The sequence below is a fragment of the Ascaphus truei genome, chromosome 9 (assembly GCF_040206685.1).
Source record: "Ascaphus truei isolate aAscTru1 chromosome 9, aAscTru1.hap1, whole genome shotgun sequence".
Lineage (NCBI taxonomy): Eukaryota > Metazoa > Chordata > Amphibia > Anura > Ascaphidae > Ascaphus > Ascaphus truei.
In genome coordinates, this window is record NC_134491.1 from 49,660,154 (window position 1) to 49,804,332 (window position 144,179).

The 144,179-nt window shown below is 42.0% G+C and overlaps 1 protein-coding gene across 8 annotated transcripts; it reads left to right on the forward strand.

Annotated features, from left to right (window-relative positions):
- The first annotated feature begins 36,836 nt into the window (after nucleotides 1-36,836).
- Nucleotides 36,837-100,741, forward strand: PELI2 (pellino E3 ubiquitin protein ligase family member 2). Of its 8 annotated transcripts, none has more exons than XM_075614751.1 (8): nucleotides 36,837-37,682; nucleotides 68,297-68,426; nucleotides 74,711-74,830; nucleotides 79,376-79,417; nucleotides 96,045-96,146; nucleotides 97,209-97,403; nucleotides 99,078-99,266; nucleotides 99,903-100,741. In XM_075614751.1, exons 1-8 carry the CDS (start codon nucleotides 37,606-37,608, stop codon nucleotides 100,467-100,469), a joined length of 1,422 nt encoding a protein of 473 aa, XP_075470866.1. In that variant the 5' UTR covers nucleotides 36,837-37,605; the 3' UTR covers nucleotides 100,470-100,741. The 8 variants fall into 8 exon arrangements, with proteins under 8 accessions (XP_075470866.1, XP_075470867.1, XP_075470868.1 ...); XM_075614752.1 differs by having other exon boundaries at nucleotides 74,717-74,830; XM_075614753.1 differs by lacking the exon at nucleotides 79,376-79,417 and having other exon boundaries at nucleotides 36,839-37,682.
- Nucleotides 100,742-144,179: the final 43,438 nt, after the last annotated feature.

A 144,179-nucleotide genomic window follows, 5' to 3' on the forward strand; every position in this document is an offset into this window, starting at 1 on the left:
TTGTGATCATCTGATAACAAAAGGATATGATCACTTAGCACTTTCTAGCAAATATCTCCTGTATCTCATACAAATGTTCCTATCTGGACACTTCATCACTTATCTAAGCATGTCACATTTAGATTATTGTGAGAGCTACCCACCGCATGTATATGTGACCGCAGAGCAAATAATACCACAATCTCATGTCTGTGTATAACGTTACATGTATACATGAGCTGGATATACGCTGCATAATACATGCAGTCTGTTTTGACTTACCAGGTTGATCCTGTGCAAGACCCCTGTGTCCTGGGCGTCCGACGACCTGTGAAGGTGCTATAACCTCCATCAATCTGCACTCAGAGGGTGGGAGTTCCAGCTCTGACGGTTGTCCCCCTCCTGTGTGCATTATTTGGGCAGCATGGTTGTGACAATAAGGACAATGAGGCTCTTATAATAAAGGTGAACCCCAGGCACTGCCCTATCGTCTGCGGTGAGAGAGAATTTCAAAGGGGGGTGCGGGCGGTTACAGAGGCACCGCGCTCTTAACCACACGTGAGGCTTCTGCTCTCTGCCGTGTCTTCGGTGACGCATTTCCATGGCAATGCGGTGTCAAATTACGCCGCGGTGTCATGTGACGTTACACATCGCCATGGCAACACGCGTCAAATGACGCAGCGGGGTTAAGTGACGTCACATGACCCACGATGTCATTTGACGCCGAGCCATTGGAGAGAGGGGCGCGCGAACACTGCGGCTCTGGGGCTGGGGGACGCTGCTCAAGAAGTTTGCACACCCCTGGTCTGGATGAATATACAGGGTTGCCCGGTATCCCGGTGAAAGTAAGAGTAAAATCCAGCTAGGAGTAAAAAATGTTTAAATCACGCGGGAAATCCAGTTTAAAGGGAAGCACACCAAGCTTCAGTGTCAAAATAGGGGGTATTGTGGGTAACTGGTCATGTGTCAGACTCTGTCAGTATTGGTTCTGTGTACGGCTGTCTTTGTGTATTGACCCTGGCTTCAATATTTGTAAAAAAATAAAAATAAGTACAAATTAGAGACTGAGCTTCCCGGGCAGACTCTTTTCCAGTGTTTACCATTATGGCCACTGCGCAATGAATTAGTATAATAAAATAACATATTTTTCTTATGTGTTCACAGTATACTCGGTCTGTACATAAGAATCCTGGGCCCGCATACCTTGCCCTGTATTACTTACAGTCTAAGGCTGCGGCCACGCTGGCGCTGACGGCGCTCATGCTTGAGAGCGGTGACATCACCAGCTCTCCAAGCATGAGCGCTCGGCTGTCCTAGCTATATCGCAAGGGCGCGCGAAGGCGGGGGGCGCTGCAGGCAAGCTGAGCGCGCTCAAAAGTAATTTTTTGGTTTATCTAAGTGCCGAGCGTGGGTGAGCGTGTGTGCCCGCGTATGAGCGCGCACAGTGTGATTGTAGATGTGACGATCCACATTAACCAAGGTAAGCGCGCTCAGCGCCAGCGGGGACTCAGCCGAATGCTTGATACACTTTTAACAATCATTCATTAATTGATTCTGGAATTCGAACTTAAAAGGGAAATCCCTCCTAGGACCAAAGTGAACTAATTTCAGTGACATTTTTAAGGGGTCTCATCGGGGTGACTATTTTGACATTTTTCAGACTTGGGAGGGGTTTGCTTTCCGCTGGCTGCTCCCTTTTGTGTGATGTCACTGTGTGATGTCACTTTGTGATGTCATTATGTGTTCAGCAAGTGCTTGCACAGCCAGAATCCCCCCTCCAAGAGATGTGAGAAAGGACCAAATTTCACTTTTTTCTACAGTTTGCACAAACTTTTAGCGAAAGTTTAAACATTCAGTATTCTATAAAAACTTTTGCCTTTAAAAGTTTGGTCAAAACGTATCCACACATTATATAAGTTATGGTGGGTAAACAAAGTTACAAAAACCCTCCATTGTACAATGCACAGAAAATAAAAATATCTCTTGTGAGCACATTCACATGTCTCAGACAGGTGACACTGCGTGCTTATTTGCATGTCATTTCCCAGAATCCCTGGCTGCAGTGGCACAATGACACAACGTACAGTACAATACTTCAGTGCTAATCTGCTCATGAGTAAGGGTCATCTAGTTAAACCCTTTGGCCAACACGTTATAAGTCTACAGCCACGTCACGGCATGACCAGTATGCAGCCATGTCACGGCATGACCAGTATGCAGCCACGTCACGGCATGACCAGTATGCAGCCACGTCACAGCATGACCAGTATGCAGCCACGTCACGGCATGACCAGTATGCAGCCACGTCACGGCATGACCAGTATGCAGCCACGTCACGGCATGACCAGTATGCAGCCACGTCACGGCATGACCAGTATGCAGCCACGTCACGGCATGACCAGTATGCAGGTCCTAACACTACCTGGTAAAATTCTCATGCACCTCTCTTTTTTGCTGCAGGGAGAAAGACCATCCTGGGTCTGTGACTCTCAGGGACATGATAGAAATGGCTAATTGGAAAGTGGGGATTGTATTGTTGTATTTTCATATAATAAATATTTTAGTAATAATACAAATACCAAAAACAGCCATTAATAATAATTTGCCCACACCTTTCTAACCTTCATTGAATTAATGCCTAATGCTAGCAGTACGGTTTGGCAGACCACAGTTGCTACTTATGCAAGTTCTCTATCTGCCTAACAGTGTCGATTAGCTGAAAAAGCAAACCAGGGAATCTGTTAATGGATTTAAGACCAAGATATTTCCCCTAGAGACTTTAGTGAATCCGAGTAATTAAAAGTTTGATTATTGGACTGTTTTGTGTGGTATACGGAGAAAAACGCCAGACAACGTGAAAACGCCGAGCACAAGAAACATGTATTTATATTTCAAAAGAACAAGCCGGCCGCTCACCTTGAGAAAGCGCCCGAGAGGGTGTGAAACGCGTGGGAGGAGGATCTTTTTTGTCTGTGGATCTTTGTATCTTTTTTATGTAGCCCAATAAAGTGTCTTTACCTTACTTTATTGCTGGTGAGTTCTTCAAGGGGCGGCTGCGCTTCTGATCATCTGTTCCTGCTCCAAGCAATGAACATAAATGCGTTTAAAATATTAGCGACGTTTTCGTTACAATTTATAAGAGTGTATTGCAGACATTGTAGCAAGCTGAGGTTTCTTCACACCATCAATCTTCTCTTATCTTCCAATGGTGGTAATAGAGTGTAAGAGAACATGCTTTGCTACTGATTAATGGCATTTTCTAGATATTTGTAGTTTAATGCTCTGGATCACTAAACAATTTTGACAAGGAGCGTGTGCCAACGGGTTTGTTTGTGTGGATTTCCTCTTGGTACTGGAAGCAGATAGATTGATGTTACTCCTGCATGGTGATGAAATGATTGGGGAGGGTACAATTTACTGATGGATGGCAGATGTGGGGGAAAGAAATGGGGGGTAGGGGGGGGGAAGGGAGAAGGACAGGACTTAAAATGCAGACTGGGAATGGAACAAAATTAAATCATTTAATTCCAAACTCTGCTACCTGAGGAGCCACTAATGTGTTGCTAAGCAAGAAAAGGTTACAGCATGTCGGTTACAAGGTGTCCTTATGGGAAAAGATGGATGCACTGCAATGTAGAGCACAGGTGGACAATTCTAGTCCTCCAGGGCCACCAACAGGTCACGTTTGAATGATACCCCTGCTTCAGTACAGGTGGCTCAATCAGTGGCTCAGTCAACGACTGAAGCAGGGATATCCAGAAAACATGACCTCTTTGTGGCCCTTGAGGACTGGAGGTGGCTACCCCTGATGTAGAGCATTGTTGAGTATGTTATTCTCAGTCGAAGACAGCCTCTGATTAAGCCACCTGTTCTGGAGCAGGGACTGATTGAGTCACCTGTGCTGAAGCAGGAATATCCTTAAAACCTGACCTGTGTGGGGGTGGGGTGGGGGGGAGGCTCAAGAACTGGAGTTGAGAACCCCTGTCTTAATGTATAACTGTTTTTTCTGCTACAACTATGTAATGCTATTGTTTCATCTACTAACCTTTACTCTTGTCTCTATTTTATTGGCATCTAAATGATCCGTATTATCCTTGTGTGTAATCCCTGAGTGTTCTGCTACCCAGGATCCAGAAGAGCGTGCGCTCATTCTCTCTTGTTCAGCGTGTTTGTCCTGAAGGATTCAATGCGTTATTTGTTGGCTATTCTGCATGAGTGATGAGAAGCCAGTAATTCTCTTACAGAAACACCACAGGGCCTGTCTTGTTTTCCTGCAGATTCAGTGACACTTTGTGCCGCTTGTGTGCCTCAGAGTAACTGGACAGAGACCTCTAGTTTGCCTCTCAGCATGGTGGCTAGCAGAGGTTACCGCCACCATTCAGAACGCACTGTAACTGTATGCATTGTGTTACGTTTCAATACTGCCGAGTGTGATAAAAAAGGCCCTGTTTGTTCCACAGACTTCAGCTGGCTGCCCCGCTGTCGTTTTCATGAACTGATTTCTAACGTCCAGCTGCACATTTTGCTTTCCTAGCATATCAAGAAAATAAATATATATATCTTGTGATGTAAAGGTATCTGTACTGTGTTAGCCAAGCTTAATAATCAAAAACGAATAGATGATACCGTTCTGTAGCTGACTAAATGCTTTTATTTGTGTTGCCTTATCTAAGGGTGTTGAGAAACACCCTCATACCAGCTGCATCTCCCTACTGGTGATATAAATGTTATTTGTTTAAAGCTGCAGTTCAGGCAATATCCTGCATGTGTGTTTTTTTTAATAAATCAGTTCTGTAGTAAGAAAAAATACTTTTAACATTTTCTGTTTTAAAAAAAACAACTTTGAAAGACCAATTTTCTTGTATTCTATTTTAACAAGCATGCTTGTTCCTATAGCAACGATTTACATTCCCCATATTTAAAGATGTCGCCAAACTTTGCCGATCAATAGACGGAGAATGAATTGACCGGCAGCTATGCAGTTCTTTAGGTAATTAGAGATTGCCCACATGAAACTATTAAAGTAAAAAAATAAATAATAATAAAAAAAGACTGAACTGCAGCTTTAAATAAATTATCACTGTGTGATTTGGGCTTGTGCTTATTTTCTGTGCTGCGCCAGTATTGTAATACATAGCAGACCAATACGCAACAGGAGGCTAGTACTTACCTCGTCGCCTTGTACATACCTTATTTTCATCTTTCTGGGTTTATCTCTGATAAAGTATTAATCTTTTTGACCACAATCATATACCATACAGTCGCTTTGGGAAGTGAGTGCTCTCTCTATTGGGGATACTTCTCTTCAGTTCGTATACGCCATCTATAAAGCCTGTTCCTTCATCACAAACAATCACTTTGCCTCCATTCTGGTTCCAGACAAAACCTGGGATATATGTTCAAAGAAAATATAGATACATATCCCGTTTCTGACAATACAGTCTCAGGTATAAAACTATTTTATGCGCAAAAAAATCAATGTAACTTCCAAAATTTCAGTCAAAAGAAGCATTTTCTGGGAACCGCCCAGAACGGTCTTTGCTGCAGTCCCAAACAGACACATTAATCGCACGCTGCAAGTGGAGCTTACACGCCATAGCCTCAGGTCTCCCACACCACGTCGGTGTTTGATGATGTCAGAGGAGAAGGCGTTGCACGATGTGCTGTGTGAGTTTTGCTGCTTCTGTGGTGTTAGATGTGATCCAGGAAGTTCAGGAAATGAACCCTATGCGTTTCGCTTTCCAGTTTCTTCAGGGCCGACCCCTGAAGCTCTAAAGCAAAACGCATAGGGTTTAGGGTTTGCCACACTCCTTACAGCTGATTTAATGATTTCTCCCCTTGAGGTGGTGCCAAAGAAAATAGCAAGTAACTTCGGATTGATACAGCACTTGTCTTTTCCCACGGGAGGATCAGTGAACGACGCAATACGAATCAATCGACACAACAGTTCAGATCATCATCTCGTTTGCCAAAGGGCCCTCATGACCAAGCTTGATATAGAGTCAGCATTCCGGCTATTACCACTTAACCAGGATAGTTTCAAGTTGATGGGTTGAAAAATGGAACGGGCAGTATTTCATAGATAATTGTGTCCCCATGTGCTGTGCCATATCATGACCATATTTTGAGGCATTTAGCTCTTTCCTGCCCTGGTACGAGCGCAAAAGCGGGTTTAAACATGATTACGCGATACTTAGATGATTTCCTGTTGGTAGGTCCCCCCAACATTCCAAATTCTGAAAGGGTTTCCTCAAAAATGGAAATGGGAAGGGGCATTGGTTGAAGAGCAGCCAATCCAATCTGGAGCTTCAGCTGTTCCCAGATGCAGTTGGAGCACACGGATTCGAGGTTCATCTTAGCACGGTGCAGTGCCATGGCCGCGGGAATGGATTGCAGTGGGCTTGAACCTAACTTTCCTTGAAATGTTTCCCATGCTAGTCTCAGTCGAACTGTGGGGCAGCAAGCTTAAGAACAAGCATATCATCTTTTGAACTGACAAGTTGGGGGTAGTTTGCACAATTAACAGTTAAGCAGCAACATCTCCTTCTGCTCAGGTGGCTGGTACAGAGGTGTGTGGGTCTGAATATTAACTTTAAGGCTCGACATGTGCCCGGAAAGTTCAATAGCATAGCAGATGGAGGTGCCGGAAGCCCAGGAGAAAGGATTAACATGCCCCAATAACTTTTGGCAGATAGGGCTCGAGGCTTAATGGAGATAGTTCGGAAGTCAACACCTCCTCACACTTGGAAGGTATATAGCAGCGCCCGGGGATAGTTGCCGGCATTACAAGGTGCTGATAAGGCAAAGGGGAAGGTGAGAGGCAGAGAAAAGCCTCTCCAATTTCCCCAGGCACAAATAAGAAGGGCAACACGAGTCAGAGTAAGCAGTATGGTGTCGAGCATGGCCTGCAGGATGGGAAGTACTTCACAACAGCCACTCATTGGGTGGTGGTGTTAGGGTGAAACTAGACATGAGGATATCAGGGAACCAGTAATGAGAAGCAGGCTAGAAGCTCTAAGGGAATGAGCGCTATCAGTACGTTGAGGTAAAGGGGAAACCATCTTGTTCAGGACAGCGGTTGGGTTGGCTTTCTTTGGGGCATTCGAGATAGGTGAGCTAGTGACAGCATCAAAAGGGGGCACTAATAAGGGACTGCTCCGCAACAACTATCATAAATGGAAGGGTTATAACAGGCAAAACACACACAGATTAAAAAAACAGATCAGGCAGGCACGGGGACATGGGGGCACATGCAAGAACGGGAGGGCAAGAAAATATGCCCAGTCAAGTTAGTGAAGCTCTACAATAGACAAAGGCTTGCCTGGTCCACAGGGATGTTGCGCCTGTGTCAAGATTCCTATTTCCCAGTATTTTTAAGCCCTGTTTGTAGACATCCGGCATGGATCCCCCAAAATGTGGTACAACTTTAGAGTAGGGGCAGCAACCTTTGTAGCACAGGAGGAGCTGTCCTTAGAGAGAATAAAGAAGATAGGCAAGTGGAAATTCGAGTGCTATAAAACATACATGCGGACCAAGCATGACAAATAATAATTCTATTCTGGCCCAGGCCCACTGTGGCAAGTGAGTAGGATCAGGTAGCTAAACTCATCTCCTTTAAATGCACACAGAGTTCTTCTATTTTCTACAACTTTATTGGAAGGGGTACACATAAGGTATAAAATAACTTGCTGGTAACATTTGTGGGGAGAAGGTAAAAATTGTTGCTTTTCAGGGGGGACAGTGAAAGGTGCGTCTACTCACTACAGTATTGGGAAAAGAAAGCATGCTTTCCTGTGCAAACAGGAACAAGGCATGGGGTATACCAACTAGCAGGGGAAGGATAGGCAAACCATTTCAGATGTGAGCAGAGGGGGGTTACTAAGGCAACAGGCTGGGAAGCCACACGGGGAAGTTACATTGTTGCAACATTGCACTGAGGACTGATAGCAGCCTCAGAACAGGGGAAAACCTTACAGGTTCCAGAATAAATACCATTTATTTTTAAGTGTTTGTGGTGTGTTTTGGGCCTGGTATGATTTTTACGAAATTCCAGTTAGCCTCAAGTCAAACCCAAAGGAGGTCTGGTTTGTGGGCCACTCGTTTATTCATTGAGACGTCAGGCAGTTGCAGATCAGACTGCATGGTCAACAGCTAGGGAGACCACCCGAAAAGATGAACATACGCTGGCTAGGGAGGAGAGATATGCATTGGGATGCTTTGCTGCCCACACTGAGCTTGGCATTGGCAAATTATGGGATAAAATCAGATGTGGTTCTAATGTGGTTCTAATATCCCTGGGCGGCACCAGGATAATGGCCCAGTGGGATCATGTGTTAATTGTACTGTCCGCCATTATACCAAGGAGGGCTTAGAGAGGGGTCTGTAACCGGGTTGACCTAGAAAGGATGAGGAGACGTTTAAACAAAGCCAGCAGTAAATTCATCTTTTTGGGTGGGGGGGACGTACATCGAACATAAGGAAATAGATGCCAAATATCTCAAATTGTACAGGGTGGATGGGGTCCATCTGTTAGACTAATGGATGGTTTCAGGAACCGTCAAGGGGTCTTAAGGGTTCCTACGGGTGGGGGAACTGCCAGGTCGGCAAGGTCATGGATGCAGAAAAGCTGCCATTTTTGGACGCTGGACCTTTACGGCCGGGTCACGTTACCCCAAGAAGAGATTGGTAGTCTGTGCGTGATGGCGTTATGGTCAGACCAGCCATGCCGTAATATCAGACGTGGACTCGGAGTGTCAGCATAACAGTTGGGCTCCAGCAGCCTCATGGGTGACAGGGGGCATTTTTTTTATTGGGCAGCTTTGGGGCATCCGTAGTGTAGGGTTGGAGCTTACGCCACCCTGGGTATTTGCTATTGGCCGTTCAGCAATCTCAAGGAGTTTCATGTAATATGTAAATAAAAGCGGTGACTTTTATCCCACTATGAATGCGTGGAACTCCCTCATTTATTGGTTAGAGCAAGGGGTCTCAACTCTAGTACTCAAGACCCCCGAATAGGTCAGGTTTTAAGGATATCCCAGCTTCAACACAGGTGGCTCAATCAGTGGCTCGGTCTTTGACGGAGCCACCTGTGCTGAAGCAGGGATATCTTTAAACTGACCTATTGGGGGTCTTGAAGGCTGGAGTAGAGAACCACTGGGTTAGATGGGTGAAAACAAATGGCCTATAATTGGCATCCTAACCCTTTATAAGATTAGCATTACAACTAAAAGGAAACACGTTTTTGGGGTGTGCTAAAGGACAATTAAATGTCTCAAATTATTGAGGAGACACCTAAGAAAGGGGCCATGCTGGACCTAGAACTATCAAACAATGCAGAATAACACATATTGTGGAAGACATTTGGGAAACAGTGATCATAACATGGTCTCATCTGAAAGAATTTGTCAAAAACCATATTATATGGGATCAACACAGACAATTTTAGAAAGGCAGATTTCAGTCACCGTCTGGAAGAATCTAAAAGGAATAAATCTTGCTTGAAAAATACGTAAAATAAATGTGCAATCGTTAAAACATTGTCAGATGGTGACACTTATTTTATACACAGGAAGAGGATGAAGTAGAATGGCGGCATTTAGATTGTTGTAGTCGGAATGGACAGAGGCTCCTATCATAATTATAAGGCATGTCGCAAAAGTTACAAAAGGACCATCAGCAGTGCCAGATTTCCCATCAGGCCGGATAGGCCCGGGCATAAGGCGAGAAAATTTGGTGGCGGCACGAGCAATCTGCGCTTGGGGGCCGCGCATGCGCGCCTGGCAAGTGCTGATCGCGCTTGTGCGGGCCCGCAACGTGACGTCACCCAGGGTCACATTGCCATGGCAATGTGACGGTGCGATGTGGGAGGAGGAGGGCGGTACGAAATAAGTGCCTACGGGCGCCATTTTTTAAAATCCGACACTGGCAATCAGGTCAGCAAAGACGTCAAATGAAAAAAGGGATTTGTATTGTATTGTATTGTATGTCTTTATTTATATAGCGCCATTAATGTACACAGCGCTTCACAGTAGTGCAATGGAATCGTGCCTAAAAAGTTCTTCAAGTATGTTAATAACGAATATATAACAAAAGAGAACATAGGACCATTTCAGTGTGACGTGGGCAGGCACATTATTAGGGATAAGCAGAAGGCAGAGGCATTAAATAGAGGACCCTATTATATACATCGGGTTTGCTCCAAACTTGCAGTAATACACAGACCAGATTGTAATTCACTCAAACTACAGTATAGAATAATATAATACGTCATTCCCATTCCTGTTTTATAACCTGGAGCACGTAACACTACTATTTCATTTGTCATAAAGGAATCTTTTTATTAATGCTGTTAAAAGAAAGTGCGTGTACAGTATCGAGTCTACAACAGTTGCCTTGATTATAACGTGTTGGAAACCCGTATTCCGCACTTTGTTCCGATGTTTACTTAGCGTCTCCGAGTTGAACGCCTCTTATTCTTCCTGCAGTTTAGTAAATCCACAGCTTATTCAAACAGAAAAACCCAATTTTATGTCACTATAAATACTTGAGTTTTAATATGAGGAATCGACATTTGCTACGACATTTCCCATCCAAACCATGTCCAGTCCACATATCACAACGACGACGTTCAGTTGTTTCAAATAAAATTACTTCCATAGAAGGCAAAGAAGGATGAGGAGCCATGATGGTCCTCTCTTCCATGTGTATCCCATGTCCCCCACACCCCTCCCCTAGACACAGATCGTGCCTCTAAGGTGTATTGAGGGCTGGCTACATGTGTATGGTGGTGCATACCTGCTTGGAACAGGAGGGCCTGAGTCTCCCGCGTTGGTGTGGGGGATAACAGGGCCAGGCTTCTGGGGTATATGCCTCCATCTTCTCTAGCAACAGTGGTGGTGCAGCGCCTCCATCTTCTGGAGAGACCTATAGGGATAGGTTAAGATCCTCCCAGAAGAAGCCCTGGTCCCAGGGCGAGTGATCTTAAACTCCACACAGTCTTTTGTATAAAATAGCAGCACTCTTTATTGTCCTTGCACAATGATACAGCAACACTTCATGCACAGTGGCACACAGCAGTTCATATACAGCAGTGCACTCCCAATGTGTACAGGCCTTTCCTCCTCTCCTCTCCTCAAGGCTGTACCCTAGCAGGATGGGCTGGTTAGGGACTTCAATACCCCAACCCCCACCTCCAGGATATACTCTCTGGGTGAGGGTAGATCTCCCCCCTCACCCCCTCAGCAGGATGAGGGGCATTGGTCCACGCACTACAGTGCTATTAGCTCTAATCTGTATGGCTAAGTGTCTTTTCTCCTGTTTCCAGCACTCTCCACTCTCACAACTGTCACATCTTTCTCTCCACTGCAACAGACTGTCACAGAACTGAACTCTCCAACAGACTGACAGACTCTCCTCCTCCCAGGCAGAACTCTCAGACTGAACACAGACACACACAGGAGCAGCCCACTAAATAGATACAGCCCTGCCCCTAATGATGTCAGCAGGACCTCCCCTCTGTCTCAGGCCTGCCACAGAGTCAGGGGCCTACCTCTATCACTCAAGGCAGGGCTTGGTGGGGGGAAAACCCCATGATTACTACTGGCGCCTGCCCTTACCAGGGCTTACACCAGTAGGAGAAGGATTGGTAGCCCACAATTTCTTACAGGGGCTACACATGTAATAACAAAGGAGGGAGAGGGAGCAGGGTTGTGATACATTTTTATTGGACCAACAAGTAGTTGATATGTTACAAGCTTTCCAACCTCTCGGGTGTGGGACCTGAGGAAGGACCCTGAGAGGTTGGAAAGCCTGTAACATATCAACGACTGGTTGGTCCAATAAAAGGCATCCCACCCCCTCCTCCCTCTCCCTCCTGTGTTACTACAAATAAAATAACTGTGTACAAGACCGGGAAGACGATGCTCTAAAGCTTCAGTTACCATTTACAATGTAATATTAAATAATTATTGACCAATACTTGCTGCCAAATAAAAAATAAAAGAATATGCAGCCAAGATTTAACCCCTTAAACATCACTCCCATTAGTTGGTGCTATAAGGCAGGGAGGCTCAACTCCAGTCCTCAAGCCTCCCCAACAGGTCAGGTTTTCAGGATATCCCAGCTTCAGCACAGGTGGCTCAATCAGAGGCTCAGTCGAAGACTGAGCTTCTGATTGAGACACCTGTGCTGGAGCAGGGACTGATTGAGCCACCTGTGCTGAAGCAGAAATATCCTTAACCTGACCTGTTGGGGGTGGGGGTGGCTTGAGGGCTGGAGTTCCGCACCCCTGCTATAAGGGACCAGACCTTTACATCTGAGCAGCCCTTTAAATAGAAGGAACATTCAAAATGTTTTCCACATGGCCTCTGACAGGGGAATGTGTCTTTGGAAATTCCATCCGTGGCGATGAATTCTTACGCGGTGAAAAGAGCTTTGGACGCATTTGCAAAGAGGAAAACAGAGATTTCACTTACCCTAAATTTGGCCATCGTCCCAGTAGTGTGCGAGTAGAAGTAAGAAAACGCGCACAAGGAACATGGAAAGGGAAGTGTTTGGAAAGCACAGAGCTGCGCGTTTCTTGGAGCATATCTTCACATACACACACAGCGGGGGCTTCAGCGCTGTGGCCCCTATGTAGAATCACTTGTTACCAGAGTTCGATATGTAGAATCACTTGTTACCAGAGGTCGATATGTGATGGCCAGAGTGGTACCAACAAAAGACAAAAAGGCCCAGTGCTACATCTAACTTGACATGTTATATCATTAAATACTCATTTGTTTATAAGGGTCATTTAGTTCAATTCTTTGGCTAAAGCATTTTAACCACTTCACAGCATGGCCCATCTGTAGGGCCCACCCCTGCTGCACTAGTGGTACCAACACTTTATTTTCACAGCCAGGGTACCACTATATATTTTTTTCATTTACAATCTGGCAGTAGTATTGAAGTATTTTACTTGATACTTTTTACCATATATGTTTTGTCAACGGGATGTAGCATTGGGCACCCCGTGTCTCTTGTTATATACAATTGCCACGCTCAGTATCTCTCTTGTTGCCATAAATATATATTCATGATGTGGTGGGAGTTTGAGCTAGCTGGGAATGTGTGTTAATCAATCTGGCAGTTTTACATGATAAAAGTTCACATAGAGTCCGGCGGGGTGATGGCGCTCAGACTAGGCGCGGGCTCCAACGTCATAAAGTGATGAGATATATAATGTCCGGGATATCCTTAATCGGTAGCTGCAATTCATGTGTATAAATATCAGGGAAATAACGCCCAATGGGGTCCTCGCATAGGTATCGCAAACATATAATGTAATATCCCATCCTCTGTAAAGAATAGATAGAAAACATCCAGACGCAGGCGACTTACTTGCGTCTTCTCCTGACTTAGATGCGTCTTCTCCTGTCCTGCTATTCCAAGGTGTTGATGGCGAGCGGTTGCTGGAAACGCGTCGGTGCGTTTTTACCCAGCATATCCATGTGATTCATTAAATCTTTTTTTTTATTAGAGCCGCCTCTTGATCCAGTTTGTTCTTTCCACGTCGGAGTAGGGCTCTGTCTTTTCAATACTATTTACATTATGAAGGAAAGGGGATTCCTTTCGGAAAGCCTGGGCCCTTCCTTTATTCTTTATAGGTCATCAGTCTGGCGTTAATCATTCTAAAAAAAAAAAAAACACACAGTCCAAATAGATTTGTTTCAACATACTATAAACGTACATCTTTATTCAGAAATCTCACACAGTGCTACTTTTATTTTAACCTGTAAAGTGCCGGGGGTCTGGTGAATCCACGGGTTCCACTTCAGTTTCAATCATTCCGGCCCAATCCCCCCCCCCCCCCCCAAGAAAACAAGACATACCAGGCATTTATTTGGGCACTGTAATTGTTTTGACACTTTGACCAATCTCCCTCTAAAGCCCAATAATGTCAGGTAGTGTGATCCAGTGATCCAATGAGCCTCAAATGCTTTACTTCACCCCTAAAGCCTGACCCCACCGTAATAATAATCCATAGGACAAATACACCCCACACTACCCCACCTATACATTATGGGTAAAGCAGCTGAGTGCTGCTCCGTTGGCCGACCCACTCAGAGGTTGTCTGGAGTCCAGAACAGTACACGCAAGCCAGGGGTTGGGGGGCAGGTGGCTCATTTTTTTTGGGTGGAAGTTTGGGGGGGAGGGGAAACAGTCATTATAAATCGTATATATAATAAAGAAAGCTGTTAGTTTATTTAAAAACGTGTCTTTTTAGATCCGTGGAAAAAGAGGGCTTCAGTCTAGCAAATCCGCAATAGATCTTTGTATTTCCACATTCCTTAGAGTTTATTATAGGGGGCAGGTGGCTATTCCCTTTCTCATAATGCCAGTGCAAAGTATATGTCCAATTCTGGATTCCCCTAACAGAACCACATTATCCTGCTCCCTTTGAAGGCATTATTTGTTATGGTCAATATGAACACCACATCTTATTTTATTATTTAAATAATAATTGATTCTTTTCCTTGTATAGGGCAGACAGTGTACGCGACGCTGTACATAGATATTTTTTGTGGCACGAGTCACTGCCCCGCAGAGCTTACAAATCTATGTTTTTGGTGCCGGAGGCACAGGGAGATAAAGTGACTTGCCCAAGGTCACAAGGACAAAGATGGGACTACACCACCAGGTCACAAGGCACTGACACCGGGGTTTGGACCAGGCTCACTCTCTGAGTGACTCCGTCATCCCTTTGATGCAATCTGAGTAAGAAATGGTTACATAATAGCTGTTATATCCAAAGAACAACCAAACGGTCACAATCCGTATGTTTTAAATGTGAGGAAGGTCCGTACGGACGGAAATGTTGACAGTAAGTCACTTTAAGGCGGGCTTTCATATTGAAGTTATGTGTGGTGCTGATTTGGTTATTATTTTGATTATAATTGGTTATTGGGGGGACGCTGGACCCTGGCAGACCCTGTACCTATATTCTCTTATTTCTTTCTTGCTTTTTTACCTTTTTGGGGGGTATCAAAGTGTGCGGCAGGTTCATAAATATTTGGCAATCGCTGTTTGTACCTGTGCGGTATGGTAAATAATTGGAAAATAAACACTCTCTTACACAGAGGCAGCCAACTCCACTCCTCAAGAGCTTCAGTTTTTCAGGATATCCCTGCTTCAGCACAGGTGGCTCAATCAGTGGCTCAGTCAATGAGCCACCGGTGCTGAAGCAGGGATATCCTGGAGAACTGACCTGTTGGTGGCCCTTGAGGACTGGATTTGGCCGCCTCTGCTTAAACATAGTCCATGTTCCCCTATTGTGCAGTTAGACTTTTTCCTAATTGCTACAGTGTTGCCGCAGGAACAGATTAGGGATAGTCAGTGAAGGAGTGGCAGTAATCCTCACAAGCAAATCACATCTGTTCAAACTGCTCAGCTTGGGCTACTCATGTTTCACCCGTTCCCAACATTATTCGCAGAGGGCGACAGGTCAGAAGGGTCGCCTGATCCAGAGAATCAGTTGCACCTGGCAAATTCCCTGTCCTTCACTGCTCTCCTGGGGTGGCCTGTATCTGATCAGGGAGAAGGTAGACACAACTACGGCCAGGAGACTTTGGAGGCGGGGTGGGGGGTGCAATGAGTGAGCTGGCATAACCCCTACTGCACATTAGCATCATGTAATCAGCAGCGGTCTTCCCTGCTGTCACGTATCAAGTGATGGAGGCAAGCGACTTAAAGCACTCCGCTGCAGCAGGTTCTTTAGCACTATGCCAGATGCCTCTTGGCAAGCGGCCTAGGACATTTGGCTGCGGCTGTTGCGCCGCGATTAAATAATTTGTTTATTTAATTTATAAAATGTGTTACCAGGGAGTAATACAGTGAGAGTTACCGCTCGTTCTCACGTATGTCCTGGGCACAGAGTTAAGACAAATAATACATGGTTACAAGTACATCGTTACATAAGTGATCAGTGTTAGACATTATATACAAGACATTGCGTGCACAGTTAGAGATAATATATATTATAGGCGTATGTAACAGTTACAGATAATATATATTATAGGCGTGTGTAACAGTTACAGGTAATATATATTATAGGCGTATGTAACAGTTACAGATAATATATATTATAGGCGTGTGTAACAGTTACAGGTAATATATATTATAGGCGTATGTAACAGTTACAGATAATATATATTATAGGCGTATGTAACAGTTACAGATAATATATATTATAGGCGTGTGTAACAGTTACAGGTAATATATATTATAGGCGTATGTAACAGTTACAGATAATATATATTATAGGCGTATGTAACAGTTACAGATAATATATATTATAGGCGTATGTAACAGTTACAGATAATATATATTATAGGCGTATGTAACAGTTACAGATAATATATATTATAGGCGTATGTAACAGTTACAGATAATATATATTATAGGCGTATGTAACAGTTACAGACCAGGTTAAAATGTGAGACAGCTTTAGTTTTGAAAGAATTTAAACTGGTGGTGAGAGTCTCCGGTAGGTTGTTCCAGTAAATGACCGCCAGCGCTTGGCCGCTGCTCACCCTGCCGCTGGGACACTTGAACGCCGGCTGCTTCACCGCTATGGTAAGTACCCCTTACCCTAAAAACCCCTACTCTTAACCCCTAATACCAACGCTACCCCCTACTAAAAATCTTCACCCCTTACCCTAACCACTAAAAGCCCTTAAATTAACCCCCTAACCAGTAAGATTGGCCGGCCAGGGTTTTAGTGGCACAGCAGCTGCGGTGGAGGGCCACCAGCGGTCTTTTGCCGTGGTAGCATGGCCGTGGTTAAAGGTCCCATTTCGGTTGGCATGTATTCTTCTCATCTGACAGCTGTGCAGCTCACAATCGGCTTTCAGTCCAAAAATCGAGAACCTATGAAATAAATGAAGCAAATATATATTTTTTAAAGTAGTGCGTAGCCGGCGCCTTGTCATCGTGCGCGAGTTACTTTCTCGTGTGCATTAGGCACCAAAATGATTCGCTTCGAGGCACAATAAAGGCATAAACTTGTTTTGGGTTCTTGCTCGCCTCTCGGATCTTGCAGGGAGAGAGGCTGGGAGAGACAAAGAGAGGCTGGGAGAGACAAAGAGAGGCTGGGAGAGACAGAGAGAGGCTAGGAGAGCAGGGAGAGGCTGAGAGAGCAGGGAGAGGCTCAGAGAGACAGAGAGAGAGGGAGGCTGGGAGAACAGGGAGGGGCTGGGAGACACAGAGAGAGGCTGGGAGAGACAGAGAGGCTGGGAGACACAGAGAGAGAGGGAGGCTGGGAGACAGAGAGAGGCAGGGAGACGTGGAGAGAGAGAGGAAGGCTGGGAGAGCAGGGAGAGGCAGAGAGAGAGAGAGGGAGGCTGGGAGAGGCAGACAGAGAGGGAAGCTGAGAGAGACAGAGAGAGGCTGGAAGAGCAGGGAGAGGCAGAGAGAGGGGGAGGCTGGGAGTACAGGGAGGGGCTGGGAGACAGAGATACGCTGGGAGAGCAGGGAGAGGCTGGGAGAGGCAGACAGAGAGGGAAGCTGGGAGAGACAGAGAGAGGCTGGAAGAGCAGGGAGAGGCAGAGAGAGAGGGAGGCTGGGAGAACAGGGAGGGGCTGGGAGACACAGAGAGAGTCAGGGAGAGGCTGGGAGAGACAGAGAGGCTGGGAGAGACAGAGAGGCTGGGAGACACAGAGAGAGAGGGAGGCTGGGAGAGACAGAGAGAGGCAGGGAGACGTGGAGAGAGAGAGAGGAAGGCTGGGAGAGCAGGGAGAGGCAGAGAGAGAGAGGGAGGCTGGGAGAGGCAGACAGAGAGGGAAGCTGGGAGAGACAGAGAGAGGCTGGAAGAGCAGGGAGAGGCAGAGAGAGGGGGAGGCTGGGAGAGCAGAGAGAGGCTGGGAGAGACAGAGAGGCTGGGAGACACAGAGAGAGAGGGAAGCTGGGAGAGCAGGGAGAGGCTGGGAGAGACAGAGAGGCTGGGAGACACAGAGAGAGAGGGAAGCTGGGAGAGGCAAAGAGAGAGAGAGATGCTGGGGAGCAGGGAGAGGCAGAAAGAGAGGGAGGCTGGGAGAGACAGAGAGAGGCTGGAAGAGCAGGGAGGCACAGAGAGAAGGAGGCTGGGAGCGCAGGGAGCGCAGGGAGAGCAGGGAGACGCAGAGAGAGCAGGGAGATGCAGAGAGAGAGGGAGTTTTAGGATCGAAACAAGGGGTTAAGTGCTCGACTCCTATCATCTATATAACTATAAAACATTGCATCCCTCTAACTCAGGGGTGGGCAACTGCAGTCCTCAAGGGCCACCAACAGGTCAGGTTTTCAGGATATCCCTGCTTCGGCACAGGTGGCTCAATCAGTGGCTCACTGAGCCACTGATTGAGCCAACTGTGCTTAAGCTATGCTGAAGCCCTGTGCTGAAGCTGAGACTGAGCATATGTACCTAGGCTGGGACCGATTGAGCCACTTGCTGAAGCAGGGATATCCTGCAAACCTGACCTGTTGGTGGCAATTGAGGACAGGAGTTGCCCATCACTGCGCCCAGCTTGCCGTTTATAGGACATTAAATATTGAGGATGGACATTGAAGTATAAGTATTGGATGTGAAAAATCCTGTTTTAACAATTGTCAGTATACATCCATCCACTTTGTCCGCTGCATTTAAAATGCAAATCATTTATTTTATATCTCTTTTAATGTGGTCAATATTTCTGAGCCCCACCAAGAACACTCCCTAAGGACACCCGAACATTAATAACATAAATAAGTTATCTTTATGATAGGAAAAAAGGCCAATTTTGTATGGCAGGCTAAAGTTTATTTTGTATTTTTTTTATTATTCTACACTGATAAGTGGGTGGGTTATCTAGCCCCCCTTTTGCTGTACTATATCCCACACAAATATTATTTTTCCATTAAAAGCTTTGCCATGCAGCCCTTCTTTGTACATTATACATAGAAAATGTATCAGCAATGGTCACATGCAACGTTCATCGTTTTCTGTCGACAGGAAGAGACTTGTGGTGTCGAAATCTTGTTTAATTTGTGAGCATAATTTGTGAGCATAATTTTGTCAGTGATCTGCAAAAGTGTAAACCTCCAAAAAAAATAATGATTTTTTAAACCATTCCTGGGTCAAAACGGGGCGCTTGTGTCAACAATCTCAAGTGTACAGTATTTGGAAATTGGGTAACTCACCCATGTGGAGCAAAAAATCCCAAATGAAATGTAAGATGTGCGCAGAGGTGCGCAATGGAGACTGTTTTTAAGGTGAAATTATTATAAGGCTTTATTGCTTGTTCCTTTAAACAGCACAGCAAACACAAGTATACATAAACCAACAAACACCTATCCCTGTGTAAGGGCGAACTCACTTCCCCAGTCCCTCTCTGCAAGGCTGGGGGGAGGGAGAGGGGGGAGAAAGCCCCTTACCCACTTATCACCCCAAAGTCTCAGCGATACCTTAACGCAGGTAGCCCTTCAGGTCAGTTGTCTGCTGGAGGGTCCAAGCATAGAGGTCTGGTCCCCTTGTGTCTTGCTCTCAGAACACAGCCCTCCTTTTCCTTATACCAGCTCCATTGTGAGCTAAGGAATCTCCTTCCTGTTTCTCACATCAGGCTTTTCTAAAAGTCCTAATCAGTCAGGTGGAGTCTGGTTGATTGCCTGTGTGCAATTAACCAGCACACTGCTGGATTTAGAGGCAGTTTCTCTCAAACAGTGATAAGTCCCTGTTACACGAAACAACAATTACAAATCCCGCGTGTGAGCACATTCACATGTCCCAGACAGGTCTGCAACCCTGCCCTCCCCCATTATCTCTTAGTGCTTCCACTGCAGCCCGGGATTCTGGGTAATCTCATGCAAATGAGCACACATTGTCAATGACACCAAACATTCTTTAAAAAAAAAAGGAATTCTTTATTCTTCACATTAAAAACAGCATTCTGGGGAGGGCAATCAGTCCCATCCCAACTGGTTTCAACACCACTGCGTCTTCATCAGGGCGACCGTCGCCCATCTGCTCTCTCCTTAAATAGATTTTTCAATTAGAATAAATCAATTAACATACTTAATAAAAAAAAACGACCCCCAATTAAATGAAGTACAGAAACGGAACAATATCCAGCCTCCTTAAAATGTGTTGTAATTGGATTCTTTTCAGCCCCATAGTGAATGGCAGTTTTCCATTGGCTTATTATTCTATCTCGGAGTGCCCTCCATCCATTGGGTAATTCCACGCGTGGTAGATGCATACGATGTCCGGATACGTACAACGCTAAATCCTTTAAACATCCAGGAGTGGAGATTAAAATTGGATTTTTATTAATTGTTCATCCAAAGGGGTTGCGTTGGGGGCGCATGCACGCGCGTGATGTCATCGCGGATGCACGCGAGCTGAGGAAGCTCCGTGCACTCTGCCGACAGAATACATATTAACCCCTGATCGCCGCTCTGATCGGCCCCGCGGGACACTGCATCAGCCAAGGGGAACCAGCGGGGGTGGCCCAAAAGAAAACGCCGAAGCGGGGGACACCAGAATTGACAATATATTTGTATCCCGGGTATTTTGGAGGTATTGGTCCACTCAGATATAAGGCCAATCACGTGGTCAGACCACGCCCCGACCAGGCGATTCTGTTCGATCCTCCAGTTGCTAGGACCAAATCATTCCATTAGAGGATGAATGACTCATTACTGAAAAACCATCGAAGAAAATGTATAAAATTCTGACCCAGGCGAGGGGGGAACTTACTAGGGTGCAATTAGAGGATGTAGAGAAAGCCCTTAAGTGGACTAAGCAGACGTATTATGATAAGGGAGATAAGGCAGAATGCTTATTGGCAAATTAACTTGGAGGGATCAGATCAAGAGCATTGGTCCCTGCTAGGTTAAAAGGAGGAGAAGTGACTTGCAACCCTTGTAAGATAACAGAGGAATTTGCTAAATTTTATACGGATCTCTACGATCTCGACAATTCAACTCTGAATGCTAAAGTTCCGGATCTGACCCAGATTGAGGCATACCTTAGAGATTGTGCCCTCCCAAACCTGTCGTAGGAAGACCACAAAGTTTTAAATGCAAAAATAACCCGGTTAGATTTAGGCTGAGGCCCCGCTCCCTCAGTCAGCGCGCCCGCACTGCATGCAGGCAGCGCGCTGACAGGCAATTTACCGCTACCTGCGGTCTGTTGGGACAGGGAGCCGGAGCGGGGGGGGGGGGGGCGTGGTTCGAGCAGAGGGCTCTGCGTGCTGTCCCCCCCTTCCCCGTCGGTCCATCCGTCCCCCCCATGGGTACTGAGCATTGGGGTGTGTGGGGGGGAGAGCAGCCCAGCACTAGGTGAGCCGGTTTTCGCGGGGGAAAGGAGGGGGGTGCGGGGAAGGGTTAATGGACTGGAGCAATGTTTAATACAGGTCTGTGGCAGGGGAAGAGTTAGTGGAGCAACCCCCCCTCCCCCCCCCCCCATATCCCATCCATCTGCTGCTGGCCGCAACCTCCCCAAGACTCGCAGCCTGAAACAGGCACCGGAGCTTCCCTCCTCCCCCTTGCCCCCTCATTGGCTCCCTGCCGCACCACGTGACTCGTCGCCGCTTGGGATCACGATCCTCGTGCATCCCCTGCTGGCTGACGCGTTGCAGTGCGCAGCGAGCCTTGCAGGGAGGGGGGACTGGGGCCGGTTCTGGAGGAACTCATGTCCGGTGAGTGACACGCACGCGGCCATGCTCTCCATCGGAAGCAGCGGGACCCTGGCCTTAGAAAGGGCAGTTAGCTCATTGAAGCCACCAAAGGCACCAGGCCTTCAAATTTATACTATAAAAATGTATAGGAATCCTAGGGCCATGTTTACTAGATTTATTCAATGATTTTCTCAGCGGAAAACAAATCCCCCACAGATGACAAAAGCCAATATAATGGTGATCCCTAAAGGGGGTAAGGATCCTTTATGTTGTGGTAGCTACGGACCAATCTCATTGCTTAATACGGATCTGAAAATGTATAGTAAAATCCTGGCTAACAGGTCGAACCCAATACTTCCTAGATTAATCCACTATGACCAGGTGAGTTTTGTAAGCGAACGCCAGGCGTCGGATAACACAGGGAAAATGATTCATGTAATAGATCAGATACATAAATCTAAGATAAAAGCGGTGCTGTTGGGCCTGGAACCGAAGAAGGCATTTGGGATAATGCGGGTAAAACCTCTATATGCATAGTTACAAAAGAGAATGTTTGCAAAATGTTGTTACGCTGGCATTACACCCCCAAAAGGTTAAAGCAACTGTTTCACGGAGGCGACCAATACATGTTGGAGGGGATGCGGACAGATAAGGGACTATCTATATATGGGGTCATAGAAGTGCATATATGGGGGTTCTGCCCATACAGACATTCTGGAAGACAGGTTTGAAATGAATAGAAGATGTGATGGGAACCAAGGATCCGCTAGAGCCAATTTTAATTATCATGGCTAAGCCTACGGAAGATGTAAATCATTACACGGCTAAATTCATTTTGCATATACTAACGGCGGCCAGGTGCGCGGTAGCTGCCGCGTGGAAAAACACACGGCCGCCCTCCAGAAGAGAGGTCATTAGAAGGGTTAACGATGTACAATTAATGAAGAGACTCACCTCATTTTTTAATCACACCACAAGGAAGTTTGGTAGGGTCTGGGGTCCATGGGATGTTGGATAGGGGTGAGGCCCCAAAAGGATAGAGGATCTGGGAGGGATGAGTGTGGGATATGTCGTTGATAAAATGTAATTGATAACATTTTATAAAATCTGGTATGATATGTAATGTGACTGTTGTCGATTGTAAGAATCCTGATACAAAATGGTTGTCCCCCCCTCTTTATTTTCTGTACCCCTTCCCATTTATGAATGAAAATCTTAATAAAAATATACATTTAAAAAAAGGGGGTTGCGTTTATGCTTCAGTGGCCATGTTCCAAATTCTATGTGGGGTGCACTATTGGAGGATAACACCAACATACAACTGCCATTAAATATGTTAATGAACAGAAATCAATGGCCAAACATTTTTAGGAGGCTGGACATTGTTTAGTTTTTGTTCTTCATCTAATTGGGATTGAACAGTTACCAAACTCCCACAGAGGGGAACATTGGCAAATTATGGTGTTGCGTAGAGAACTCTATTGGATTGAAGAACTATGAGCAATTGGTTCTTTAGGGTTAAATTTGAAGACTGATTATGGTTGTTTGTTAAATTAAGTATGTTAATTGATTTATTGTAATTGAAAAGTCTATTTGAGGGGAAAACAGTTGGATAAGGGCCCCCTGATGAAGACACAATGGTGTGGGAACCAGTTGGGATGGGATAGATTGCCTTCTACCAGTATGCTGTTTTTAATGTGAAGAATATAATATCCTTTTTTTTTTTTTAATGTGTTTCATCTGGGAATTTGTAGCTCCACATGGGTGAGTTACTGTATGTGAAATATACTGAAGATTGTTGACACAAACACCCTGATTTGATCCTGGAATGATTTAGGATCTGCTTCATGATTATTCATACTAATGAATGCCCTTAACCTTTCCCGTCTGGATTATTGTAACATACTGCCCACTGTTGCTCCAACCAACTATTGTGGTTAAGCACTGCCATCGACTACACTTAGTCCCTCACCTGCTGTCTTCCAGCATGCCACTCAGATTGTAAGCTCTCCGGGGCAGGGATTTCCTATCCTATTGTTGGATCTTGCTTGTGGCACTTATTGTATTATAATTCCTAGTACTGTATTGTCTCTCTTGTAAAGCGCTGAGTACAGCTGTGGGTGCTGTATAAATAAAGATATACATACATACTGTCATTAGCACTGAAGGGCTGAAATGGAATTTACTGCACAAAGCGCTCTCTTTTTTCCCCTTTTTATTGCATAGAAATAAATGATGGGCTTGTGATGTTCAGTTTTTTGTATTTTCATCTGCAACTTGCTTATGAAAGTTTCAATTCTATCATTAATTCACTGGCTTACACTAATACTAAATACTAATACTAAATACTAATACTAAAGATGCATTTATCAAATAAATCATACAAAACTACCGAAGAACTACAAAGATGCAGATTATATGTCTCTGCAATTCCACAATAGTGAGTTTTCATTTGCCGAGCATCCACATGACATTTTACTGAGCAGGTATTTAAATCTATTTAGTTGAAATCCAGTCTGGATAGACATTTAAATTCACAGCATCATTCAACTGGATATTTCTTCTGATTGGCCATTAATCACTGTATTATAAGTATGCCTGGGTAACAATGCCAGCAGTGTGTATCCCAATCCCAGATATTTATCCAAGGGAGCCTGAATTGCGTTATGTGCAGCTGGCAATTTGTCTTTCGCACAGATTCGCTGCCAGAGATAGTGTGTTGAAAACATTAGAATAAGGGGCTTTGTTTCAGTCGTTTATCAGTACTACTCTAACCCTGTGGCATGCTGGCTGCAGTCTCCAATAGTCTTTACTTGTGCAGCCATTTCTGGGGTGCAATCAGGGTACTGTCTCAGGGGATGTAATGAGATAGTCCAAAGACTGCACTAGGACGGGGGTGGGGGGGAGATTCACTAAGGTCCGTTGTGGGCGTAACGCACTCCAATCTGAAATAAAGTTAACGCTGGAACGGACCTTGGTAAATCTCCACCAAAGTGAGTAAAAGAGGGGGAGACTTGACCCCACAAGCTTCTTTACTCCAGACCCTGTCACTATTCCACGCATCTGTTTATTTCAGTTACCAATTTGTATGCAGGGTGGCAAATAGAAATCTCACGTGTGAGCACATTCACACGTCTCAGACAGGTCTGCCACCCTGCCCTTCCCCATTATCTCTTAGCATGCGGTGCTTCCACTGCAGCCAGGGATTCTGGGTAATGACATGCAAGTGAGTACACAGCTTTCACTTCAAGTCCATTGTAACACGGATCCGAGTAGGCAGGGTGGGCAATGCACTTCCTATGACTTGAATGAGAACAGATGGCACCCCAAGAAAGCAAAGGCAAAGACTCAAAAACGTACAACTCCTCATGGTACAACGAGGAAGAAAAATCAAATGGCAACTACTGTGCACTGCGGCTTCAATGTCTTCTCAGCCGTAATTATGCTAACTGAATATTTATACTGAGGGCCGATACCTAAAGTGGGGCCATGATTAATACTCAAAAGGTATTGGAGAAGGTTATTGTAGAACAGCGGTAGCCAGCTCTAGTCCTCAAGGGCCACCAACAGGACAGGTTTTCTAGATATCCCTGCTTCAGCACAGGTGGCTCAATCAGTGGCTCAGTCAAAGACTGGAGTTGGCCACCCCGGATCTAGAAAGATAAATAAGCTTTAGACACACTACCCGGGAAAAGTCCATTATACAGGAAGACGTGTGACATTTTCTGAACGGGAGGGGGGGGGGGGGATTTTGCAGCTTCTGCTGACCTGACCCCAAGTTATTTTGCAAAGTGGTAAATATAAAAAGCCTTCTGTTACTTTGGCCCCATCTGCTAGGGCAGGAGCGGTCTCATAATAAATGAAGTATTATGAGTACAGCTCAACCCCCTTATAACGCTGGGCTTGGGGTCCAAAGAGTCACATCGCGCTATAAGCGGATCGCATTAGAAATAATGTACAATTGTATACATTGTACAATAAAGTATTTAAGATACCAATAATCGTGTTGTAAAGTATTCATAAATACGATAAATTGGGAGCCGCGCTGGCATCGCGTTATAAGCGGATTCGCGTTGTAACGGATGGCGCTATAACGGGGTGGAACTGTATTTTGAAAGTGAGCTCATTTTAATGTCCTGTAAAGCAGATTAGCAACTTTATTTTTGTATGTTTCTTAGTGTTTTTCTTTTTATTGTTATTTTAAAAGGTCCAAAGTCTGCAGCAAAGTGTCCACATGGCAACCCGTGCTCTTTACTTTCTTTACTCCTCTGGACAGCACAGAGCTGCTTTCCATGCAGACTACAACTGGTCCTACTGACCAGATCCGTGTCTCCAGCGTCTGTGGACACCACCTGGTTACTGAGTAGCAAACGGTGTAGTCCACCCACACGAAATGGCTATTGGGTCAGAGGATGCTTGCACAGCCATAAGAAAACTCCAGATGACTCAGGAAGGGGGGAGTCACCGGTGGTTGGGGGACCACGGATGAACCCCCCGGTTCGGGTAAAGTTAAAAAAAAAAAACTATTTTGTGGGGGAATAGCTGGTGTAGGCGAAGGTTGGTCAACTCCAGTCCTCGAGACCCCCAACAGGTCAGGTTTTCAGGATATCACAGCTTCAGCACAGGTGGCTCAATCAGGCCCTGCTTCAGCACAGGTGGCTCAATCAGTGGCTCAGTCAAAGACCACTGATTGAGCAACCTGTGCTGAAACTGGGATATCCTGAAAAACTGACCTGTTGGGTGGGAGGGGAGGCTGGAGTTGAGATCCCTGGTTTCGGCTATGAACATAATAATAGGTGAATTTGTATTGTGTTCTCATTTGTACTACAGACTACGTTTTAAATGCTCGTAAAAATGTTGTAACTAACAATGCATGCAACAGTGGTCGTTTAAAGGTCGAAATGCTAAGCAGAGCTGCTAATTAATAGGCCACGGTGTATTTTTGGCCCAATTTAGCTGTCAAGAGTGATTTGCTGTTCAGCAATCTTTCAAACTGCAATGCAGCTTACTCAGAGTCTGTGATCAGTGGCCCGGAAACCAGACACGTGGAACCCCAACCTCTCCCCTAGCAGCTCCGATAAACAAGCAGTAGGGAGCGTATCAGCACACCTGTGGTTTATTAATGCTAATTTCCCCCATTTTGTTTCTTATTTTATAATATGTAAATCGTGTGACAATGTATAGTTCTGCATTCTTACCCCAGCTGGCCATCGTTTGGTGCTCCTGTTATAAATCTGTCAAAATCCTGATTGTGTGCCTAACTAAATGGCCGCCTTCTAATGTTGTGCTGCAGTCTGTGAAATGCTGCAGCTGCAATGTAACATTATATTACTCAGTGTAACACATTATTGTTACAGCTTTCAGAGTAATAGACAGTCTCCTGTTTGGAACACAGCAACAGATCTGTTTGTGATACTTTGTTGCCAAAGTGCAGAGCTCAAAAAGGTGTGTCAGAGCCTGTTTCAAGAGAGGAAGTGGATATGACATTGTAAATCGTTGCTGTAGCAGCAAAAGGATGATCAGTACATTAAAGCAGCAATACCACACCCCCCTTTTTTCCTCTTCTTTGTATACGTAAAGCGTGTGACGATGTATCATTCTACATTCTAACCTAAGCTGGCGATCGTTTGGTGCTCCTGTTATACATCTGTAAAATCATTATGGTGTGACTAACATAATGGCGGCTTCGGTCAGTGCAAGGCTGCGCTTATAGGGCCGGCGATGGTGACATCAGGCTGCGGTCGCTGGAAAAATCAAATTGAGATGACTTTCAGCGATCACGACCAAGCCGAGATCCATTGCGTCGCACTTACTATAAGCGCACACAACGGCGGCAATGTATTTGTTTTGACGCGACGTTGCTTCGCTGTCGCCGGCACTATAAGCGCAGCCTTACTCAGCAGCTACAATGTATCCTTATAGTACTAAGGTAACATTATCTATTGTTACAGTTTACAGCTCAAACTGCTGGAAATATTGGCAACAAATTATGACAAACAGGAAAGTGTTGAAAAGATCTTGCACTGCCGGGAGAAGTGGGTTACAGCCTGCTATAGAAATCAAAGGATGCCCAGTATATAAAAACTCATTAAAAATGTCATTAAGAGTTGAATAATTATAATAATATAAATACAGTAAGTATCTAATACTACAGAACTCATTTATTTAAAACAATACATATACAATTTTACATGTTTTGCTGCTTTAACAAAATTATTAAAAATAGCATTAGGAGGTAAAGAAAATGCAGACAGTATATCAAATACTAAGGATCTGATTTCTTTATAAGAAAAAACATATGTTTTTTCATGTTTTGAGCTTTAAAGGTGCAATTCAAGCAATATCCTATGTGTTTTTGTTGTTGTTTTTTGTAATAAATCAGTTCTGTAGAATTTTATAATACTCACTACATTTTTATATTTTACATTTCAACTCATAATGCCATTTTTTAATGAGTTTTAATATACTGAGCATCTCTTGATTTCTATGGCAGACATTAGCCCACTTCCCGCAGCAGTGCAAGATCTTTGTAACACTTTCCTGTTTGTGATAATTTGTTGCCAATGTTCCCAGCATTTTGAGCTGTAAACTGTAACAATAGATAATGTTACCTTAGTAATATAAGAATACATTGTAGCTGCTGAGTTGCACTCACTAAAGGATTGATTTGAAACGGAAAGCCAGCCATCTAGTGAACCCTGAACAGAATTTTGCTGATCGATCACGGGAGAACCAATCGATCAGCAGCTTAGGTAAATAGTTTTTAATAAAGGTAATAAAAGACTGCATATTTTAAAACACATTTTTTTTAAACTGCTTGGGTTGAGCCACCTGTGCTGAAGCAGGGATATCCTGAAAACCTGACTTGCTGGTGACCATTGAGAACTAGAATTGGCCAGCCCTGATGTACAGCCTCCCACATCACCAACTTTCCTTTGTGTACATTTGGTGCAAAAAACGATGAATCGGATAACAGAGACATTTAATTAAAAGTCATGGAAAGTTGGGACTACCGTGGAACCTTTTTTTGCACCAAGAGAACGCTGATGCATCACCCACTTTATCCTTTAATCTTTACAGGGTCTTATAGATTGAAATCGTAACATAAACTGTCAGATGTAAGAATGACCATGATAAATAGGTAAACAGCTGCCCGCTCATAAGATTGTCTGATGCCCTTAAGCATCGAAATAGACAAGTACAGGAACAGCGGTGCCGCGATATGATGGATGGTGTGCACGCGGCTACCGCCAAGCCGAAACTTTTCTCTAAACTTTGTTCTTATAAATCCCCCTTCTTATGCATTTATTGCTGATCCGTTGTTCTTTTTTTCCTTCCCATGTCCCGCTCCCAATATATATGAGCAGCACAGGTGTAGGACATCTCTACATCTCTACCTGCAAGCACAATGCCACCCACTCCGCCTTTAGGTGAGAGATGGAAGGATATGAAATTGAATGACCTCCGGTACTTAGAAGGGTTCAGAGATCTTGCCGTGAAAGATGTAGGAGGCAATGAGAAAGGGAAAATGAAGACCTTGGAAGGCAATGTCTTAGGCTGCGCTTATAGTGCCGGTGATGGCGACGCGACGTCGCCCGAAAACAAATGTATTGCCGCCATCGCGTGCGCTTATAGTAAGCGTGACGCGACGGAGTGACGGGAACGACGCAAAATTTGGAATCCGGTCAAATTTGATTTTTCAGAGGCTGTCGCCACATGTGACAGCCTCTGAACCAATCAATGACCTGGTAGCCTACGACGTCGCCGCAAAGCGAATTACAACTTTCGCTAGCGTCATTCGTCACATCGCCGTCGCACTACTATAAGCGTGGTCTTAGGCTGCGAACCCGCTGCGGCCGGCGGCGCGCGCGGCAGCAGGCCACCAGCTCCTTTCCTCCAGTCTGGAGGTTCCCGCTGGCTCCTTGAAACATGGCTGACTGCGTGCTGTGATGCGTCAGCCAGCCGATGCTGCAAGCTTCTTGTGATCAATCAGAAGCGCTGACGCGTCACGTGGTGCAGCAGTCAGCCAATGAGGACGGAAGGGAGGCGGCTACGGGGAGGGAGGCGGCCACCCTGTCTGTGCAGCCGTGCATAGCGCCGCCCCCCCCCTCCTCTGGTGCCCGTTTTGCAGGCTGCCCCTGCTCCGGGAGGGGGGGAGTGGAGGGGGGCTCCGGGAGGGGGGGGGAGAGGGACCGACAGGGGGGAGAGGGACCGACAGGTTGGGGGGGGGGGACAGCACGAGAGCCCACCCGCTCAAACCACGCCCCCAGCTCCCGCTCCCTACAGACCGCAGAGAGTGGTCAATTGCAGGGGCTGAGGGCTGCTGTGTGGCTGAGGGGCGGCTGAGGGGCTGCAGCGCTGTGCTGTGGGGCTGTGTGATGGTCCCGCCCCCTCACGTCATGGCTGCGCCCCCAACCTGTTTTGGCCACGCCCCCGCTCCCGCCCCCCTCCTGCTCCGGCTCCCTACAGACCGCATATCGTGGTCTGTGCCTGTCAGCGCGCCGCCTGTCTGCAGTGCGGGAGCGCTGACTGAGGAAGCGGGCCTTAGCCTTAGGCCTCGGGCATGGTCAACGCTTATGCGCTGACCCTTGCTGAGGCGTGCTGCTGCTCGGCTCTGAGCCCCTGCAGCCGCAATGAGAGCGGCTTTAGCAGGGGTTCGCGCACGCTTCCGCACGCTTGTGGAAGCGTGTGTCTCACCGAGTCTTGAGATTTTCCTGCTTGCCGGAGCGCAGGGCCGGTCACGTGAGCAATTCACCCAATGAGGGCGAACCAGCTCCGTGACGTCATTGGCCCGCCCCCAGTCTTGCCCACGGACGGCGCGCTGTGTAAGGCCAGGGAAAGCACCGCTTTCCCTGAGCCTCAGCGCACCTCCACACTGTTTTAGGCACTATGTCGCAGGCCTTAGTCTCTACATTTTGTAAATGAAGTTGGAGACCAATGGAGTCTAGTCACTTCCATCTCCTACGGACCCAAACACTTTTCGCTAAGCCCAATTCTTCCTTGCCCTGCAACTCCATGCAAATCAATGTGTTCTGGTCCACATGGCAGAATTCAGGTGTTCAGAACACACGCCATATTTCAAACACATGAAACATTGGTGTCGTAGTTATGCTGGGCTCTGTGTAATAAAACAGTTGCAATGCACTTTGATCCTTAACAAAATACAGCTTTTGAGATTCTTCATATACCTGCAACCAGGAAGAGGATAAGCAAGACATTGGCCTTCAGTGGATCGCAGACCTGCAGTATTAGTGCCCTTTTGATAGGACTCCTTCTATTCATTGCTGTGTTGCAGTCCCTCTGATAAGGAAAGGGTTTCATATCAGGTTGTGATATCAGTTTGAAGCGCTGTCTACAACAGTACCACATGTTTGATAAATCAGCCAAAAGTTGCTGAAAAATGAATACTTCATACTTATCTCAGAGAACACACATTGCTTCCTGGAAGTTATATATATAATAATTTCAGGCCTTGTCGACCCATTGCTGCATGAAGCCTCCCCAATGATCTCCCACATACTGAGGTTTCTGCCTCTCTGCTAAATATTGCTCCAACACTTTGTCTGATTTCCAGTTGCGTACCCACCACTCCTATTACGGTTTGCTTACATTGTGGGCAAACTCTTAGGTCAAGTTAAAATGAAAAACTGGATCACCGCTCAAAGTAAAGAAGAATAGCAGAGAATAGCGAACCCATGACTGAGCCACCTGTGCTGAAGCAGGGATATCCTGAAAACCTGACCTGTCGGTGGCCCTTGAGGACTGAAGTTGGCCGCCCCCTGCCCTAGATTGTTGCATTTTGCAAGCTTTCAGCAAAACACAGCGTGTGAGGCACTATTTATACCGTCACCATTAGGATAATGCAGCCATTTAAAAAATAAATAAATAAATTCAGGCGAATCGAGCAGGTTCAGAGGAATTTGCAAATGAGCTTATTAAGCAAAATCATGAGGCATATTAACGTAATGCTTGGCAAAAGGCCGCCATTTTTTGCGTGCAGGTGAATAAGGGCGACATGCTGCCGGGCTCGGGACCTTGCTCAAACGTTTGGCAGTAAGCAGACCCGGCTTGCTACATTAACCTCTTCATTGCCACAGGGGCCAGCGACACACTGCAGAACAATAAAAGAAACATGACTTTTGTTCAGTCAATTTTCTGTAGGGGTTTCAAGACAGCAAAACATGTGAAATCTTATGTTTTTTTTTTTTTTTTTAATAATTCAGTTCTGTAGTATTAGATCATATTTACTGCATTTTTTTCTTTTTTGATTATTCAGCTCTTAATGCAATTTTTTTATGAGTTTTAAAGCATTCTTTGACATCTATACCCGCTTTAGCCCACCTCCCCAGCAGTGCAATATCTTTGCACCACTTTCCTGTTTGGAATAATTTGTTGCCAATGTTCCCAGCAGTTTGAGCTGTAAACGGTAACAATACATAATGGGACCTTAGTAACATAAGGATACATTGTAGCTGCTGAGTTACACTGACTGGAGCAGTCATTATGTTAGAAACACCATAAGGATTTGGGCAGTTATAACAGGAGCACCAAACGTTTGCCAGCTTAGTTGAATTATAGTGTCATTATAATGTAGTATTGCTGCTCATTTGAACAGAAGACATTAGATGCATTGTGTGCTTGGCTACATATTCATATTTCGTTTTTTGTTTTAATTAGTCCATCTTTTTGGTTGATTGTCCTTACATATTGGAAGTAGAAAAGTCGGATAGCACCTTAAATATTGTCACGAGACTCATTTGCCTAAACATCCAAAATCCAAGATAACATGTAATGTGCAGATTTTCTGGAGGAAGTGTCTGGTTCATAAAAGGAAAATGATTCAAAGTATTCTATTTCATTGGCCCGGATCTGCACACCGTGCAATTTCTTTCAGCTATTCGTACATGGAACTCATTATTGTACATCTGATTTTCTTATCCTTTGTCTGTGTATATGTCAGCGACATGTGATGCAAACAGGCAATTGCAATGCTCAGCCTCTTGGGCAGGAGTGGCCAACTCCAGTCCTCAGGGGCCGCCAACAGGTCAGGGTTTCCGGATATCCCTGCTTCAGCACAGGTGGCTCAATCAGTGGCTCAGTCTTTGACTGAGCCACTGATTGAGCCATATGTGCTGAAGCAGGGATATCCGGAAAACCTGACCTGTTGGCGGCCCTTGAGGGCTAGAGCTGGCTACCGCTGTTCTACATTAACCTTCTCCAATAACTTTTGAGTATTAAACATGGCCCCACTTTAGGTATCGGCCCTCAGTATAAATATTCAGTTAGCATAATTACGGCTGAGAAGACATTGAAGCCGCAGTGCACAGTAGTTTCCATTTGATTTTTCTTCCTCGTTGTACCATGAGGAGTTGTACGTTTTTGAGTCTTTGCCTTTGCTTTCTTGGGGTGCCATCTGTTCTCATTCAAGTCATAGGAAGTGCATTGCCCACCCTGCCTACTCGGATCCATGTTACAATGGACTTGAAGTAAAAGGTGACACAGTGTGGGTCTCACTTGCATGTCATTACCCAGAATCCCTGGCTGCAGTGGAAGCACCGCATGCTAAGAGATAATGGGGAAGGGCAGGGTGGCAGACCTGTCTGAGACGTGTAAATGTGCTCACACGTGAGATTTCTATTTTCCACCCTGCATACAAATTGAATGTTGGTAACTGAAATAAACAGATGCGTGGAATAGTGACAGGGTCTGGAGTAAAGAAGCTTGCGGGGTCAAGTCTCCCCCTCTTTTACTCACTTTGGTGGAGATTTACCAAGGTCTGTTGTGGGTTAACGCACCCGTTCCGGCGTTAACTGCCATTCCGATTGGGGTGCGTTACCCCACAACGGACCTTAGTGTGGTCTTTTGGACTATCGCCTTATATCCCCTGAGACAGCACCCGGACACCAACAGGCCAGGTATTAGGGATATCCCTGCTTCAGCCCAGGTGACTCAATCTCTGGCTCAGTTGTTGACTGAGCCATGGACTGAACCAGCTGTGCTGAAGCAGGTATATCCTTAAAACCTGACTTTTGGTGCTCTTGAGGACAGGAGCTGCCATCCTTCCTCTTGTGGATCATTTAATAATGTCCCTACTGCATAACAAGGGCAAAACGTTTGCAAAAACACCACCAGATGTGTCGATTTCAACTGATTGTTTCCTTAATAGTGTAGTATTTTTATCCCTGTTTTGCAGCTGGGAGTTATTTAACAAATAAGCCTCTTTGTGTGACGCCTTACAACGAGATAGAATTATAAAAAAGAACCCAATGCAATTAAGGAAAGAGTCAGTTATATGGGACGATGGATCCACATCATGTCTAATCTACCATCCTAACAAGGCAGATACTATTACTGTACATTCAAATATCATGTTACATTTCATCTCTCATGTGGGTGATTGAACTATGTTTTAGATTTGTTGCAGGAAACACAAATACAACAAAAAATAAAAATCAGGAAGAGAATAAAGTGAATTAGTTGCGGATTTTTTGTAGAGCGAAAGAATGCATTCGGAGCAGCGGAGACAAAGAATTACAGGAAAGATGAGTTTTCCAATGGGGTTTTAAAAATAAGACACATGGACAGATAGAGAATGCTGTTCCAGATCTCTGAGATTGATGAATTAAAAGCGAAACTCTTTTAGTGCGTGTAAATAGACAAACAGTGGCGTTTTCATTTTTTTCTCATGCTGCAGAAAGTATGTTGGGACTTCTAAAGACCTCCAAGTGTAGTCAAAATGAAATGCCCAGTTGGTAGGTATGCAAAATATCCTAACACATTAGGAATCACTTTAACACATTAACTGTCAAGGGTCCCCACATTTCGTTGCCCCCCTAACCGTTCTCAAGAGAAGTGGCTAAGCAGAACAAATGTCAATTGTTAGCAATAAAGGGATATAACGGTTGTAACATGATGTGTACATGCAGGGATGAACTTTGACCTTCTGAGGCCCTAAGCTATGTCAAGTTTAAGAGGCCCCAAAAATTTGAAATAGATTTATTATTCTGACTGAAGGGACCATTGAGAATATAAACATAAAACTGAAATGAATGAGAACATTATACTAGCGGTGTTCTATACAAAGATGAAAGGTGTCAAGCTAAAACGAACAGTGTTTGCACATCACATTCATTTTAATATTAAAACCTTTTCTTTCATTATTTTTGGAGAGCAAAATCCTTGAGGATGTCTTCAAATGATCAGCCACGAAGTTTGTCACTTTCGATGCACAGGATGCTTTGGGTCAAATTTGAATGCACATGTCCATATTTACAGAGAATCTTCCTTTTCCCATATCTTGTTTATTTATCATCCGATTTTAAAACTTGAAATGCATTCATTTTTTTCTATTTTTGAGACCTCTTCATATCGTGAGGCAGGGGTGCGCAAACTTTTAAGTTCGCGCCCCCCCTTTCTCCGCTTCCCCATGCCTATGCCCCCCCTCCTTACCTGCTCTCAGGCTCCACGCGTCATGTGACACGTTGCCATTTGATCTCGCGTTGTCATGGCAACGCGTAGCTAAAGAGCCGGCTGAGAGCAGGTAAGTGAAATTGCAGAGGCCTAGCGCCTCCCCCAGCATGTAATTTACATGCCTGGGGGAAAAGCGTGGGGGCTCTGCAACTGCGCGCCTCCCTTAGAAAATCCGCCCCCCAGTTTGCGCACTGCTGTCGTGAGGCCCTAAACTGTTGTTTAGTTAGTTTAATGCGTAAATCTGGCGCTCTGCACAAATTACTTACATAATCTGCAGTGCGCAAGTTATTATCCAGCACATTAAAGTTTTATAGGGTACATTTTTGAATTTCTAAATGTAATCCTTTCATTGTGGAACAGTCTGACACTGAAGGGGGTTGTAAATAATGGTAAAGAATCTGCGTCTAAATACAAACTCAGTAAAAACAGTAATGTCAGTTACTGATACCCATGGATATTTGTTATGTTGTCAACACTTTCCTTATTTAGCTAAATAAAGTACATTATTCCAGCAGACATTTGATAAATACTCATTATTTGTAGTTATAATAGTGTCTAAATTGTATTGAGATGTACTTTTGACTATGTTAGTGTCATTAGGGGACTGTAGCACATTGCAATAATGTAGCAAGACCTGTGACCCATGGGTTAGCAAGACAATGACCTGAAGGGGCAACTCTTATTTGCCATGATTCATCTTACAGTGACACAGGGGCCTGCAATGCATGGTATAGCTATAGATTGCAAGCTCTCTGACACTCACAAGGTCAGCAAGTTCATTATATTTGAGAAAAGCACAAGCAGAAAGAAGAAAGCACATCTTTATTTGTTCTAAAACGGTAACAGCAAAGCATTGAATTGAACAGCCTGGATATCACCGAGCACAAATATAACCCAAAATAGACAGAAATAGAAAAACACGACAACATACAAACTATTGCAGGGGTGGCTAACTCCAGCCCTCCAGGGCCACAAACAGGTCCGGTTTTCAGGATATCCCTGCTTCAGCACATGTGGCTCAATCAGGGGGAGGCTCAGTCTTTGACTGAGCCACTCGCTGATTGAGACACCTCTGCTGAAGCAGGGATATCCTGAAAACCGGACCTGTTGGTGGCCCTTGAGGTCTGGAGTTGGCCACTGTTTTTCAGGATATACCTGCTTCATCACTAGTGGCTCAGCCTGTGCTGAAGCAGGGATATCCTTTAAACCAGACCTATTGGTGGCCCTGGAGGGCTGGAGTTGACCCCCCCCAACCCCCCTCCGCCGAGAACTATGGCATTGTTATACAACCCATCTGACATGCCCAGGGAGACAGCATATTGGCGCAAACGCTACAGCCAAACAAAAACAGAGCGGCCCCTTTAAAAGCTCCCATTCCCTTACTCTATGTTTACATAACAGTGAGGACGCGTCCACTTGTGTGAAGCCGCCGGGGGGGAGAGGGGTATCTTGTAAAACATACACCCCCATAATGTGGTTTATCCGTTAAAAAAAAGCCAAATAAAGGAAAAGACACAACAAAAACTCTACATGATATGTATAGCTGCCGGTATATATGTAGCAAGGGGATTTCTGACCAAAAGTGAAGATACTTCCCCCCCTTCTAAACGGTGACTAATGGAGTGTTCTGTTGCCACGGCACTTGGAGAGCAGCGGGGTCCCATTTGTTGCCGTTGTCTAGAGAGGGGGGGAAAGGAGGAGGAGTGAGAGATAGAAGGAGGAGGGCTTGTCTCGCCTCACGGAGATCGCGCTCAGTAGAGGAGGAGCGGGGCTGGCGGCAGGAACAGCAGCAGCTTCAGCTTTGCAGCTAGAAGGGCTCGCGGGCTGCCTGTGAGGAGAGAGAGAGAGGGGGGGTGTCCACGCGCAGGAGCGCGAGCTCGGCCCGCTCTCGTGCCAGGTTTGGGCAAGGAGTAGCGATGGTGTGAGGTGTCCTGGTGCAGGATCGCGAGCTCGGCCCGCGCGCTCTCTGTCTCGTGCCAGGCTAGGGCGGGGAGTAGCGATGGTGTGAGGTGTCCTCGCGCCCGGAGCGCGAGCTCACTCCGCCGTTTCCAGAGAGAGAGCGCGAGGACACTGCGTTCCTATTATTATTATTATTGTTGTTGCCGTTGTCTCCGGAGGAAGAGAGAGAGGGGGGGGGGGGAGAGACACGGGACGCTTCGTTGTCTCCGGGGAAGGAAGGAAGGAGGAGGGGGGGAGAGAGAGAGAGAAGAGAATCTGCGCCACAGTGACAGGGTGTGAGGAGTCAACGGGAAACCTCCCCCACACCGGGTCACCTCCCCCACAACGGACACCGGGTCACCTTATCTTGTGTGGTGGCTTTTAATTTTTTTTTTAACCTTCGCCATTACTATTATTATTATTATTATTATTTTATGACCTCGGTTGGAATCGCGGTGACGGAGGGGCCCAGGCGCTCCCGGCGGATATTTGTATTGCGGTGACGGAGGGGGGTGGGGGAGGTGGTGGAAATCGGTTCTTCTTCTCCTCCATGTTTTCCCCGAGTCAGGAGGAGCACTGCGCCCCCCATAAAGAGCCCATCAAATACGGAGAGCTGGTGGTGCTGGGGTGAGTCACAACAACAGGCCTGCTGTCACTGTCGCATCATGTCTGTATCATCTCCCCCCCCCCCGGGTCAGGGGTCACCGCAGGGGGAGGCACGAGCTCCTTCACCCCTCTGCCAGCGAATAGGTTGCTCTTTTAACCCTGTTGAATGTAAAGGGGGGCCAGAAATTTGGCATCCCAGGGGTTAAGCAACACCCTCTCCCAGCATCCCCCCCCCCCCCATTAAAATCGTTGGGAGAAAGCCAGCATTTCCTGTCTGAAGCCCACAAACATCTGGAATGTTATTGGTGTGTGTGTGTATATGAATGTGTGTGTGTGTGTATATATATATATATATATATATATATATATATCCCCTGGGGGCATTATCACCTCTACTCCCCAGGGCGATCATGAGAGCATTTAATTATTCGTAATTGATTTTATTTGTAGGTGTTTTGTGTTGCTGCTTACCGTCCCCCTCCATCGGTGACATAAGTCTGTCGTGACTGGGAATTGACCCAAGCGGGGGATATTAGCTGGGATGGAGAAGTGCTGGCTTTTGTTCTCGTCTGTGTGTGTGCAGATGCTGCTTTTAGGGGCAGCATGTTTTAGTGATTATTAACAGCCTCCCAAAGCAAGGGTGTATTGGGGACACTTTGCTTTAGGGGGGGGGTACCTTTGTTTGTGCCTGTTAAACGTTTCTATTAGATGCAGAGGAATATATCAATATTTGATCCATTCTCTGCCTATGGGGCGGATGGATGCCCTTTTAATGTTTCCAAGAGCTTGCGGCCTGCACAGATTTGTGGCCGTGTCAGTGTATTTATGTGCCTGGCTTCTCATGGCCTTCTCACCTACGTCGTAATGAGTTGTTCATTTTTAACCCCATGGCTGCCAGAGGGGTTCAGTTGTACATCTGATTTACTATCCCTTCTTTCGTTGTCTTCTTGAAACATGAGTTGTTCCAAGTTTTATAGACATTTGAAACGTGTTTTCTAACAGACAATGTGGATTCCAGATTAGAACCGGAAGTTTGTGTCTTGAAATCATTACAAGGAACCCAAGAATAGATGCATGGTAGTATGATGCCTAGTCTGAATTACATTTAATATCAATTAAGGGGCCAAAATATCTAGTTTCACTAGTGTTTTTTTTTATTTTTTTAACAACTACATTGAACCCCTCCCACATGCATTGTAGCATTGCAGTCTAGTAACAATCTGATAGTCTTGTTTGTGACCCATACAGAAATACACATCGGATGAGGGGCCACTCTGCATTATAAATTGGTGTTTATTTGTTTGTCTTTAATCTCCTTTGGTACATTATTGCACTTTCTGCAATGTAGAACTCCAAAAAACGTGTAGAATTATATGCTGCAGTGCTTTTTTACTTTATTATTACTGTATTGTTTTTATTAGGCTGATGAGCGTGTTCTTCGTGGCTTTTATCAATAACCCTTGAAATCCAGTCTTTTACAGTAATATGTATTGATGTTTTTTTCTTTTCTAAAGCATATGCGCTGGATAATAAAACCAGGATCTGTCTGTGTATACATACTGATGCCAAGCATCTGTCAGGCTAGGACTTTCTCCATTGTGCCATGTTAGCTGACGTCACTCTCGTGCTGGATACATTTTTCTTCTTTTGTCATTTTCTGTAAACTTTTTGTTCTTGTACAACAATTTATACTAAATGTTGGCAGAGGCCCTACAACCAAGCAAAATACCTAATTAATGTAATAATGGGATGCTGTTAAGATAATTGAGAACTTTTACATGTATTTTGCAGCCTGTGTTTTTCCAGCATCTACCAACAAAAAAAATGCTTTTAGTTCGCTGATCTACTAGTTTGCATAAGTTAATAAACCTTTCTGCTTGCCTTATTTCATTTTGTCAAGTTCTTTCATAATACCGTACATGTATATCCCTATACAAACGGAAGAAAGCATATCCATATTTTATGTGAAATGTGGTGTTGCACAGAATTCAGTTCCAGTTGCTGTACTAATCCTGGAATGTAATACAGTGTAAAGCAATCCCATTTTGATGTCATTATATATTATTGAATTATCTGAAGCAGAGGGTAGCCCTAAGTAGTACAGTACCAAGCTGTTTTTTTTTCTCTGCAGCTACAGTATGTGGTTCATTAGATAGGCAAGCCCAAACGCCCTGTAATACAAATATGTGGCAGTCAACAATTACATTGAATACGACTCATTATACCTATATTCCTAAATGCTTGTTGCAAATTGAAATGCCTCGAAATCATAGTACAGTACTATGGGCCAAATGTACCAAGTGGTGTTCTGTCATAAAATACCTTCTGAAGCTGGAAGTTGCCTTACAGTTTATTAATTGTAATGGACCATACGGTGTCTTCTGGTGCTGCAAAGGATCTTGTGTGGGATAGCATCGGTAACCCAGTGTACTTACCAAGCATGTTGATGCTACTGCATAAATGACCAAATATAGTGCTACTTGTCTCTGGGCTCTTTAAGGCATAGTCCAGTAGTTGGCACTGCTCACATAGGCTAAATCTATTCCATGTCTACAAATGTATGTTTAAAAATAACACTAAACTGTGTTCTCCGTGTGGATTATTTGCCATGGAACTAAAGCTACATATTTCCACATGATTCACAAATGCATCTTAAAAATGTATGTTAAGTGATATATAGAGAGATATGACCATTCTCTAAAATGTCCACGAATAAGTGTGGCCATATTGAATTTATTTTTATGGAGTGCTGAGGATTTGTTCACCAAACTGAAGAAATGTTTTTGTTGTAAGTAATGTTAACCCACAATAGAGATAATGTTCTTAATATAAATCTAGACAAATCATATATGCTTTTTCTTTTAATCAGAGCCTATACATTTTAAATCTATCTCCATTGTCTAAAGTTTTCTTACATTGTAGACATTTTAGTTGAAATGCTAAATCATTTCCGTGCATTTGTCAAGTGAACATGAACTTGCATAAATCCTTCATTCTATGGCTACGGCCCCAGTCAGTGTGTGCGCACGTTGGAGCGCCTTGGCGGTGCGTCCCCCTGCTTCTGCACTGATCAGTGCACTTCAAATTGCTTGTGGCTGGGGCGTGCGGCCATGATATCATGCGGCTGATTTACCCCCATTGGCTGAGCCGCCGCCGTGACAGTCAGCGCTCGGCCGCCACGCCAAAATACAAATTTCTTGTCTTTTGGAAAAGTGGTCGCGTCATCATGCTTTGAGCATGCCCCCGCACACGCTGACTGGGGCCGGCCACATAGAATGCAGTCTCTTTGTTTGCTCAGTGCCCATGGTCGCGTTCACTGGAGATGAGGCCTATGTCATACTTGCTCAATCCATATATCCTGTCCACCCATAAATGGGCAATCCCTTCTATGACCAAAGTGAACTAATTTCAAGGACATGTTTTAATTGTATGGGGTCTCATCTATTTAAAAAAAAAAACCACTTTATCCCACTGTAACAATATGTTTTATTTGAAGTTGAGACTTGGGAGGGGTTTAATTTCCTCTTGTTGCTCACTTTTGTGTGATCTGCAAGAACTTGTCCCCTCATCTCCCCCTTATCTTTATTGGCTCTCTGATAAGTACAGGGTGGGATAAGGGGAAAGAAAACACTGGGTTGATAAACACATTCACATTCAGAGGCCCCTTAGAAATTTAGCTTGTAACACCTTTAAAAAAATAATAGAAAGAGTCGGGCTGCTCTCATTTTTGTTATGTTAGATTTGTTTAGAGAAGCCAGTTAAACAGTGTGTGTGCTTCTGGCTGTTTTTTTTTTTTTTTTATATGTTTTCAGAAGATCTAAGCATACTACTTGTAAAGAAGTGCTTCAGCTGTATATAAGCACTGCAAACTGTGACAAATGCATTTATCTGTACTAATAAAATACTGCTTTCCTGAATTAATCACTACAAACATTTCATAAAATATAATCTTTTATTGTATGTAATTTGTAAAACTTTGTTTAGCTATTCACATAGCTTTTTGTATAAGTCCCCGGCGCTAGTGAGTTAAAGTCCACAGTACCATTTTACTCTGTGCCCAGGACATACTTGAAAACGAGAGGTAACTCTCAATGTATTCCTTCCTGGTAAAATATTTTATAAATAAATGATCCAAAAGACAGTCCTTGATGGAAAATACAGTCCTGGCAATGGGTGGATTAACCAATATAGTTCAGAGTGGCTTTGATGGTCTTCAGAATGTGCTCCAGATGGTCTCTGTAATAAATAAAAAAAAGACACACCAATTGCGCAGTATGTAAAGAACCACAGCCCTGACTAGGATGGAAACAACCCTAACTTACAAGAAAAGATCTTGTGCAATCAAGGGAGAGAATCTGTACTGCGCTGCATGTCCACCTCGACATCCACGAACCCCACGTGGTTGAAACGGGGTGATTTCCCTTGTACTTGGTGGTGCCCTCAGGAATCCAGCATGAGCCGCCACAGCAAGCGTGTAGAGAAATGAACACAGCCTAGTGTAAAAACGTACTTACTTTATTACATACAAATAAACATACTACCAACACTTTTCGTATTGGTAGCGAATGTGGCCAACGGATGCCGTCCGCAACCTGCTTCACTCCGGCTAGAACGGGGGACCCACACAGTCGTGCACTACTCTCCGATTGATGACGTCAGCAGCGCGGGTCACTCTCGAGCGCCGGAAAGGTTCAGCAGTGGAGGCATACACGTGGGATACTAAGCTCCTCCTCCCTACGCGTTTCGTGACGTTATGTCACTTCCTCAAGGGATGTGGGAGCTTGGTGAATGAACTCATTAAATATACAGTGTAATTGATAGACTTGCCCACTAATGGGCGTGCAACTTAAGATTGACAGATCAAGAAGGACACAAGCTGGCTGACAATATTACAAGAAAGCTGCTGGGGTTTTGTGTACCTTCACTGCCATATCTATCATAAAAACAACATTAGAACATTAAAAAATATAAACAATAAAAGGATATTGTGGTGGTTACTTACTATCCTTTCTAAATAAGATTTGCCAACTTTTCTTTTTATTACAACTACTGTATTGTGTTACAGCAAAATTTAGGCCTCTGGAAAGGACATCAAGTTCTACTTTTTGGAGGTGGGTGTCACTTAAGTTAAATACGTTACTTTTTACCAGTCCCTTCCTCTGTCTGATCTTTTTTTTTTTTTCTCTCTTTCTCTTCCTTGACCCTCCTCTCTTTCCTCTGACTCTTCTGTTCTTGACCTTTTCTTTTCTTACTGGGTTTTGTCTCCCTGGTTGGCCCCTGGGGCCTCTCCACCGTTCTTGAAATGGTGCTCGGCCCTGTCGATGGTCTAAAAAAGAATTTTGTCTAAAGTTAGTTACATCATGGGGTCTATCAATCGGGGATCTGTCCCTATAGTGATGATTGGTAAAATGGTGATCAGCGGAGTGGCTCCCATTGTCAATAAAATTAGTTTTCTCGTACTGAATTCCTTTCTTTTTATTCCTATTAGGATGGGGTGTTGGGTTAATGTTAGATTTCTCTTTAAGAGGCTTTCCACCCTTTACCTCCTTCACTACAATGTCGGATTTTTCACTTTTAGTGGAGTCAATCCTCTCTCTAGGGTTAATTTCAACAGGAACTGCCTCATGCCATCTGATCTCTACTTCACTGATTGTAATTACTTTCTCTGTTTTCCAATTTCTCTGTCTATTTTCTTCATAGTCGCGTTTATCTCTTGCAAATTTTTTAAGTTTTGTAAGCTTAACTTCCTTTTTGGTTTTATCCAATCTTGAAATTACCTTGTCTTCTAATAATTTGTATTCTGACAGCTCCATAGAAGGTTCTAGCTGTTCCTTGATAAGGTTAATTTCTTTATCCAGACTCTCTAAAGTACTGGCTCTATGCTTAATAAGTAATAGCATATGATCCACCGAACAAGTATCCAATATAAAATTCCCCTCCTTTAAAAACTTCTCATCATCTTGATCTGAGGTGGGGGGCTTCAAAACCTTGAGCCCTCTAGGTATTCTTTCTTGATCAAGATATTGCTTGAGTGTATGGGTTTCCCAGACTTGTCTCATTTCTAGTGTTAGGAGTTTCTCTAACTTAGTGAATAATGTGTCAAGACTCTCCTTATCAGGATCCATAGGATCATTAATAGTGAAAAAACTTTCTAAATTAAGCCCTCTTAAAGCCCTATTAGTAAAAAGTGCCATTGTGATTTAGATGGATCAGCTGTTGAGAGAGTGATAGAACAAACAAAATAGACTACAAACTAACTAATAACGCTCTCTATCAGCGCTTGATCCAATTGGCGATTGTGATAGTTGACATCAAACAAAATGTGCGTGATATAACAATAAGGGAAACAACAGCTGCCAAGGGGACAGCAAACAATAGACAGTTCCAAATCCAAATCTATGACTTCAAACCTCTCCATTGTGGGATTAGATTTATTTATTTTCTCCCCCAGTTCTTCTTGGCAATGCTTAAATATTTAATCACAGAATACGTACGTATTCCTTCTCTGAGAACATGCAGCAGCCATTATTTTTCCAGCTCCAAAAAAAATGAATTCCAAGCCATAGTGATCAATGCTGTAACACAATACAGTAGTTGTAATAAAAAGAAAAGTTGGCAAATCTTATTTAGAAAACCATACTTTTCAAAAGACTGCATGTAAAAAATGTTTCACTGTAATGTTTTAGAAACATACAAAACTATGTACTGTTACCGAACATCTCAGAAGCCTCTGTACTGTATAGAGAAATTTTGGCCTACTCTTTCATTTCAACACAGTTTTAAGCAATAATCGTTCCTTTCGAGTGCATATCCTATTTGTTGATTTGAGAGCTTGAAGTGTTCATCCTGCTAAGCTTTTATACCAAGCAATGATTACATTGATCTTTTTGCATATAATTGTATTTTACGTGTTTAATTCATTTCACGTTAGAGAAATCGGAATGTAATATAATTTTTGGGGACAGCCAGTGTGAGGCCTAGCAAAATATATATTTTTTCTTTTCATGCTACTGTACATACTACTAGTTCTCTGCTCACCGACCTATATAAACTGTGTATTTTATTCTTGCAAAATTTGCCCAAAACCTAATAGATATCTACTATTGTCTATGAGTGAGAGAAGAAAAGAAGCTTTATCTGAGTAGATTAAAGCGGCAATCTAACTCCCCATTTTTAACAGGATTGGAACCAGGGGGTCCTTTTGAGCTGACCAATGCTTTTTCCAGCCCTTTGGATCCCTCACGTTCCCTAGATCAGGGTTGGCCAACTGCAGTCCTCAAGGACCATCAACATTTTTTTTTAATGAATACAGAATTGAAGCAGGGGGTCTCTGGAGCTTAACCCCAATAATTTCAGCTCTGGCGACTCCCTGCTTCCGAAGGTATTCCTCTGTAGGTGGTGTCGGTAGGCACTCCCGGGTACACTATATCTTTGCTTTTCAAAGCCGCAGGCCAATAGGAAGCCGTGATATTATCCGGTTCAACAAGATACTTGCTGATGAAATTACCGCTATTCCAGGTTTTTAAAGGGGATTTAAATGGCTGTCCAATAGGAAGTCGAAATCTATGTTGCAGCTTCCTATTGGCCTAAGAGTTTGCTGCCATTTTGTTTCAATGATGGATATTTAAACCTTGTAACGTCACCAGTAAGTATCTCTGGAACCGTGGGGGGTCCCCGGAGCTGAAAATATTGACGTTTAAAAACAAAAAACAGAATTAAAAAAAAAGAAATTTAAAAAAGGGCGTAATAGGACAATTGAGACATATGTACATAGCTTTGAGTATAGTAACGCAAAGGAGCATTCCAACAAATTGTAATTTTATTTGTATCTATGAGGGGGGTCTCCGGAGCTGAGTCGTGTTCATTTTAGCTCTGGAGGCAGCCTACTTCCCGAGATACTTGCATCCATAGGTGCTTCATGATTCTTATATTTCCAGCAGCATGCGGGCCAATAGTCTTCCTATTGGCTCCCGTGCAGCGGGAGATTTTAATCCTCCGTATTCTTCACCCAGCTGGGAATGCTACTGCAGTATCTAACGAGGCAAGTATCTGGTTAAGTAGGGGGATAAAATTAACGGGGTTCAGCTCCAGAGACACCCTGCTTCCTACCTAGCTGAGAAGAAAAGAAAAAAAACACTCTAGACAGAATAATTTTTTTTTTAAAGATCACAATTTTTCTTGCATCGCTATTAGAACAGGCAGGCAGCAATGACACAAATAAGCAGTAGGTTACAAAATAAGACTCAACACACAATTGGGTCCCTATTTTGATGCACATTACTTTATGACCTATTAATAATTGAAAGCACATAAATAACTATGCAGACTGATCTGTAGAGCAGGTTTTTGTATGTGTTTCTTTACTTTATAAGCAGTGACAGTTTACCTTGTGAGGCACAGAAACACTTTATTTTTCACAAATTCCTGTCCCAAGCCATTTATTTGCGTTTTCCACTATAATTATATCAGATTTATACTTTTAAATTTTTTTCTCTACCGTAAAAAAAAATCAAATCTTGCAAACCTTCAAGACTCTTAGTTTCCAACAGCATAATAATATTCTCTGAGGATTAAAGTAATTGACTTTGTTTTATGGCCCAGACGTATCATAGTAATTGAGCATATTGTTGGGCCAATTTTATAATTATGGGAGTAAATAATACATTTCGGAACTAATAAGTCTCAAGATTGCTCCACAGAGAGAAACATTAACAGCTTCACTGCTAAAGTGAATGGTCCGCAGTAGTTAATTGGTTTCATGGTATAGGAAGAACAGAGGCACTGTTGTAAGAATGGGTTTTATTGGTTACAGTGTATTCTAGAATAGTGAACAGACAGAATTGTCAGGATGCAGCTGCTTTTAAAAAGCAAAGTGATAGATATACAGGGATGCCAAGGAATGCAGAGAACCAGGAAAATCTGAGATTCTCTGTACAGGGAGACGCCCTGTTCTACATTAACACGATCTTTGTACAGGAAAAAAACATAATTGCAATATGCTCCTAACTGTCTTAATTCTTATCTTGGCAATCATTTATTGGTATGAGATGTTGCTTGATTATGTATTGCCCCCTTGACTCGTCACTACTATAGATGATAATTTTATGAGATTGGAGTAATATATATATATATATATATATATATATATATATATATATATATATATATATATATACGTATATACACACATTGTTATATGTTCTGTTTTTTCTTTATTGAAGGGTTTATGAATTGGTTTCACATTGGAAATTGTTTTGTCAGCATGGCATGTGAATACACTATCACAGCAATTCTGCACGGCTTCTTTACCAATTTGCACACTATCTTCCTTGTTCCTAGTGTTATGAAGAAAAGTAAAATATCCATGTGGTGGGAGAGACAGACTTTGGATATGGGTCCCTTCTGTGTCTTTCATTCTGACTGTTTGTTTGCTTTTGGGCCCGTCTGTGTATTTATCACAATGACCAGAATTTAGCAGATCAATCTCTAAAGCACAGATTGGCAGACATCTGCAGCCAGCCCAGAGGTCACTGTGCACCATTCACTGGTGTTAAACTCTGTAATGGAAAGACAAACACATTATGCATGCTGCCAGCTCTTTGAGAACACCTATGAGTTTATTCATGGGTCTGTATACTAATATATAGATGAATATTTCTCAGATCCCAATATGGTTTTTTGTGTGCTTTTGTTACATGAAAATGACCATACTACTTTTCTGTTCCTCATCCTATGTGGCTGACATTATTTGGGATGCATCGTGTATGTAAATTGAAGCAGACAGGTCAAAATCGCTCATAAAGTAATGAGATAATGTGCATGATTATGAATGGTGTTCCACAGCGCTTGGTGACTTATGTCTCCTGGGCTCGAGCGCAGATGGTTTAATTAACCTCTTTGTTTCTTAAGTAGCCTGCTTCGCTGTCTTTATCTCAATTCAGAGCTGGAGAAGTGATCAGAGTATTTTCACTGAGCGCAGTTTATGTTGCAAATTCATAGCAGCACTGAAATGACACATTCAACTCCGCAGTTTTGTAAGTACAGTATGTCTAGCAGTGTGTTAGGATAAAGAAACGGCTTATAAGTTTGTAAGAGTGCCTTATGCTTTTTAGCAGGTATGCTGAAAAAGATAACATACCTGTTAACTGCTTCTCCCCCCCCCCCCCCCATTCCTTTTAGAGGGACACAGGAGAAGGGGTGACCATTTTGCATTTCTGCGGGGGCATGTTTTTCTGTACTCATAGCGGCATAACCCAAGTCAAACCCTTCCAAGTCATCTTTTGTGTTTGTATGTTCGCATACAAAAATTATTTAAATGCATGTAAATATGGGGGGAAAAAGACCAGATTTTAAATCTTCTATTCAAATATATAGACTGGTCATTGAATGCACAATTACGACTTATCCAGGTCTGTCGGACTTGTATAACATTATAAGTTGGACATCAAGCTATAAGTTGTTCAATACTTGTGAATAATTTCACCTTATTATGCCACTAAAGTTTATCCATTTCTAAACAAGCCCATATTAAGGGGAGCAAATGACATACTAATGAATATGGATTATTTACTTATTTTCTCAGGCAGAGCAAAGTAAACTGAAAGTTATGAAGTATCTCTGAAATAAATCCTATGGGGGGGGGGGGCTTTTCTTAGTTCTAATTAACTTTTCAGAGGGTTTCAAAATAATGTACATTATAAAGTCTAAATACATTTATGGTACTTGGAGACCTTAAGGAAATGTAGGTGTTGCACTTTGGCTGCCTACTTCTGATATCATAAAGCCTTTATTGCAAGTTGATAGTTTTGGAAAGCATGATTATTACATGACCGGCTATAACACATAGGCGAGAGAGAACAGCCGTACAGAACTGCTTAATGTTTCCAAATCTGTATGAGACTGCCTGTTCTTTATTTGGACAAGTTATTTGTGAGTCATGCTTAGAAATGGTTCTAAGCTTTATACTGTTTGTCATGTGACTTCTTTAAACCTTTCATCTGCTGTAGGTATGAGATGGTCTCTAATAAGGACCTAGGTCTCCTTCAAGCAAAGTCACTTTAGGACATCTGATCTCCTACATCGTTATGCACAAAGCTGTGAATATCATCAAAGGGTTTCACTTTCTCCAAAGGAAGGGCTTCACACGCCTTTTTTTTTTTTTTTTCATTCAAAATAATCATGTAAAATCTATTTACATGTTACAAGTGTATTGGCAATTCTTAACCTCGCACCTCGGGTAGTAGAGACCAGCTAAAAATAAGTTCACAAACACACAACCCTAGCAATCTCATTTTTGGAACCCCTGAGCCCCCACAAAATATATATGTATATACAGTAAGTATCAAAAAGGAGAGCTACTGAGCGTGGCAAATGTATACAACAAGCGATAGAGAAGCCCAATGCTACATCCAAGATGACACAAATACACACTAAAATAGTTATATATTCTCTTGAAGAAACTGGCCAAAATTACTGCTGGCAAATATTCAAACCCTGTCGGCCAATGCATCAATGACAAAAACGGACATAAAATTACAGACGTGGAAGCTAGATTAGATGGGTGGTGTGAACATTTTGAAGAGCTGCTTAATCGACCCCCTACTATCACAGGTGACATTGAAAATCCGAATATGCTTACTCATGGGCCATACAACATTTGCGACACCCCTCCAACCAGAATCGAAATTGCCGCAGTCATCCATAAACTTAAGAACAACAAAGCTCCAGGGGATGATGGTCTGTGTGCTGAATTTTTCAAAGCTGGTGGAGTTCATGTTATTGGCGCTATGGAGGATATTCTCGCACTTATTTGGGAAAAAGAACAAATCCCAAAAGAATGGGAAATTGCGCTGCTGCTGCTGCCCCTACACGAAAAAGGTGCAAGAAGTGATTGCAAAAATTACAGCAGAATCTCCTTGATCAACCTGGCGTATAAGATACTGGAAGCCATAATACTAAATCGCATAAAAGACGGACGACAAAAGAACACGTGAAAATCGGGCCGTTTTTAGAGCGGGAAGAGAACGTATTGACCAAATTAGTGCCTTCCGATAGGTATTAGAGCTGCGACAAGAGTTCAGGCAACCAACTTACATAGCCTTCCTAGACTTTACTGCCACCTTTGATAGACTTCATAGAGGAGGCTTGTGGAACTTACTAAGACTTGATGGAATACCTAATAAATGATGTAGCATAATTTCAGCCCTTTACCGCCTCCACATCCTGCAAAATAAAAGCCTACAATGAGGAAAGTGGTGAATTTGGAATTAATTCCGGAGTTATGCAAGGGGGCGTTTTATCACCAACTTTATTCAACATTGGAATCAATGCTGTCCTGCCAAAAACATTGGATAATCAGCCGGGAAGTGTGATCGTTTATCCAAATAACTTTGTACTGACAGATTTTAACATTTGCTGACGACATTGCTCTGATCACAGACTCATTGGACTCGTTACAGGGCATGGTGGACCGAGTGACAAACGAGGCCCGTAAACTAGGCCTAGTTTTGGGCAGTAGTAAATCCAAACTTTTAATGTGCTGCAACCACCTAGTTGACCCAACGATCCACATTCAAAATGACCCCATCGAGACTGTAGACCACTTTACCTACGTTGGAAGCAATATTACCGTTAATGAAGACATCACATCAGAAATAAACGCTAGAATACAAAAAGCTACAATTGCGTGAGGCTCACTTAAGAAACTTTGGGCCTGTAAATGCTTAAAGACAAAAGTCCGCATTTACAAAGCTGTTATTCTACCGACTTTTTATTATACGGTTGTGAAATCTGTCTGGTAAAGGTGACACACCAACATAAAGTGGACTTATTCCAAAATCGGTGCCTGTGCCGACTAACAAAAACCAAATATACTGATGGGATGTCCAATACGGAAATTCAACGAAAATGCGACGTTTCTGAAAATGTCGGCCATTATAGAACATAGACGGTGGTGTTGGTTAGGCCACAGATTGCGGATGCCGACACATAGAATTCCAAACATAACCCTAATGGCTGAACCTGGTCTGACCTTGGAAACGACTGAAGGTTGGCGTTAGGCTTACAACATTGAGATATTTTAAGCGAAAAGCTGAGGACCTGGTTATGCGCCCTTTCAACCTTGGCCAAAGAACATTTAATGACTGGTTATACCACCTAACAACTCTAGCCCAAGATCGCAAACAATGGAGACAAATTTCAGTGGAAGTCGCCTATACCCACCCTGGGTGAAGAGACGTAAAAAAAATGTTTTTCGTGGAAAAAGGGTAATTTATTTGAACCCTTTGGCCAATGCATCGTAAGCCTGCAAGCCACGTCAAGGCAGACCCAGTTTGCAGGTCCTAACACTACCAGATAAAATACTAATATACCTCTATTAGAATTAAAATTCTCACGTACCTCTATTAGGAGGGAGAGACTAACATTGGATCTATATCCAGCAGAATGAAAAAGACCTACTGACTTGGGAAGGGGCGGGCTTAACCTGGGAAGGAGGAGCCACTAACCTCCAACAGCTGAGTCAGCAGGTCTTTTTCATTCTATTGGATATAGATCCAATGTTGGTCTTTCTCCCTCCTAATAGAGGTACATGAGAATTTTAATTCTAATAGAGGTATATTAGTATTTTATTTGCTAGTGTTAGGACCTGCAAACTGGGTCTGCCTTGACGTGGCTTGCAGGCTTAAGATGCTTTGGCCAAAGGGTTAATTAAAGTAAATGACCCTTTTTTTCAAGATAAGTATTTTACTCTGTATTTTTGTCATATTGGATGTAGCATTGGGCTTCTCTGTCGATCGGGTAGTATGTTTCATGCATCTGTAGCTTTAGAACAAATATGGCAGTTCAGCATTGACGTTTCTGTACCCAGGCAAGACAAAAATCAGTACAGGAGCAAAAACGTCATTGATTCGTGATGTGGTTTGTTCTACAGATGTCAGCCTTGTCTGTTTTCTCTACCACCAGGAAATGCCACATGGATGATTTGCAGCACCTGCCTTGTTGAAATTTACTAGGAAATGTGGGATGTTTATAATTACTCATTGTACTCAAATGTCAGTTAGCAGCTACTAGCAGACACTGTTCTTTAACTTTTCAGTGCTCAACGTTCCAGCAACGTATTGCTGTGTAGTTCTTTGTTGGTTGAATAACTAGTTTTATTTTTGTGGGACCAAGGGAAAAAAACATCAATTGTCCAAAGGACATTACAATCTTGTTCTGAGGCACAAGAAAATCAATGTCACACTCGTAACTTCAGCAAATAATTAGGATTATTTGACCAACAGGCTACTAAAAAGTCTTGATCTTACTATGGGGCTTGGCTATATGTCCATTTAATTAAAAGAATTACATTTTAATAAGTTCCTCCCTGCTCACGTTTTTCTGTTGGCTTGAAATCTCATAGAAATCCTGACCGGTAGCTGGCTGATATGCGACTAGCTTTAGTCTGTTAGGGTGTGCCATCAAATTGTCCATTCTCCATTCTGCAGAGCACAAAGTATATGCAACTAGGAGTGCCTTTTTGTGAGAGATTCCTGAAGTAGAACTACATACAACTGGTGTTGATCTTAAAGCTGCAGACCAAGCAATATCCTCCTCCCATGTGGTGTGGTTTTTTTCTTTTCTTCAGTTCTGTACGGTGAGAAAATACTTGTAGCATTTTTTTTTTAAATATAACTTTGAATTACATTTCTATTAACATTTTTACTGTAACAAGCATTTTTTGTTACTATAGCAACCATTTACAAAGTCACAACCCTATCCTCTTCTGAAACAGGCTCTGGCACACCCCTTTTTGTGCCCTGCCCCCTCTAGCAGTGCACCAATCGTATCTAGTGCCTACCTGGTCACATTGTATTGTATGTCTTTATTTATATAGCGGCAAAAGTGGACTCAGCGCTTCACAAAGAATACAGTACAGGGAATTATAATACAATAAGTGCAGCAAAAATCAGACAATAGCAAAGGAAAACCCTGCCCTGAAGAGCTTACAATCTATGAGGTTTGTTGGGAAACTTAGAGAGAGCAGGTGAGGGAATAAGTGCTGTAGATGGGTGTGCTTGGCCACAATGGGCGGTATAAGTGACTGTGCGACAGTAGCCATGAGTGCAGGCTTTTGGGATGTTTGATTTGTGGGGCAAGTTTTAAGGTTAGTCAGTGTTAAATGAAAAAGCTAACGCCATTTACAGGGGAAGAGATGGCAGGGAGGCGTAGGTGAGATCAGGTGTGTATGTCTGGGTTCAGGCTTGTGGGAGATCCCCAGCAGCAGGAAGGAGTAGATAGAGGATTTGTGGGGGTGTTTTTTATTGAGGGGTAAAGAAGTTGTTGGGAGAGAGGTGCATAAACAATGGTGCAGTGGGGAGTGGGGATGTTGGAGAGAACAGGGATGTTCACAAAGGAGCGAGGAAACAGAAAAAGAAATAGGGAGGGCATAGTGAGATACAGAGGAGAGACTGGTCAGGTATTGGAGGCTAGGAAGAGTACAAAGAATCACCGCTTTTAGAAAGAAAAGTTCTCACAGTTGTAAAGTTGTTGTTCAGAGTTCAGATCCTCCTCAATCTTCACTTCCAATTTCAACTCCAAGATTAACTCTGCTACACACTTTGATGTTACACAGCCATATGGCTCACAGCCAAAGTATCCTGCCTTAAGTATGCAAAAACAAAGCCACATTGACTAATAATTAAGGGAGGGGTCTGCCTAATCAACAGACACACCAAATTGTTAATTAAATTTTAGGATCTTGCAAATTGATGGTAGAATCCAGTTCACACATACCAATATTAATACATTTTAAAATCTGTAGCAATTGATAGTAGAATCCAGTTCACACATACCAATATTAATACATTTTAAAATCTGTAGCAATTGATAGTAGAATCCAGTTCACACATACCTGTTTGAAGAAATAAGTCAGAATGTTAGTCCAGATATTCAGAATGCATCCATGATTAAAGATATAGAAACATCCAGGGATTATAACTCCAAGATTAACTCTGCTACACACTTAAATGTTACACTTTGATGTTACACATGATCTTCCCCACAGAACTTTGCATCTTTGGTCCTTTTCTGCTGCACTGACAGTCATTTAGGGAACCCCTGAGCCGAATCGTCGCTGATCGATCACAGGAGAACGGATCGATCAGCAACTTGGCTAATTACTTATTGTGTGGTATTGATGCACATATTAAAGGGAAAAATAAATACAATGAAAAAAAAACCGACACTTGGACTGCTGCTTTAAAGCACAGTTTCTCTTTGCTTTCCTCATTACTGCTTCATCCTTTGCACAAGTAACCCTGTTACTGCTAACCGCTCAGTGAGTGCTAGATTTGTACTCTAGTGAAGTTTGTACCCATGAATTTCTGTCTGCATTTATTTTTTGTTTTTCTTAGGGAAACCTCATCCTGGTAACCTTTCTACTGATCATGTGCACTGTAAATAAATAATAGACAAGGTTTTCACATTTGTACTTGGTCATTACATTTTAAATGTAACTTTATCACATAGAATTAGGAAGGTACTGTACATGACCTTACAGTATATCCAGTGACGCAGTGATTTTTATACCAAATGCTGTCATGTCAAGGTTTAGCTTACTGTATCCCAACTACCCATATCGGAATAACATGGAACATACTTTGTAATAAATTAGGCACCCTCAAGATGAACCTTAATCTGATATTGTAATAGTGTTCTAGTTTTGTAATGGAAAAGTACATTATTTGTATAATTTGGAGTATGAAGTAGCACATCATGCTTGTAAGTAAAGAAACACTTATTTCTATATTTTTGTATTCCTTCTTGTGACATAATAAAAACATAATTCAAAACCTTGAATTGTACTAAATACACAGTAAGGCCATGTGCTATCTGTGTTCTTTGTAATTTTTGGTGTTGTACAGAGTTAGGAGTTAGGATTTTGGCGCGGTTACCTCTCTGAATATTCATCCTCACGTCCACGCGGCGCGCTCATGCACGCTTTCCCAAGCTTTTGGTGCTTGGAGACAATGGAAAGTCTTGAGCGCAGAGCTGGGTCCTGCTCTGACCGATTTGGGGGGGGGGGAGGGGGTGAGGTAAGAGAGAGAGCTGCATTGTACATATTGATGGACATTTTCAGTCATAAGTTCTTGTCCTGTGGAGCATTTAGGCCCATTTTTACTGGGCAGTGCTATTCCATAACATATTTCAGAACCTCTGTAATATCACCGCTTAGTAAATATGGCCCAAAGTCTTAGTTTAGATGCTTGGTGTAAATGAGCTTGCAATTGAAAACAATTTTTCATTTGAAACTAAAAGTAAAAAAATTCTTTTGATTTCCTCGTACCTTTCCTATTTGAATGTTTTTACAGTTGTTGTTTTATTTTTAAACCGATATTAGTTTAATGAGAACATTATCATTGATCGTTATTTTTCTAAGACACTTGTGTTTGAACTTTTTTTTTTTTGCTGGGTTTTATTTATTTGAGCTTTGTGAAATAAACTAGATTGTTCTTCCACAAGAAGGCTGTGACCTGATTTCCAGAGTCTGCAGCAATTAACAACACCTCCTCCCCATCATATTGACTTGTACCGACCGGACTGGCCAACTCCTGTCCTCAAAGTCCACAAACCGGTTAGGTTTTAAGGCTATCCCTGCTTCAGCACAAGTGACCAAGTCCAAATGAGGCTGGGATATCCTTAATATCTGACCTGTTGGTGGCCTTTGAGGACTGGGACTGGCCACCCCTGTTATAGCCAGTGTGATGATGGGAAGCTTATTTACACGTTTGATATATATATTCCAGCGTACTAAAATACACATTTTACCGGACATGAAAACATTGGCCTACATTGATTAATATTAAATGCAGACTGCACAACAATTACTAAAAGCTAAAAATAGGATAAAGAAAGGGGGATGATATATCCGCACGTGCGCACACGTTTGTATCATGGTGTGTAACAGATACACCACATCAAAATATTTTTCTGCTTCCAAAATAAATGACTAATTTTAACAGCAATCAGAGAAGTGATACATTCGGGTTAGAGAAGAAAGAACTTGATCAGGAATAGAGCAGAACTATTCCTGAAAGGTTTTTCTCTAACCCGACTCAATCACTCCATTGATTGCAGTTAAAATTAGTCATTTATTTTGGAAGCAGTAACAGAAGCAGAACAATATTTTGATGTGACCAGTTTTCGTCATTGGATTAGTGACTTGCATCCTTATGCCTTTGGTCAAATTATTTTTGCTTGGTATATTTGAGTAGCATCATTATGTTTTGCATCTAATACAATAATATATGTAAAAACAATAGAAATCAGGTTACGGTTCTTCAGCAAGCATTAGAATGAAAGGATTTTTGAGGAAAGGGCTGATTTTGAAGTTTGAGTTAACTATATGGAGAGCGTTCTTTGGCTTACACGTCTGTGTATATATTGCATATAATATATTTAAACATTTGCAATTGCAGTGTTTCTTAGTTTTTAATAAACATTACAGGATAAATGGAATAGCAAACAGGAAAAATTAGAGCGCTTGACTGTTTAATTAACATTGAACGCATTATCGTCATTCAGCCAACTGGATATCTACCATGTGCTTAAACCACTTATCCCGAAACACGCTGAAAAGGTTTTGGCTCCAGCTCTTGTGACAATCCAAAGAGGATGTTAATGGCAGAGCTAGCTAAAATGCTGGCAGACTCGCTGGCTGCATCTGTACAACATAAGGCTGCAGGGCTCTTCCAAACACCAGCATGTAATGAAAATGTCCACATGTTTGGGAAGTGAGGCCTTTCTGAAGGGAAGAGTGTCAACGATGCCAGAGGGTTTTGCAACACTGAACAAGTTTCAAATGAAGTCTTGTTAAATTGGTCTCCCTGTCATGATCACGTTTAGGTTATTCCTTGCATAAACTTGCAATTCCTAAATATAAATAATTTCACTCTGAAATGTAAAAATATTTTGAAATATAAACCTAGTGTAATATTTGACATTGTTAAAAAGTGTGTGTGTGTTCTGACTTGTGCATATACAGGCATACCCCGGTTTAAGGACACTCACTTTAAGTACACTCGCGAGTAAGGACATATCGCCCAATAGGCAAACGGCAGCTCACGCATGCGCCTGTCAGCACGTCCTGAACAGTAATACCGACTCCCTACCTGTACCGAAGCTGTGCGCAAGCGGGGAGACTATAGAGCCTGTTACAAATGCGTTATTTACATCAGTTATGCACGTATATGATGATTGCAGTACAGTACATGCATCGATAAATGGGGAAAAGGTAGTACTTCACTTTAAGTACATTTTCGCTTTACATACATGCTCCGGTCCCATTGCGTACGTTAATGCGGGGTATACCTGTACACAGTGGCTCCATAGCGGTGATCCTGCTTGGGAAATTGTTTTTGCTTCTTTGTTTATCTGAAGTGGGACAAACCATCTAGCAACAGAGGTATCCGTAATATCACTGACAACATTTCACCACCAAATCTTCAAGATGCTGCTACGCCTACATATTTTTAAACCAATAATAACCACATCATAGCAAAGATGCAATAATAAACATAGTTGATCTAATGACTCTGTACTGAGTAGTACTTTTTATGTTGGTTTTCAGGGCAGATATCCACAATTTCCCAGATGATTTCTGCTGTAAAGGTGTAATGCTGAAATTCATAATGGTCGATGCGCAGTATTGCACCATAATTGATTTGAATAGCAGTTAATGACAAATTGGGGTACAATACCTTGCATCAGTGCTTAGTGACTCTTCAATGTGCCAAAAGTCACATGGCTTTAGCCCCTATATTCCACCAGCCTCAACTCTTTGTCAAATGTGTATTAAGCATGAAACATTTGACATATGTTGTTTTTCACCCAGACTGTTTAAAAGTTTCAGGCAACACATCAGGGATTTAACAATATTGTATGCCTCGCTTTGCATTACTATTAAATACCCAAGTCTGAAGCACTTATTCACACGATCTGGTATTTGTATTTGCTATTAATATGATTGTCACGTGTATTACTACTGTGAAGCGCTATGTACATTAATGGCGCAATATAAATAAAGACAACATACCTATTCAAACTAAACTCTGTGTACTGTGACAACCGCGGGGTTTACAACAATGTTTAAAAACCCATTACAACCTGTTGTATTCAAGTGTTTTCCTAGCTTTTGCCACTTCAATTACCCTGATTCTGATTTTTGAAGACAATAAATAAATAGCTCGCAAGGAAATAATATTTCCCCTATGTGCAGAAACATGTGTGGAAGTGGAAAGAAGCCAAGAAACCAATCGGAGGTTATCTTTGCTGGGGTGTTGCCCTTTACAGTTCTAGTTTTACTTGTATGAGTAAATCAATTTACTTTTAGTAACAAGAATTTTGAATATTTTCAGTCCTTTTAATTTTTTTTTTTTTGTGTAAACAAGTCAAATGAATAACTATAATAAAATTGCTGTGATTATTCCAATAAATATATAACACATTTAAACCCTTTCGGTCAAATGCATAATACAGTCCACAAATCTGCTCTATAAACTAGCTTTGTATAGAAATATATCAGAGTATCTGTGGTGTGGGTATTTTTAACAACTTCTACTAGATTTTTGTATATCATGAGCACTTGAGCTCTTCCAGCACTTGTATCGTACACGTGGGAACCGCGGTAGTCGAGATCAGTTTTCTATCGATTTGACATATCTGTACCTACTTGTTTAGCAACTATATTAGCTTTGTTCATTGCTCACCTTATGTCAGGACGTGCTCACCACAAACGAGACGGGACCGCGGTGCTGAGGTGGGATAGGATATAACGCCACCCACAGCCACGAGGGCACGTCTTGAGAGTAGAGTGGTCTGGGAGTCCGGATCGGGGCAGGAGAGGTACGGATGGTAGAGGGTGCTGTTTGCTAAATCCGGGGTTAGAGAGAGGGACGTAATCGTTTACCGTTTGCCGAGATCGGGATGCCAGAGGTGCGGAGAGTCGTGTTGCCGTATGCCGAGTTCGGGATGCCAGAGGTGCGGGTAGATGTAGCGGAAGCCGGTTCGGTACACGAGGAAGACTGCAAAACAAGACAGGACTAGGGAGGCAGAGAGTGATGAGAACAACTGGTTCTATGCTCAGCCGATGAGTTAATGAAGCTGCAGGGTATATATAGGCAAGAGGGTCCAATGGCTGAGTAGCAAGGTGGAGGTGTGTGAATGGGCCAGACTGAGTCAGGGATAGGTCCAGAGGAACTCCTGGGGGAGGGAGTAGACGAACGGATGTATTTGATTGCAGCATTACAAATGGGCGATATGCCTTTAAGAGGCTGACGCTCCTCTATATGGGCGCGCCCCCGTGTGACCGTTCCTGCGAGCGCGTGACCGGACACACGCCCAGACCCGACAGAAGGGGAGTGCTGGCGTGCGTGTGCGCGTCTAGGCAAGATGGCGACCGGCGTCCTGGAGGAAGGATCGCTGCGAGGCGCGGGAGAGTCCGGAGGAGCCGCGGGTAAGTGAGGAGCACGCCGAGGGCGGCGTGACTCCCAGGTCGTGACACCTTACTAGCCGTGTCTATTGCAGTTAGTATTGCACTTCAGCAGTACATGTAGATCTTGAGCTCTTATTAGCATTTTGTCCCAGGCTTGGAAACCACTGCAGAGTATTTGCTCACTAGTTGTGGGATATATAATCTCCATTGTGGGGTGAGCAATAATAATATTTGAGAACATTGTGTACTAGCCATCTTCACTATAAATGGCTTATTTTCTACTTTGTCAGATGTACTTTTATCAGCTGATGGGATGTACCGCTGAAGTGCAATACCATCATACAGCTTATCTCCATGAGTCTGCGCACTTGAGCTCATATTAGTATGTGTATCCCCAGGCTTGGGAACTATTAGTACTTTGTTACAGCATTTGGCTACACAGTGTTGCATATCCCTTAAACACAATGGTCTTTCAGTTCTAGAAGGATGGTTTATTATTAGACTATAGGCTTATTCATCATTGACTGCAGCACATAATATTCTCCTGGCTTACTTTGATACTGGGAAGTGTGACAACCTGATCAGGTTAATTTAGCTTACACTCCTTCACACCATTTTAAGCTGCATTATTTTAATTGTTTTCATGAAATACTATATTTTATTTGCATTTATTCCACATGCACCTGTGATTTAGCACAACTACTTGGTGTGTACATTCAGAGAGATCCTTGGGTTTCTTCCCACTTTTTGTGTAGCAGCGTGAAACTAGCCTCAATACCACCAATTATGTAAACATTGTTGAATCAACTTCTAGCAGCAGGTACATTGGAATAGTAAAAAAAATCCTTTGAATTTGTGTATATATTGTGTATCATATGAACTTTGAAGATGAACTAATTTGACAGTGCAGTCATTTAAATCTTACAACTATATCAAACACACATTGGTAGTAGACTAGGGAAGTTTAATTTCAAGTATTAGCCAAGAGTTATCACCCAAGAAAAAAACATTAAATCGTTCAAGTTAGAAATAAATATTATAAAATATGAAAGTGTTTATTTTAAATTGCTACTCTATACTTGTATGGTGAGGAATCGGTTTTGATTTTCATGGTGTACTCATTGAATCACCAGAGACTGATCTTTTGTTGATGATTTTCGTCTATGTTTCCAGTCATATCTGACCTCTGACTAGTTATGAAGTAGCATGGAAGAGAAACCGATTTCTTGTCTCTTTCAACTGAATTTAGTCTTTGTAAATGTAGCAGCTGCACACGGGAGGAGCGCAGTGAGTAATGCTACTTAATGGCATAGAAATATGAATCACTGAATTGTGATTCCAAATTTTAAGTGGAGACTTGTAACCCTGCTTTCCTGTCATTTTAATTATATCTCGTATTATAAACTATTTAGTGTTCCAACTTGAAACATCTTGCTGACATAAAGGACTAGATGTCCTATGCTACTAATCGGTTAGTTCTGTGTTCTAGAAGTTCAAATAATGTCCTATATAACAGCGATTAATCTTCTAGTTGGGCATAGGACACAACAACCACAAAAAAATCTACTTTTGAATTGGCTGGAGAAAATGTCAGTTCAAAGAACAATAGTGATTTGTCCTCTTGGCCTTTTTGTTCTGATTTGAGTGGAGAATCTGAAAAATATGTGCTAATTCTGTAATTGCTTTAAATGATTTGAATACTTAGCTTGAAACAATTACTAGACGTTTCATTTCTGGTAAGCTGATATAAATGGGATTCTTCCTGTTTCTCAATTGCTGATGCATAAATCAATCGCTTACTGTCTTTGTTTCTGTTTTATTCTAATATGGGAGATAATTCTTCCAGAGCTTCTATGTTTGGGGCGTGCCACCAACGGGTCAGGTTTTCATAATATCCCTGCTTCAGCGCAGGTTGCTCAGTCTTCACCTGATTGAGCCACCTGCACTGAAGCAGGGATATCCTGAAAACCTGACCTGTTTTTGGCCACCCCTGTTCTATGTGCATGTCTTGAAAAATCTCTGTCACCGTGACAGTCGAGTAGAAATTCAGAGGAGACGAGTAGCAACCTTTTTTTTTTTTTTCCCCTTGCTATTATATATCTTAAATTTGACAATTGAAGTATACTCAGTTGAGTGTGTTTAAGGACCACAGGCTTAGTATGGCGGCAAACTACTGCGCATTTGCAGTGTGTATGTAGTTTTTCATCTCAGTGGGAGCTTCAAAAGTCTCGCTACTTCTGCTGGCGGGCTCAGGAGCCACCGATATTTATTTGTAATGTCTGAGATCTGTTTTAAATCGTATAGCAAGCAAGTTTTTTTTTTTTTATTTATTAACCCGAGCATCTGCATGGCAGTGGGCATCAATGAGTTAAGTCCCATCTTCTAGCTGGGATACAGCAAATGAAAAACCTACACCTGTAGGAGGCCCTACATATAGTCAGTCAGTCACTCCTCAGTTAGTCTTTCCCCCCTACCCCCCCACCCATCTGAAGCAGAGAGAGTTATGAGTTTGTTGTGTTTTGGGGCTTACCTCATTGTTTGCAGTCCAGCCAAGGGGAGTTCTTGCCTTTCTCTTCCCTAGAAGCCCCAGAGATCTGCAACCTTCCATGGTTTTGCCTGGCAGGGGGGTCTGGTGAGTCAAGCTGCAAAGTCGTTCCACCAGCAGCTATGCAGAATGCAACCAGGAGGGAGATAGAAGGAACATCTAACAGTTCATGCACTGGTTCCCTTGAACGCCATGAGGGTTTCTTATGATCGCACTATACTTTCTTACCCCTCCATACATCAGCGGTACAGCGGACAGACGTGCATGGATATGCAAATGCATACACATGATTTTGCTGTGTGGTGCTCCCATGACGTCCAAGGTGCAGAGAAACTTTAAAGGTAGCCGGATCAGCTATTTTCAGCGTTCTTCTACCTGTAAAGAAGCGCAGAACTCTCCATGCAGCACTGGTCAGATACCTATGCAAGAGGATCTGTTCTACGAACTGGATACTGCCTCATCCAGGACTTGTGATGCTAAGGTACTGTAAGCCCAATTTTTTTACGACATACAGGATTTCATCTAAAATATCTGTCTCTGTGCTCCAGGTTCGCAATTGGAAGAAACTGCCAGAGCCATGGAGCTTGCGACGAAATATCGTCTAGTGTTTGACATGGAGAGTAAGAAAATAGGTGATGCATGTCTTGGAGTCAACAAAGGAACCAACAGAAAACATGTCTTGAGTTTTTTTTTTTTTCCTTTTGGATGAAAGAGGCGGTAGCTCGGGGCATTGAGATGGCCTCTTAATCCAGTAATAAAGGTCAGAAAAGGACTCGCTCCTATACCACTTTAGACAGACCAGTAGATTCTTCCTCAGAAATATCTGGATCAGATCTATGAATATGAACTTTCAATCCTCCGATGAAGAGATTGAAGCAGAGGAATTCTCTACTTTTTTATGTAGATCTGTCTAGGGGAGCTTATTATCAAGGTTTTCCGATTGACACACTTCCACTTACAGAATCGAGGAAACATAGAACATTCCTTGTACATGCCATTGTATAAGAATTGAATAATTCAGTGGTCTCAACCAGACAAGGTGTCCCTGTCAAAGAAATTCTCAAATATATCCTTTTGAAGAAATGGTTGAGTAATTCTGAAATCATCCACCAAAGGTAGACGCGGCCATATCTAGGATTGCTAGGAAGACAACCTTACTGGTTGATGATCCTACTTAGAGATCCTATGGATAGAAGACTAGAAAACTCAGGAAATACTTCATAGTGGAAGGAGCGTCTTGCAGACCAGCAGTGGAAATTGTCTATCCACAGCGATTTTTAAATTGTGGATTTTCAATGTGGAGGAAGGTCTTGAAAAAGGAGTTAAAAGATCTTCCATTATCCGTGCGCTTTCAGAAAGGAAATCTGTCTCAAATACATTGCAGAAACGCCACTCATCGTCTAGGGCATTGTCGGTAGCAGCCAGACGAGCTCTCCGACTACACTTACAGTGACGGTGACGTCGGGCTGTGGTCGGTGGAATAATCAAATAGAGATGACTTCCAGCGATCGCGACCAAGCCTTCGCTCCACGCTTACTATAAGCGCACACGATGGAGGCAATGCATTTGTTTTGACATAAGCACAGCCTTAGACCATGGAGAGAGGATTCCGCATCAAAGAATAATCTTTTGTGTATTACCCTTTTGAAGGTCAACTACTATTTGTAAAGTATTTGGATAGCATAATTGAAAAAGCATCAGGAGGAAATGGTATATTGTTGCCTCTGGAGAGACAAAAAAGTTTTCCCTGTTCCCTGTTCAATAATCGGGATATTAGAGCCTATAGACCAGGCGGGGGCTTCGCAAGATCAGCACACTGGAGGGGAGGGCAGAGTAACCTTTTCAGTGTCCCAAAAAGAGAAGTCCAGTCGTCTTGGGTTGGTGGCAGAATCTGCTATTTCCAAGACGCTTGGACCCAGTCCGTCACAGATTAGTGCTCAGTATAGTCTTCAGAGGTTACTTTCTGAATTTTGGAGAGTTTCTGAAAAACTATTTTTATGTTGTCCAAGAAACAAGGAAGTTTCTTTAGTCTTAAAAGAAAACATAAACCGTATTCTTGGGTATAGTTCAATAGAGCCAGTTCCATCAAAAGTTTCAAGGTTTCTACTCTGTACTATTCCTGGTACGATAGAAGAACAATTCATTCAGGGCAGTCTTAGACCTCAAAATTATCAACACTTTTTTGGAAGTAACGTTCTTTTTGGCGTTCCTAAGGACAATTATATCTGCTATAAATTACAATAGCTAGTTGTGTCTGTATCTCAAGGTCGCCTATTTTCACATTCCCATAGAGGACCCTCGTCAAAAAGAATTAAGATTTGCTGTAGTCCAAAGCCATTACTTAGCTGTGCTTGCCTTTTGGTTTCACAACCTCGCCAAGCACTTTCACAAAGGTGATCTTAGTCGCAGAGTTAAGAAAGGAGGGGATAAACATTTTTTTTCATTATCTGGACATCTTCATAAAAGCACATGACAGACGTTTGCTTGTGCAACATCTTGCAAGAGTGAGGGAGTTTCTAAAATTGCATGGATGGTGATAAACGAAGCCAAGATCACCTTGTGTCCTTTCAAAGGCGTAAGGTGTTCTCCCCTACGACAAAAGGTGGTCTGCCAAAAGACATCAAATTCATCAAACCGCGATCACATACAAGCTCTACACTATGAAGCTAATGGGCGCCTATCCTCCACTATACAAGTAGGCCAGATGGCACATGCGTATATTCCAAGAAAGGCGTTTTTAATCATTGGTGCATTATCAAACATCTCAATTTACTTAAGTCCATCAACCGGATCAATCTTGGTTTTTGCAGAAAGGACTTGACCTAGGTTTTAGCGCTTGTTCCTTGACGGTTCAAGTGTCAGCGTTGTTATATACTCCTCCGAATTCCAGAAGGAGCAGGATTCATGTGGATTCATCCACATGTCACAAGTGAGGAATATAACTATACTTAAACTGACATAACCCTGGGATCAGGAGAAATACAAACCGCACTAAGGAAGACAAAGCACAGCCACTGATTGGATGAGTTTGAATTATCCTTTTTCTTGTAAGTGGGCTGACATAAGAGCCAAGTTCAGTGACACTATTTCCACATTTACAATACACAGTGTACACTATTGTGTTTTTCTTTTCTGGGGTAATCCTGCTCCTTCTGGATTTCGAATTAGTATACGTTGACATTTGAGGACTTTTGGAAGTCCTCACCAGAGGTGTTGATCGTATCATATACCCAGTATCTATCACCTGCATCTGTTTATCCACTTTCACGGGATTATATTAGTGTGGCAGCGCCTCCATTCTTTGGGTGTGTGGTAGCGTTGTCATATAGTCAGTCTGGCACATCTGCTGTTTGGCCATTCTGGATTTAATAACACGTTGTCCAAGCAATTCGCGGAATGAAACCTCAAGTTTCCTCCTTGGAATTTGCCTCTAGTTTTACAGGCGCTCACAAATGCAGTGTTTGAACCACTCGCACGTCTCGCTTACAAACCCAACGTTGAAAACTATTTTATTGGTAGCAAATACATCAGTCCGTAGAATAAGTGAACTCCATCAAGATAAAGAAGTACTTGGGCCAGTACTTCTGTTTTTGTCAAAGTAGTATAATTTTTTTTTTTTTACCTTTAAAACAGGAAATTATTCTTTTATTGTTTCCATATCAAGCAAATGTTAAAGAGCAACTTTTTACAATCATTAGATGTTACTGTCTAAAGGTATATCTGTCCAGAACAGAACCGTTCAGAAAGTCGGGACAGTCTGTTCCTGTAGGGAAAAGAAAAGGACAAGCGCCTTCAAAGGCTACTCTGTCAATGGATTATGGCAGCCATCAAAAAGTCTTACATTATGCATGGTAGGCAGGCTCCAGAAGCACTAAAAGCACATGTCACCAGAACCATGGCTACTACTTGGGTGGCAAAGGCACAAGCTTCTCTAGAGCTATTCAGAGCAGCAGTATGGAATTCCATAAATCCATTTATGAAGTTTCATCATTTAGATGGCCAGGCCTCAGAATACGCGGAGGTGTTTTTGTTCTTCTTTCTCCCTGTGACCAGTGAATTTGGTATTTTTCAAGCCTTGTCCATGTGTAATTAAAACACACTGAAGCCGTAGTTAATTGTGAATCGTTAAAGGGATCCTTAAAACAAGTACAGAAATTCCCTATTGGTTTTTATTGCAATTGCTTGCCATTTGTGTTCTCTGATAGTGATGCAGAAAACTAATTGACGATTCACCCTCTTCCACCCCCCCATGTTAAAGCAAATCCACACTGCCAATTTCTTGGTATGGGAGCTTTATTTTTTATTTTTTTAACTTGCCTTAAGATCTCCTCTTAGCCTTTCCAAGGTTTTAAAGAAGAAAAAAATATATAGATATAGATATATTTTAAATCTGCTTTGTTCTGATATGTAGGCATGTATATATTCAGTGTCCAGGAGGTTAAATTTAAACTCTTTCCAGAGCCCATTGCCATCCAAAGGTTACCGTGGTAACCCTAGAAGCTTGAGGGGGGAAAAAGCTTCTAGGGTTACCACGGTATATATATTTTTTTTTTCTGTTTCAGGTAAAACAAGACTGGTCAGTTCCCACTTGGGCAAAAGACGTGTATGAGACCGTCTACTCAAGATTTCTATGTACTGTACAAAAGCAGTATCAAATCACTTGCCATGGTTTAATACTTATTAAAATTACTTTCTCTTGTTTTAGCAGACGGTGAGCCAGATTCACTAAATGTCAAAATAAGTGTTAAAATTTGACGCTAATAAAATAGATACAAAATTGTGATCTCTGTAATATATCAAATTACCACTGTAACTGGTAAATGTTAGCAATACAAAGTGATAACTCTTAGAAATTGACACCAATCAGTGCTAGTGATGGCAATTGGGGAGGGGTGGGAGATATCGCAAATTTCTGTAGTAGGATTTCTGTCAAAACCCTATGGTAGAAAATGTTAACACGTGATGCCTGACACAACCAATGCATTTTAAAGTAATGCCTTCGAGCACCAAATGGGGCCTGGCACGTTGCGGTCTAGGACGTTTAGCCGCTACCAAAACGTAGCTGGAATATTTAGCCGTGGGACACTTCGCCGCCATGTCGAGCTCCTGCGACCGACTACGCTGCATGTCCCAATCGCACCTGCTCCAACAACTGGATGTTTAAATGTCCCACGCGGACCGGCTATACTGCCTAGACAGGCCGCTCCGACGCGCCATCTGCAAATGTCCTGCGCGGGACATTTAAACATGTAGTTGTCAGAGCAGGTGGTCGGGACATGCAGCGGCAGTCGGGCCGCAGGAGTGGACTTTGCGGCAAAGTGTTCTGGTGGTGGATCGCTGGCGGTGTTTCGGTCTTGGCCAAACGACTTCAGCGAAATGTTCCATTCCGCACGTTGGGGTCCTTGTGCGGTACCAGATTGTAATATTTTGTAGGAGTTGATTGTGCTAAGTGGCAGCCAGATCGAAATGGTAGGGGACTGGGTGCTGCCATCATATGGTTGTGATCTTGGAAATCTGATGACCTATATACGTAGGTGCTGCTGGACTTTGGCACTACAAAGGTTGATATAAAACTGCTTACACAAAATAGAAAAAGCATAACATTCATATGAGCAAATATTAAGTCTTCAGTAACCCATGTGACAGCTAGTCATGGACAGGGACTTGCTGGCCACTTTGGGCTTTTAATGGCTTTATCTATTATGTTCTACAGTCTTTAATATTCTGTGTTATATCACCTATTATAGGTTGGCTAGTCATATCTCGTATAAGGTAATCTACCGATATACCTATTATATACATAGGCAAGATGGGCCGCATGCATATATGGTCAAAACATGTACTGTACTTCGACGCCAACTAGAATTTTTGTAAAACTTTTGAGTGGTGTGGGGATTGTTCTTACGCCTCTGTGATGTAACCTTCTTTTTAGTGCATCCACAATTGCCTTAAAATTATAGGTTTATAAAGCTAGTTTCACTTTCTTAGCAATCCAGAGTGAACTAATGGTTTGATAGGATTAAGAGTTTGAACGCCCACTCTACACACAAGTGCCTCCCTTTCAAACTTTAAAGTACAATGTTTAAACAGTTTGGATATTATTAAAAATATATCATTTTGAATACTGAATACTTTAAAAAATGTCAACTCTTCTCCCCCCCCCTCCCGCACCCACTAATTCACCTAGTTTTAACCTATTTAAGGGGGGTGGGTGGAATTCAGAATGCTTCAAAGCTGCGAACGGCCAAAAACTCTCATGATTTCACTTCGGCCCAGTGTTTTATTTGTAAAAATGTGTTACCAGGAAGTAATACATGGAGTTACCTCTCGTTTTCAAGTATGTCCTGGGCACAGAGTTACAACAATACATGGTTATATAGTCAAACGGTATGGCATTGCACCGGTAAATGTTTTCTAGCGAGTGGGGCGAATGCATTTATGATGTACTAACAAAAGCCATAGACTGGTTGTCAGTATTATTATTTTTTTCCCACAACATGGCTTCCAAAGGTGTGCTTTTTAAAAAAAAAAAAAAGTGTGTGTGTGTGTTAAATGAAGAGCTATATTGTCTGATATTTGTGTGCATGCTTGAAATGATAGCTGTGTTTATTTTTGTAGGTACAATGGCTGTCTCCCAAATGGTGACAGAGGAAGAAGGAAAAGCAGATTTGCACTGTACAAACGGCCCAAATCTAATGGAGTCAGAGCCAGCACGGTGCACGTGATTTCAACACCACAGGCCTCTAAGGTAGGCCCCATCTCTCATGAACCATGGTGACTCCACCTTTTTTTGTTTTTTAATAAACTTTAAATCGCATCCTAAATTTGGACTTGACAATAGTCACTCTTTCTTGTGTTGCAAGGAGTAAAAATAATTAACTTTGAGTGACCATCAAAAAAGTTGTTTTTAAAAACACTTTTTTTAATATATAAAAAATGCTTTGATTTTTCTCTGGTGGCCAGCGAAAAATATCTGCATTATAATAGCAAATCTACAAAACATGTAGACCATGCAGAATTCTTTTTAAATTGCTTTTTGATCAGGGAACTTTTTTTTTTTTTTTTTTTTGCTTCTCATGTAAGCCTTTGCGCCCTTCTTATTCGGGGTATTGTCTATTCAAGAATCCAAAGAGTATGCAGATTACTATAAAGTAGGAACAATGCATAATCCGCATCTGTGGTTTGGTTGCATGATTTGCCGTATTGCACGTTATTCTATTTTTAAATGATCAAGAAAGTTCTTCATTGGTGTAAAATTATATGCAGAACCTTTCAGGATGTGCTTTTATACATCTAAAAGTTTCCGGCTTTTTTGAGTAATTCCTACAAATGCAATCCCTGCCGAAATTTTAGTTTACATGAACCCGATATAATGTTGACATGAACGCTTTACCTTCAGCTACAAAGACTCCTTTTGTGTTTGCTGGTACAGAAAAAACCCTGATATGGCAGACCCATCATTCATTTAAAACCTAAGGTCTCGGGAGCCGAGGTTACTTAAACCTTGCAAGTTATAGTTCAGATGTTTAACATACAATGCATTCAAAACATAATTTTTTAATAAATCAGTTGTATAGTGTTGGATAATACAAAAAACATCTTTTTTATACTTATTTTTTTTAATGTATTAAGCGTACATTTAAAAGCCTGTGTTTTTTGGTTTTTTTTTTAAATACTTGTGTAGTATTGGATGGCACTGCGTTTTTTCCCCTCCACTGTCCTTTTTAATGAGTTGTTTTTTTTAATGTATTGGCATCCTTGAGTTGCTATAGCAACCATTTATATAGGCACAGCACTTCCTCTTTTGAAATAGGCGGCTATAGCACGAACCCGGGGATGCAGGATATTTGCCGATCGATCATGGGAGACCGGATCGATTGGCAGTTTAGGTAATTGCATTTCCTTCAAGCAAAGCAACTGCCACATCTACTAAAACTAACACAAAAAATGTAAACTGTGTTGCCACTTTGGCTAAGGCCCGGGCCATAGAGGTGTGGGGAGAGCGGAGGCGCGCTAACGCTGAGGCTCGCCTGCTTCAGTCAGCGCAATTGCACGGACTTGCAGGCGAGCCAGCGTGCGCGGGGGGAGGTGGTTGGAGGCGGGGCAGTGACGTCGCTGGGCCAATCGCCCGCGTCGCACTGACTTCAATGTCACGGCGCCGACCTTACGGCGCCGTGACGTTGACGCTGCTGTGCTGTGATTGGAGGTTTTCAGCCGACAGCGCGCTGAAAAACAGCTTGGTGCTCGGCTGAAACCTCCAACTCGTCAGCACGCCTGTGGACGCTCGCGTGAGCCCCCTCTCAAGGCATCCTCATTGAGGATGCAGGGGCTCAGCGCGGAGCGCCCGCACGCCTCAGCACGGCCTGTCCGTCTATGGACTCGGCCTAATGCAGAGTCTCCTGCATTCAATGTGTATTATTTATTCACAAAAATTGTGCGTACAGTGGAGAGCTGTGAATTATGTGATGCACTGTGTGCAGGGGATGTTCTTTTATGTGCAGCAGGAATTCTATTCCTAGTAAATACTCCTGTTCTAGCACAATAACTTCACACGTGTGCCCAGAGTATAAACATTAAGGATGAAGAAACGTGGTATGTTTTCCTGGAATAAAAATGACTTTTGCTTGGATATTTCTGCTCTTATAAATAGTTTTCTCGGCAATAAACACCATTAAAAAAAAAAGTGTATGCAAGAAAAGTAACTTTTATGCCATTTACATAAATGGTTAACATAAACTTTGTTGCGTCTTTAATTGCTATGCAATAAAATAGTAAATTGTAATTGGGAATAATGTGCAATTATCCATGTCGGTTTATAAATGATGCAAACTTAACATGCACATTTTGAGCGTTTCTGTGATGAGGACGTGAAACATTTGGAGTTTCTTCATGGTGCTGCTTTGAATGTGAGGCACGGGCTACCGTTTTGACGTATACACAAATGTGACAGTAAACTAGTGTGTGTGTGTGTGTGTGTGTGTGTATAAAATATTAAAACCAGATTGGGACGATAGGGGCAGCCTGACTTGCTATATTTAAAGGTTAAGCCCACTGGTTGCCCCTACCTGTCAAGATAGCGACACGGGTATTGTCAGAGTAGCCATCTTTCTCAGACAGTGGCTGCGAGCGCTGTTAATGGGTTACCTCTATTAGCCATCTGTAGACCGTTTATTTAGAGTTTGGGATTCACTATATTTTCTGTGCGATTTAATTGCATGTTGGGCCCCTGATTCACTTGGCGAGAAAAGCATACAATTAATCTAGGGTCTATCTAATGTATTGGGCCAGGTGCAGTGTTGAGACAAGGGAAGTGAGGTGTCTCGCCCTGCGGGAGGTATTGAGCTGAAACTGGGCAATGGTGCCTGTGTCCTAGCTCCGTCGGCTCGCTCCCTATTGGCCAGTTGATGTTTCCCTCTCCCTGAGGCCCAAACTCCTTGGGGACGTCTTACAGCACTGTACAAGCCCCCAGTCTTGATTGGTCCATCCAGGATGAGCCACTTCGCCTCTGGCTCAGCGAAGATCATTTCTTTTGGCTCCTGGTTTTCCATACTTTCAGATGGAGGCTGGGGTTCTATGTAAGCCAATGCCGATCAGAGTTCCAGAGTCATTTGTGGTTAGTCTCGGTGTTGATTAGCTCGAAATAAGAATAGTAATCAGATAGGGGGTGTTCCCTTGCAATTGTGAAATCCTTGAGATGGATGGATTGTGGAGGCATCCTGGGTAAGCTCGTTCTGGCAGCGCCTAGCCCCCATGTAAGCTAGGATTCCCCCATAACCCCTGATCTTGGTAAATTTATGACCATTTTAAGCATTTGTGTTGCTCCCTGTTGGCCTCTGCTGAAATAAACCTTGTTTATTTAACCTTCTTGTTCTGTCTGGTGCTTGCAATTTGGTTGTAAATCGCCTGGTGTCCCATGATGCAGATAAAACGAAAGCTGATTTCACAAATTCTATGTTTTTTTTTTTTTTTGTGCAAAGCATAAACACTTACTTTCGTAACCATGTACAGAAGTGAAGTTGTAAGCCCTTTAGCTCTGTAATGGAGAGGCATACAAGCTGAGAGCAGTAACTTCAAACTGTGTTGAAGATAGTAGCAAAATGAATTCATTCATCCGAATAAACTTCAAGAGACCAGATCCAGGCTAGAACTATTGAATATGTTCTCTTTTCGTATACAAGGAGAGGGCATAGTCAAGTCGTTGATATGTGGAATACTTGAATATGTGAAATTAGTTACTTTCAGGACAGCCTTTCTGTTTGCATCTTATTTTGTCAAAGCAGAGTTTTGTCATACAGTTCACCCTATAAAGTAAGCTGTGAATTTACATGAAGCTTTTGAGACAAATGGGCTACATCTTTTCTAAGTCTACGTTTTATAGTGGCCGCGCACGACAATGCGTGACATCACGCGCGCCTGTCGCTCACGCGAAACCTGCCCTGAGGTCAGATGTGGCGCGGAGTCGTGACCGTGATGTCACATGAGCGGTTCGCCCCCATTGGCGCACGTAACCCGGCCGTCGCGAGGCAAAGACCAAATGGTTTCTTTCTGAGAATCGCGCCCTCTATGAGAACAGGTTTGTTTCCGCCGCGCGTGCCTTCGCTGCCGCTATAAACGCGGCCCTAGACTAAAGCAGCAGTTTGTTTTTCATAGGAAAATAAATCTTTTTTTTCTTTTCTTATTGGCATGCTAAATGTGAACACCCTCCGCCGGACAAAGTACAACAAAGATGAAATACCCAAGACTCTGTTTGCATGTCTTCCATGAGTCTTTAAAGGAGCATTGTCTTTAAAAAATAAAAAAAAAGTTTGCACTCTAGGAGGGAAGCAGGGGGTCCCGGAACAGAAGTGGGTTAATTTCAGCTCTGAGGACCCGCTGGTATCTCATTGCAGTTCAAAGGGATGATGTTGCCGCTTCCTTTTGACCCACGGGACCTTTTGTAGACATTAACTGTTCCCAGCTGGGACTGCTACCTGCAGCCCTTTCCGATGTAAGTATCTCTGGAAACAGGAGGTTCCTGGTCTTGACTCCGGACACTCCCCTTCTTCCCACATGATTATGATGATGAATGCCCTAGGACCTGATCTCTGCAGTGATGACTCCCCTGAAGGGGATGATGACTCCCTGTTTCGTCATCCATGATGGAGCAATTACATGACCGCTTCAGAGAGCGATCACATGATTGCAAGTGTTAAAGGGGCTGCGGTTCTCTGGCACTCAAGGGGTTAAGCCTGCTCCATCCACCCAATCGTCATATGTCCTACAGCTGCAGATGAGAACTCTGGGTAGTGACATTCAAATGAGCACCTAATCAGTGTTACTTTCACCCCCCTGCTTTGTTTGTTTGAAAGCAGATTGCCAAATGTAGGTTAAACACAGAGACCCCTGCTAAGTATTCCATATTTTATTTTTCTTGTACACGTACAAAGTGTAAAATGAAATGAGGGGGGAAATGTTTGTTCAGCTTTATCATTACCACTTGGGAACCAAGAAAATAGAACTTTTCTCTGTGTTCTTTCCATTACTGCAAAATGATGAATGTGTTTTTTGTGGTGCATATAATGATCCCAAGTAGGAATAAAATATCTTAGCACAGATCATCTTAATGAAGTGGTAATGTTAAACCATGAATTCCAAGGCAAATATTTGTGTTGGAGCCATGTTTATTTTAGTGCATTCTGAAGTTGTCAAGAGCTGGTTATAAAGTCCTTATGTATGCAGGAACATGCAATAAATTACTGTAGTTCTCTATCATCTATTTCTCTCTCCCCACCCCCCCTCCCCCCACCCACACCCCACCATCAATACAGAGGTTCCTGAGCTACTAAAAATAGACTGCATCGTTTTGTGTTGGACGTCTTCAGGGAAACGTAACTGATGGCAGTTTGGTAGACTAATCCATAGTTATTTGTGAATTATTAGTATACACTGTTATCTGAGCATCTTCAGTGCCTGAGCGATCATAAACATTACAGCCCATGTAATGTTTCGAGTATCACTAAGGCAAGTAAAATAACTAATCTTTGAGAGCAAAGGGGCCAGTAATACATTGCTGTGCAGCAGCTAGCTAGCTCATGGGTGGGCAACTCCAGTCCTCAAGGGCCACCCACAGGTCAGGTTTTAAGGATATCCCAGCTTCTGCAGAGGTGTCTCAGTCGGAGACTGCATCACCTGTGCTGAAGCAGTGATATCCTGACCTGTTGGGGGTTGGGGGGGGGGGGGTGGAGAGTTAGGACTGCAGTTGCCCTCCCCTTAGCTAGATTGTTACTTTGCAATATACTCCAGGCTGTTCTGGTAGTAAAATGTCTTAGTTTTGTCATCATTTTTTTCTGGGAATTATTTTGTAACTGGACCTCACAAAAGATTAAGAATCCATAGACTTTAAATATTTTGTATTGTATGAGCACATTCAATGGTTTTTTTTTTTTTGCACCTAAAAACACAATCCCAGGGCATCTACTGGAGGATTAAAAAAACAAAAAAAATTTATGATTATTGCTTGACCAAAGAACATTACCTATATATGAATTTACTTTTCATGTTTGAGTCCATTATACTTCCTGTGAGACCTAAAATTGATCCCCTTCGTCAAGTGTGTTCTTTTAGTTACAGTACATTTCCTAACCCGTACAATGGGATTCTTACTTCCTGTGAAGCATGCTGCACAGAAAGTATCTTTGTGGTCCAAGAGGGGAAAGTAGTAGAGTAGTATTACAGAAAGCATCTTTGCTCTTTTTAAAGGTGTTGCAGAAAAGTAGAAAGTGGTGTTCTCCATTGTACAGTCATTTGTATAAATGGGGTGTTCCAGTATGTTGCTGTTGCTACATTTTGGAATATTAAAACGCTCTGAACTTACGCATTTGAATTCGCCCAAAGGGTAGTTGGGTAAGGTGAAGTCGGCACCATCCGCATTGAAAGAAGACTGGCTTTATTACATTTGAATAAGAAAGCGACTGAGGTCTCCAAGAGCTTGTATTAAATGTGGATGTATTTTTGTCTAATATTGTAGCCATTGAGTCTAACTATATTTTTAAGTTGCAGGGCGAAGAACGTGCATGGCTCTCTGAATGTGAACAAAACTTTGTAGAACAAACATCTGATAAGGGCAGGAATTTGGCACCACACGATAAAGAATTCTTACCAGGGCTACAACTGGTAAGAGGATTATTGTCTAAAAAAAGTAAATTAATGGTGGAATATTAGGACTGTGGAAAAATATTTGACTCAGAAAATGATCCCACAGGGACGTAGGATGCAGCTTTTTCCATCCTTTACATAGACATGTAGATTTAAAAAAAAAAAAGTTTAAAAAAATGTAGGACGACAAAACACTGGAAAACCCCCACACTGACTACACTCAGGAGAGCTCTGGTGCTTTTTCCATAAACCAAAGCACAGCATGTAATCTTGAGCAACAAAAATATTAATCTCATTCTTTTGCAATTCTATAGTATGATCTTTAAATACCATCACCCAAAATCCCCCAGTGGGATTAATACTTGTACATGCAAACAATAAATGATAAGATCCAGAGCCAAGACCTCTAGCTTTTGGAAAATTCTTTAGATTGTATAGCATATTCCCTGTGTTGGATTGCCTCTAGGGATTGCAGCTCCTCTGGAGATCCAAACTACACCACCTTCAGCAAACCCAAACAAGTACAAAAATCTCCCGCCGCAGGGTAAAGTAGCACAATCACGAGCCGCGATAAGACGGTCATAAACAGCAAGGGTGCTTGAAAAGAGGTGCTCCGGGCTACTCTGGCCAGTGGCTGCTGACCGTGAGACATCTAAGTAACGCCACACAACCACTGTATCCCTACTTCACATTAAGAGAGATGTGAGCAACTTGGCAACTTGGAGCATCGAAACGTCTTTGTTAAGTGACATGGCCCAAGAAAACATAACTGGCAAACGCTACAGGAACACTTCTTCCTGTACTTGACAAGAAAATCAAGGCAGATATATAAGAAACAGTCGAGAGGACTTTCCAACCAAAACTGGACATTTGAAAGGTATTGCAATACTATACAATTTAAAGTTACTGTCCGTTGGTGCAGGGAGTAGAAATTTCAATTGTAAAGTATTGCAAAACCTTTCAAATATTAATGATCATCTAAAAAGATTTGCACATATACAGAAGAGACTTTTGTGAGGGAAAGTTCCATATTGATTTTATTAATTATTAACCTTTTATTAAACATATGTTTTGATAAAATGTTCTAAATTTTTATCTGACGGAGTTTAACCCTTCACATGTTTGCACATTTAAACAAGCACTAATTGGTTTTCTCACCAAGCAGAATGCATTTTTCCTGCCACTGTTTTTCCCATTTGTTCCCCGTTTTTAGTTATTCCCTGTTTTCCCCTTTCCACCTGATTTTTAATTAGCGCCACAAGACACCCTTTCTCTTTATAAACTGCAAGGTAACTCCAGTCAGCCGGCGTGTCTCTGCGATCAGACCCTGCCCACACTTCCACGCACGTCTTGGTGCTGGCGAGGCTCTCCACACAATCCACTAGTCCCGCCCCCACAAGTTCTCAAGTCATTGTACTTTCATAAACTGACTAGACTCCTTTTAATTAATGGCAATGGCATATAACAAAGGTACCCCCCTACATCCTGCCCTCGCCTAGTAAATAGCTAGAGCAGCAGTCCCCAACCTTTTCACATGAGCCACATTTAAAGTTCACAACTTCAGGTGAGCTACATCAATAACACAAAAGCCGTCAATGTGAAAATAGACGTGCCCCCTAATGGGGGATAGTTTGTCATTTTAACCATAGGTTAATGAGCTTGTTTTTTCCATATTTTTTTTATTCCCATGCATATTATTCTGCTGGCCGTGCACTGCCATGCTTAATCTTGTAACTGTTGGTACGTCCCGCCAGATTTGGCACAGAAAACTAAACTCAACATCCCAAGTCTCTTTCGGGGAGTACTGCAAGATTACTTTCTGATGCTGTATTTGTTTAAAAAAAAAAAATTTTTAATAAAATTCTTAAAGACCATTTATTTATTTATTTAATTAATTTTGTGTAAAGATATATTTTTTTTATGTAACGATTTAAGTTGACCATCCCACAAATCTAAATCCTATTCTCGAGAAACACACTTTCCCATTTTAGTCATATATATTATAAAATACAACATTTCTACATAAAATTGAAAAATTAAAAACAAATACAGAGCCAAACCCAAGTTGAGGTGAGTACACACATTAATTTTTCCCATGAATATCCCCTCTACCCATTCAGCATCACCAATCTGGGTGAACTCGCCAAAGCCACTTCGTGGCCCAATATAGCCAGATCAATTAGGATGCAGCTCCAGTAAGGATGCATGGGGAGAAAGCATTGGCCTGCACAGGTGTTGATTCCCTGTGGAATGCCCTTAAATGCAGCTAGTTGCATCTTTCACAGCGCACTTTACGGGCTGTGCAATGCGTGCTCTATACGTGTTGCATGTGCCTTTTAAGCATCACGGTGCCAAGTGGATTGGTTATTTCCCATCTGACTGCTCCCACTTCGTGTAAAAGGCGCGACGGTGGGAAGCCGCACACCTCTCGTGAGCTACACAACTCAACGAGCAACATGTTGATTTTATTTTTCCACTTGTGCAACAATAGTAACCCTTCTATATATAGGTTTGTCATGTATACATTTGGAATTGGTGTATTATAAGGGGTTTGCTAGAACCTTATCCACAGCATTAGACGTTTGTTGTGGTGAGCAGAACATTTTTTTTGTTTTTGTTTATAGTAATGACAACATTATCTAAATATGCATTTACACCTTTTTCTTGCCCTAGTATAGACATGCTTTGGCATGCATGTGTAAATTATATTTCCTGCCAAGTCTGAAATTGTTTGTTTTCCAAGTGTTCGAATAGGCCTACTTTTCATAACCTGAACCACATTGTTCCTTCCCATCCTGCGTGCTTTACAGGAACAATATGGTGGTGCAAGAGGGAGATGTAGGAGAGCAACATTACTGAAAGCATTTTTGGCCTTTTTAGACCATTACCAAATTCATTACTGGTGTTCCCTCATACGATGACGTTAAGGCATCTTGTTGACCTGTTAGATTTGGGGGCCATTTTTATTTCCCTAAGGGGAAGAAAAACACCAGCACCTAAACCGCTTAGACTCTTGGGAACTTCGGGGCCCTTGAAGCTAAAAATATTGTTTTCAGCTCTGGAGGCAGCCTTGATTCAAACTCCTAAGAGGGGGTGGTCTGTGGACACAGCTGCTACCTGAGTGGGAGAAATGCTGCGGCTGATTGGCGAGGTGCCTACAATTAAGGGTATTACGAACAATTACACCTGGAATTTGGTCATGTAGCATTTGTATAATACCCTCCTGTTTAGCCTATAATCCTCATTGACGCCTCGTACAATATTATGTACTGCTTAAAGTGGCTTACGATACATGTTTGAGTTTGGTACATTTCTGAGTTAATAGAGATTGACGCCGATATAAGCTTTCTCCTTTCTATTCTGCAAGCTCAAAAATGCTTGTAAACATGGCAAAGCTAGTTCCTGGGAGAGATCTGGCTAATTTACTGTTAGCAGTTTCAGGGCGTGTACAGACACTTTTTATAGAAAACAGATCTGTTTTGTGATTTGAACTCTACGTTTTTGTTTTTCGCTTATTATGTTTAGTGCTGTTTGCTTCTTCTAAACAAACTCTTATTGTTTGACGGTTCTGAGCCGAGTGAAGGAATGTGAGTAGGAGTTCTCCCAAATGCCTGCTGAATTTCCACAGCTTGTAAAGGTCCTCACAAAATTCTGTTCCCAAGAAAAAACACACACACCCTGCTCTTAATGTTTCTTAGACCACAAGTCTTTAAAGGCCTTTGAGGCTTTGCATAATACCTTTTCAAAGGTGTGTTCTTTTATAGGTATTATGATCAAAGCAGATTATGACTGAGCAGCTGCTGTGTAAGTTATATCTCTGTCTTGTTCACCGGTAACCTTGAACTCCTATGCTTTCAGCTCGGTGAAAGAGTACATTGCTTCCGACTCCCATTAAATATGTCATTATCTTTTACTTTTCCTTGTTCATTTCATTGTGAAATCCTGAAGTCGTATTCGAGAAATGTCAATGTAAAATAATTTGGGGGCAATTCTGAGAACTCAAAACAAAGACCATTTTTCATAATTGAGGCGTCATACATTCTAGTTTAATAATTTTACCTAGATTAGCTATGATCTAATATTCTCTAATGTACTATGCAGATTTTAATCAGAAACAAACATTCTAAAATGGTTGAAGACATTACATGCTATGTGATCTCTCGTTAAGATTGACAAATTTGTCAAGCAGCAAGCATCCTGTCTTATCTTTTTAGTTAAGTTCTTCTGTGTATCCACAGCAAGAGCTTCTTGCCTGAGTGTTCTTTCCAAAACACATTTTGTGTGTTAAGTAATATTGAAACCAAGAAAAAAACAACTCTAAGCGTTTATTTGGAAACTGTATTGGCTGCAGAAATTGTGTGGCATTTTGTTAGTAATATGTAATGATATTAACATCATGTTTTCAATTGCCATAACTCATTTTTCATTTATGGTTTTCAAAGTTGTAGTTTGTGGCTTCTTAAGAAGACTTGCCACATGTTGCCATCACAGGAATACACTGTTTACCCACACTGCCTACAGCAAGCTGTAGCTTCCAATTTCAGTTTTCTTCTTTACTTCAAGGTTTCACGCTGTGCATATTGGATTTTGAAGAAACAAAAAAATGTAAGTGATTTTGGGACTGAGGCCCATAAAATTGATACCCATGGCCGAATTTTCCATGTTGATTTAAATATAATTTTGCCTCTGAAACCATAAAGATTAACCCTAATTAACTCCTGTCTAACAAGCTATTAAATGTTGCTCTTTCCATTCTGTCCCCCTCCCCCTCCCTTTCTGCTTGACGGCCACAGAATAGATCTCTTCTACCAATCTAGAACAATATAAAACAAAATATTTCTCCTCTATCAGCATTGTCTATGCATGGAAGTTTCTCTGATGGTGAGAATAAATAAATAAGAGTTGTATCTTTACATAGGTCTTTGAGCATGTGTGGTGTGCCTGGCTTACCTAATGTATCAGGGGTTTTGAGTTGAAAGCAGCTTTTTTAGGTTCATGGTAAAGTTATACAACTTTAAAAATTAAAATGGTGCTTTGTATAATAATACTGCTCAACAGCAGTAAGTCTTTAGATGAGAACAACTACACAATCGGCACGGCAACATCTATGTTGGGTAGAGACTAGGATGTTGATTTTTTTTTAATCTTTGCTTTGCGTTAAAAAATAAATATCCACACACCCAAGTAAGTGATCTTGCCTCACTTCTGTGGTTAATGTACAGTATGACATTACAAATCCAAGATTGAAACTGCCTGTCTCCCAAGTAGAAAATGGCCTGCCTTCAAACCATATTTTTTAGGTTGTTTATAAAGGAGTTGATTCTGCTGTAGGAATGTTCTAGTAAATGAAACGTGACAAAAATCTACTATTGCATATATTACATATGCTGTTTCACCTATTTTGATAACTTGTCTGCCAGTGGCACACATGAAAAAGATGCTTCTGTTACATACGTGCGCAAACTCGCCAAAATATATTTTAGAAATCGGCAAAAGTTTTTTATTTATTTTTTGCCACACCCATGTGTTAATAACTCGATAAATCGACATAACTCCAAAATCTATTTAATTGCAAAGTATGTAACAAGTGATGGGCCTGTGGAGAGAACATGGAATATTTTCAGTCTGTGAAAGCAAAGGACATAGCTGTTTTGTATCCACTCTTTATTTTATTTTTTTAAAAGACATCTCTGCAGTTCCCCCAACTTTGTTAAACTGTTTAAACGCCCTAGGAAGAAGAACTCTAATAACTGAAATAAGTAAAGAAAACATTTGACGTCAAGTACATGCAATATAAAGATGAATTATCACAATCTTTCTACCAGGAAGTAGAAACGTTCCTTTTTATCTGAATAAATCTGATCTCTTTTAGAAACGCGTGACGTTCTGAAAGCTCTGTACTCTATAATTTAACCTATGAAAAACTTTCATGTTGGTCCCGTAAAAGGTATAAAAACCCTACATTGGCAAATGAGTTTAAGAGCATTTCAGAAAGCCAGAAAGAAATTGGTAGAAAGGTCAGAAGCAACTTAATCTGAAGTCATTTAATTTTCCATGTATCTAAAAAGATAAACCAATTGCCATACTTTCAACATTGTGTAGGCATTTAGGACATCTGTACCATATCCTTTTATCCGGTTTTAAACCAGGGAATCTTGCAGAGTGTAACGGTGTTATTTTTAGCTCCGCGGACCCCCTGGTTCCAGAGGTACTTGCTGGTGAAATTCCTGGTGTTTCTGTACGGGAAACAAAAAGGCAGTTCAAATCGTGTGGGTCATGCAAGCCAATAGGAAGTCCTGTTGTCATCCTTTCTGACTTCCTATTGGACAGTCCTTGAAATTCACGGCAGAAACCAGAAAGTTAAGCCGGTAACTTCACAGGTAAATAGCTTGCTTAACGGAGGGTCCCTGCGCCTGAAAGTAACTTTTCTGCTCCGAGGATACCCTGGTTCCAGTCTGGTTAAAAAAAAAAAAAAAACCTTTCATTCTTACATTTTAAATGCTTTGAAACGGACTATGTGATGCATGTCAACTATTTCTATATACTTCCAATACATCATTCTACTGCCCCTTGGAGAAAGCGAGGGAGTCTATTTCACCCTCCTTAAAATGATCATTCTCCACTGTATAATAGTACAACATATGCCCATTATTTGTCCTTTAAGTTTTGGGTTGGCATCCACAATTATTGGGATCGAGTGTTTCACTGTTTTTTGTTTTTGTTCTGGGTTCTCCAAATATGAGCTTCGGATATTTGGAAGTTTGTTACACGCAATATCTCTTTTGTATCGGAGAATGTTTAAAGCAGAGCTGTAGCTTTAACCAGAACCATATAGTGCACATGCTTTCAGACTGTGTGTTCAAACTACAATTTGCGATGTGTTTTGTTTTTGGTTGTGCTCAGTGGTGGAAAAGTTTGCATTGTTTCCTGAGGCATCAAGTGACTCTGAAATTATTTTCCATAGAGATGGGGCAGCCAACTCCAGTCCTCAAGTGCCACCAACAGGTGAGGTTTTAAGGATATGCCTGCTTCAGTACAGGTGGCTCAGTCAAAATGACTGAGCCACCTGTTCGGAAACTAGGATATCCCTAACATACTAGGGGTGAAATGTTCTGCAGTACAGGAACATGGAGAGCTCCCCTCCTCCCCTCGTGTTCAGTGTATACTGCCAAGACCCTCCGTTTTCTGCTGTTTCTATTGCTGGACTGTGATTGTTTATCAGAGGGAACACTGTGCATAATAACCAGGTCTATAATAAGTGACTTTTCTCACCCATACCTCATCCTGTATTATTTCAAGAATATTGAATATATGGACATGTTATGGTGGCCAGGGATACCAGGAGTCTGCTCAAGCTGTGCAGCTCTTGCTTGGGACTATTAGTCTCTGGATTCTACAATGGATATCCCTAATACCTGGCCTGTTGGTGGCACTTGAGGGCTGGAGTTGGCCATTCCTTCTATAGGCCATATGCTTTGGACTGCAAACAGTGCAGAGGTGCCCACAGATTTTGAACTACATTACATGGGTAAACAAGTTCGGTTGGTCTGTGAGAAATGTAGATGTATCGTAGGTTGTGATACTTTTTAGGGGTCCAGCATTTACAGTTCTTCATATGTTAAATGATCGTGTACAGAGTTTTTGAAACGGGTATTCTAGAAATGATAACTATTTTATCTAAAATAACATTTAAATTAAAGTGGTGACAATGTATTGTTAGTTTTTTATTTATTTATTTTTTGTAAGAGTTCAATATCGATATTAATATCTCGATTATTTAAAATCCCCTGATTTCAATTCTCCTAAAATGTTTTCCCTTGTTCTAGTGCAAAGCAATCTCCCTAATTTCCATCCTAAATGTCTAAGCTTTTACGTGTTGGCAGTTCTGGTTTAATGTTCAATTTTAATTGGAGAATGATAGTCTTGGTGATCACATGTTTCCAAAACTAGAAAAGCACCATACCCAAACCAAAAAGCACCTTCCTTCAAAGGGGAACTTCTTGCTTAAAAAAAACCGCAATGTAGCCTAACAGAACGATCATTAAACTACACAGTTCAGGTAAGAGGTTTTGTTTTTTCCCCCTAATTTATGTTTATATTCTTTCATTTAGGATTTGATGCATTCAAAAATTGAAGTAAGCAGGTTGAAAAGCCCCCCAGTACTCTGCTGCTAATGAAATATATTGCTTGCAGAAATCCTATTTATATGGATCTATTTGTAGTGCTTTTTATTGGATGACCTTCCAGTGCCATGTTTTTTCTTTGGGGGGAGGGGGTTAAACATGTCAAAAGTTAGAATGTCAGACATTGGTAAATTACAGAAACAAAACTGAATACAAGATTTATATCCATATGTTAATCAAGGAATTGGTTAAGTCAAGAGTTGTGACACAGCTGCAAATGGCACGTATTCATGAAATGACTGTGATTATACACAGGAGGGATTATAGATTATCATCGTGCTGACAGCTTAATTTGACCGTAGTCTTTGTGTTCTATAATCATAAACATAATTTTTGTTAAACAAGAATAATGATAGAACGAAAAGATGCCCAGTACACCATGCTTATATTTACTTAGGGCCCTGATCTACATGGCCCTGAAGAGTGTTTGTTAAATTTGTATTTTGGGTTTGGTCTCGCACAAATTCCCCGCATGTTTCTACATGCACACATTTCTATAGAATTACAAACATTTATTGTATAAATGCATATTTTTCCTATAGTTTCTTAAATTATTTGCCACCAGTTGTGTATTTGTGCATACTTTATGGGAACATGCAACGGTAGTACAAGTCGTTGAATTATTTAATTAATCATATTTTTATTATATCTGAGGCAATCTGTTATTTTTGTCTTCGGCCCAATACGTGAAGCATTTCTCATCAGGGTAATTTCATGCGCTGCTTCGCTGAGCTGTCTTCTGTCATTCTCGGCACAATATTTGTTTCTTCTTGGGTCAGCCAAATGTTTTTCAAGTTGTGTAAATTTATATATGAATGTATTTATTTTAGAAGGGATGTATGCTTTTGGTTCCTTTTTATAGGAGAAAAGTTCAACAGCCACAATCAAACATTAAAGACCTTAAAGAACAGAAACCAAATCGATGAATTTAAGAGAACGCCTTGTCCATCATATCATGCCCTTTAAAATGTATGGGAAGAAACACATTGTTTTCTCATCTGATAAAAACAAAGCCATAAAATAGGGTATTCGTTTTGCATTTTGAAAGAAGCCAAAAAGAAATGTGTATTTGATGGGAAAGATCATTTAGTCGGAATACTGAACGCAATAAACATTTTAAGTACAGTACTTGCTTTTTACAGAGAATTACAGACCATGGCCACCCAAAACGCCAATGCTGATTTATAAAATATGCACCGTGGCAATTATATAATCATTTTTCTGTGGCTTTTTTCAGAAAATACAGAAAGTCATTCAGTTGATACCCTACTGACGTGTTGCTTGGTTTTAGACTGCTTACACTACAGTATATAATACGTAAATATTTAGAAACTTCATTAATCAAAGTGACGTAGAAATGTACATGATAAACAGATTTAATATAGTGTTTATTTATATTGTAAAATGCAATAATTGTTTCTAAAATTCGCATTAAACTGCTATATTTTATATGCAGAAAACTGATTTTAAAGCAAGATCGCTACATTGTGCAATTTGTGAATAGCAACAACGTTGTGCAGAAACAATCTCTTCTATTTACATGGATTCAATATATTGACTCGGTATAAATGTTAATTCTGCATATTGTTTTTTCTTGGACATCACATTTTTAGAATTCAAACCTTATGAAGAAATGCAAAAGAGACAAACGATAGTATTTGGCCCAGATGCACTAGGCGCTATTAGCCTATATTACGAGGCGATAATCTATGTTGACACCCACTAATAACACCGTATTCACTAAAGAAAATAACATGACTTTACCCACGTAAAAAGCATGTTATTTGTTATAGCCGAAATGATATTCATCCAATATTCTCCAAGCTCTGAGGTTAATTCCTGGAAATAATGTAGTATTTAGTCCTACCTAACTCTGACATTACTCCCGTCCTGACCCGGAAATACGGTTTGGTGGGAGACGCGCTAAACGTAAGCGATACATTTTCTCCTAATTGACCATAGAGGTTAATTGAAGCTGTACTTTTACATGCCAAACAAAGTACTATATATCGAGGGAAAAGCCTTGACGATATTCAATATGGACCGTAAAGTGTGGTAGCGTCAAATCGGCGCTGTCACACTTTATAGAATGAGCCCCTGTGTCCTTAACCTGGTCGGGAATTTGGTGAAGCAACCAAGGGTTTATTTTGTATTTTTTTTAAAATAAAGATAGTCTTAAACTTTGTGGTTTCACACAGAGGAGAAAATGTAAAAATAAAAAGTACATTCTCAGAAGGGCATATAGACTGCAGAAACACAATTGTGAAAATGTAAATTCAGTGGACTCTGGAGTCGTAAAACCTCTTTGGAAATGTGAAGTCTATACCAATGGCAATTTAGTAGATTATAGGCCTCACTCACAAGATCAACATTTAGGAAATAATCAGCTATGGGTCACTGATCTGCAAATTATGGCTTTATTTTAAAAGACTACTACAGCTCTTGTAATTACATCTATGATGTAATTGTAAACGATTACCTTATCTAAACCACTTATCTCTCCAAGACAACATGTTGTCGATTTGGTTATCTGGTGGTTGATAGACTTCTCGTATATCCAAGGTCATTGCAGATAATGACAGGGAAGACTTTTTTTTTTCTTCTTCTTTTTTTAATGCCCAAGAGTTATATTTTGACCGTGCAACAGCAATAAATCACAGAACATAAATTGCATACTTTGTACCTGTACTTCAGCTGTGCCTACCAAGGAAATAATAAATGATAAAGTAGTTACAAGGATGTCGTGTGTGGGGTTGAGATGTAAAGGACAAAACACAATGGAAACAAAGGTTTCTCAAAGCATAAAGGCATTTGTAAAGAAAGGACATGTGACCACACTGGTACCAAACTCTATACATAGACAATTTCTTATGGACAGATTCCGATTTTCAAAAAGGAGTCACAAGCTCCAGCCTCCTGTCCCATTAGTCTCTCTAGTTGACATTACAAGGATACATTGGTTAAAGTAAAACCGTGCTAAGCCTTACTCTTGGTCCATTCTAATGCTTTGCCCGAAGTTTAACCAGTGCCATAGCACTTAGCCTTTCTTTTTGTGAGTTTGAGCTCTGAGTGGATTTATGATTTATCGAGATGTTGACTTTTAGTTCATCGCTAGTCTCTAACAGCAGGCTTGTGTCTGTGGCCCTTCAAAGGGCCACAAAGAAGCAGAACATTTACTTGATCTTTTAGATCCATCCAGAGGCAAATGTATTTTATTTTGTTTTCCTGTATTTTGCTTTTTCTGCAATGAAAATGGTTCCTGGATTGAGTTGTTTGTCACTACACTGAAAAATAAATGCTTCCTTCCTGTACTTGAAAAAGGACTAGACACTAAACATGTTTAAACAGCAAAAATGATAGTGCAGATGCTTGGCAAATGTCACATTCATTTTGTCAGGTCCGTGACCATGGTTATTCCTAAAAGAAACTGGTGTTTTCCACTTAATAGCAGAGCAGTAAGTGCTCCAATGAATAGATGGATTTTTATTACAGAAAATAAAAATGCAGTCTTTGTGCCTAGATTGGTATCTACAGCGTTTGGAAAAATGTATGTGGCATCTAGTTGTAATTTTTCTTCATATCTATAAAGACTGAATCTTAGAAGCATGTCCTTGAATTTACTTACTCACGTTTAAGAGTGGAAGGTAATTTAGTGTGAAGAAAGGAGGGGAAGTCGGGGAACAAGTAATAATCTAGCATACAAAAATCAATGAAGCAAGGAGACCACTTTTGCAGAATCTTCGTTCTCCTCTGTCATTTATGAGCACTATTAATCCGTTCCACGTTCAGTGTAGCCTTGGGACACTGCTTATTTAATCATAATCAAAGTTCTGCATTTCTATAATCCTCTTTCAAAGCTCAAATATTCAGGTTTTGGTATCATAAATGAAAAAGAAGTGTACAGGACAGACAGTGTTACAAGAACAGCTATTTCAGTGACCTATAGTAAAATTGTAGGCTGCGATTTTTTACTTGCGGCGCCTGAACAAATGAATTTCAATGAAGGCACACGCGATTCCCGGCAAGACAAAAGAAAGTCTTTCCCGTGCAACGGCTGGGTCAGCCAATGAGGGCGAACCACTCACGGCCACACCTCCCTGTCGCCTGAACATCTCCTGACGCGGAGTTTAAATTTGCACAAGCGACAGGCGTGCATCATGTGCACGCGCTCCATCGCGCGCGGTGAGTATAATTCCTGCCTTAGAAAAATTAGTACATCCCGGTGTAGATACAATACAAAGCAAAATACTTTGTAACCAGCTGAGCGATGTACAGAGCCCAATGAAAAAGTATGGCCTATAAATTTAAAAATAAAAATAAAAAAAAAGTGTGTGTAACCTAATAATAAAGACGTATGATAATTAAATAAAAAGAATTTGTTGGCAAAGGTGCCTGTGGGCACCCTGAAAGCAATGTGATGTAGGACTTCAAGAATGGAGGGGGCAATATTCACCTCTGTAATATAAATTCTTTTGTTTCCTTTTGAAGAATTGAGAGGTTTGAAGGTTACAGCCTAAAGATACTTCAGTTCAATTTTTATTGGATAAGGTGATTTAAAATGAGAAGATAGTTGTGCATGCGTGTGACATTGACATACATGTACAGTATAGGCACAAAATGGTTAACCAATTAATGACTGCTGCAGTTTCCCGCTTTTGTGTGATACAAACGTTAAAATGAGTGTGCCAGTTAACACATTGCAGACATCCTGGCAGCATAAGTGGTTGGGTGAATTCCTTTTTTTCTAAATATTTGAAGATCTTCTTTCTCTAGATTTACCTTGTGATTGATCTCACTTTCCATTTAATCTGCGTGCATTAATTCCCACAGTGGCTTTGAGTGGATTGTACATAATTTATGAAGGAATCAATTACAGAGAAGCATTTGGTCATAAATATTATTTACAAAATCTGCTTTAGCTCAGTTACATCTGTGTTGGACTTTACATGTTGTCCATTACCTTTTGGAACAATTCCCGTAAAAAAAAAAAAAGTGGATTAGAGTATATTAATCGGCGGTTTTACAAGATTATGGAGAGAGTTCCTGTGCCAGGCAGTCATGTGACTTGCATTCAGGGTATCAGGTGTGGCCTATTCTAGTCCTCAAGGGCCACCAACAGGTCAGGTTTTAAGAATATCTCCGCTTCAACACAGGTTGCTCAGTCATTGACTGAGCCATGTGCTGAAGCAGGAATATCCTTAAAACCTGACCTGTTGGTGGTCCTTTAGGACTTCAGTTGGCCACTCCTGTATTAGATTATTCAATCACAGTACATGCCTATTATGTTTCTGGGCTGCAACTTGAATCATCTATAGCTGGAGGGTGGGAGATTTTTCTGGGGAGGGCGCGGGCGGTTGCAGGGGCCCTGCACTCTTCCCCACAGCCTTTAAATTAAATGCCGGGGGATCGCGTGACGCCCCTGCAACACTTCACTTACCGGGATTCAGCCGGTTGTGATGCATTGCCATGGCAACACACCATCAAATGACTCCGCAGGGCCATTTGATGCGGATAACAGGTAGGGGGGGCAGCGCCCGGGCGAGAGTGGGACAAGGAAGACGGGGATACAGCAGGAAAAGTTTGCGCTCCCATGATCTATAGCATTACTTGCGGCCAATGGATGTTAAGATCGAAGACAATTTCAAACGGAATACATTTCAGTTTTAGAATACATTCGTTGTATTCCAGGGGGAGCATGGAGGGAAATAGAACAAAAAAGAGACAAAAACAATCTAAGTGTAGACAGTTATATCAAAGGTGCAAAATTAGATATCTTGTCTTGGCTCGTATGTTGTGCCTACTTACAAGATGTAAGTTGTATATAAGCGATTTAGACACACAATGGTCTCTGCTAGGGATGTTGTTCTCCACTCTATGAAGCGGTCTCCAGTAATCAGCTCAGCAACCAAGTGTATGTGAAGAAAAATGATACCATAGTGCAGACCAATATAATGTTAAAACTAAACTTTATGATATTTAAAATTGAACACTTACAATAAAATTGATTATAATAAGCTTTGTTCACAATATTAGTGAGGAGAGAAGAGTGTATTAGCTTCCGGCTCACCCGCCTCTTCTGATGGAACTTGATGTAATCAGCCTCTCTCTGTGACCTGATGTCGCTGGCGGTGGACTGTATACCCAGGCTGTGTCCCCCCGTGGGTTGTTAGACTCCCCTTCTGCTGTTGCAGCTTGAAGCTGCCTCTCGGGTGGGCGATCCCGCCTCTCTCACTGCCGATACGTCACTTCCGCTTTGTTCCGTCACGTCACTTCCGGGCGCGGCTGATGGAATTTCTGAATGGCGATCACGCCTCTCTCCTCTCTCCTGACAGGACGGCTCCCACTCTACGCGTTTCGCCAGAAAAGGGTGTGTGGCTTCCTCAGGAGTGTACCGCCCCTTACACTCGGATGTCTTATATATCCTCCCCAATTGGTGATTAATTGTAAACATATATGTGAATCACTTAAAAAACATATGGTCTGCATCGGTTGTCACTACTGCCTAACTATATATGGTGGAGCACTTATTCTGAGAAATAAATTCTCTGACTGGTTCTTATAATTTAACCTCTTCGTATCTCTGTGGTAAATAAGGATGTATGATCCTGGTACTATTCATAATAAAAGGATGATCTATACATAGAAGGAGATCAAATGGATTTAGTTTCTGTCCTACAATGGGACTAATTAGGTGGAGAATTATGTTATTCCATAAGTCAAGTTAGATGAAAACCAACTTGATCATATTATTATTGCAAGGGATAAATTTATCACAAAAAATGTGATTAGATTGTAAAGAGCAATAGGGAGTCAAGGGAAATAAATGGGAAAAGGGAATAATTCATAAATTGAATCCCAAGGGCTTTACGGGAGCAACAAATGTATTAAAAAATAAAAAATAAAAATGAATCGGAATAATGTAAAAAATGTAAAAAATATATATAAAAAAAAAAAAAAAAAAAACAGTCCCTACCAGCTGGGTTTGAGCAGGGGGTTTGAACATTTTAAATATTTACACCTGCACGTTATTTTGAGCACGTCTTTATTGTTATACAAATAATTGATTTTGTTTAAAATATTCACTATATAGTTTGTAGTGAAACACTTATAGAGATAGCGCCGTTTTTTCACCTTCACTCAACACGTATCTTGGTTTCTGGTGATTGGGCTGCTTACTATCAGTTTAGGACAGAAACTAAATCCATTTGATCTCCTTCTATGTATAGATCATCCTTTTATTATGAATAGTACCAGGATCATACATCCTTATTTACCACAGAGATACGAAGAGGTTAAATTATAAGAACCAGTCAGAGAATTTATTTCTCAGAATAAGTGCTCCACCATATATAGTTAGGCAGTAGTGACAACCGATGCAGACCATATGTTTTTTAAGTGATTCACATATATGTTTACAATTAATCACCAATTGGGGAGGATATATAAGACATCCGAGTGTAAGGGGCGGTACACTCCTGAGGAAGCCACACACCCTTTTCTGGCGAAACGCGTAGAGTGGGAGCCGTCCTGTCAGGAGAGAGGAGAGAGGCGTGATCGCCATTCAGAAATTCCATCAGCCGCGCCCGGAAGTGACGTGACGGAACAAAGCGGAAGTGACGTATCGGCAGTGAGAGAGGCGGGATCGCCCACCCGAGAGGCAGCTTCAAGCTGCAACAGCAGAAGGGGAGTCTAACAACCCACGGGGGGACACAGCCTGGGTATACAGTCCACCGCCAGCGACATCAGGTCACAGAGAGAGGCTGATTACATCAAGTTCCATCAGAAGAGGCGGGTGAGCCGGAAGCTAATACACTCTTCTCTCCTCACTAATATTGTGAACAAAGCTTATTATAATCAATTTTATTGTAAGTGTTCAATTTTAAATATCATAAAGTTTAGTTTTAACATTATATTGGTCTGCACTATGGTATCATTTTTCTTCACATACACTTGGTTGCTGAGCTGATTACTGGAGACCGCTTCATAGAGTGGAGAACAACATCCCTAGCAGAGACCATTGTGTGTCTAAATCGCTTATATACAACTTACATCTTGTAAGTAGGCACAACATACGAGCCAAGACAAGATATCTAATTTTGCACCTTTGATATAACTGTCTACACTTAGATTGTTTTTGTCTCTTTTTTGTTCTATTTCCCTCCATGCTCCCCCTGGAATACAACGAATGTGACGATTTGCGGGACTACCGAAACCAGTCCCTACCAGCTGGGTTTGAGCAGGGGGTTTGAACATTTTAAATATTTACACCTGCACGTTATTTTGAGCACGTCTTTATTGTTATACAAATAATTGATTTTGTTTAAAATATTCACTATATAGTTTGTAGTGAAACACTTATAGAGATAGCGCCGTTTTTTCACCTTCACTCAACACGAGTTTTAGAATACACCCACTGTTTATTTATGGGCTATTAATGAAATATATATTTTTTAAAAACAACACTTTTAGATGGACTTTTAATTTTATTGTATTAATCACCAGGAAAGTTGCTTTGGTTCATATAGGTTATCATAGAATTTACACTTAAAAATGTAGTACTATTTACAATTGCTATTCATGAAAATTGAACAAATATAAAATAGTTAAAGGACTGTCTTCCTTTTTCATTGCAGCCACATACTTTATTGGGAAAACCTTATTTTTTATTTTGATTTAATGCTGATAATAGACCTTTTTTATTTATTATTGTTATTATTAAAAAGCATTTTAATGTGGCTATCCTCTTCTAAGAAAATATTATGTAGAAATAGTTATTGCAATAGATGTAATTTATTAGATGTTGACATGTTATGTTGCAGGTTAGACATTTGAACATTTTATCCTTTGTTTGATTTTCTGTCGCACCTTAACCCTTGTTGAACAAGCTATATATTGAATTGGTGCTCGACTTGCATGCTTATCTTTTAAAACCTTTGATTAGGTTGTTTATATCTCAACTGCTTTAGGGCTCTTATATAGTTGTGTGTCTGTGTCTGTGTGTGTAAGCTGCACAATAAATTTTTTTTTTTTATTTATACATGTATTTTTTTTTCTTAAATATTATTTAATACATTTTTAACTCACACAATCTATATACACTCACACATACACATTACCTTCCATCCCAATCACTCACAGCATACACACAAAAAGTGTGCGTCACGTGCTGGCGTGCGCGGACACTATATAATGGCCCTTATACGTGTAGAATGGTTAAGAACCGTTCTGACTGATTTTGGCAATTTGTGTGTGTTTAGTAGAGGCCTCCTCACCCCTCCCGGACACTATATAATGGCCCTTATACGTGTAGAATGGTTAAGAACCGTTCTGACTGATTTTGGCAATTTGTGTGTGTTTAGTAGAGGCCTCCTCACCCCTCCCACTGTTAATTGTTAACTACTCGTACTGCTACAGTATATGCAACATTAAACCTGAAACATTAGTGGCCACCCGTGCTGGGCTGAGATCACATGACTTCTGTGACCTTTGTTTCCATCACGTGAAATCCTAGCTTTTACCATTCACTTTTTATTGTGAAATTAACCAAAGCAGCCACACCTTTTCCTGCTGATGCATGAAGACATAAAGGGGGAAATTTATCAGTCTCCATGATACCAAACTAGGACAAGGAAACGGCACCAGGTTTTTTTTTAACCTTAACAGAGCCAAAGGGTCGTGCCACCTCTATGGCCACTGACCCTACAGCATTTCCGAATCACATAGCTGCTCTTCGGAGCAATCATGTGATTTGGTTCCAGGTTTCCCTTCAGTGTATGCTGTGTGAATGTTTCAAGTCTGCAAAGATTGAAATACATAGCATAGAGTTAGAAGTCTACCTTGGCTGGCAAATAACAATGGATGGGAACCTTTTGAATGAAATCAATAGGGGCATGAAGATGGGCTGGTGTGCATTTGGAAGAAACTAGGCCATATTTTATGGGGACCTTCCACTGTACCTTAAGAGGAAAGTTTTCAACCAGTGTATTCTGCCTATGCTCGCGTATAGATGTGAAACTTGGACCCTAAATGCCAAGATGATAATTTTAGAAGCTTCATCTGTGAGAAATGTATGCTGGCTATTACCCCGATACAGGAAATAGAATAGGGATATCCCTATCTAGAGATCTGCTTGACTTTAGATTTTTGGGGACTTAAGATGACCGTCATTTCCTCTGTGGAATATATTGGTTTTTGGCTATGTCTAGACTCGAGATTAACCGTTTCAAGAGATTAAAAGACCAAGACGACAAAAAGTAAAATGGGATGATGAAATCAGAAACCTTGTTGGAACGTGGAGAAGAGTCTTGCACAAACACAGTACGTGGAAGATCATTCGGGAGGCCTTTATCCATCGGTGGATTGACAATGACTGAAAATAGATTGAATTCCTATGTCTTGCTAAATGTTTTTGGAAGAGCTAGATAAATAGAAGTACTCTTAAATTCAGCAACCTATTTTATTTCTCATTAAAGCTCTTATTTTGGAGACGAGACATGGCCAAAAAAAATGTGTTCCACAGAGGAAATTGGTCATTTTCTTTACGTCCCCAAAAATCTAAAGGCAAGCAGATTGTGTGTGTGTGTGTGTGTGTGTGTGTGTGTGTGTTGTACAGTAAGAAAAATTACATGTCTGGTTCCTTCATTGCCAGATTTGCAGGACCACTTTGTACTGAATGGGTTAAGGCAGCAATATGGGTATTGTCAGAAGGTAGTGAAATGGTTTTAATTAAATACTTGTTTATGGTTAAGAATGAGAACTGACAAAGAGCAAACAAAGTTGGTCTTAATTCTTACATTGTCTACAATGGGCTTTGAGAAATTGTGTTTTTACCTTTGCATAAATCTGGACATTGTAAGAGAAAACAAGTGAAATCTATACCACATCATAGCTTCCAAGTATACTTGAATGCATAAAATATATTTTGGGGATAACCTTTAATTTTGTCCATGTTGTAGCGTAACTGTGTTATGCCAGTGGCTGCGTTTACTGTACTGGCTACTGCGACGTTGCGCAGTGCGTCGCGGGTGCCCATAGTGGGCGCAATGACTTCAGCAATCGGCGCAGCATGTGAGCGGTTCAGCCAATGAGGGCGATCTGCTCACTGCCACGCCTCCGCCATGCCCCCGGTCGCCCTCTTCCATTTCCTGCACCAGAGTGCAGGAAACACTATAGCGACGGCTGACGTTACGCGGTCGCGACGCTGTAGCCCTTACTATAAACGCAGCCTTTCATGTGATTAGTTGAGTAGTCTCCGCCACTGTTGATGCCATCATAATAACGATCTTGAAGTGGAGATTCTTGCTGACGTACTTACGAATTGATTTGTATCGCATTTAATTCATTGAAGCTGAAGCTACAAAATAATTCAAGGGGTTTTGATCTTGTCAAGGTTTCCTACCACTACCAGTGACAGCCTCATATTTTAGTGAGCTGGCAGACTGCCGAAGTACTGATACTCTAACCGGTTGGTGCACAGCATTTTAACATTATTCACTCAAACATAATCTGGAAGCATATTTACTTCTATCATATCAAAGATACATTTTTATTTTTCATTGACTATCTGCTGTGAAATTTTAAGCCGTACAAACCAAACTATTTCTTGCTGATGGCTGTAAAAAAAAATTTTATTTCAACTATTGGCATTTTCAAATTACTATATTATATTATTAATTTAAAGATAAAGATGCACAGCAGATAAAAATATCACTTGTGAGCACATTTGAATATCTAGACAGCTCTGCAACCCTGCCATTCCACATTATCTCTTTGCATACAGTGCTTCCACTGCAGCCAAGGATTCTGGGTAATGACATGCAAATGAACAGTGTGTGTCACCTTTTTGCTTACCATTTGAACGGTACGGTTGAGGTTTTATTCTCGCTTTGTTTTACTCCCCATAACTTGTTTTGGTTCTAGTAGCCACTTCCAGCTTCACATTGGAAAGTCCGTAACCGAACACACGGAGATACGAGATTGAAACCGCTGTCTGTGAGCAGGTTTACTCGCTATGTACTTCTTGAACCTAGGTTGTGCTCAAAATGTGTGTAATACGGCAGGTATAAGCTTGGAGGGGTCCATGTTAAAATGGACAAGAATTAAAAAGTGACACACTGTGCTCATTTGCGTGTCATTACCCAGAATCCCTGGCTGCAGTGGAAGCATTGCATGCTAAGCGATAATGGGGGAAAAGCAGGGTTGCAGACCTGTCTGAGACATGTGAATGTGCTCACACCCGATATTTTTATTTGCTGTACACTATACCGTACAAGGTCTTATCACTTTTTTTTTTCTCACCCCAACGTTGTTTTCAGGTTCTGAAATACTAGTGACGTTACCAGTTATATTTCTAGGTTTTAAAGCTGCAGTTCAAGCAAAAAAAAAAAAAATCAATACAATCTACACACCGACTAGTGATTAGCTAAGTTGCAGATCAATCCTTTGTGATCGATCGGCGAAGATTCGGCTCGGGGTTCACTAAATGCATCTTGGGTCCTCTTCTGCGGCACTGACAGCCAAAGTTCTGTGAGGAAGATCATGTGACCAGGGAGGCACTAGATTCAATTGGTTCACTGCTGATTAATTAAAAAAACACACATGTAGGATATTGCTTGAACTGCAGCTTTGAGAGGGGATTGAAACTGCTGTCAAATAAGAATTGGCCTGAGGCTCAGGGTGCCTCCGAGCAGAAAATGGCACAGGATAGCTTCGCATTGCCATGCAGCCGGGGTTTCTGCTTTATTACTTTTATCATATGCTTGGAGAGGATTCAGAGTTTATTATAAATTATTATTGTGTTTGTATGGTACCAACATATAATGGTGGAGGGCTGACTATACCATTGTCTAGCAAAAAGTTAAGAGAAACTGACCAATAGGAAGGAGGTCCCTGCTCCAAGGGGCTTACAGTCTAAAACGTTTTGGAGTAGGGAGAATAGTATTTGGGGAAGGAGAGACTCGGCATTGGTTTAGGTATCAACTTCAGAGGACTCTTGAGTATGTATGGTACGGGGAGTCTAAATACTTTTTATTATTGTTTTTATTCAATAGGCAATCAGCAGCAGGGGCCAGCACAGTATCTCATACACGTTATCCAGAAATCAGACGGTTGTGGTGGAATATACTCACGACAAGGACACCGATATGTTTCAGGTAAATTGTAAATCAAATACATTTAACTGCAGGACTTTGACTGCAAAAAAAATTTATCTGGGTATCTGGCTGTTTTTAACATTTTTGCATACATAAACGTAAATACATATTTATTTTTTACCGTTGATAGATTTAATTATTTGTCATATTTTTTCTATTTAATTGTATTATGTCAAGTAATTGTGAAATGCTATCATTTGTTTCATTCTTGTTCTTTGGCATATTGTTTCTGTGTCTTTGTCAGGGCATTATAAGTAAGTTCAATCAAAGGGAAACCTATTTGCAAAATTTAGTTGTGAACAATAAGATAATTTCTAAACTGAAATGTACAGAAAACAAATTAAATCATTATAAACAGGAATTTTGGCTTTGCTTTATATGGAAAATCTGATTTATGAGGCGAGGCTAGTTTCATTTAGATTATTTTACATTAGAAAAGAGGCGTCTGAGGTGATCTGATCACTATATACAAATATATTTGGGGACAATACAAGGAGCTTTCAAGAGAACTATTCATCCCAAGGTTAGTACAAACGACACGGGTCATCCCTTAAGGTTGGAGGTAAAGAGATTTCGCCAGCAACAAAGGAAAGGGTTCTTTACATTAAGGGCAGTTACAATGTGGGATTCATTACCTATGGAGACTGTGATGGCAGATACAACAGATATCTTGGATATCTTTTTAGAAAGGAAAGGTATAGAGGGATATACGAAATAAGTAAACATGGGAAGGCTGTTGATACAGGGACAAATCTAATTGCCAATTCTGGAGTCCAGAAGGAGTTTCTTCTCTTTTTTTGTTGTTGTTTGTTTGCCATCCTCTGGATCAATAGACTGCAAGTAAAAATATAGGATAAGTATCTGTCTTGTAAATGTAACATAGGTTGAACTCGATGGACATGTCTGGGGGTTTTTGTCCCCCAACCTCATCTACTATGCAACACACTGGAAGATGTATACTAACAAATGCCATGGGCTCAAGTGGAAAGAGTCCAAATGCCAAGTTGTATGTATTCAAGATAAATTATGCTTGTTAAAACATGGCTTTGTTTATCATTTCAGATTGGAAGATCAACAGAGAGCCCTATTGACTTTGTAGTGACAGACACCATTTCTGGCAACCAGAATGATGAAACCCAGATCACGCAAAGCACAATTTCCAGGTTTGCGTGCAGGATAGTGTGCGATAGGAACCCACCGTACACTGCTAGGATCTTTGCAGCAGGATTTGACTCTTCTAAAAATATCTTTCTTGGTGTAAGTATTATCAAAAAGGTGAATCACTAACCACATCAGTCTCTATCAGATGCACTTTAGGGGAAATAATGTGAAGGACGATTTATACAAGGATGGGTGTGTCAAGCTCTCAATACCATAAATTTGTATCAAAGAAAAGTTGGGTCTTGTCACTATAGAACAACTAAATACCAAGGCACCAATGTTTGCTCAAAAAAGATATTGTAACATAGAACTGATCAAAAAGCATATATTATGATCAAGAAGCTCATTTTGGCATATAAACAATATGGTAGGTACAAATCTTACAAAGGCATCACAATTAGAACAACATATGTAAGAATACGATTTCTACCAGAATAGAAAAATATGTAGGCTGACATTCGTGATTAACGATTTGGGCAAGTGTAAAAAAAAGTCTGACTTTTTGCCTTCTAATTGTGTTGCCTTATTGTAATATTTTTTCATCTACTGTACGCAGGGGCGCAGCTATAGCCCTGGGGCCAGCGCCCCCTCCTCCCCCCATGCTTAACTGTGCATGGTAATAGAGACAGGCATGGGGGGAGATGGTATGCGGCGGCAGCCCCCCGCCCGGCGTTAACAGAAGATAGGCTGGCAGAGGAATTAGCAGCAGTTACACAGGCAGAGCAGGACAGCAGGGGTGGAGCGCGCTCTAGCAGCAGACACCTGTGTAACAACTGCCGATTCCTCTGCCAGCTTATCTTCTGTTTAATGCCAGGGGCCCGCCGCCACATACCTACCCCCTCCCCCTGCTAGCCTGTCTCTATTGCCACCCAGAGGTAAGCATGGGGGAGGTGTGGTGAAAGTTTGCAACTTTCTTTCATTGTTTGCAAATACATCTTATGTAGTTTGCAGTTACCCTGTTGGTGCCCAGGATTCTGTACTCATTGTGAAAAGTTCATAAAGTGGATGCCCTAGATCAGGGGTGGCCGACTCCAGTCCTCAAAGGCCACAAACGGGTCAGGTTTTCAGGATGTTCCTGCTACAGTACAGGCGGCTCAGTCAACCTTTACGCTTCCCCAATTTCTTGTAATATACCTGAGAAGCTGAAGTAGAAATCCCGTTTGTAGATCGATCACTCCCTTCCTTCTGCTGGTATTCCAAGTGGAAATATCCACTGCGGGTGTCTTCCTTATGGTCTCATACTCCTGCCTCTCAGCTGTGATATTTGCATTATAAATCTAAAAATGTTCTTGCTGTCTCATTTGCTACTTTCTGATTGCTAAAATACATGTTTTGATTGAGGACCCACTTCAGCCTGGAAGCATTTGAGTGGCTTCTGAAGGAACTCTACTATTTACCTTATTTCTTCACTTAATGCAATGATGTTGATTATGCTGAGTAGAACTAGTCATCTGTATCTGTCAGCACGGTTTCATTTTGTCTGTTCTTCAGAGCAGGTTTGCCATCTCATTCTGCTTGTATTTCTGTAAGGACTTTTTACACAAATGAGTATATTTTATTAGTATATTTCTATTTATACAGTATGTTCTGTATGTAATGGCTGTATAGATACCAGCCACACTCCACCCAAATTCACACACATTGCAGGGAAACTGTCACAGTGACCTTGCTGGTTATCCTTTTTATTTGTTATGGTTTGTCTTGTTTACCCGCTGTTTCACTGTTTGGAAAGAAGTTGCCATTGACCATTGCTGATTATGTTGTTTCTAGGAGAAAGCCGCCAAGTGGAAGAATCCTGATGGTCACATGGACGGATTAACAACCAATGGTGTTCTCGTAATGCATCCAAAAGGAGGGTTTACCGAAGAGTCCAAGCCTGGGGTGTGGCGGGAAATTTCAGTCTGTGGAGATGTGTACACACTACGAGAGACCAGATCAGCTCAACAAAGAGGCAAACTTGTAAGATATTTTGTGATGCTTAGAATTCATGTGTTCTTTTTGAGGTACAGCACACCACCTCCTTTTCCCAGGAACTCCCAAAGGTTGTGATACTTTTCAGAGATTTTTGTTTGACTAACTTTCTTAAAAATTTTTTGTGGTGTAACATAAAATGCACTTGAAATGGCATCGTTCATGCATCAAAATTAATGTCATTGTGTATGATGATGCCCTGGAGGTCAAAAAAGAATCTTGGCTCCAAGAAGATCTTAACTTGCGTTTTGCAGTTGCTGTGCATTTTTAATGTGATACTAGATCAGAAAGCATGTCCTCCATCAGTTTGGACACTATTTGGGGGATACTTTGTAAATCAGCACAATAGCATGCATTGATTATAAAATGGGTTGGATAGAAATGACAATAATTTGCACTGGACAATGGTTCACCACCAGCCTGGGAAAGCCATCGACTAAAAGCCATTAAATATCCAGATACCCTTTTCTGACGTTCTGCTACCAGAATATAAAACAACAACCTTACCATAGCCTTGGATGTTTTTATTAATCTTGTTTGTTCATTTTTGTGCAGCTTTGGGAAGGGAAACACTTTTTGTTCTGCAGAAGGTACCCATGCACTTATCCATCTCGTTTCTCCTAGGTTGAAAATGAAACCAACATCCTTCAGGATGGTTCTCTCGTTGATTTGTGTGGTGCCACCCTTCTTTGGAGAACAGCCGATGGTTTGTTTCATACGCCAACTCAAAAACACATTGAAGCTTTGCGACAGGAGATAAATGCTGCCAGGCCTCAGTGCCCTGTTGGATTAAACACTTTAGCCTTTCCAAGTATCAACCGTAAAGATGTAGTAGAAGAGAAACAGCCTTGGGCGTACCTCACCTGTGGTCATGTGCATGGCTATCATAACTGGGGTCATCGTAGTGACACAGAAGCAAATGAAAGAGAATGTCCGATGTGTAGAACAGTTGGTCCGTACGTGCCTCTCTGGCTTGGTTGTGAAGCAGGATTTTATGTAGACGCTGGACCTCCCACTCATGCATTCAGCCCGTGTGGACATGTCTGCTCAGAAAAATCTGCCAAGTACTGGTCTCAGATCCCACTCCCTCATGGTACACACGCATTTCACGCTGCCTGCCCTTTCTGCGCAACACAACTGACTGGGGAAGAAAGTGGGGTCAAACTCATTTTCCAGGGCCCAGTTGACTGATGGTATTTATAACAAACAATAACATTTTTGTTAAGAAAAAGGAAAGCAAAAATACTGTGAAATTTTCACCACTAAAATTAGAACTTACCTTTTTTATAATTTTATTAATGGGACGCAAACCGGTAATGGGATGATTCCAGTTTCCTGGAGTTGAGCAGATGTCAATGCTGTGGTATGCATACCAGCAGCTTATTCATTGCAGCCCTTTTCTGTCCAAATTGTGATATGTTTGTAAATCACTTTTAATACAAAACTTTTATTTGAAAGAGGAATGCTTTACTGTTCTTTTTTTAATTTTATTGTTATTTTGTTGATTTTGTTCAGTCCTTTTTTCCCCCGTTAAGTAGAAAAGTTATTGTAATAGAATGTAACTACTCTTCGACGGATTGAAGGATGCTGAAAGACCGAATCCCAATTGCTGCTGTAGTTAAGTTTTCACAAAGTATAACTCAGAGGGAATTATTCTGTTTTTATTGCCATCACAACCTTAATTGCAGGTCTTACTGCCTACAAATGCAATTTGTCAGTTAATGTTCTATTATTTATTAAAACAAAAATGCCTTTTTGTAGTCGGCAGACATGAGTCTCTATTCTTGACCCCCATGTGACTTTTAAACTGAATGTAGCCATATAAATAGCGTTATGTTGCCCTCCCCCTCCCTCCTGAAATGTGATATTTTCTCTGATATGAGGAAATAATTAACTTTATTCCTTTGGCGATTATATAGGCTTTCTATACACTGAATTCCTCTTAATTGTGGCTTCTCTGTTGATGTTTGTAAAAGGTTACAGGCAGTGGGAATCCACTGCTGTAGTTTATGGTGGATGTCAGGGAGTATAAGACGCATGGAGGGCTAGAAATTGTGTACTGGTGGCCTGCATTGCTTAATATTGCTTTATAACTTTTCAGGTGACGGGTCACTGAACATGAGAAACTGGGGGGGCAGGGGGGCGTAAACTCAAGAATAATTACAGAAAACTACAGATTTATGTGCGGTGCCCTGAATGGTCTGATTTTCTTATTTTTAGCCTTTGCATGCAGTATGTCAGGAGTGGGCAACTCTAGTCCCCAAGGGCTACCAACAGGTCAGGATATCTCTGCCTCAGCACAGGTTGCTCAGTTTCGATTGAGCCACCTGTGCTGAAGCAGGGATATCCAGACCTGTTGATGGCCCCTGGGGACTAGATTTGCCCACTCCTAAAGAAGTATGCCAAATCTGTCATGAATAGGTATTAAGGCAGCCTTTTTTCCCCCCATAAATCATTTTGAAGGTATGCATCAATTACTCCTTGATATAGGTGGCACTACAATTGGACAGCAGTATATTAGACCTTAAAGCCTCAAGTGGTTTACCAGTCTGTGTTTGTGTTCATCCCATAATTATCTTTTTCATTGTTGCCGTGGCATGCCTCTTAGGAAACCATTTTATTGTGTCTAGCGCTGCTCTTCTGATGTACAGAGAAGATTTATCACTGAACCATAATTGCCTGTCTCCTGAACTTCCAATCCTATGATTAGAAGTTAGAATATTGGCATGTGTAAATATTCAGGGGTTTATGTACCAAGATTGTGATTTATTTATTTCTTTTGTGTAAAAAAAAAAAAAGTAGTACAAGCCTTCATAAAACATGTCATATGCACAAAAGCTTCATACAGGTAACACATAGTTCATTGTTTACGTAACCTGATTGATTCCATTTAAATTAAAACAGATTTATTTTTTTGTTAACCAGTATTAGTAAATATAAATAATTACATTAGTAATTTAGAATAGCTATGCTAAGGAAATAATACATTTGATTAACCCATATAATGTAATGTGATCTGCATCAACTACATTTGGGTTGATGCATAGCAACTTCATTCTGCGCTAACCGTTTAACAAGACTTTTTAGGTTTTACACCAGGTCCAACATACCAGACTATTTTTTTAGCAGTGGACAGAAACGTGATGGCTTTAGTACAGAATATTTCCAGCTGTACGCCCAAAGCAGTCTGTTTCTGTGTGCCAGCAAATAAACAAAGTGACGTGCAGAGCCGCACATTTCTCACACCAGCACAATTTAACATTTTCTTTTTTGGCACAAAGTTGCTACAGAGAAATCTGTTTGCAACACTTGGTACATAGGCCCCATATTCTTCAAAGTGTAGCACAGCGATAATCCACGATTACCATGCAGAGAGCAACAGGAGTTCATCCTCAAAAAGCCACGCTCTAATGTTCTTGAGCCCTTTAAGCCCAGGTGAAAAAGTACAACGTGCTGTCCAATTTACACTGCGAACACATTTTGCGTTTATAATAGATTAAACCCCTTGACTATAAAATAAATACCCTGTCCATTAACATTTATTTTGCAACTTAGAATATACTTGCCAGTATTTCACTTTTAGCCCAAAATGCTTAAATCTGTAATTACCACACGTTATGCAAGGCATGATGCTTTGTATGGGCTGCTTACAGACAGTGAACGCTGTGGTCACTCCAGTGGGGGTGTACGTGGGACAATGTTATGAAGCAGTTCTTAAAAGTCCCTTAAATTGTATTTGCCATATTAAGATGAGACCAAGATCTTCTGGTTTCAGTGCTGTGTATGTTCTGGGTGAAAGGTTAAGTTTGTGGGGAAAAATATATGTAGCTTTGGACCTTGAAAGTTGGATTAGATCAGGGGTGGTGAACTCCAGTCCTCAAGGGCCATCAACAGGCTGGGTTTTAAGGATATCCCTGCATCAACACAGGTGGCTGTCTGAACCACCTGTGCTGAAGCAGGGATATCCTCAATACCTGGCCTGTGGATGGCCATTGAGGTCTGGAGTTGGTCACCACTAGACTACACCATTAAACTCATTGGTGCTGAAGAGGTCAACATGATAACTTTAGCTTGTGTCGTTGTAGGTTACTCCTAAAGTGTTTTAGTGCAAGTGATCAAAGCTGTTATAGAGCGTTCCCTTGAGCATCACTGACATTGCAGAGACATTAAAATGCTGAATAGAATATTGAACATTTTTCAGACCCTATTTCTAGGTACTAAAATCATTCATATCTTTTTTTTATTTTTTTTGCCCTTTTCCTGCTCAGTAACGGACTGTTTGTATTTTTATCCGCCACATTATTGCATACATACCAACAAGTTCAAAGTAATCGAAGGCAGGTTAGCGCTGTCCTGGTTTGTAGTTCTGAACAAATAATATTCTGTTGTACATTGCTCAATAGAGCAAGCAAGCCTATAGTCAAAAAGTATTGGTGGCGCAAACATAATAATTAAGTAGACCAGTTTGGCATTGACTTTGGGTATTTGATTTGTAAAGCCCATAAGCTTCAGGGAACAAATATTGCATTTAGTAAATGGTTTTACAGTAAATATTCTTACATGTTTTAGTTTATGTGTCTAGTAACAGACTTTTATGCAAGCCAAAAAAGCTTAAAGGAACAATCAGAGACGGGACATTTTGTTTCCACAGTTTTTTTAAATTTAATTTATTTTATTTTTTATATAGCATGGAAGCAGGGGGTCTCTGGAGCTGAACCCTGTTAACTTCAGCTCCGGGGACCCACTGCTTCCAGAGATACTTACCTCCAAAGTAGGTGCTGGTAGCAGCTCTGGCTGAGCAAGCAGGGCTTTAAAGTTTAAAGCTCCTGCGTGACATGGACCAATAGGAAGCCGCACAGATGACATTGTGACTTCTTATTGGTCCGCAGGAGGCAAACTTTTAACAGCGGACATATTGTGAACCCTCGCAGCCGAGGAGAGCTGCACCTAATTCAGAGGCAAGTATCTGGAAGCAGGGGGTCCCCGGATATAATAATTTAAAAAGAAATCTGACGGCTTGGATTGTCTCTTTTTTAAGCAAACCATGTTTTGTCGCCATGTAAACAAATTACAAGTAATTTTTTTTAAATAGACGTTGTCAAACACCCTCCACCATACAGCACTGATAAAGAACACTTGAGTGTATTCACATATCCACAAACCTAATTTACCACATAATCATGCAATACTGATTTGCATGTCATTACCCAGAATCCCTGGCTGCAGTGGAAGCACTGTATGCGGTGTGATTATGGCTTAATGCGGGTTTGTGGAGCTGTTGGTGTTTTATCATTATTTCTGTAATAATTTAGCTCCAGTTCATGGTCAATTTTAAACTCCCTGCTATCTATCTCTAGCTTTCCCTTATGCATTTTAAAAAGTTAAATGTTTGCACATTAAATTCAAATCTGGGATTCACAACAACGAAGGGGACATCTGCTCAGATTTCTATTTATCATTTTGGGCGAGCAAAGAAGTGTTTTATTTTGTAGAGGGAAATGAAATTCTTCCTCCTGCGTGGGTTCCTCCCCTGACTGGTCTGTCGTACTTTTAAGCTCCCCCTCATCTCTTCCTTTTATGGGATGCAACTATCTTTCCTAGAATAATGCTCTTCATGGAAAATCCATCATTTATTTCATTGTAATGTTTTGCATATGATACTTGCAATTTGTTTGCTTTATTCTGTAACTTTATTGTGCAACTCTTGAGCCTTATTAACGGTTTAGCGCTTGTGACCCGCAATGCTTTGTAGACCAGTGCATTGCTGGCCTATCGCTGATCTGATTTTCCTCATTAAAATATGCCACACTTATGTGCTTTTTAACCTGAATTCATAATCGGCACTTATTTTTACATGCGCTCTTTGGATATCCTTTTGCACACACTGTATGCATAAAGTTCTGCTGCAGGCCTGTGTTTGTTTGCAACCGTGTGTTATCTTAAGTTTGAATTGCCATAATGGAGGCTTCTTTGTGTGGGGCATTGAAGCCCAAAACTAGCAGAAATTATATACAGTGTTTTGTTTCATATCAAAGTTGCTGCAGATTTGGCTTTATGCAGTTTGTTTGAAAATCAAGTGAGTACACTACTACAATCTGAGTATTGAGATTTTAATGGTGTGCTCTGGTGCATTTAATGGTATCATTTTGGTTTTCCACAGAACACTTCTTGTTTGAAAGGTTTTAAGTAGAATGATACATTTATAACACTTATATAGGCAATTGGCAGGCAATATTTGGCCCTCAGGAGCTTCACCTGCGTCCCACAAGCGCTGCCCTCCTCCTCCTCTCCCCGGGCACTGCGTGTTCAGGGGCAGACAGGCCCACCGGGGGACCCCAGGAGTCTGCTCTTCCTGCTGCAGTGGGAGCAGGAAGCTTTCACAGATCTGAGCTTTTCCTCACTGCCTCTGACCTGTTTTAAGACGGTGTGCTCATGAACAGTGTCTCGCCCCTCTCCTAGGCGCAACGCTAGTTCCATGGTTGAGGAGTAGGACCGTATAAATGAGCATACCAGCATTCAGCAGCTAACAGAAAGGAGTGGGGAGACGCAATTACCTATGACTGCAACGTTTATGTGCACTTTGGAAAGAGGGGTACTGCCTGGCCATGTCACCACTCCCCCCCCCCCCATTTAGTCACGCTTCCTCAACCAACTCCGCCTTCATGTCACACAATTTCCCCCCCCCCCCCCCCCCGCCCATGTATTCGTATGCCTCAGTGAGTGTTACGTGTTACTTTTTGAGGCCTCGAGCACATATATGCGGTCCTTCAATTTATATCCTGTTGCCCACCCAATGGTACAGGCTCTGTGAAAAGCTCTCAAAATTGTTTTGCTCACAAATTAAAATCAAATTTGTTTTCATCTTCGGGGACACTCCGCATCATGAGATGTGTACCTCTGTATGGGATGCTTGTAGGAGCCCTGGCTGGGTTCACAATATGGCGGTTTAAAAAGTCCCACAAGCCAATATGGATCAGTGACTGCATCCTTTGTAGCTTCCTATTGGCCCGCGTGAGCGGAACATTTAAACTGAAGAGATGCCGTCTCCCACTACAGAGGTACATAACTCCTGTTGATTTTAGCTCTAGGGACCCCCTGCTTTCAGAGTTCAGCTCCGGAGACACCCTGCTTCAAATGTATGTATGTATGTATGTATGTATGTATGTATATCCGTGAGAACTGCTCCTTTTTTTAAGGGCACAAGGAAAGGAGACTCGGGATTGCATCCACATGTCTCACACAGGCCCTTGAATCTTCGTCCCTGTAAAGGAGAGGACTTCAGGCGTATTAGTTTGCGTTCCTCAAGCAATGCAAGTGGCTTCACCGAATTTTGAGTGGGATCTATAGACCTTCCCAGGGTCTTAAATATTGTTCAAATTGTGGAATTAAGAGGAATCGTGGCTCATTTGTACTTCTGTTTTCTTTTTTTTATTTAAGATTTGTGTTTGAAATCTGATCTTTGGTAAAGTTTCACCTTACTTTTTCTATCACTTGTGGTGTCCTGCCAGTTGTGAACAATTTTTATTCAGGCATCTTGTGTTCTCATTCCTGATTTTGTGAAAACAATCCATTTTGGAGATTTATTTAGGTGGACAACATTGGAATTAAAGTTTTTGCTTACAGGATAGATATGTGGACAATTTAATCTAGATCCTTTTTAAATCAAATTGAATGAAAACGCTATGTTTAACCCTTTGGGTAATGTGCAGCAAATATTTTGAGCCATTTCGCTAGTAGCACTATCTTTTGGTATTGTAATAACTCGCCTCTGTCACTATACTTGGTAAACTTTTATTTTTCCACATTTTCCATGTGGTGCAAGTATGAAATTACTTTTTAATTTAAAAAAAAAATTATTTTAGCATTTAAAAGGCAATAAAAATGTAACCCCTTCCAGGGGTGACAGCAATGCATTGTAGTGTTGTCCTCTCCGGCACCCATGGGGTTAAGTAGGGTCCGTTGAATAAATTAATAGCCATTTTGTGTTTTAATGAACTATTAAAGTGTCTTCGACACCGCAGAAACTATGCATCCTGTTCTTAGCACTTGTATATACAGGGACTGACGCGCATTTGCAAAATAAACATCTGAGAATTTCTCTGGCACTTTGTGATTGCTTTTCTTCTATAGTGCAATGCAAAAGATCAACATATTTTACAAATAGTCATTTTTTTTTTTATGAACCTCTTGAATTTTCATTGGTTACAACTAGGAGTGTGGTTCATTCCTACAGTGCAAATTCTGTGGAGTGTATAATAACTACAGGGACTCTCTTACCTACACTTAGTTTTATCTTGATGAAAAATATATATTTATCACTTAACCAGTGGTACTCCAGTTCTCAATGGGCACCAACAGGTCAGGTTTTCAGGATTTCGGCTTCAGCACAGGTTGCTCAATCAGTCCCAGCTTCAGCACACGTGGCTCAGTTTGTGAGACTGAGCCACCTGTGCTGAAGCTGGGATATCCTGAAAACCAGACCTGTTGGTAAGCTCTTGGGGACTGGCGTTGTCTACCCCTGCTATAGACTATCCAAAACCATATTCACGTGTTATAGTTTCTGAACTTGTATTAAGTGAAAAGGAAATTCAGTATTTTAAGCCACTAAAAACTGCTAACAATGCATTTGCAATGAAGTTGTTAAGAATAGAGTTGTGTTTTATATTTAAACTTCAGATTTTACAACAGCAAAAAAAAGTTCCACCGGAATAGAATTCTTTCTTTTTATTTGCAGACTACGGTTCCGGTTAACCCTACTTTTTACATCTGTTAATTAAGTCTGTTTGTCCTAATGCCAAGTGACATCTGTGTTATCACTTCTAAATAAAAGCAATTTGCAGGACATTATGGTGGTGGTTGTGTAAATGAATGGAAATTAAAAAAAAAAAAAAAAAAAGAAACTAGTAAATTGAAGATCCAAAGGCAACTCCAGCCTAGGCCAAATCCGTTTCTCCTCGGGCATTCCAGATAATGACCGTACATTACAAAGCTGGCACACCACTAGTGCAAGCCCAAGACTAAAATACAGAAGTTCTTGTCGGTTGGCAGTCAGATTCCGGTGTCTGATTGATATAAATATACAGGGTATACAGCAGATATTAGTCAAATCCCAGTCACATATACTGTGTATGTGTATATATGTAATATAGATGTACCTCAACGTGTAGATATAAATATATATTGGAATGTAATATTTACATATTACAATACTTTACAAACCGTATTGGCTCCTTCCCTGGTAGATTAAAGAAGCCCAGATTTTACCTCGCATGAAACCTAAATTTACAGGGATTCTTAGTTGGGATACAGTCTAGATTTAATATTAAAGCAGCAAAACATGTGAAATATTATGTTTTTTTTGTTTTTGTTTTTTGTTTTCTTTTAATCCATTCTGTAGTTTTAGAATAGTGACTTCTTTTTTAAAGCATCCTTTGATTTCTATAGCCGCTTTAGCCCAACTCTCCAGTAGTGCAAGAGAATTTACAACATTTTTTCTTATTTGTGATCATTTGTTTCCGATGTTTCCAGCAGTTTGAGCTGCAAACTGTAACAATAGATAATGTTACCTTGGTAATATAAGGATACATTGTAGCTGCTGAGTTACACTGACTGACTACTTGATTGAAAATGAAAGGCAGCCATTATGTTAGGCACACAACAATAAGGAATTTGACAGATGTAGAACAGGAGCGCCAATGATTGCCAGCTTAGGCAAGCATGTACAATTATACATTGTCCCATGTGTTAATATAAAAATAAGAAAATGTTGGAAAGTAGTGTTGCTGCTTTAAATAATTATAAAAATAGGAAGACCTATAAGAACACACAATATATTTTTTCGTGTGTGTAACCGATGCACACATCCACCAATCGGGAGATACCATTACAGCCAAACAACTCCGCTATCCCCCATACTTTTTTCTTTTCTTCAAATTCTATCGCCTAAATATTTAGGCTGACATATATATCTTTTGACTGCGATGGGGGTTTCCATGCAATAGTGCCCTTATGTGTAGAAATATTCTTTGCAGCATAAATTTGCATGCAATATAAGCATTCATCGGTTCCACCCATTGCAAAAAGTTACGTTGTATTTTTGTTTTATCTATTTTGAAACTATAATAAATATCCAAGTTCAGTGAATGTTTTAAAGGACAATCTTGTATTGGCATTTTGAAGGAATTTTGTTTATCAATGTTCTCATGTAATCAACATTTTGCATGTATTCTGTAGCTTCTTCTTGCAGCAATTCCTGTTCCATGAAACCAATTCAACACCATCTTTCCAGATGGAACCCATCATGAATAGTAAAACTATTTTTAATGCATGGTATTTTCTATGAAGATTACCCTTTCATTGTGCTAGTGTTACAGGTGGCGTTACATCAGATGTGATATGTAAATAATCACATTTCAATTTCTTTAATGGTTTTTGTTTTTTTAAGATAAATATTATTACATTTTGTTAAAGCAGCAATACAAATTTCATTTATTTTTATTACAGCGTTGAAGCAGGGGGTATCTGGGGCTGATTGGTGTTAATTTCAGCTCTGGGGACCCCCCTGCTTCCAGAGATACCTCAATAGGGGGTGCCGGTATCTCTGGAATTTAAATGTCCCGGTCACGTGAGCCAATAGGAAGCTGCACCGGATGATGTCACAGATTCATATTGGCACATTTAAATGCTGCCATTTCTTTAGGCACAGTTCCCTGGCTGCATAGATACCGGCACCCCCTACGGAGGTAATTCTCTTGAAGCAGGGGGTCCCCGCAGCTGTAGTGAAAGAAGAAAAAAAGTGAAGGACCACAGGAACAAAAAAGCTGGAGAGAGGGTAACTAAAAATACTTTAATCACTCGTGGTCAGTTGACAGGCAAAAAAAACGGAGCCGACATGTTTCCCCAAGACTGATCCTTCATACAATTTCTATACGGGCTTAGTTGGGATTCCTCTTTATAAAACAAATCAAAGGAATGGATGTTGTGTTTTGAGTCTATAAACACTATAACTGTTGTGTTTCTTTTCGGAGCCACAGATTTGGTCTTCAGGACTTTAATTTCATACGTCGGTCCCCGCAGCTGAAATTAACACCATACAGCTCCGGAGACCCCCCCCTGCTTCGATCATGTAATTTAAAAAATAAATAAATAAACCTGGATTGCCGCTTTAATCACGTTTCAAAGTTAATGATATTGGACCCTTCTGGCATCAAGGGAGCTAACCACATTCTTTACATTTACACTTAGTCATGATTAGGAAAAACATTTGATATTTTATACACGCCCAGTCACTGGCTCATTACATGTTTATGTAAATTAACTCACAATGTAGCATGAAGTCAGATTGTTCTCAGGGTGAGTAACCGGTTAAGTTGAAGGAAACCAAAGTGTGTTGTTCTCCATTCAAATTCTAGATGAGCCATATTTGAAATCTAATGTTTCGGTCGAAAACGACCTTCCTCAGGGTTATGGCTAAAGAAACTACAACAATGAAAGTGTATATAGGGAAGATACTTCCCGTAGTTTAGCGCCATTCTGCTGAAAATGCCACAGCCAGTGTCCGCAGAATCACGGCGCCACACTGCATGTCACTTTTGCACGGGATGTTGCAATGCCAGCCGCCTACCGTACATTTAGACGTCATATGATTTGAAGTGGTTCACCAGGATTACTTCTTTAGGAAGCTATTTGGCAAAGATCCATAGTTTCTGTTTCCATTGTTATTACTAATCAATAGCGTTTGCTAAACAAATTTTACTGCCATCTATTTCAATCTGGAAACAATAAAAACAATCACACAAATGATGACTATGGAAACACAGAGGTATATTTGTTCTGACTCATCATTGGGTGACCGGGCCAGAAATCCATAGTGCGCCGGTTTTCTTAATCATTTATTGAACTCTACTTAATGATTCATGGTAACTTCAAATGCCTTTTATATTACAGGTTTTACCATCTGTAATCGGAGAAATATTTTGAAAGCTTGTTACTACTGTTTGGAAAAACTCACCAGCATTTTTTCCAAAGATTAAAATCAGAGGTGGATTTTATATTTACGGTTTTCATTGAACAGAAGTTTTTCTCTCTCGGGTATGTCCCATGGATTTGCCGAGTAGCATAACATGTGACACTTAGGGGGCAGATTCACCAAGTCGGTGAAGGCTGGCGCACACTATGTGGGCATGAACTCCCCTTCAAGTCAACAGGCGTTGATGTCGTATCAAGTGCACAAACCTGCAACAGGATAATGAATCTGCCCCATTATTTCTTCTAGGAAAACCTCAACAATTTGTTCAAATGTATTTGTCATTATACCAGGAGTGGTCCACTCCAGTCCTCAAGGGCCACTAACAGGTCTTCAGGATGTCCCTGCTTCAGCACAGGTGGCTCAGTCGTCCCAGCAAGGATATCCTGAAAACCTTTTGGTGGCCCGTGAGGCCTGGAGTTGGCTACCCTTTTATAAAGACAGTAATATTATGACTATCAAAACCGTAGGTCAAATAATGTAAACTTTCCTGTTTTTAACTTTAATCAGGTTAGGAATAAATCGTTTAACAGAATCCAGTTTCTCAAGGAGTGGTCTTGAAAGTAGCTGGACCAGATTGTCCAGTGAGCGGTTACTCACACGGGATTAGTTTGGCACACACTGTTTGTAGTTCACCTAGAATGCAAATCCGGAAATATTCCCTATTTGCGGAATCTTAAAAATGAAGTTTATACAGTATAACAGCTTGCGTAATAGGAAATGTATCTCTTGCAATGTAAGTAAAAGCACATTAACAAACATTTGGCTGTAATAAGATAATATAGTTACAACGATCTGCTTATTAAGATGCATTCTGCTCTTTGGGTAATACAGCGCATGGGTACAAATAATTCTTTAGCACAGCAGCATTGAGAAGTTGATTTATTTTTATTTATAGCATTACACATATTTTATAACTACAGTGTAGTTCTGTAACCTATTAAACCTTGTGCGTGTGCTGGACTGATGCCCATTGCAGCAGCAGCAGCAAACACCTCCCCCATTGCCTATTACATTCATGTAACTGAGGGGTCATTCTATAAATATTCCAAGGGAGAGACTTGTTTCGGCTGAAAATCTCCATAGACAAATAGGAATTTGGGACCAAAAACTGGACGAATGGCTACTTCGGACAATATAGAATCACCCCCTCTGTTTCTATTCAATGTGCTGTAAAGGTGATCTCTCCACACCATACAAATACAGGCCGCTGAACTGTCCAACACAAAAATGATTTGCTACAGCAGCAGATGCGAACGCAATGCAAACTGTACCATACCACGTTTCAGTTTGTTTGAACCCTGGACTTTGTTAAATAATATGAAACACTCCCCCCCCCCTCCCCGCCCCCTTCTCTCTCACCTTGAATCCTGTTGATGGCACTTGTGAAGTGTTTAATTCAGAATGCTCCATTTTGTCAGCAAATAAACAGCAATAAATTACTAAATTAGATGATTGTTTTTATTTTTTTTTTTATTTTTTTTAAAGATTACAGAATGCAGGGGGTACAATATACATTATTTTCACTAAGAGAGGAGCTTGAAACACAGCAAAATTGGTCTAGTTCTATCAATTCGTTGTAATGTCAAAGTGGCATCTTTAACTTAAAGGAAACCTCTGCTTTTGTCTCAGGTTGGATGCACAGGTTCAGTCTCGGCCTCGTCTCCGGTTGGATGCACAGGTTACAGGTTTAGTCTCAGCCTTGTCACAGGTTGGATGCACAGGTTACAGGTTCAGTCTCTGGTTGGATGCACAGGTTCAGTCTCAGCCTTGTCTCCGGTTGGATGCACAGGTTACAGGTTCAGGTTCAGTCTCAGCCTCGTCTCTGGTTGGATGCACAGGTTACAGGATCAGTCTCTGCCTTGTCACAGGTTGGATGCACAGGTTACAGGTTCAGTCTCTGGTTGGATGCACAGGTTCAGTCTCAGCCTTGTCTCCGGTTGGATGCACAGGTTACAGGTTCAGGTTCAGTCTCAGCCTCGTCTCTGGTTGGATGCACAGGTTACAGGTTCAGTCTCAGCCTTGTCACAGGTTGGATGCACAGGTTACAGGTTCAGTCTCAGTCTTGTCACAGGTTGGATGCACAGGTTACAGGTTCAGTCTCAGCCTTGTCTCAGGTTGGATGCACAGGTTACAGGTTCAGTCTCAGCCTTGTCACAGGTTGGATGCACAGGTTACAGGTTCAGTCTCAGGTTGGATGCACAGGTTACAGGTTCAGTCTCAGCCTTGTCACAGGTTGGATGCACAGGTTACAGGTTCAGTCTCAGCCTTGTCACAGGTTGGATGCACAGGTTACAGGTTCAGTCTCTGGTTGGATGCACAGGTTACAGGTTCAGTCTCAGGTTGGATGCACAGGTTACAGGTTCAGTCTCTGCCTTGTCTCAGGTTGGATGCACAGGTTACAGGTTCAGTCTCAGCCTGGTCTCAGGTTGGATGCACAGGTTCAGTCTCTGGTTGGATGCACAGGTTACAGGTTCAGTCTCTGGTTGGATGCACAGGTTCAGTCTCTGCCTTGTCTCAGGTTGGATGCACAGGTTACAGGTTCAGTCTCAGGTTCAATGCACAGGTTACAGGTTCAGTCTCTGCCTTGTCACAGGTTGGATGCACAGGTTACAGGTTCAGTCTCTGCCTTGTCACAGGTTGGATGCACAGGTTACAGGTTCAGTCTCTGGTTGGATGCACAGGTTACAGGTTCAGTCTCAGCCTTGTCTCCGGTTGGATGCACAGGGTACAGGTTCAGTCTCTGGTTGGATGCACAGGTTACAGGTTCAGTCTCTGCCTTGTCTCAGGTTGGATGCACAGGTTACAGGTTCAGTCTCTGGTTGGATGCACAGATTACAGGTTCAGTCTCAGCCTTGTCTCAGGTTGGATGCACAGGTTACAGGTTCAGTCTCTGCCTTGTCACAGGTTGGATGCACAGGTTACAGGTTCAGTCTCTGGTTGGATGCACAGATTACAGGTTCAGTCTCAGCCATGTCACAGGTTGGATGCACAGGTTACAGGTTCAGTCTCTGCCTTGTCTCAGGTTGGATGCACAGGTTACAGGTTCAGTCTCTGCCTTGTCTCAGGTTGGATGCACAGGTTACAGGTTCAGTCTCTGCCTTGTCACAGGTTGGATGCACAGGTTACAGGTTCAGTCTCTGCCTTGTCACAGGTTGGATGCACAGGTTACAGGTTCAGTCTCTGGTTGGATGCACAGGTTACAGGTTCAGTCTCAGCCTTGTCTCAGGTTGGATGCACAGGTTACAGGTTCAGTCTGCCTTGTCACAGGTTGGATGCACAGGTTACAGGATCAGTCCCAGCCTGGTCTCAGGTTGGATGCACATGTTACAGGTTCAGTCTCTGGTTGGATGCACAGGTTCAGTCTCAGCCTTGTCACAGGTTGGATGCACAGGTTACAGGATCAGTCTCAGCCTGGTCTCAGGTTGGATGCACAGGTTACAGGTTCAGTCCCTGGTTGGATGCACAGGTTCAGTCTCTGCCTTGTCTCAGGTTGGATGCACAGGTTACAGGTTCAGTCTCAGGTTGGATGCACAGGTTCAGTCTCAGCCTTGTCACAGGTTGGATGCACAGGTTACAGGATCAGTCTCAGCCTGGTCTCAGGTTGGATGCACAGGTTACAGGTTCAGTCTCTGGTTGGATGCACAGGTTCAGTCTCTGCCTCTTCTCAGGTTGGATGCACAGGTTACAGGTTCAGTCTCAGGTTGGATGCACAGGTTACAGGTTCAGTCTCTGGTTGGATGCACAGGTTCAGTCTCAGCCTTGTCACAGGTTGGATGCACAGGTTACAGGTTCAGTCTCTGGTTGGATGCACAGGTTCAGTCTCTACCTTGTCTCAGGTTGGATGCACAGGTTACAGGTTCAGTCTCAGGTTGGATGCACAGGTTACAGGTTCAGTCTCTGCCTGGACCGTTTTTGCTCATGTAATGTTGGGCAAATCTGTACTTTAAGTCAATCAAAAAGATGCAAGTCAATGTATTTTTTCAGGTTAAATATATGAATTAATTAGTTCAAGGCCTACCAAACATGAAGGAACTTAAAACACACAATTTCATACTAAAGGGAAAAAAAATCTTGTGTTATATGATTTGTTAATGCCACCTGTAAAAATGGTAGGGTTTATTGTCATAACTACAGTTCTGCAAAACGGCCCCAGTTATATCTACCATTGGCTTTATCATCAAGGATGTATCACATCTGTATAGTCATTACAGATTAACTGTCTATTGATTATACTATACTGTATATATCCTCTCACATTATTGTGTATATAGAATATATATACACACCACCATCATATTATATCTCCTGATATTGTGTACATATCTTTCTCATTGTGACATTTTCTCCTCATAACCTTTCCCTTGTGTATGTGATATGTATACCCATTATGTGTGATATGTATATACACCCATTATATGTATATATACTTCTAATATATGTGATAGGTGTGTGTATAAAATAAATATACTGTATATATATATATATATATATATATATATAATTGGGAATTACACATACAGATTTATTTGTGACATTCACAGTGCCTCTGATTTTGCCATAGAGCACAAAATAATGTAATATTATTGGAATATAATAATAACAACATTATTTATCTAGCGCTTTTCTCCCAGTGGGACTCACAGCTTCACTTTTACAAAAAAGGAAAAATAAGAAAACATTTAAGGATATAAGAGAGCACACACAAGGAAAGATACAGTACAGGATGGGGCGGTGCTGTAACTATTAAATGTCGGACAGGTTGTGGGTCAGTAATTAAATGCTGGGTAAGCAGGTCGGTCCTGAGCCTGTTTATATAGATTCCCAGAGAGGGGGTCTCTCTAACAGTACGAGGCAGGCTGTTCCAAAAAAATATCCTTTTGTTCACGCACTGAAGAGTTTAAGCAGACCCCTCAATCTTTCAAGTCTCTTAAAGATGATAAAACTTTTTTGGCGCTTTTTATGGGTCACATTTAAGGATCTATTATTGTCCTTTCTCCACTGTAAACTAGTATCTTCAATTTACATATAGCATTTGTTGAAGGATCTTTGTAAGATTTAAACTGCAGCTGAATTAAAGGGAATACATGCAAGTCATTAAATGTTCTATTTTATCGATTGGTGACCATGTACCGGGTACATACAAATTTTAGACGCCATGTTTACTCAAAAGTTCAATTCCATAGGACCCCACGTGAGTCAGTAGACCCCTTACAGCGCATTAACGTGAATGGGGCAGGTTTACTAAGCAATGTTTTGAAGGCATCTTATAGAGTACCACTGCATAGTAAATATGACTCTTCAGGGTAAATTCTATATATTCCAAACTGCCGCTTGAAAACTTTGTAAAATGGGGCGTAAATTCTATATAGTAGGAAGCAGCCGGTTTGGGTAGAAAATGCCTGTAGCCTTCAGATTATTGGCTGAAAACTGAACAAACGGCTGCTTCAGACTAGAGAGAATTTATCACGTAACAACTTCGCAGCCAGCGGAGGAGTAACCGCAGGGAGAAATGAATCAGCCCTGTACTGTTTATAATCTAAACCTTTAAATCTTATCCTTTAAATCTGTCATCCAATACTTAACTTCTAAGTGATTATGAAAATAATTCTTTTATCATCCAGCCCCACCACGAAGAACATAAATGTAATCTTCGAAAACCCTAGCGATCCTTTCAATATTAAATGAGAGCATGGCAAGTAATGCGAGTGTTTAGCTGCACTGAACGTGTACAGTTTGGTCTTCTGAAAGGAATCTAATTACACACTTTGCTTGGCCCGTTACAAGTCTGAATTCAATATTCATGAGCTCAAATCCCAATCAACTCATCTTTATAAAGAAGATGTCTCGGGCAGAAGAAGACGGCGCATTGCCCAAGACAATCCTATTCATAAACTGATGCAGCAAGCCATTCTGAAAACCTCTTGTCCATAACGTGTTTGGAAACCTCTTGGTTTTGTGTCCTTATTTTTCAGAAAAGTCTCACGATGTTTAAATGAAGAAGCTTGTATGGTGGAAGTGTCTTGTACCTGGCCCGTCTTTTACGATTACACAGATCAGATCAAAACAAAAGAAATATGACGTTTTAGGAATTGCCATTAATGGAGCAAAAAACAGATATAACCGCCCCCTGCGTAACACACGCTCCGACATCTCACTAACCCAGTATGCTCAAGTTATCTGTACGTTGCAGGAGCTGTGCTCGGGCTCGCAAGAAGCTTGGGAAAATATGTAACAAGGATTTTCAACATATCTAAACACGGCAAGGATTATTGACGTTGTGAAAATGTGCTTTTACTTCGATTACAAATAAATAAAAACAGACTAGCCAATGGCTGTCATGCTGCTCTAATAGTATCATTCAGATAAAGTATTGAAGACCAGCTAAAACTGCTAAATGAAATAGGGAGGTGGATGTTGAATGCACAACCAGTTTTGTTTGTCATCTTATTAAGAGATAGGGACAGGAAGGAAGTATGCAGTATTATGTATGATAGCTACACATTCTGCACAATAGTGTCAGCTGGAATAGATGAACCAGTAACCCTCAAATTATTATAGAGGTCAGTGTTGGGTTAGAGCAGGGGCGGCCAACACCAGTCCTCAAGGGCCACCAACAGGTCAGGTTTTAAATATATCCCTGCTTCAGCACAGATGGCTCAGTCAAAGACTGAGCCTCTGATTGCTTCACCTGTGCTGAAGCAGGGATATCCTTAACACCTGACCTGTTGGTGGCCCTTTAGGACTGGAGTTGGCCACTGCTGGTATAGAGCATTGAAGGGGTGATAGTATTCTGGTGCCTTGGCATTAAGAATAGTTTTTTTTGCTCTGGAGCGTACTGGTCAGAGAATACACATCTCTGAATCTATGAAGTGTAACATTTATCCGATTAAAAACTCTCCTATTCAGTCCTACTTCCCGTACAGGATTTTTTTTTACATTACTTTGCCTGTTCACCTTCAGCGCTGGAGATGCCTGCAATGAACTGATACATAATGCATTGGTGGTTCCTCCAGCACAGACTTAAATCTTCACGCAGCAGTGACCCAGGGTCTCTGCACAACTTGCAGGAGGACGCTTCCAGTTTGCAAGGACCAAGTTGTCCAACTCATGTCTCGGACTAATAAGGGTCAGAGCAACTTTGCCGTTTCTATGGCAAAAAAAGAAGAAAAGAATCGCATACAATGGAGAGCACTCAGCCTACTTAATGGTTTTACAATGTTGCCTATATGGTTGAGCCGTGGTTTTATATGTGAGTTGTACAGGAGGGGGGAGGGGGAGAGAGAGAGTCACTGACGATATCACAGAGTCAACCAGTAGAGCAAGGGTGCTCAACCACAGTCCTCACCCCCACCCACCCCCCCCTCCAACAGGTCAGGTTTTATGGTTATCCGAGCTTCAGCAAAGGTGGCTCAATCAGAGGCTCAGACAAAGACCGAGTCTTTGATTGAGCCACCTGTGCTAAAGCAGGGATATCGTGAGAACCTGACCTGTTGGGAGGGGCCGGGCTTGACGACTGGAGTTGAGCACCCCTGCAGTAGAGGATAATATTGTGGGGTAATGCACTGTTCGTCCCATCCGCATGAATGTCCTTTTAACGTCTCAACTGACAGCAAAGAGGGTGATAGCTTAGTTACAATGGAGGGATTTCTTCCTCTGTGTCTAAAAGCAAATTACTTGAAGACACTTGTTTATTTTTTATTTGCTACTACTTCCAGCGTACTTTGTACTTTGTCACGCCCATAACCTCTGTTCTGTACACCTTAGGCCGCGTTCATAGTGGCAGCGATGGTGCGCGCGGACACTATAAACGCGGCCTTAGATAAACCAGAGATAACCTGGAGCCATACGATCTGTGGCCTGTGAGCCACAGCGACGGAGAGGCGTGGCCGTGATGTCACGTGAGCAGTTCGCCCTCATTGGCTGAACCACTCACGTGTCCCGGCGTCGTGCGACAAACACAAACATTGTTATCTCGCAAGAAAATCTGCCGTTGCGTGCTCTATGTCCTGCCTCATTGAGCTGCGGCCTTTTGTTCACGCCGCACGCAGAGTATGGACGCGGCTTCACCCAGCAGCAGCCAATCAGGATGGAGGAAGCTACCCAGCCCCCTAGCAGCAGCCCCGCTCTCTCCCTGCTCAGGGAAATCCCGCGGCCCCCCCAAGCCTGTCAGGTCACTATGTCCAGAGAGGTAATACCGGTATACACATACACGCCCAGAGAGGTAATACCGGTATACACATACACACCCAGAGAGGTAATACCGGTATACACATACACGCCCAGAGAGGTAATACCGGTATACACATACACGCCCAGAGAGGTAATACCGGTATACACATACACACCCAGAGAGGTAATACCGGTATACACATACACGCCCAGAGAGGTAATACCGGTATACACATACACGCCCAGAGAGGTAATACCGGTATACACATACACGCCCAGAGAGGTAATACCGGTATACACATACACGCCCAGAGAGGTAATACCGGTATACACATACACGCCCAGAGAGGTAATACCGGTATACACATACACGCCCAGAGAGGTAATACCGGTATACACATACACATACACGCCCAGAGAGCTAATACCGGTATACGCATACACGCTCAGAGAGGTAATACCGGTATACACATACACGCCCAGAGAGGTAATACCAGTATACACATACACGCCCAGAGAGGTAATACCGGTATACACATACACGCCCAGAGAGGTAATACCGGTATACACATACACGCCCAGAGAGGTAATACCGGTATACACATACACGCTCAGAGAGGTAATACCGGTATACACATACACACCCAGAGAGGTAATACCGGTATACACATACACGCCAAGAGAGGTAATACCGGTATACACATACACGCCCAGAGAGGTAATACCGGTATACACATACACGCCCAGAGAGGTAATACCGGTATACACATACACGCCCAGAGAGGTAATACCGGTATACACATACACGCCCAGAGAGGTAATACCAGTATACACATACACGCCCAGAGAGGTAATACCGGTATACACATACACGCCCAGAGAGGTAATACCGGTATACACATACACGCTCAGAGAGGTAATACCGGTATACACATACACGCCCAGAGAGGTAATACCGGTATACACATACACGCCCAGAGAGGTAATACCGGTATACACATACACGCCCAGAGAGGTAATACCGGTATACACATACACGCCCAGAGAGGTAATACCGGTATGCACATACACGCCCAGAGAGGTAATCCCAGTATGCACATACACGCCCAGAGAGGTAATACCGGTATGCACATACACGCCCAGAGAGGTAATACCGGTATACACATACACGCCCAGAGAGGTAATACCGGTATACACACACACCCAGAGAGGTAATACCGGTATACACACACACCCAGAGAGGTAATACCGGTATATACATACATGCCCAGAGAGGTAATACCGGTATAAACATACACGCCCAGAGAGGTAATACCGGTATACACATACATGTCCAGTATTACCTCTCATTTGTTTACTGGACAGAGTGTCCATTTAGAGGACAGGCGGGCTCCATACTGGACACCTGGCCACCCTACATTTGGTGGAGAAGATTTTTCATTCAGCGTCATTCATTTTCATTGAGCGCGTTTCTTTTATTTAGCACTAGTTTTATAGCCCGCTGAACAGTGGCCCGAGATTTCTTGTTACTGGACTTTCCGTTTCCTAAAGATATTAATCTCTCCGCCGCTCGTCCACATGAAATATCCTTACATTGGCACCAAATAGAGGGGTTAATAATGTGCTCCTAAATTTGACTGTTTTTGGACTGTGTTCAGACTGATAGGAGCAAAAGAAAAAAGCAGATTACAGCTCGAGGGAGCGATCCCCCTCTGGTTCTCTAAATACATCTGTCAGATTTCCACTAACACGCAAAATAATCCTGAGAATTACAATTACAATATTCTGATGTTACTCAATTTACTGTGAAACTCCCTTAGGTTTTTACAGATTGAATAGCTATATATATCCACATTTGATTAAAGTTGTAATATAATATATATTTATAAACATTTGCAATCTTGTCATTAGCCAACATTGTTTCTGGGAATGTCCTCATCCTGACACTTCTCGGATGAAGTTCCTCTTCTCATTTCAAACATTGATTGATCTCCATATAGAATGGAAATGTAATGCTTGGGTGATACAGTATGCCAGGGGCGGCTGAATTCAGTCCTCAGGGGCCACCAACAGGTCAGGTTTTCAGGATATCCATGCTTCACCACAGGTGGCTCAATCAGAGGCTCAGTCAAAGATTGAGCCTCTGATTGAGCCACCTATGCTGAAGCAGGGACTAATTGAGCCACCTGTGCTGAAGCTGGGATATCCTGAAATCCTGACCTGTTGGGGACTGGACTGGAGCGCCCCTTTTCTACAGGACAAAGAATAGACATATCTGTAAATTCTCTGAGCAGTCTATATGCCGTCATTAGAATAACGTGCTGACCGCATGAGGATGACAAACCTTTAACGATTTTCATGCTCTGTGCAACTGCAACATTACCAGTTTAGAGAAGAATTACTTCATGCTGAATCTATACTTGGCCGTATTAAGGCCTTTGAGGGGGTACCAGGATAAGTTATATTTAGAGGCCCTCTCTTCATTCAGCTAAGAATACAACGTCGATCATGGAACTCCGAACCGCATGAGTTACTGGCAATCAGAGTTAGGACTTCATAAATCCTTACATTTTGAGGTAGGAAGCCTTGAACCATGTATTGAAGGATAGGGAGGAATTAAATAAACTGTGGGCCCAGTGAATAGATTGTGACTGGAGATTTGTCTGGTCTTTTGCTTATGTCCAAGTGCCACTGTAGTAAAATAATGATTCTGCTATAATTGGATGGATTCATTGTTTCTATTACTCAGATTTGACTACATATTCCATGTACTTATCTTTCTCAGTATAACTTGTAAACCCTGTTGAAAAAAAAAAGGCTAGAGAAACAGCTTGTGTGTCTGAGCACTGGTTCAGCACTGGTTCAGCACTGGTTCAGCACTGGTTCAGCACTGGTTCAGCACTGGAAGGCGATTTGACATGTTCACATATACTTCTGTAGCCCCCTTTGGGGACTGCTAGTTAGAATAAGAAATCACTGGGGTTACTCCCCTCCCCATCATGTGATGCAGGATGACTATGCAGAAAGGGATAGTCTTGCCTGTGTGTGTCTTGAGACCAGTGATGTCACTATAGGGTAGTAGAAGGATATATATCTATATATATATATATATCCTATGACATAAATTGTTAGTCCAATAAAAAAGGTATCACCTAATACTGAAGAACTCACTTATTCTGCACTATCGCAACTGGACTAACATGGCTATTTTCTGCTTTATATATATATATATACAGTTCCAACCCCGATACCCACCGGATAACTACGGGAAAGGCCGGAGCTCAGTCCTTGAAGGGAGCGGTTTGCCAGTAGAGGTCACGGTTCCAGAGGCTCTCACAGTTCCTGCACCGATAAGGGCTACTGGAGAAGCAGACACATCACCCAAGAGAGAGCAGTCTACAAACAGAGTTACAGCAGCACGTGGAGGCGAATGAGTATACTCATTACATGCTTTTACCTTTTATTTGTTTGTGAGTGTATTTTTGTTGGACCTAATCGATTGTATTAAAAGTGTTTTTTTCATATTGCACTAGGATCGGGCGCTTTCTTTTTTTGTTGTTCGCAGATTCCTGGGAGGTCGTTGGTCCTTGTGGAGAGCTGCCAGATCCTATTTTTGAATCCCTTTCCCTTTTCTCATTTTTCATTTTTTCATTTTTTCTTTTTCTTTTTATTTCAATTTTTATTTTTATATATATATTTTTTCTTTCACAGAAAATTATATTCATTATATTATTATATTACTTATTTCATGTATTTGTATTAGTGATTTAGGGTTTTAGCTATTTTAGTTTATTATATACAGGTCCACAATTACACTCATTGATTTTAGTTTAGCATGTATAGAAATTACCAGTAATAATTCAGCTATTCTATTAGAAATTAATTTATGTATAGTCAATCAATTATACTAATCAATACTGTTTATTAACTACATTTAGATCTCTATTACCTGTTGAGCGCAGTCTTTTTTCTGTCTATATATATATATATATATATATATATATATACAGTGTTTGACAAACCTATACATTTGCACGCCCCGGGTGAGTGGATTTAACATCGTGGCGAGCTCCTATTGGCCCAAGCAGCACACGTGTGGTACTAGGTGGCGAGTAGATTTTTTTGTTCGGCGAGTAGATTTTTTGGTGACTTGTCGACCACTGTATATATATATATATATATATATGAACAGTTTTAAAGACAGCGCACTTTTTCCAGCAAACCCAAATTACTGCCGTGCTGGTAACGTGTGGCAAAATGTTGCACCAAATACCAATATTGATTATGAATGTTATATGAAACAGCCAGTGCTAGCCTAAATAAGAAAAAAAAATTATATGTTACAAAAAAATGAAATTTAAAAATCATAAAAAACCAAACCAAAAAATAAAAAATGTGCAAAAAATGTAAAAAAGATAATGCAATATACTACTAAATAATAAATACAAAATATATATATTAAAAAATCCAAAAATGAACTATAAAAAATACTTAAGTCCAAATGAAGTCCATGAATGAATAAAACAAAGGTTCAGGCTGCTTCTTCTTGGGCTCACCAGGTTCCCATAGTACCTATTAGAAAAAGAAAAGAGAAAAAGCGCCCGATCCTTGTGTAAAATCAGATGAACATTTTAATAAATCACGGACAAGACAAATGGTCACTTACAATTTGTCTGATAAAAACAGGCATTTTATGGGACCTGCCCATGCACCAAATGAAGACTCCACGGTCACCTCCGCTCTGCAATCTCCAGAATGGTTCTGTATCCAGTGTTTGAGAACGCCGTTTGCTCCAGGATGGATAATGTCCACTTGTATGGAGTTTCTCAGCAGCGTGCGTCCGCCATTGCTCACCCGCATGTGATACTGGAATCTGGAAGGACTTTACTTGCGTCTCCACGATCTCTCTCTGGTGCCAAGGCAGGTCAGCCACGTAGTTCCAATGTTAACTCTCCCTACGCGTTTCTTCCGCCTTTGCGGATTTAATTCTTAACACTAGTTAAGTGTTAAGAATTGTTTTCAGTTAAGGAACATGCCCTATATAGATAGCGCCCGTAGTAATGGCCCAAGATAATAGTTCTCTGGCCAGAAGAGGAGTGAGCGTGTACCTAGCAGGGAGATCTCAGAGTAGTTGCTCCGGAGCATAAATCGGATTGGTCTGAGAGACTGAGCCCAGCCTGCACCGAACCAGCACCCTGACCAAGTCTGAGAGACTGAGCCCAGCCTGCACTGACCCAGCACCCTGACCAGGTATGAGAGACTGAGCCCAGCCTGCACTGACCCAGCACCCTGACCAGATCTGGGAGACTGAGCCCCGTCTGCACTGACCCAGCACCCTGACCAGGTCTGGGAGACTGAGCCCAGCCTGCACCGACCCAGCACCCTTACCAGGTCTGAGAAACTGAGCCCAACCTGCACTGACCCAGCACCCTGACCAGGTCTGAGAGACTGAGCCCAGCCTGCACCAACCCAGCACCCTGACCAGGTATGAGACACTGAGCCCAGCCTGCACCGACCCAGCACCCTAACCAGGTCTGAGAGACTGAGCCCAGCCTGCACTGCCCCAGCACCCTGACCAGGTCTGAGAGACTGAGCCCAGCCTGCACGGACCCAGCACCCTGACCAGGTCTGAGAGACTGAGCCCAGCCTGCACCGACCCAGCACCCTGACCAGGTGTGAGAGACTGAGCCCAGCCTGCACCGACCCAGCACCCTGACCAGGTCTGAGAGACTGAGCCCAGCCTGCACTGCCCCAGCACCCTGACCAGGTCTGAGAGACTGAGCCCAGCCTGCATGGACCCAGCACCCTGACCAGGTCTGAGAGACTGAGCCCAGCCTGCACGGACCCAGCACCCTGACCAGGTATGAGACACTGAGCCCAGCCTGCACCGACCCAGCACCCTGACCAGGTCTGAGAGACTGATCCCAGCCTGCACCCACCCAGCACCCTGACCAGGTCTGAGAGACTGAGCCCAGCCTGCACTGACCCAGCACCCTGACCAGGTCTGAGAGACTGATCCCAGCCTGCACCGACCCAGCACCCTGACCTGGTCTGAGAGACTGAGCCCAGCCTGCACTGACCCAGCACCCTGACCAGGTCTGAGAGACTGAGCCCAGCCTGCACTGACCCAGCACCCTGACCAGGTCTGAGAGACTGAGCCCAGCATGCACTGACCCAGCACCCTGACCAGGTCTGAGAGACTAGGCACATCGATGTATGTATATCCAACTCGATGTAAACTCCTTAAGAGCCGGGCAGGTGGGTTACACTTCAAACATTAAACACTGCCCAATGTTACTGTGCTCATGTTATTCTGCATAATGCACGTGTGTAATAAATAGCAATGACAAGTTAAATGTCCTTTTATGCTTTAACATTGTTCTAATAACAACAACACCATTGTGTTTTATCCTTTGCATCTGTACTCCATGCTTGAAAGACTTTTCACATGACCTTGCCGTGCAGATAATATAGTTATCTACAAAGAATATATGCAATGTTAGGCAGTCTGCCGTAACACATTTATAATGTTATGCTTTTATCACTGAGAGAGAGCCAAGTATGACAGTCAGGTCACTAAAGCAAAGAGTTACCTGGAAATTGGAAGATACAGAAGATCCGTCAAGGTGACTGAGTACAATATTTTGTTATGTATAGTTTACGAATAAATGTTAATTGATAGATGAACTTTATGGAGACGCTCAATGAATTTAATCAATGAACCCTACAGTGTTATTACAATGATTGGGCTGGTTGCAAGGCTTCAAAATCTCAATAGATTAAATGTTATCTGTGATCCACTCTCGTCGATCCTACGAACGGTATCACAACCTGGAACCTCTCTACGGCCGATACGACGTGGAAATACACATATGGTGAACTTGTACTTGGTAAAATATTAGGTATTATGTGGTGATTGGGTAATTTGGCACAGATACAGGGAGCTTGGAGTCAATTGTGTCAGAATCAGGGTTGCCACCTTCTACTGAAGAACAACCGGGGGGGGGGGGAGGGGAATGTAAAAAAAAATTCTCTCTTACCTACAGCGGCGGGGTGCAGCGGCAGGGTGCAGTGGCGGGGTGCAGCGGCGGGGTGGAGCGGTGGGGTGCAGCGGCGGGGTGCAGCGGCGGGGTGCAGCGGCGGCGTCTCCCGCCATCCTCCTGCATCTCCCCCTACAACCCCCATGAACATGGCTTTGACGCCGCATTGCCATGACAACGGAATGCTAGGTGACATTCTGACGTTATGCTGCGTCAAGTTGCCATAGCAACGTGATGCTGCACAGTGCCGCGACTTCACGTAGCGTCCCGTTGTCATGGCAACGCGGCGTCATTTGACGACGCGCCGTCATGTTCATAGCAGTTGCCAGGGGGAGACGCAGGAGGATGCCAGAGATGCCGCCGCCGCCGCACCCCATCGCCACCCAGAGATTAAGAAGCAGAACCCGTTGCCCGCAGGTAAATCCCCAAAACCCGTAGTCTCTGGGTCAAAACTGGAGTGGTGGCAACCCTGGTCAGAATGGATGTTAAATGTGTAGTTATAAAGGCCAGGCACCAAAGCTGGACTTGTGGAGGTGGTCACCAGAAACACCTGCACCTGTGGTCCTTGGTTTGGAAAGTGGCGCTGTTGGACTTGGAAAGGATTACTTCTCTTCAATCCCAGCACCATGGAAATGTGGGGTTATAAGTAGCGATGTGTGATACTCTGCAGACTTTTTAGTAGTTTTGTTTCCCAATTAGCTTCCTAGCAAAACATTTTCTCAAGTCTCAACAGGCTAAAAATGTGGAATAATTGCACCTTTTCACTCACAATTTGCCGTTCATACCAACCCTTTTTAATGCCAGACACTGAAATCCGGCTTTTGAGAGAGGAGCAGAGAAAGCCCACAAGCCATATTTCAAGGTTTGTCTTTCAAAGACTTGGCAAATTAGTCGTGAAATCTGATTCAGCCGCGTTTATTTTGACGCGGCTACAAAAGGCCAAGTTTCACCTGGTTCCGGACCTGCGGGGAACATTGTGCGCACCTCCAGATTTTTGCTCGTCTGGACTCCAATATACCTGGTAAATGGAAATGAGAATATTTATGCTTTCATGGTTTTCTTTACGCTTACCAGTTGAGTTTTCTATTCTATTTTCAGTCTTTTACACCAGATCCTTAAATCTACTGAGCTTGAAATTACTAAGCATAAGGGCCCGGCTTTGCACATGGACATTGTTCTGTCGCTGTACAAGGATTTATTATATCTGCAATAACAAAGCTTGATTGACTCTTGTTCGAGGTGACCTTAGAAAGCTGAGTCTGCTGTATATGGGGTTGCATTTCTACGGGATAGATCGAGACGAATAAGTCCTGCCATCTTAACACGTATTCCTATTAAAGAGCCACATGCCCCCCCCCGAGAAACGGTCTAAACCCTAATTGGGGCCGTACAGGAAACGGAGTATTATAATTGTCCTGGAACACAAATAAGTAGAATTGTATCGGAAACGCAAACTCTGTGTGTGATTCGGAGAACCACGTAACTGAGACTTTACCAAAAAGGGTTTGTAATCACATGCAAGTTTTATACATAATTATATTAGAACAGGGGAGGCCAACTCCTGTCCTCAAATGCCACCAACAGGTCAGGTTTTCAGGATATCCCTGCTTCAGCACAGGTGGCTCAATTAGATCCTGCTTCAGTACTGGTGGCTCAATCAGTCCCAGCTGAAGCACAGGTGTCTCAATCAGTGGCTCAGTCTTTGACTGAGCCACCTGTGCTGAAGCAGGGATATCCTGAAAACCTGACCTGGTGGTGGCCCTTGAGGACTGGAGTTGGCTACACCTGTATTAAAAGTTCACAACAAACTGCCTATCACTTAACCTCTTCAATGGTGCAGGGTTACAACAGTGAGGTGGTTGAAAGACTTTGCTCAGTTCTTTGCACAAGAACTGTACAATTTATTGGCCAATACCAAATAAACACGGCTACAGTAAAACATTGTAATAGTAATAATCTGTCTGAGCTGCATCTTCTGTGCATTGTTCAAGACCCTGAGCACTTGCTTATTCTGCCTACACCTTTAATCACCCCATATAATATGGGACAACTAGAATATGAGCCATTGGGGATGACATTAATGAACATGAGACAGTTTTTGTATTGCAGATAGATAGTAAATACATAATCCTCACTAATGCAGGGTATAAAGCTTAGTGCTATTGCAATTAAGTGCAGCAGTAATAAATATCTTTATTTGTATTGTATTCCAGGTGCAGCTGGTTTGAAAATAATACAACGAAAGACAAAAATTTCCAGTGCTACATCCAATAAGACAAGAAATATATAGTTAAATACTTATCTGTTTGTCTTCTCATGAGCAAGGGTCATTTAGTTAAACTCTTTACCAAAGCGTTATAAGCCTGCAGCCACGTCACGGCATGACCACTCTGCAGCCACGTCACGGCATGACCACTCTGCAGCCACGTCACGGCATGAGCACTCTGCAGCCACGTCACGGCATGAGCACTCTGCAGCCACGTCACGGCATGACCACTCTGCAGCCACGTCACGGCATGACCACTCTGCAGCCACGTCACGGCATGAGCACTCTGCAGCCACGTCACGGCATGAGCACTCTGCAGCCACGTCACGGCATGAGCACTCTGCAGCCACGTCACGGCATGACCACTCTGAAGCCACGTCACGGCATGACCACTCTGCAGCCATGCCACAGCATGGCCACTCTGCAGGTCCTAACACCATGCAGGTGACGTGGCTGCAGAGTGGTCAAGCCGTGACGTGGCTGCAGAGTGGGCAAACCATGACGTGGCTGCAGAGTGGTCATGCCGTGACGTGGCTGCAGGCTTATAACACTTTGGCCAAAGAGTTTACCTAAATGACCCTTACTTTACGAGAAGACAAACAGATAAGTATTTAACCATAAGCAAACAAGAAGGAAATGTAAATCCCATAAGACGAGACTCACAGAAACCCCATAGCGAGCTCTCTGAGCGGGTGAAAGAACAACGTTTATTAAGGAAATAACCAATGCTGAAACATACAAGACAACAGTAAAAAAAACACTAAAAACATATAAATGGATCGTCTCCAGAACACTAAAGTCACAATAATGATGTAATCAGCAGTCAGCTAAGAGGTTCCCTGTTATAATATAGTAATCCGGTACCATATAAAGTACAAAGCACCGAAGAAATACTAAAGGTAACTAGAAGCTCACAGTATCCCTATGGTCCAGGAGGGGTTAAATAGTACGTAGCCTCTCCTGAAAACATGGGATAACTGCCCAGCCAGCAACAAAGAGGAAAAGTCTATCATTAAACCTCAAAATAGGGTAAATAGATGCATAGAAATGACGAACACAGAATATAAACATAATAAACCCTGGTGGAATACATAATGGGGCAGCGGCAAGAGCAAAACGGGACGTTTAGCAGAAATGTATGTGCTCAAGTAAAGGTATCAAATACTGATGTAAAATGATACATAGGACCAACAAAAGGAGAAACAAATATATAATTATAGCAGCTGCAATAATAAGAACAAACTGCTGTATAAAGTCTCTGCATAGTGATACATTCTCCTCTTAAAGCTGCAGTTCAGTCAATATCCTGCATGTGTGTTTTTTTTAATAAATCAGTTCTGTAGTAAGAAAAAATACTTTTAGCATTTTCTGTTTTAAAAAAAACAACTTTTAAAGACCAATTTTCTTGTATTCTATTTTAACAGCCATTTGCTAAGGCACGGCCCCTTCATGTTCTGTCACAAGCCCTGGCACACCCCTTTGTCAGCCCTGCCCTCCCTCTAGCACTTGTCAGTGCATAAATGCTCATGAATATTCATGAGCTTCCACTGCCAGTCAAGCAGAATATAAATAAATCCTAGCTTTTAATATGTCACCAAATTTCGACCTATCAATACATGGAGAACGAATTGACCTGCAGCTATACTGTTCTATAGGAAATTAGAGATTGCCCACATGAAACTATTGAAGTAAAAAAATAAATGCAAAAAAAAAAAAAGACTGAACTGCAGCTTTAAGGATACTCTGTTGTTCCATATGAGCTTTACTAGCACAAAACCAGATAGCTGTTCTCCCCTCTAACATCAGGATCGAAGTGAAAGGGGTTTTAGAGTTGGGTGCTGTGGATCCTACACACTGCCAATGTAGCCAAAAGTCCTATAAACATACCCCAAAGTCCACAGAGGTATCACGGAAGTCTGTAGCACCAATTGGGGCGGGGCAGTGACGTCGCTGGGCCAATCGCCCGCGACACACCGATGTCAACGTCACGGCGCCGACATCACGGCGCCATGACGTTGACGCTGCCCCGCACTGATTGGATGTTTTCAGCCGACAGGCTGTCGGCTGTTGGCTGAAAAATCCAGCGCCTCAGCACGCCTGCGGACGCTCGCATGAGCCCCCGCTCAAGGCATCCTCATTGAGTATGCAGGGGCTCAGCGCGGAGCGTCCGCACGGCTCAGCGCGGCCTGTCCTTCTATGGACTCGGCCTAAGAGGAGAATGTATCACTATGCAGAGACTTTATACAGCAGTTTGTTCTTATTATTGCAGCTGCTATAATAATATATTTGTTTCTCCTTTTGTTGGTCCTATGTATCATTTTACATCAGTATTTGATACCTTTACTTGAGCACATACATTTCTGCTAAACGTCCCGTTTTGCTCTTGCCGCTGCCCCATTATGTATTCCACCAGGGTTTATTATGTTTATATTCTGTGTTCGTCATTTCTATGCATCTATTTACCCTATTTTGAGGTTTAATGATAGACTTTTCCTCTTTGTTGCTGGCTGGGCAGTTATCCCATGTTTTCAGGAGAGGCTACGTACTATTTAACCCCTCCTGGACCATAGGGATACTGTGAGCTTCTAGTTACCTTTAGTATTTCTTCGGTGCTTTGTACTTTATATGGTACCGGATTACTATATTATAACAGGGAACCTCTTAGCTGACTGCTGATTACATCAGTATTGTGACTTTAGTGTTCTGGAGACGATCCATTTATATGTTTTTTAGTGTTTTTTTTACTATTGTCTTGTATGTTTCAGCATTGGTTATTTCCTTAATAAACGTTGTTCTTTCACCCGCTCAGAGAGCTCGCTATGGGGTTTCTGTGAATCTCGTCTTATGGGACTTACATTTTCTTCTTGTTTGCTAATGTCTAATTATTCCAGGGAGCACCACCCACAGCATTTGGTTTGGGCTGTGGTTGTGTTATTTATTTATTTGGTTGTAGTGCCGCTTTCAGCTCTTTTCTCTACATTAAGTATTTAGCGATATATTTATTTGTCGTATTGGATGCAGCATTGGGAATTTTTGTCTTTTATTGCATACGTTTCATCATGCCCAGGAGCGCTCCTTCTGCCCCAAATAGATAGGATATGATGTGGTGGGTGCTAGGGTTAGTGCTTGCTGGGGTTGTGTATGTGTGTGTGTGTGTGTGTGTGGTTTGAAAATAAACATTACACACACAATGGGGCATATGCATCAAGGCAAAGGGGGTGCAATCTGTAGGAAAACTCTGCAGCATATATTTGAAAGAATACAAATCCCATTGAAATGAATGGGATTTTTTCTTTGATACACCTGGTTTTGTACCAGAATTGCCCCAGTTTCCCCTTGATACATAGAACCCTTTGTTCCCATATGACACGTCACTCTACAATGCTGGATGATGTCACGGCTTCCTATTGGCCAGCAGGGCGCGGGCGCTTTGAAAAGCGGCCATTACGTGAACCCCAGCTAGCCGAGTGCAGCAGCTACCGGCACCCCTTACAGAAGCAAGTACCTTCTGAAGCAGGGGATCCCGGAGTTGAAATGAATGGGGCTCAACTCCAAATACCCCCTGCTTCAGTCATATGTAAAAAAATGCTGCAGAAACTGGCGTGCTCCTCCTCACAAAGAAGAACTTCGCTGGGTATCATTTCAACGCCCTCTGGATCTAGAGACATTCATATTTTAATACTTATTTGTTTTGTGGTGGTGATAATAACTTCTGACATCACTGGTGACTCAATGAATAATAGCCACCTCATAATGGCTCACGTATAGGTGAATGTATATATGTGCCAATATTGGGGCATGATCATTACACACTAAGTACATGGCAATAACAGCACTCATGTATCCCTGCCAGAGTGGGCTGTAACTCATGGAAGCAAAGGTCAGGAAGCGGTTAATCACTCAAGCACCAGGGGGGGGGAGCACCTCAAAAAAAGTTGTCATTTCACCAGAATCAGAAGGGTTAAAAACAAATGTGAAACCGCGCCCGGAAATAATATGCGGAATGTCAAGAGACGATTGTGACCGTCACCTTGAAAGTCCCGCGTTTGTTTTCAGTTCGCTTAAAACCTTTAGCACCTTTTCTCCTTAATGAAAGGAACGTGCGATTGCTCCGATACTAATAAGGACACGTCTTGAATTGGGTTTCCGGAGAAATCAGTGCCGCTGCTTTCGAGTCTGCTCCCGGAGCTGCTTCTTATGGTGGAATCGTAAACGGTAAGATGTCCAGATGCTGATGTCAGCATGTTATTCAGAAATACACAGTCGCTCGCAGAGGCGGCAGCGAGTGACAACCACAGGGGACTATAACATGACGGGAATATTGCTGATTCTTTACTTCTCTGTTTAACTCCTTCCGGACTAAGTCCTAATTTTGCCAGTATATTTCATGCAAACCAGTGGTGAAGCTATAGCCCGGGCACTTGGGGGGGGGGAGGTGGGGGGTGCCCACTCTCTATGGTGACCATATTTGTCACCGACTGCATATGTGCGAATGAGAAGCCGGCAACATTTTGCCTGGGGGCCCGTCCATATCCAGCTACGCCAGCACTCATTGGGAATAGAATGAAAACACTGGTCAGCAAATTTGCCAGGAAATATACAAGTTGTATTGAAATGAAATATACAATATATCACTCGAAGGATGCTACCATAATCTTAGGGAAAATCTATATATACAAAAGCCAAAAATTGTCATGATGGGAGGGGAGGGAAACACAGAGGCAATGAGGTAGTGACAGTAACCTGCCTAACGACAAAAGGTGAAATAAATGTGACACAAGTGAAAGGGGGGCAACGTTTTGGTGCCGGACCCCCTTCCTCAGGCCCGTTCCCACAGATCCTTAAAAAGGAACGTGTGGTACTTCGCTTCATGCCAAACCACATAATATCTCCCTCTAAATAGAGGAACACTAATAAAAAATGCCAATGTGTTCACACATGCTAACTGCTAATACCATACTTTTGATATAAATGGGACAAGTTCTGTCTAGCCATCATACTGTGACGAAGCTGCACACAGCGGAACGCGTAGTATAGCTTGGTGGCGCTGTGCCGAAACGTGAAGACGCCAGACGAGTGTAGAGACGGAGTTGAGCTGGGGAGAATCCGGAAGAGAACGGGCAAACGTCCGATACGCCAGAAGTCTGGCTTTTAAGCCGGGTAAAGCAGGACCGAAAGGAAGAAAATAAACATTTCCAGTGTGCTTTTCGCTCTCAAAGATCCAGTCAGCGGTGAATACCCCTCTTGGAGTCTAACTCAAGTGATGTCTGTTTATTTGCACATTGTTTTTACCTTTGATGTAAGTGAGAATTGGGGTATTTGTGGCTCTTTAAATACATATATCTTTACTAAGAAAAGGTTGCGCTTGTCCTCTTGTCTTTCTATTTAATTCTAGTTTGTCATTCACAGATAAGAGGTCTCCAGGACATCACACCCTACTGTACAACAAACAGCTCCGCTTGGCAGCAATCACTGTCAACAATTACTATTCCCTGTGGTTGCAAGCGCACAGTTGGGGACATCGGCCTTGTTTTATCAACCTGCAGCTTGTTGGAGTTTGCGATTTCCGGCTTCTTCTGTGTGTGCTCAGTACAGAGAATTTCCTTGCAGCTTAGAAACCCCAAATAAATCATCTTCATTCATCATAGTAATTACTTAGAAACCACTGTCTGATAATTAGTTCTGCATGTAATTCATTTTACATTAATTATAGGAGACACCTCTGTTAATAACTGTTGCGGTGTGACACTTAAAGCCCGTTGACTGCCTACGAGCAGAGTGAACTGATTAGCGCCTTCAGCGTTGGCAACGTCTGCACGGTACTGCAGGCTCCCTCACTCTGAATGGGGAAGAACTATTAATGTGCGCAAAGCGATCTGTCCCTAGAGAAATTAGAAAGCAAAAATGCAGCCCTAAGAACATTACCTGTCGTGTGTGTGTGTGCCCCGTGTATTTCAGCTCGGTTACCTGACCGGTAAGGTGCCGCCGGTTACTTCCTGGTTATTTAAACCCTTGCACGCCAATGGGAAGTTGTAACAGATGACATGGCAGCTTCCTATTGGCCTGCATAACACAGGAGATTTCAACTCCATTTTGTTTCCCCTATATCTGGGAACTAGGTGGTTCCCGGAGCTGAGATCAATGTGGTTCAGCTCTGGAGACCCCCTCCTATCTGTATTAAAAAAAAAAAAAACACACACACACAGAGCAGATGGAACTGCTCCTTTAAGTTGGACCACAGTTGCGGTTACCACTTTTAGGTACAGTTTTCTTGACACTAGCACGCTGTGCGAAATGCGTAGAGGTCCCGTGAGGCTGCTACGTGGACTTCCTGTTGGCGAGAGCGGTGTTGGAGAGAGTGAGGGTTCCATTTCAGCGCGAGCGCGCAAATCGGGTCCGAACCCATAACTTCTACTGCACCCAGCTGATTCCCGGAGCTCTCCGGCACCACTCTCCATTTAGGACAAGTGTAGGTTTACTTCATTTTACTATTCGTATGATTTCTATTGTTTTGCATTGTGTGTTTATTGACAATATAATTGTTTTTAGTGTTGTTGTGGGTTTTTAACTGATAAATATTCTTGTGCCTTTCTGCTTATCTTTTTCTTTTTTTTTACACTAGTTCACTTTTCTGCTCACCATATGAATACGTCAAATGTATTTGATGCATCATGGATGTTTAATTATATAGGTTAATAAATTGTATAATTTTCCCAGTATGGCTATTATAAATAATATTACACTAATAATTGATATTTACCAATAGAAGTTATACATTAATAAAACATCCCACATAATTCTACTTTTACTTAAATTGTACCAAATCAATTCAACATGCGGGACGCATTAAAAATCCATACAAATAACAAATTATGCATCATACATGTGAGGTCTTCATACATAGAACATGTTTTTGGAAGGTTTGTATTACTTTTAAGCATTGAAATTCTGAAATAAAGAAAAACCTGGCGCCAGGTTTTTCTTTATTTTGGTTTATTCTGTTAGTACTGGCAGTATCACCGGGCAGCCATCCTTTATTATAAGTTTTTTAATATCACACTGTGTATTACACTTTAGCGCTAGTTCACATTTTTTTTCTTCACCATTGAAATTCTGAGGTACAAAAATTGGAAAAAGCGGAAGCTTATTACAGAGGCGACTTTATGGGGGTAATCTTATATCTGCCAAAGTGGGCGTTTTTGGGTAAAAAAAAAATCCCCATATTCTGCAGCGGTGCGCAAACTGGGGGGGTGCGACCCCCAGGGGGGGCGCGAGACTGGGTGCGGGGGGGTTCAGGGTCTACAGACCTAAACCTAACTTACCTTGGCTCCGGCGGGCTTCTCACACGCGTCGCCAAGACAACGCAGCGTCAAATGATGCTGCGAAGTCATGTGATGTCAGAACGCTGGAGTGGGGTGAGAGGGGGCGCGGAGGTGAGGGGACTGCCGGCGGGGGGGGGGGGGGGGACAGGGAAAAAAGTTTTCACCCCCCTGTTCTATAGGGATTTTGGTTGAAAATTGCCCTATATAAATAAGGTATAGAATAAAGCCCTACATCTTGTTTGCTCAAGTGACTGATTTGGAGTGTAGTTATATTAAAATAGTAGGAATTAGGGATCATCGTTATAATGGTACGACTTTCAGATTCTCTTCATGTACCCGTTCCTACGCTTGTGCGCAGCAGAGAACATGCGACGTGCGTGTCAGTGGGTAATAAACCCTGGTGGGCATCAGATCTGCAGTAAATACTGACCGGTGTATTACTGTATGTTTGCTGCCGATTTACAACAGATCTTAAGCACACTTTATATAAGTAACGGTGGGTACAAAAAGTGACACTCTCCACCGTACAGGAAATAAAATTATCACTGGTGAGCACATTTGTATTGTATGTCTTTATTTATATAGCGCCATAAATGTACATAGCGCTTCACAGTAGTAATACATGTTGTAATCATATAAATAACAAATAAGACATTTGCATGTCTTATCTCTTTTTAAAATACAGCAGTAAAAAAAAACATTGGTTGTAGACTTCATTCAGCGATTGTCCGAGGAAAAGACACTGCATCTGAAGCACAGAATTAGTTTTCGGTTCAGCACTCGCTGGAACTCACAGACGGTAATCTCAGGCCGCAGGTATTGTATCTGCAGAAGCCAGGGTGTGCAGCGCACAGCAAAGATGAAAGAGCAGGTCTTGCAATAAAAATCCTTTATTATTCAAACATCTGGTTGTGGGACAGCAGCAAACTTCAACGCGTTTCGTTCAAAGAACTTTTTCAAGAAGTGCTGTATACAGTAAAATAGTCAGTTTAAATGCAGCTGTTCGCCCCGTTTTCGCGCCAAAAATGACGTCATAATGCGTCATCCGACCAATAGGAATCCATCAGGCCGCGCATGCGCCGCGCGCCAGAGTGTCCCTGGATCCCCTACGAGCCTCAGCCGAGCTCAATCAGGATCGGCACGCCTCTCAGGGCGGCCTCTGCTGAGAGCACGCCTCTGACAGCCGCATAGGATCCTCCCTCACTCCCCGCTTTCGGCGCATGCGCAGATGAAGCCTCTGAATCCCCTAGCTTTAAAACCTGGATGACGGTCCACAGCTAGCCAGGGGAGATATATAAAAATAATTCAAGCTATGTGGAGGGTATCTATACCATTCAGGCCACTAAAATACTGGGCGGGCAGCTTGCAACACCAACACACACAAACACATTAGTGTAACTATACATGAATCGAAAATAATATACAAAAAGTTTATAAATAATGAAATAATGTTTACCAACTAATGAACTAAAAAAATCAACTAAGGGAAAAATTTACACATATATATTTACATGGTGAAAAAATTAAACAAATCAACATATATAGAAAAAACATATATATATATATATATATGAACTACCATAATTATATATTTATAAATTTAAACAACACTATTGTAACAAAGTAACTTTATTGATTAAAAGAAATATTTTATTTAAAAAAAAAAAAAAATATATATATATATATATATATATATATATATATATATGATATTGTTAAAACAAATTAAAAAAATGTAATATCTTGTACCTATATTTAAAGAACAGCAGATTGCTTGCTCACATTAATGAGATGGGGTTATATCATTTTTAACATTTATAGTATTTATACATCATTATGGAGTGGAGTGCTGTATATTAGGTATATGAATCTATATACACAAAAATTTCTCATAAACAATCTTATTATACTATGGTCAGATCAATGAGAGCATAGAGGAATACATGCATAACTTATCACAATTTGTTTGGTACAATATGTATAATTCCAAAAAACCAGAGTATATTAATTAGGCAAATGGCAATACATATGCTAAATAAAACAGGGCGATGTCATAGGGATATACTTAAGTTGGGTATAGACCTTTAGGAAAAAGGGGTAGAATGTATATCTATATATTAGGGTTAAATAGAACATAGTATTATTAAATTTATTTCAGAAAATGATTAATATTCCATTCTACATTCATCCCATCTGGGTACCTAGTTTTTAATGTGAATATCCAGTAGGATTCTCTGCAATCTAATGTTTTAAGGGTATTTCCCCCTCTTTCTTTTTTAATTATCCTCTCAATGCCCACAAATGAGAAGCTATTTATGCCTCCCTGTCTGCATTCCGTAAAATGCTTAGATACAGGATGATTAGTATCTTGTTTACGAATTAATCTACAGTGTTCCTGCATCCTCGTTTTTAATGCCCTTGTAGTCCTACCGACATATCTCTTCCCACAGCCACAAGTGATGAGATACACCACAAAGGTGGTGTTGCAATTGATAAAACTATATATGGTGTGGGGTCTATGTGGGCTGTGGGAGAAGACATGTCGAGCAGGCTTCATGAAATTGCACATACTACAGTGATTACATCTGAATGATCCTTTAGTAAAGAACCGTTCTTGATCTTTCACAGGTGTAGATATCACACTAGGTGATAGAAATGTGGCCAATGTCTTAGCTCTTCTATATACGAATTTTGGGCCTTTCTCTGTGTAATCACGAAGTATGGGGTCCATTTTTAGTAATTCCCAATGCTTATTCACAATTTTGTTCACTTGATGACTTGATTTATTGAATTGGGAAATAAACAAAGGACAAGTCCCATCTTCCTTAGTCTCTTTTTTCTTACTGTTAGGGCGAGAGCCATCCCTCACTCTGGATCCGGACGGTAGTATAGTTTCACGTTCAATTTCCGTGACTTCTTGTAGTGTGGCCTGGAGTGTCTCCCGATCATACCCCCTCTCTATGAATCTGTTTGTCAATTCCCCAGACTGAGTGACAAAATCGCTGTGGGTTGAGCAGTTTCTCCTCAGCCTGAGGTACTGACCCTTGGGTATTCCCTTTATAACAGATCTTGGGTGACAGCTGTCCGCTCTAAGAAATGAATTCCTTGAATTAGGTTTTTTGTAAACATCAGATTGTATGGTTTGGTTAATGTCTATATAAAAGAGAATATCCAGGTAGCTTATATGATGTGAATGATAATTGACAGTGAGGTGAATATCTAAAGTGTTATCATTTAAATAATTAATAAATTCTGATAATGTGTCAGTGCTCCCGTGCCAAATAAAAATGAGGTCATCAATAAAACGTTTATAGAAAACAATATTGTGCCTGTATGTGTTTGTGCTACCATAGATAAAGTTATTCTCCCACCACCCCATAAAAAGGTTGGCATATGAGGGGGCAAAACTTGTCCCCATTGCCGTACCCCGAAGTTGTAAATAAAATTTGTGCTCAAAAAGAAAATAATTGTGAGTGAGTAAAAAGAGTATCGATTCCATAATAAATGTGGTTGTGAGTATAGAACTACCTGGACATTCTATAAAATGGCGGACAGCTGTCATACCCAGATCATGTTGTATGATCGAGTATAAGGAGACCACATCCATGGAAACCCACAAATAATCCTGTTTCCATGTGATTTTTTGCAATTTAGTCAGTAGGTCCCCTGAATCCAAAATGAAGGAGGGCAGTGCCCTCACAAAGGGCTGTAGATATTCATTAACATATTGAGACAAACCATCTCTCAAAGATCCGATGCTGGAGACTATTGGCCGACCAGGAGGGTCGACCAAAGTCTTGTGGATCTTTGGGAGATGGTCGTATATGGGAATGACAGGATGAGGATTGATGATAAAATCTGATTCACTTTTTGTCAATACGTGTGTGGCCATCCCCAGATCTATCAGCTCAAGGAGTTCCTTCAGGAAACAGTTCGTGGGGTCCCGTGGTAGCACAGAGTAGGAGGACACATCTCCAAGTTGGCGAAATGCTTCCTTGAAGTAGGCAGTCCTACTCTGTACCACCACAGCCCCCCCTTTGTCTGCATTCTTAATGACTAACATGGGGTTGTCCTGCAGGGTCTTAATTGCAATTCTTTCTTCCTTACTAAGGTTATCATATCCTGTATGGGTGAAGGAAAACCCCTGAGCCAACAGTCTGAGATCACGAACCACCAAGTTCTCAAACATACTTAGGAATGGGCCCTTAGCAAAAGTGGGGTAAAACACCGACTTCTCTTTCAATTTAGACCCCCACTCCCCCAATGTATGGGTTTGTGTGTCGTCTAATGTGTTACCCTGGATGAAAAGATCTTCCATATCCCTAAGTGTACAGTCATCCCTGAAAGAGTCAAGGATTCCTATAGGAGGAGAGGAGAGAGGGTTAGGTACATTACAAATAGATACATCATGTTCTTCATCTGGAGTTGTCACACTCTGAGAATCACCTCCCATATTGGGTTTGTGAAAGAATTTTTTTAAGGTAAGCTTACGCACAAACCTATGGACATCAACCACTACACCAAAGAGGTCGATCTCCATAGTGGGGGCATATTTCAGCCCTTTATTTAATAGTGAGACCTCTGCGTGCGACAACTCCATACCTGAGATGTTAATGACATTATTAGTATCAGCTAATAATTCTTTTTCCTCTTGTTTGCTCTTTTTCCTCCCATGTCTTTTCTCCCCCCCCCCTCCTTGTCCTCTTTCGTCTCTCCTGAACATTTGATAGTTTTTTGACTGTTGATCAGTTTGGTAAGTGTCATTCTGTTTAGCAGATGTCAATTCCCCCCGAGTGGTAGCACTATCTGATGGACATCTCTCCTCTCTGGATTGTACAATATTCCCACGTTGTGTATTGTTTGATCTATTTTCCATATCCAAAAATGAAACTGAATGTGAGGCAGTTTCCACATCAGATAGTTCAGAATCAGCACTCTGATAATCAAAATCAGATCATAATCAGATCTGCAGTAAATACTGACCGGTGTATTACTGTATGTTTGCTGCCGATTTACAACAGATCTTAAGCACACTTTATATAAGTAACGGTGGGTACAAAAAGTGACACTCTCCACCGTACAGGAAATAAAATTATCACTGGTGAGCACATTTGTATTGTATGTCTTTATTTATATAGCGCCATAAATGTACATAGCGCTTCACAGTAGTAATACATGTTGTAATCATATAAATAACAAATAAGACATTTGCATGTCTTATCTCTTTTTAAAATACAGCAGTAAAAAAAAACATTGGTTGTAGACTTCATTCAGCGATTGTCCGAGGAAAAGACACTGCATCTGAAGCACAGAATTAGTTTTCGGTTCAGCACTCGCTGGAACTCACAGACGGTAATCTCAGGCCGCAGGTATTGTATCTGCAGAATGCTGGTACACTGAATACATGGGGCAGAGCTGCTGTTTGCCTTTTAACCCTTCCTCGGCTAGACCAGGGGTAAGCCAACTCCAGTCCTCAAGGGCCTCCAACAGGTCAGGTTTTCGGGATATCCCTGCTTCAGCACCGGTGGCTCAATCAGAGGCTCAGTCTGAAGCAAAGACTGATTGATTGAGCCACCTGTGCTGAAGCAGGGATGACCTGACATGTTGGGGGGGGGGTTGAGACTGGAGTTTAGCAAAAGTCGTAACAGATGCAAGACACAACACAGCAAAGTGGGTCCTCAAATACAAAATGTTTGGTATTGTACAAATGAGGGGACTGCTCTCTTTTCAAACTAAAGATAATGGCATTACGTGCCCTAAAGGATTAACTGTTCTGTCAGCTTCTGGAATCACCGTTCAGGTTCCACTTCAGGCTCTGAATGAGATTGTGGTTTCCTTTTAGTCTTCCTCCCTCTTTAAGCCACTTGGCTAAACCACTATATATACACCAGGGGGGGCTCAACTCCAGTCCTCAAGCTCCCCCCCCCACCCACCCCAACACTCAGGTGTTCAGGATATCCCTGCTTCAGCACAGGTGGCTCAGTCCCTGCTTTAGCACTGGTGGCGCAATCAGTCGAAGACTGAGCCAGCCACCTGTGCTGAAGCAGGGACTGGTTGAGCCACCAGTGCTGAAGCAGGGATACCTTGAAAACCTGCCTGTTGGGGGGGCTTGAGGACTGGAGTTGAGGCCCCCTGATATATAGTATATTACACTACAGAAGCACTGGGCTGTCATTGGGTTTTTCAGGAGCTATACTGCCTGCCACTATTTAAAGGGGCAGCCTGACGCGTACTGATCGACGCAGCATCGATGTAACCAGCTTTCTTACAAGGATACAATCTTGCTTAAAGTAAAATGTTCAATTAAGTGTTCCATTTATACAATGAGTCAGTTCCTATTTCCTTCGGGTCTGTTTAATTATTTGCCTATCATCTGGTATTCATGATTCTGACCTATTATGTCTTAAAACTAATTGGGCTGGTATTATTAACCAAACAAAGGGAAACACTTTGGATGAATAATCTCTCTGCATATATAACAATAAACAAAAAAGCCGCCATCCCAGATGACAAACGATTTAGTTCATTTCTATATGTTTTTTTCTTCTCCTAAGTATGGGTCATTCAGTTCAATCTTTTCACCAAAACAAGTTAAGCTGCAGCGTAACTTGATGTCCAACCTACCGGAGACTCTCACAGCCGCCACCAGTTTAAGTTCTTTCAAAACTAAAGCGGTCTCACATTTTAATCTGGTCTGTAACTGTTACATACACCTATAATATATATTATCTCTAACTGTGCATGCAATGTCTTGTATATAATGTACACCCTGTTCACTTATATAACTGTATTTGTAACCATGTATTATTTGTCATATTAACTATGCCCAGGACATACTTGAAAACGAGCGGTAACTCTCAATGTATTACTTCCTGGTAACACAGTTTATAAATAAATAAATACATTCCCTTCCAGCAGGTTCCTACGCTGCCAACTGTGCACTGTGCACTTTGTGTGTGAACGAAATCATTTGTCATATTGGATCGGGCTTCTTTGTTTCTTGTTGTATATTTGAGGTCATGTTCCCAGTAGCGCTTTAGTTGGCATAATTAAATTATATACATCTATAATACTGTGCGTTAGCTAAGATTGTGTATTTATTGTGGTATATAAAACAGTTACACACAGCGTTATCACACGAGAGATTAGGCAGACTATACTAGAGGGGACTGTGTTGGCAGTGAGTGGGTTAAATCATTTTTATTACACACACCCCAAAAAAATCTTATTTAATTAATTCAGGGGTTGTAGTGCCGTATTCCACGCCAATCACTTTATTGGGAATGCAACACCAATCCTATAGTAGGTAGCACTAGAAGAGGGGTTCTCAAGGGCCACCTACAGGTCAGGTTTTAAGGATATCCCTGCTTCAGCATAGGTGACTCAGTCTTTGACTGAGCCAATGATTGAGCCACCTGTGTTGAAGCAGGGATATTCTAAAAACCTGACCTGTTGGTTGCCCTTGAGGACTGAAGTTGGCCACTCCCGCTCTAGAGATCCAGATACCCTGCTTTGTATGGCATTATAACAGGCTTCATACGGCCATATATATTTACTCTTACGGTGCACCAATCCACCCCTTCACTGCCATAAGGGAACACAATATATTGCAGAGCACTATGTTACTGGAAGGAGCTTCTACCGTTGAATGGGGTTAGGTCAGTAATACCAATGTAAGACAAATTGTAATGAAAAAGCCATATATGTATTCATTTAACCTCTTCTCTGCCAGAGAAAGCTACAATGTGTTTCTCTACAATGTTCTGTTTGCTCCTTGGGCAGCAACAAAGTTAATAGTTATTCAAATTTACCCCAGGAAGTCATTCCGGTGCTCAGTGAGTGAAGACTCAGACACTGAAAACAACAACACTGAGTGTGAATCAGAGGAACCTGGTTCAATTCCTGTTGTCGGCTCCAGCAAGGCTAGCCACAGTGACATCACCTACAGTGAGGCTGGCCACAGTGACATCACCTCCAGTGAGGCTAGCCACAGTGACATCACCTCCAGTGAGGCTGGCCACAGTGACATCACCTCCAGTGAGGCTGGCCACAGTGACATCACCTCCAGCGAGGCTG

Coding starts and splice junctions, on each gene's coding strand:
- PELI2 (XM_075614751.1), top strand. CDS start 37,606: ATGTTTTCCCCGAGTCAGGAGGAGCACTGCGCCCCCCATAAAGAGCCC. Junction 79,418..96,044: donor TTTTGAAGAAACAAAAAAAT/GTAAGTGATTTT, acceptor TTTATTCAATAG/GCAATCAGCAGCAGGGGCCA. Junction 96,147..97,208: donor AGGACACCGATATGTTTCAG/GTAAATTGTAAA, acceptor TTATCATTTCAG/ATTGGAAGATCAACAGAGAG.